Source organism: Tinamus guttatus, unplaced genomic scaffold (assembly GCF_059628265.1).
Source record: "Tinamus guttatus ecotype Peru unplaced genomic scaffold, ASM5962826v1 Tinamus_guttatus_pri_ptg000151l, whole genome shotgun sequence".
Taxonomy (NCBI): domain Eukaryota; kingdom Metazoa; phylum Chordata; class Aves; order Tinamiformes; family Tinamidae; genus Tinamus; species Tinamus guttatus.
The window spans coordinates 132,747-276,925 of record NW_028288685.1 but is presented as its reverse complement, the minus strand read 5'-3'; the positions used below and the strand labels follow the sequence as shown (position 1 = coordinate 276,925).

Sequence of the window (144,179 nt, the reverse complement as noted above, 5' to 3'; positions counted from 1 at the left end):
GCAAAAGGATAAGCATGGGGTGAGTTTTTAATAGTTTGGGTGGATTATTGGTAGCAATGTTTTGAAATTTCCATTTGAAGGAGGAACTGCAGCATTATTAAGTATTCAAAACTAAAAGCTCCACAACTGATCTTTATCTTGAATTTTCAGATCACAGGCTGCAATTAAATGGGCAGTCACAGATAATCACCAAGATGCTAATCTCCTATGCCGCTTTTGATATCAGTTTATTCTTTTTCCTTTTCTCCTATGAAAGGTTTTATTACCTTTGAGTCTCATTACTGAAAAACTGAGTAAGTTCTAGTTTCTTTGATTTCATTTGAACTTTCTTTTTTTGCTTGCTTATTAGAAGATTCTGGACTTGGATCCTTATCTCATCAGTCTTCTCTTCTGGAACAAATTATGGGCAGACAGATCATGTCCAGCTTGTTGCCTCTTCTTCCTGTTTACAATGAAAGCTGTCTACAGTGGTAGAAAGCAAAAATTCTCTAGAGTCTGTTGTTTCAATCAGTGTGGCTAGAGAAATGTTCATAGCAAGGGAATTGTATGCAAATTAATTTGTTTTATCCCCACTGCTTGATTTCCATGAAACTTTTTTTGGGGGGGGGATTCCACCTTCTCCCCCTCCCCAGCAAGGGACTGTCTCTCTGTATAATAGCTGTTTTATTCTAGTTAGTATGAAAAATAGGTTTTTGTTTTATTTTATTTTATTTTATTTTGTTTTGTTTTGTTTTATTTTATTTTATTTTAGTACTTGCAGATAATGGGGTTCATACCTTCAGTAAGTGCAAAACAATATTGCTTTAATAACTTCAAACATGGTTAGCTATTATCTGCATTGAAAATGTACCTATAAGTCTCTACCAGAACTATACCACCCCTATGCCAGACAATAGTACAAATAAATGAATAGGGATACTGCCTGCAAGCTCCTTAAGGCAGAGATTCTGCATTCTGATATACATCAGCTAAGGACCTTGGAATATGCATGAGATTGGGAAAGCAATATAGAATGATACACCCCTAACAATGTGCATTGTTAAAAGGGGTCATCTGTAGATGCATAGCATTCCACTGCTTTAAATTAGTGGGAAATGATTTCTTAAATTATAGATCTGTATTTTCTAAACAACAGAAAAAAAATATTTCATGTGACACCATTAGCAACATATCTTTCTGAAACCAAATAAGATGTTGTTTTGCCCTACTCGTGATTTAAATCCTAAAATAAGTAATCTGTAACACTATCAAAACGTTTTATGTGTTCTGAAGGAAGAAAAATACATGAAGTATCTGGAGTTACAAATGTGCTTTTTCAGGTTCCTTCCTTTCTTCCCTCCTTCCCTTCCTTCCTCCCTTTTTCTCTCTTTCTCTCTTTCTCCCATAAATTCCTTGCAATTTAGAGTTTGGGAAATCTTTCCACTTGTGAATTAATTAAAATGGCTTTATTTATTCTCTATGGGCTACAGATATTTGTATATTCAGATATGGCTAATGCTTTTTACTAGGGAATACTTCCTGAAGAAACAGCTGGGCACTTTTGTCAGAGGTAACAATGTTGCATATTTCCAATTACTGTTTCCAACAATAAGCATCGAACTGCATACTTCCAAAGTTTAGTTAGAACAACAAAACAAATATATAGTGATAAGATTAAATTGCTTAGAGAAAAGATACTATGTCCAACTTTACTTCGAGATATGTTCTGTTCAAAATGTTTGGTTTGCCTTAATGAGAGAATTTTGTAATCTTTCTGCTACTTTACATTAGTGAGCTAATTTTGAATGATTAAATTTCACAGCAAAATATTCTTCATGTCACGAGAAGAATATTTTTACATATTTCTGTTACTACATTTGACTGTAAAGTGTTTGTAGTGAAAATGTTGTGACATTGGTAACCACTGTTTAAAAGCAGGTGGAAAGGCAAAAGTTCTCCTTTTGTGGGTTATCTGGGGGATAATCCTGTCCTCTCCTGCAGAATGCAGATCACCCTTTGTCAGAAAAACAGCAAAATTTCTGTGGCATAAGGACAGATTTTCAAGTAAAAGGTAAAGACATTGTGCTTTGTGGCACAAGCATCCCTCTCACTGGTGCAGAGGGGCAGCGAGGTACTAAAAACACTGCCTTTAGGCTGACATGCACCATTACACAGATGCTTGCTTCCAGTGGTCTCCATTTTTCTTATTTTTTTCTTAGTGATGGAGAAAATCAGCGCCTCCATAAGTAAACTGCACTAATTCTAGAAAGACCCATCAGTCTGGCAATTAAAATTCCTAATGAAATTTCTGCTTAGCTGTATCATTCTATACCTGGAGCCTGTATCCCAAGTTTTGTCTAGACTTCCTTTGCCAGGATGAAATTCAGTGCTCACCTCCATTTCAGGGAAATGCTTGTTGTTAAGGCTTTTTGAAACCTTCAAATTCTTCTAGCCTTGGACGTTTTCTAAACTCGGCCACAGTGGGGAAGGAAAATGCATTAACTGCATTAGCCAAATACTTAACATTCATCCATGAATGTGTCTGGGCTGTAAAATGGCCTCCATAATTGTAAAAGAGGCAAGACAGAAAATGAGAATACGTCCATCAGGCAGGTGTTTTTAAAGCTGCTTGAATCCAAGAGAAAAAGCTACCATGAAACTGGCCTTCATCTAATAAAAAACCTTGAGAAAGGAGACAATGTTCACAGGAATGCATAGGGTAGTGGCAACTGCGGTGGATGAGCCACCAAGAGTTGTGAAAGGAAAATAACCAATATCGCACAGGTCCCTGGCTTATTTTAGAGGCTTACTCAAAATACAAGGCTGTGGGCTATTACTAGGTGAAGGTCACAAATAGGAGGGGAAAGAGGTCAAAAAGCCAGATGAAGATGGCACTCTCCCCCCCGCCCCCGGGAGAAGGAAGACACCAAGTAAGTCATATAGTGCAGAATAAGAGAAATTCCTCTCACTGTGGCGATGAATAATGCATTTTTTTCTCATGCTGCCTAGGTTTTATTGAATATCTCTGTAATAATATAAATTTTGCATGGCACGCAGTAGAGATAGGTGACAGAAGCCTCTCTGGCCTGGAGAATAACCGCCATAACCACAATGTGCCAGACTGGGAGTGGAGGCCTGGAGTCTCTCCCTGTCACAGCCCTGGGGTGGCCCAAAGGGAAGGAGCAGCCCCTGGTGGGGAGGAGCTGAGCAGCACTCCGATAAGGTGGCCAGAGATTTGAGAGACAAGGGGGAAGGGGAGAGGTGGGCAAGGAGGGGAGGGGAAAATGGTGTTGCGGCCTGTCCACCTAAGCAAGGAGATGTGTGCAGCCATGGCACATCCCGCGATGCACAGCCTGCAATTTTTAGGTATAAAACCTTTCATGGTGTGCAGGAGGAGGGGGAGCTCAGGAGGGCACATGGAGGAAGACGTGGCCCCATGGTCCAGAGTGTGGTGAGAACATGGCTGCCGCCAGGCCTGTGCCATCTGCGTGAAACAGAGAAGGCGCCACAGTCTTCATCTTGAAGTGACGACAACTGCATGCCTCCAAGGGAAGAAATATTTTTAAGGCCAACACAGTTGTAGGCCATAATAGTGCAGAAACAGAGGCTATTTGAAGGCCCCTGTAGGTCTATGGAAGCTCAGCGGACATATTCGTTATAGTAGTGTTACTGTCCATATATAAGGAAAAGTGAACTTTAACCAGTTCCATCTGTTTTGCCTCTGAATAAAACTGCATGAGAGGGAGTCTGTGGAAGTGGCTATATGAGTATACAGTGCAGTTTTGCCTGCTCTGTCCACAAAAGGAAGCTTTAGTTGCTGATCATTAGAAAGTTACTTGAGGGTCATGACAACAAAAATGAAATGTCTTTCTGTGGAAAACCAGGAGCTCCACCTCACTGAGTTGTGTTCTCTGATTCTCTGATCAAATGGGACATAAAGTACCTAGAGCAAAGAATTCTAGTCTACTATGTGAAAAGTTTAGGCAGTCATTACTTAATTCATGCTATTTATTCTTTTGTCTGTTGTTTCCTTTAATCTGTTAAAACTAGGCTTGAAGTCATAAACATTAAAAATGAAAACCATATAATTAAAATAGAATCTTAATTTTTTTCAGTGACTCCTCTTGCCCCTTCGACGACTAGCAGTGACTACCTGTTTCCACTGACTTTCTAGAAATTAATCTTACGAGGTTAACCATTAACTTTGTGATTCTATGAAATGCTTTTTTTGTCAATGCCTGTGTTGTTGGTGATGGTAAAAATCAAGTAAGCAGCAGGCAGCAGCTTCACAGAGATACTGGACCAGAAAGCAGTCTATGCAAGGTTAAGTTTTTTTTTTCTTTACTGAAGGCTTGTTTATTCCAGAACACACCAGGCTAACAAAAATGATCGTCAGTTCACAAACTAAAAGAGACAGAAGCTACTAAAGATGTTAAAATCAGTAAATCGCTTGACAAGTAGCAGCAAAGTGAAGAAGGTTGATTTATACTGTGCATGTTGATGATATTCTTGAAGCCTGTTGATGAAATACTGATTTGTCTTCCCCACTGGAATGGGGAGACAAATGCTCATTCCTATATGAGCAATATTTGTATGAGGCTTTACAGCAAATAATACAAAAAAAAAAGTGAATATTCAGCAGCAAAAGACTAGTCAAATGCAGCAGTGGGAGTGGAGAAAGAACAAAGAAATCTGTAACTGACTGTGATCAATTAATTATAAAGTCCACTGCCATCGGACCAGCCAGAAAATAAGTCCTCTAAGATAAATATTTATATCTCTGTTCACAGCAGTATCTTACTCTTATGGTGGAACTGTTAGTGCCAGCTTTAGAGAAACAAACAAAATTGTCAATCCTTTTGGAACTAATGCACATGTCTCTCTGTTAAAATCCAGGAAATATCTGTATTTTTCCCTGCACCTTTTTCTCTCAGCTGTGACTGGCACTGATGCATGATGGGTGATATGTAAATAAGCCACCTCTATAAATTGCAAAATGCAGAAAATGAGCACTGTCTTCTGACTTTCAAAGCAGTGAAGCAGCCTAGCTTCACTTTCACAATCATTCTGGGATGATCTCTGGTATAAGAAAAACACGCTTTTCAGATATTCAGTAACAGATGAAGAGAGTGTGATTTAAGAGCAGTCGTATGTAGATGTGATGTGCTCTGCATTTGCGCTTCTGCATTTACAGCTCTCTAGAGAGAGACAAACAAGGTCACACACACACGTGCATGCAGGCACCCTTACACTTGCTTCTGCTCTAGCTTATAGCACAATAAATATGTCTGAAATACATCTGTCTATGCAAGAGAGGCTGAACTGTTGTGAAACTTTTCACCGTTGACAGCTCCCTGCTATGCAGCAGCTCAGTGCTTGAACTGAGGAGACAGGGAAGCATGTAGCACCATGGACCTGGATGGGATTCATTTCTCAACAGCTACTAACAGACTATTCCTGCAAAACAGAACTTTCCCTCTAGGGCTAAGTAAATGCTTCAGACTGACATTTTTGCTGCCTCCTTGTGCAGGAAGCCAAATGGTTCTTAAAAAAAAAAAAAATCCCTCTCCTAAAATATTACAGAGGCTGATTTTGGCTTGATGTCTAGGGTACATCAGACTTCTTGAGTATAAAAATAGAAAAATTCCATGCTCTGAAACCAAGCAGCCCACCAGAAAATGTCATTATAAAAAAAAAAGTCTAAACTTCAGATTTTGGCCTATTTACTGAAAGAAAATTGTTTTGGTTTTATTGTGGTGGAATATTTTGGTGCTGTTATCCTAATAGCACCATTCTTAGTGGTTGAATTTCTTCAGAAGAGTGTAACACTTTCATAAAGTCACATACCCCCAAAGAGACAGAATTCTTATATTCCAAAACAAGAAAGCTCTTCATGGCTTCAGGAAGTGAAGACTCAAAGCTTCAACAAAACTGTTCTCTGTGAAATCACCTCTGTTTGTTGTGCTTAAGACTCAGCAGATAGATTTGGGTGGGAGAAAACTTATTTCAAAACAAGTAGGGACACTGAAGCAATGTCTTTATACTTGTCTTTTTTTCTGGTCTACTTTTTCAGTATAGCTTTTCTTGCCTGCTGTCTTTCAAGTGTTGGCAAAATATAGCCCAATGCACCTGAACTCCCAGAAAAAGTGCTCTCTTTCTACAGTCATCTCAAAAGTTAAGCTCAGCTTCCATAAAACTTCAAGCCTTGTGAGCTTTCCACAAGAAAATTATGCCCTTTGTCCAGAAAATGAGTTTTGCAACAGTTTCATGATATCCCTGTTAAATAGCAGAGATCTAGACAAAGCAATTAAATATCTGTATTCATTTCCCTGCCTTAGCTCAGATATGTTGAAAGGAAAATGAACAACAGATCCATACTGTCTTATTTATTTATTATGCAGGTTGGTTTTCCCTTCCCAGATTTCATGTCATTAGTCTTCTTCCTGAAACTCAAAACCTTTTACCTTTCCTGATTTGTTATGAGATCATAAGTAATCTCTTCTTCTCCTGCCAAGTCCCTCTAATTACATAAAATTACTGGGCAGAGAGAGCAGGAAACAAAAGACGTTGGATAAAACTAGTTAGAATGCAATGGAAGGGATGCTCTCAGAATTCAAAATAATCCCTGAGCCTATTTACTATGTCTCTTTGTTGTCAAATATCTTTCTAATGCTGTAAATATGTTTGGTTACCAAGCTGCTTTTACAACATAGTTCATTTGTGCATGTTTTACATCAGTGATATTGTATTCAGTCTCTTCAAAAGATTTCCTAATCTCACAACATCTTTTTGATCTCTATCGCAGTTGGAATCCATTTCTCTTGCTACCACTTTGGAAACTGTTTTGCTGTGAAATTTAGTTCCTTCAAAAATGTTGCAAAATCAGGCCAGCGTCAGTTGTTATTCAGTGCATTTGTCACAAAACCCTTGCTACAGCAGGTTCCTTCACCAGCCTCCTCAGATGGTGTTAGAGATGCTAACCACTGCATATGCATTGGATCTAAGCTCTTTTTTTCACCCTTAAAAGAGATTGCATGTTTTTCTTGAGCCTTCATACTCCCATTTTCACATATATTCTCCATTTCCACAGCAAGGCCCTACTTAACTTCACAGATATCACTTTTTTTTTATTTCATAGATATTCAAGGACTGGATCTGGAAGAGGCACCACTTGTAAGTGCACTCATAGGAGAGAGCCAAAATATCTATGTTCCTTGGCACACAGTGGGATCGTGGACCCAGTCCCCAGGAAGGCATCAGGATCTATCCCATGGTCATTACTCTTGGCTTCATCATTTACTTTGTTCTAGTCAATTCTCCTTGACCTCAAATTTAGTATTATTTTAGCACACTAGATTGTTAACTTGTAGGATGAACTGAACTCCATGGCTAAAGTAGGAGAAGTATGCCCTCCCTCTTGACAACTTTTCTAATACATGGTTGAAGCTTTATCAGCAGAGATCCACTTCGTATGTAATAGGTTTTGTAAGAGCTCAAGAGGATTTCTTTATATAGTTTGTGTTACCTTGAGCGTTGTGAAGCACTGCTCTTCTTAGTAGCCTTGTTAATTTTAATGCTTGCTCTCTCTCTGTATCAACTCCTTGTATATTCAGCTGGATTTTTAGAGACTTAACCCATAATCAAAATATTTAACACACAATGTTGGAGAATTAATGTTGCTATAGAAACTTTAATTATTACTTTCATATAGTTACTCTTATAGTTAGCGTTATAGGTAGTGATGACAGACTGAGGAAAAGGTGACAAAGATTCTACAGTGTGCCTCGAATAGTGCTCTACTCAGCTCTTCACCATATAATGTTAATGATACAGTTATATGTATTCACTAAAAGCAACAAATGACCTCACTTGACACTTCAATGTGTACTGTAAGCTACATTCCCAAGAGTGCTGAGAAATGCAAAGCAATATGTAATTCGACAAGCATGTTCACATCATTAGTTCTGCCAACGTGAAGATTGAAGGGACGTGTCTCCTTCCATTGTGTCTGAAAGGAAAAGTAACTCATGTGTCTTCAAGCATTCTCCTCAAAAAACAGGACTTCTCTTTAAGAATAGATATTTTATCAATACTGCTGATCTTAACTAACAATGGCATAGTTCATATCTCAGAAAGCACTTTTGTTCATCTGGCTCCTCATTCAAAAAAATAAGGAGTAAAACTTCCTCAGTTTATATTCAACCGTAATCTAGCTACAGAAAAGAAATGACCCGGAGCCAAGGTATGACATGTCCAAGTGATCTAATCTGGCAATATGATTCCAGTGGGTGGAGATAAGACCCTGAGGACATCTGGATTCTCCTTTACCTTATATTTCCTAACACAGACAAATGTTTTACTTTTCACAACGTTTTCCTGACCTCCCCTGCACAGATACACTTTTAAGAGAGCATAAAAACTGTAACCAAGAAGCAGTAGTAAAAACAGGGCTTGGTGAAGCAGCTTCCCCCACTAACGGCCGAGCTTCTTGGTGGAAATCACCTAAATATGACAGTATGGTATTCCTTTTCTTTGAAATAGCTTCTTTTTATTCTCTGTACCTTGCTGGCAAGCTCTCTAATTTGTTACAGATGTGCAAGTGTCTGCAGAAGACAAAGTGGCGTCGTGTATAGTGACATGTAAGTGACATGAGCCTCCTTACGTTTCTTGGCAGAGTAGGCTTTCTTCCCATTTACATTCTGCTTTTTACCTTTGAGTTTTTATAACTGCGATATATGCCAAAATTCCTTGAAACCTTGTGTTGTGGCAGAATGGCTGCTATGCCATACAAACCTAGCTTTAAATCCAGATTTTGCTGTATGTCTACACATGAAGTAATAAATGCCAGTGCTCTTCAAAGATTGGAAGAGTGATCAGCCACAGACATGATGTAATTGGATAGAGGGTCTTTGTCATTTCAGCTAAGGGAAAGTATATAAATTTTCATTTACATAATTGGAAATTTCAACAGCAACATTTTCTTTTGAGCTCTTCCAAACACAGGTAAAAATGGTTTTGATGACTTCTCCCTTTCTGGTTTAAAGGTACAGTTGGATTTAGTATGCTAAATCAGCAAAATGCTGAAATTTATTGAGCATAGTAAATCAAAGCGATATGCATATCTAGTTTGAAAGATAAGAGGCTCTGACAAAAATATTTGAAGACTTCTAATATTTGTAGTTATTAGCTTACTAAAATGATTTGACTAAAGTTAATTTTATCTCCACCTGTTTAGGCAACTTCAGGGAAAGCCACCTGAAAATCAATTTCTCTTTCAACCAAGAAAATTCTCTTGATGTTTGTTTTGTCCCGATAGCCTTGACCAGCTTTCAGAACCTTTGATTTGAGTTCAATTGGCTCTCCTCTCTGTACTTCATTTTTCTAATCTGACCTGTGCTTGCAAAACAGACTTGATATTGAGTTGTTATTTTCTAATACCTGATGACTCACATTTTAGGATTTTTCATTCACACTTTTTCTTCTTCCTTTTAACAGTCATACTTGGAACTTGAAGAGTGCTAACAGTATAGCTTATACTGTAGAAGCAATTATAGGCTTTAAAACAGAACTGTTCCTCCTTTCTCCCAAGATGCAAAGACACAGCCTAATGAAGTACATGTATGATATAACCCATTGTTTTTGTGATTTTTAGTAACATGGAAAAGCAGGAACAGTGAAGCATGTAAAACCTTTGTTATATTTCAACATAAAACCTAATATCTTATCTTATTCAGGGACCCACGGATGCTTGAATCTTCATGAAGCAATAAAGTAAGCTGTACCTTTTATAAAATCATATATCAATTAAATATGCCATTTTGAACATATATTTTGATTTGCTTATGGTATGCCTGATGAGGAAATAATACTCTGTGGTAGTGAGATGGCAGATTTATATATAAGAATACAAATGCTGGTCATGAATACCAATGTGAACGCGTCCCAGAATCTCTCTCTTCCAACTAATGAAGATTTGGGGTTGCCCTTGAGAAGTGCTTAGCACACCATGGTTTTAACGAGAGTTTCAAATTATCTTAGCTTGCCTTTAAATTAAAAAGAAGTACAAGAACAAGAACTAGTACAAGAACAAGAACAAGAAGCAGAAAGATTAGTGGATGCCTACTACATGTTTTTATTAATGTTATAACCTTTCACTATCGTTTTAGGTTATTACTGTATATGAACAGTTAAATGGTTTACAACAAAGTAATTTTGTTGCATCTCAGTAATCTAGCGAAAGATCTAGCAAAAAATTATATATTGGCAGCACTCAAAGCATGAAGTTACTGCTTTTGATGTTGAAAATATTGCCCATTAGCCCAATGCTGGCTTGAGGCCATGTAGGGTTTCATCTCTGCTGGTTGTCTAGACTGTTACAGCTCTCTTCCTGTAAAGGGTTGTGCTACAAGTGGAAACCAGTGCTCCTCCTGCCCTTTTCTCAGTATCCCCTCAAAAACCGATAAATGATTAGAAGAGGTCAAGGCTTAATGACACATGACCAAAAAAAAAAAAAAAAATTAATTCTTTGGTAACCAGGTCTGCAGTGCCTCCTAACACTTGTATGCCTAAACATCTCTGTGAAATTGGGTATTGATGATTTGCTGAATGGCTTTAAAGCAAATAAAACAAAATTATCTCCTCCACTCCTCATCTCCATGTGAGGAAGAACTTTGCTGTGAGGGTGCCAGAGCCCTGAAACAGGCTGCCCAGAGAGGTCATGGAGTCTCCTTTTCTGGAGATCTTCAAACCCCACCTGGATGCAACCCTGTGCCACGTGCTCTGGGTGACCCTGCTTGTGCAGGGGGGTTGGACTAGATGATCTCTAGAGGACCCTTCCAACCTCAACCATTCTGTGATTCTGTGACTTCAACCTAGATTTAAGCCTGACATCAGAATAATAGATTTGTTTTTTCTAAATACCTAAGTAACAGTTACTTTTACACTTCAAAAACATGTTATGCAATACAAAGGTAGGGTTTTTTCTTTGTTTTATTTCTGTTTGTTTGTTAGGTTTTGTTTTGTTTTGTTGAAAGACTGCAGTTCATGAGGAAGAAATGCCTCAAGGTACCTTTTTGTATCACTGCAAATAATCAGTATATGTCATCCTAAAACAAATACTGGGCTTCATTCATCTTAGACTAAGGTGTCAATCAAAGCTAACAGGGAATTACAACTGCACCTGAAGGTCTTTTCAGAGGAATGACCTAAAGTTTGTGTGACCCTTGTGAATGTATTATAATAAGTCGTGAATAGTACTGGACAAGCACACAGAGACATTACTGCATATATTTAAACAAGAGTAATGTTTAGATTGCTACAACAGTCAGGAATGACCTAAGGGGGCCCCATTTGGATATAGGTTATATTTATAGTAATGTTTAGGCTCTTTTCCAAGCCAGAGCTGGAGATTCTCATTCCAAAAGTTTTCTTTCTAGATTTTTTTCCCCCACATTCTAACATGGCTTACTTTAAAACTGGAAGGAGGTAAGAAGTTTCTTCTGAGTTTGTGTTTAATCCACAGCATTTAGGCAGGTTTCTGTCCAAAAATTCCATGTGTCTGTGGTCTTCCTATTTTCTCTTAAGAAAAAAAATAGTATTCTGTTTTATTAAAAGTTTAGAGTTCCTGCTCAGTGAGACCATATATTTTTATTTTGTTCAAGCTGAGAGATTACCTGGAGGCTTAGCTTTTGGGCTATCAAATACAACATTTTTATCCCTCTGATAGTTATCTGTTAGGTTAAAGTTCATATAGCAAACCAGTGGTGGAGCCTTTAAGATCACCTTGCTTATATCTCTGTAATTTAATTCAATAAAAGGCATAAACTACCTTAAGTATTTATAGCGCTGTCACATATTTCTTTTACAATATCAGTTTTAGACTGACTCTGGTTAGAATACTTAAACCTTCTAGGATGAGCAAAGCCTGCTATGGGCAAAGGCTGCTATAGGGATCAGCCTGAGGATCCTCTTTAATATATATGAAGCAAGATTTAGCTTATGAAGTGTCTCTCTGTTGGAAAGAATTACCTTTGCCATGATTCAGATTTGTGATCTCTACTGTCTTGCATCAAAGTTCCATGAAAGAAAACATTTTGAAATATCTATAGCTTTTTGGACTACTAACTGCTGAGTGTTTTCTGTTGGGTGTTTCCAGTCTCTCTTTCCCTGTATCTGGCAAAGGCTACCTGACACTCTACTGCTGGGATGGCATCCCAATTATTTATAGAAATGTACACAGTCCATTTTTACTGAGAGCTTTCTCTGCTGAGTTGGGGGTTTTCTCCAGTGTTTAAATACTGGTCTCTGAATCATCCTGACTTTTAGGGTATGATGTAATGCCTTGCAGAGGAAATTCTCAAACTAAAATCATTGGAAAAATCAATGGACAGTAAAGCTCTCTAAATGTGTCTGCAGAATGAAAGATTTTAAGGAAAAAAAAAAGTACAGGTATTATCATACTGGATAAATGTTCTACATTCCTAGTGGGCCTCTGATAAAAGTGCAGGCTTTTTTTTCAAAGGCCTGTTAGGAATATAGAACATTTATCCAGTATGATAGTTCATAACCAAGGCCAGTCCTAGAGAGACAATCCCTTCCAAAAGGGATTGCAAGAGCCTCTAATCTAGAAAAGGATTTTTTCCCCTATTTTTCTTTAACTATTTGTTGCCTATTCAGTTAAACAGTATGAATGAGATTCCTTTTGTTTCCAACTGGCTTGTCCCGTCTATACCATATTTCATGGGCCACTCATAGGGCAACAATCAAACACAGTCACTGTGTGAAAATGTCATTGGAATTTCTATATGATTTTAACTTTGGACAGGGTTGTACTTATCCCATTCTTGCAATATCAAGCACAAGATCCCTTTGTTGTTTGCTTGCTCAGTCTTGCTCAGGCTGTGACCCCAGCGGTGGACTCACTTGATACACCTGAGTGTCAGCAAGGACACTTCTGCTAGATCTGTCTTCCTCACTCACTAGTCCAGAAACCCAGTTTGGCAAAAAAAAAGTGAGGTAAAGTAATTAATTCATCTTACAGACTAGGGGAAGGGAGGAATTTTAAGTCCAACTGGTTTATCAACCAGCAAAGTCTATAGGACTGAAACCTGGCCAGAGGGATAGACCTGAGCCCTGAAACTTCCAGAAAAATACCCAGGTTGGGAAAGGGACAGCATTTCTTGTCACATTTTGTCAGTCTTAGAAATGACACTGAGAAATGCTGACTGTTTGGTCTTAACAAGGTATAACTAACTGCCTTATACTCTAGAACAGAGACAAACATTATGAACAAATCTGAAGTAAGCCTGTTTTGTTTTGTTTTTGGCAGACATTAGACATTCTTCTGTAAGGCAGAAATATAAGCAAAACACAATTTGCATTTCACTCCTTCTGCCCTAACAGACCTTTTTCCAGCAACAGAGCCTCAGAGCCAGAGAACACATGGAAGCAGATGACAAACTGGCTAGTTTATCATCAGGAACACATTGGGAAAGGTGCATATTTACAATTATTTCAGTTCATCAGCGAATCTTTTGCTAACTGCTTCTTGTGGATGCAGTTTGCATGCACTGCTCTGATTTGCACCGAAGCTTCAAAACGAGGTCTTGGCTCAGTGGAGTGTTGCACGGGGGGCTGGATTTGTGCAGCCCATGACCTTATTTGCCATGCAGATGGTGGAACTTGCCGCCCTCTGCCTCCATAAGGTGCATCACATATAACAGACACGCACAAATCCTCCTGGCAGGGAGAGCTGCATGTTGAATGAAAGTGAAGCTCTTACATTTGTTTATTTATTTACTGCCATACAAATATTGAACATAAAAAAAATGAGCAACCTGATTTGCTACAGGAACATCTTACATCTTACCTCTCCAGATTCTGTTCACTTCCAGACTAGGACATGAATTGCCTTTCAACTTTTAATTGTAAGAAGCCATGTTTCTCTGGCTTATCTATTATTATTATTATTATTATTATTATTATTACTATTATTATTACTATTACTATTATTATTACTATTATTATTACAGTCAGCAGGTATGTGCTTTATTTTTCTGAAGTGATCCTGTTCAAAAATAGAAAAATCTGCAATCTAAGAAATCCCTCTTTAAATCAATCATATAGAAGTGTCCTCGTTATCTTTATTCCTGCCTTACATATCTTCATATCTTACTAGCAAGTAAGGTGCCCGTGGGTTCTTTACACTCTACAGCTTTCACCATCTCCCATATGGATATAATTTGCATTTTTCTGTTGCAGTATTTTCTTCCCAGTTCTCCTTGGCTTCTTAGAAGTAAAGGCTCATCTTTTCACTCTCTTCATGTTATTCTCTGAAGGTTGTGTAACATTTACCACCTAGACCTTACCCAAGTGCAAGTACTATTTTTCCTCTTGCTTTTTGTCTAAACCCACCTTTTATATTTGAAAAGTGAAACATGAAAAGTTGTACTTCAAAGGAGACCATAAAATACTGGTGAATTAACAATTTTGCAGAAAGCTATCAACTGCAGTAAATATGTGAACCATAGTATAAAAATGCAGTCACCTGTAACAGATAGCAGAGGAAGATACAAATCAACCCATTGCAGAGTATTATACTATATCACTCACCTATAGAAAATATTGTAATTTTTGGACTTTAGTGGGACTTAGCCCCTTGCTTTAAGTTAAGAAATGTCTTGTTCCTCCAACCACTGGCATGCAGAACTCCCACTGTGATACTTGGCTGTGGTTTAACAGCAGACAGCAGCACTGTATGGCATGAAATGTCAAGGAAAATTTTACAAATTGGACATCATCACTAGTGTTCTAATTTGGTCACAGAGTTGGAGGTATCTTTTTTTATGAAGTCTCCTTTGGTTAGTATTGTGGGCTGAAGTACCTAGAATTACAGCTTTATTGCTTGTGAAACAAACAAACAACAACAACAAAGGCAGAAGTTTGGAAATTTATTAACCCTTAAAAAACACAGATTATTTGCTTTTGTTTCAGAGGGGAAAGCGCCACAGAAGGCACAGAACTGCCTTCTGTAAAAGTGGTACTAGACCCGGAGAGTCAACATGCAGAGCACAGAGTTTATGTGAGAAGGAAGAAAACCTGTTTAACAGCTAGTACGTGTGGCCAGCAGCAGTAAATCTGTTAGAAAAAGAAAACTCCGTGGATGCACAAAAGGCACTAAAAGACCAGTCAAGGTTAGCAGTGGGGTGGAATATAGAAAGGTTAGTTTAACTAACGGTAAATAATTTCTGTTAACCCACTACCTTCGGACCAGCCAATGTGTCTGCTTCCTCAGCTGATATATAAGCGTCTCAAATCATTCTTCCACCCAAATTAGGATGATTTATTTTACTGCTACAAAAGAAGAGAACGACTGCCGGGCGCCGTGTGCTTGGTGTCCCCAGCACCCCCGAAGCAGCGTGCCAGTGCCGCTCCACAGCCCCTGTGAGCCCCGCGGCGCAAGGAGTCCTCGCACGGCCTCCAATTTGCATGATGGGAAATATAAGCAAATGACTGAACTGTGCACTCTCCTTTTGAGGTATGAAACATCGTTTTAGCTGATGGAATACCGGGCAAAAGGCTTCTTTAGAGGCTGAATTTAAAAGTAGCTATTGGGAGTTTTGGTATAATTGCAGAAATATGAGTTTTGCGATGCTGGTTACACTTTTTGATCTCTTCCGGCTATAATTACAGATGAAAAAAAAAAAAAAAAGATGCCTGTTGATAAAATGCAGCAGATGGCAGTAACGTACAAAGGAAAGGAAACATGATCCTTGGCTTATCTAGGGATTACTCTAAGCACATAGACCTTAAAACGCCTCACACTCCCTGGCTGTCCCAGGGCTGCTAAATGTCTCCATTTTACTTTTCTGGATTTCAACTTGCTTTAGTGTATTTGCCAGCAAGACAGAGATTCCAAGCTGAATGCCTTTGCAAGCTCAGAAGAACATCAGGGAGAAGCTATTGTCATAAACAAACAGAAATAAAAAGAATTCATGGCAGATACATCTACAGAAAAGAATAATATAATTTTGGCTTCATTTTAGATGTCTTTTAAAAGCACCTGCTCAGTGATTAAAAGGGTGAATCAGATGAAAAAGGTTATGCATTTTAAATAGCAATATTTCATGGATTCATACTGATATGGAAAAGTAACTATGCACTGGAAGTACTATGGATGCTGTAGGACATAGAATTTCATCATATATTTCTTGCAAAAAGTATAACAACTTTCAGCACGCCTGGGCACGCCTGATTGAGTAACATTTTGTATTATTTAGGTGTTTCAGGAGATAACAATAACATTTTTAGCATCTCTCAGCACTTGTCTAAATATGAAAACAATAAATCCTCCTTTGTTTTATACTGCTCAGAGCATTTTTTTGAAGGGAAGACACCCAAGCCCTTTGTTTCTCGGATACAGGCTGCGTGTGCCCGTTCGTTTTTCTATTAGATCAGTAACTGTGGGCTCTAATTCACAGGCTGTGGGGCGTGTGGCTGGGGCCAGCTTGGTGTTATAGCTAGATTTGGTGGAAAGCATGAGAGTGGCCTTGAAATGAGGAGCTGAGAAGAGGTGGTTTAATGGCATGCTTTGGTTTTCTGTGCTCTTTGGCCCCCTAATTTTATGAGGATGGACTCAATCTGTTGGGATTTGGCAAAACGAGCCAACTCCTTGATTTTAAATATGACAGGAAAAAACATACTTTAAAGAAGAGTCAGATTTTTTTTTTAACGATGGGCTACCACAGCCAAGCCCATTCCAAAAATAATAATTAAAAAAAACCCCACCACCACCAACAACAACAAATGCTAAGAGGACTATTATAATGGTATAATAACAACCATCTCCTGAAAGCCATCTTTGATAAAGTGAAGTTAATCTAGCAAGAATATTGTAGAATTCGTGCCACCAAGCTGTAGGTGTTATACTTCCCAAATGAACCAACCAGAGTTTAGCGTCTTTTTCAACCTGGAAACTTGAACACAGAAACCGTGATATCTTTTCTACCTGCTTGGCATTAGGTCAGACTACCAGCAGATACTTCTCCGTGATGTTTTCCATTTTATAATGGAGCAGGTGTTGAAATAATTCTTATTTTTCATAGATCTACTTAACTGGTGTTTCTCTCCAGGAAAAAAATATATCAGGAATAAACTAGTAAATGGCATTTCTGATCTCCCAGTGAAGCACATAAAATATCATCTGTTACTGTCTGTTGAATGTTTAGATACACCTGTTGGGAGAAAATGTTTGATTTTCCTATTTTTGTAGGTTTTAGTTTCCAGCTACACTTCTCACTTTACATTACTGCCCTTTTTTATGGCCTATTATTTTTGTAAAGAATATTATCCACTGATTTCTAAAAAAACAAGCAAGCAAACAAAACCCCACACAATTACAGTCAAAGAGATATTTGAATCAAATTCAGAATCTAGATAACCTCATTTTTTGAGTAACTGAATTCTAAATTTAGGTCTTCCTCTGAATCTGGCAGACAGATGTGATGTGACACTGACAAACCATACTGTGGAGTCAATCCTTTGGGTCATTTTTCTGTATGCAAGGACTAAGGCACTACTTAATTTCCTCTGCAGACAAATGCAGGTATTGGAGAAGGATAATTACAAGAAATAGTGTCTCAAAGAGGAAGAAGATACTATATTAAAAATAGTAAAAGGCAAGAGGAAGATATGAAGGCCCAAGAAAGAAGTTATGAAGAAAACAAATATAGAAAAGCACATGAAAAAATGAAAATGTATCAATGTTGATCCTAGAGTTATATATTCTTGCATGTTGATTCATCAATTCCTTCTTTGTAGAAGCAAGAAAAGATATCAAAAAAAGTAATTTAGAAAAGCTCACTGGATTATGCTAGCTGGCTTTGTGGATGTAAAAGTTATGCATGATCAGAAATTGTAGCTATCTGTTTTATTACTATTTTAATCATTTTACTTTAAATTATGGCATATTAATTACTGAAAGTTAAGTCTGACAATCAAAATGTTAAGTAAGTAGTCTCAGTGGACATTACAATTAGCATTTGAATGTATAAGTAGATATTAATTGCAAACTAACCAATGAATCATAGAAAATACTGTCATCTGGAATATGAAGGGAGACTGATTTTTTATGATTTCATTTATTCATAGAAAACATTTGGATAAACACAGACTCTCTTGGCTCTCCATTCTCCTGAAGCCACAGCAAGGAGATTCTTAAAGTCTGTCAAGACATTGACTTATTTTTTTTTTCTCAGCCGAAAAAGAAGCTTGGGATGCTGGATGGATGGCCTTCTTACAAATCCTTCACATGTAGCGCAGCTGCACACATGCCTAGTGGCCTGAAAGCAACATGTTTACATCATGTTCTGCTGACCACAGCCTAAATATCATGAGAGCCCAAAGGGAGTCTCACCTTCCTTGCCTCTTCAGACTTCAGACTAAGCACTGCGCCCTGGCAATGATGTGGGGGGCTCTTTCTGCTTCACATTCTGTCACATCTGTAAGGAAGACAAAGAAATTAGAATTTTCATGATAATTCCGTTTGGGATTCATAAATCACACTAAAGCATGGCTGCCTCTCCATCTGCTCTTCTAACAACACAGTGCTAACATTAGTTAAGGGCCTAGTTGTGTCAGCAGCACAAGCATGTAAAAGCCAGAGAGAGAAGAAATGGGTCACACAGTAAAATAGCAGGTTTAAAACCTTTGAATGTGGTGACATGTCTAGTTCTTTCTATTCTCTAAGCATCTACAATAAACACAATATTCTAAAAACGGTGCTCTGATTAAGAATACAAGTATTTTAACTGCAGCTTTTTTTGCAATAAATTAAAAATAGCAATCCTGGTTCCAAATCTATAATTTTACATTGTCTTTTTTGCCTGCATTAGGGGAAATCAAAATAAAAAATAGCACAGTTATTAATTTGATTCAGTGTCATTATTCCTATTGTGTAACCTGCAGTAATTATTGCATGTTAATACTACATTTCCAGAAAGAGTATACTATACTATTTGACTTTCCTTCATAAAACAGTAACTCAAATTTGTGTGATATTAGTCTGGCAATTTTTGTTCTGAAATCTAATTAAATATCCCTTTAAAAAGGAAAAAAAAGTTAGAAAGCAGCATGAAATTTTAAGTACAGTTAGCTGTGGATTTTTCATTATTGCTATTATTTTCTATTTCCTTGGATTTTGTACCAAATATTTGATATGAAAAATTTCATAGGGAACTTAAAATAATAGTGATTGCTTATCTGATATCAGGGGCGGTTCGGGAGGGTTTCAGAAAAGGCTGCATTATCAGTATTCTCTGATAGCACACAAAGCAGCAGCATGAGAAGTGTGAAGCGAGTTGTTGCAAACACCACAGTGTGACTGAGGCGAGCCAAGAACAACTGCAAGGTCTCCTGACTCTTATTTATTTCCTCTGCTGTGTCAACTGTTAAGCAGAGCCCTAAGGAGACGCTGAACGGATATGTAGGCTTTACATTTCCACGAGTGGATTTCAGTGTGAGTTAATAATATAAGAGTGTTAGAGTGTTGCTAGTTACTTTCCTTTCCTTGGCACTCTTCATAAAACCCACAGTTAGCATGTTGAAAGCACAGAGAGACTTCTGGCCTGCCCATCCTTATTAGTAGCCAAAGCCAAAGAGAGAAAATTAAGTTAGCATCACACCCCACTAAGCAATCCTGAAAAGCCTGAGGTGCTAGAAGAAACCTTTCCATGGTTAGGACAGAAGACTCCAAGGTTATTTTCCAGGTCATCAAATCTAACGCACTATTACAGCAAGCACCATATCCTATCATTTATTTTATAACCTTTTCTGTTCCAAAACTCTTCCACCTTTCACCTACTCCTAATCTAGTCAACAACACTAAATGCCTTCGGCTGCCCTTTCCTTGCCCTCTGATTTTACACTCACACATTTACCGTTCCCCCTCTTTTTGTGCTGAGTTCCAGTTTGCAAAACACACACACAAATCAAATCAAATCAAATCAAATCAAAACAAAACAAAACAAAACAATCAATCAAACAAACAAACAAACAAAAACAGAGGAACCACTCCCTGCCTCCACTTTCCACTTTCCTCTAGCTTTCAGTTCTGATTCTTTGCCCCAGAGCGCTTCTCAAGAAACATTAACCTCCATTTCATGGGAGGTTCATGCCTCTGCTAAAGGCACAGAAGTTAACCCTTCCAAGTCACTTAAAACCATGCAAAAAAAAAGCAGATGCTCTGAACTCTGTGCTTAAGCAGCCATTTACGTGAGACAACATTTATCTCAGCTGAGCTTCTTTTTGTACCCTGTAATTGAGGTCATTTCTAGGATTTGCATAGGATTAATGGCCAGATCTACCTTAAACCTAACCTAATATCCTGACCTGACATCTCACCCTAGGTAAGGGTTAATTTTGCATTTAGCACATGTAGCATGATAGATTGAATGAACAAATTTACTGCCACTGTAATTGTAGGATTTTATTCCATCAATTAAAGATAGACTTTATTTAAAAATTAATTGCAATTTATACTAAACTGGAAACTGGAATGCTAAAAATAAAACATGTGTGCCTGTTTACATGATCATTTTAACAATGTTAAAGCACCTGTCTTGCTTTTGTAGATAATCACAAATACAATTTTTAAAATTAATAATAAAAAAGAAATATCTAGCTATGTGCTGAATATTTTCCCTAGGAAATGGAAGGGGAAACAGTCTTTGCCTTAATTTTTTCCATTATTGCATTATTTCCATTATTGTATTAAGACATCTTTGTACTTCTTAGCTGAAATTAGATGATCTCTAGAAGTTCCTTCCAACCTTAATGATTCTATGATTTTATGAAATAGCTGAAAGGGAGTCAAAATACATTTGAAAGCTTTGTTAGTTTTCAATGACCAACACAACCTACATTTCCAAGCATATATGCTGCATATCCCTTTTAGAGGTGGCGCTTCAATACTTGAGATGTTTCAGACAGCTGCAATCCATAGGAAACTCGAACACTGTAATAAATGTGGCACTCTTTCAACAAAGCACTTAAGCCGACACTCAAACTTTGCTGAATAAAGACCCAAAACATTAAGACATCATAATGTGTGCCTTGTATAAAGTGCTTATTAATATATACAGGACTAAATCCTAAATTCTGCTAAAACAGAGAGACAGGGTTTTATGCCATTCCCTGATTGCCTGCAAACACGCATCTTTTCTATCCTCTCCTGATCAGTTTGAAGCTAGCAGAGATTTACAACATATCTCAAAAGCCTGAGCCCAAAGTATAAGCATGTTAATGTGCTACTGGCTGGCTCCTCCAATAAAATATGTCAAGACAAACAAATCTGATCCTATAATTTCAAAAAGAAATTTAAATGCTACAGATCTGTTTCATCTTTCAAAGAAACCCAATAGTCTCTAAATATTTAAAATTGGCCATACAGCACTTGTTGCTACTTTTTTTTTTTTGTGTAAAATTTTGCTGTGCAGTATATGCTCTTCTTCAAACAATGAGAAAGCTTGAAGAGCTGCGCTTCGGCATCTTCAATCATTCCCAATCTATTATACATTTCATAGCATATTTTGAATGTGTATATAATATGTGGTAACAGGATAATGGATAATGGGTATTGGCTCCTTGATGGCTGTTTCAGACCATTATGTAATCACATAATTGCAGACTTGAAGTATCTCATTTACTTGTTAGGCCTGAACTGCAGTTCTTAAGAGCATATTGTAAGGATGTTCAGGTAAGACAGTAAGGATAAAATGTTCAGGATTTATTTTTATTTACCTCAGTGGAACAACTGTTGTGGATGGGGTGAAAACCTTGAGTAAAACACAGTAGAAAACAGAATCAGGACAAAGTACCTGATACTCTATGTTTAAAAAAAAAAATTGTAATAATCCAATAGAAGTACTCAATGAAAAGCACAAGTTCTAAGGCAATAATAATATAATGCTATATCATCGTTATTAAAGTATAGAATTAAGTAGTCTGTGAGAGTATCATGTAAGGTTGTCTGGAAAAATCATAGCTTTCAAAATTTATTCCGGAGTTTTAGATCAGACTGGTATCTGTACCATTTATTTCTTTTTAATGATAGATGTTATTTTTCTCTCCTCTTCCCAAGGTGCAACAGAATGTGTTTGTGTGTTTGAGTTACATATGAATGCTAAGCCCAGTAAGAAATAAATCCAACAGTTCAAGTGCACTTGGCAAGAACTGAAGTTATTTTCATATATAGCAACTTTATCAATTGGTAAATGCTAGTAAAAATACTTTTCTTCATGAAATTGGAAGAGTTTATTGAGACCAGTCCAAAAACCCTAAATGAGTATAGATTTGTAAGATGTATTGATGTTACATACTATATAGCCAATAAACCTCTGAAGCACTTGGATGGAATAAAATGAATATGATACAAAAATTCCTATAAAGGATCAAGGAAGACAAATGTCTGTACAGAGAACAGTGCATGTTTGTTAGTTTCTGTATTTTTACATCTCAACTGACTATTCAGAGGCCATTAATCCAGAAAATGGTTAGGATTATTTCATTGAAAACAAACAAACAAACAAAAATACTATGGTTTTATAGAAGTAAGGCAGACACCCATGGTATGCTAGATTTTGAAAGGTGCTGAACTGCTGCAACTACTGTTGCTTTCCAGTAATAGGGCAGGTGCACATTGCTCTCCAAAGTTTGTCTTGGTGTCTTTGATTTAGAGGCATAATGCTTATTTTTAAAAAACAGTCCTATAATTCAAAATAAATTATCCCATCTCATTTATAGATGAAAATTATTTCTATTAATAGTAAAATATAAGATACCTGCGCCTAAGGAAAAATAATTTATATTCAGGAAAGAAGGCACACATTATTTTATGTTCTTTGCATTGTTAATATTTTGGTGTGTATTTTAATAATTGATCATTTTAGATCTTCGTATGATCACATCTCACCACTGTATACAACATAAAATGAGGTGCCTAAAGTCAGACTGTGATTTCCCAGTATCACAGCTTTTAATTTATCAGCCCTGGATGGAAAGCACAGTGCGAAACATTGACCCCGTACAAACTCTCTCTGCTATTCCAAATGTGTTCCCAGTCTCTGATGGAGAATGGGGTCCTGGCAGCTCTTGTGCCTGGTCAGTTATTCTCTTGCTGAGCTACTCCAGCTTCACAATGGATTTGGTGTCCTCCATCCTGCTGTGGTTGTGGGATTGGACTAATTCAGCAGCAATGTGAGCATGGGCTCGTTCATCTGGGTGAAAAGTCTATTTATGGAGATCTCACAAGACCCAGAAAGGACTGAAGAACTGGTGCTCCAAAAATGCACTGAGTTCAACAGCTGCTTGCTGGAAGAAAAGATTGCCATCTTAAATGTCTGTTTGTCTTTGTGTAGCCCCTGTTGAAAGATTACAGCATTAGGGAAAAAATAGATAAGATTCTACTTATCTTGAAATTTTGCAGAGCTGAAGTTTCTCATTCCTCTTCTACTTTCACTTGTTATGACAAGCAGAATTTTAAAGTTTTTATTATAAAAATATATTAAATTATATATAAAATATAAAAATACTACAAAAAAAAAGAATTTTAAAAGAAAGAGGGAAAATAATTGTGGAATTACAAGTGTCTTTCCACAGGCCTACAGTGTCTAAGTATTTGCACCTTTCATGTGGCAACACAGATTTTCATAAAGAAACAAAAAAAGAGCCTTCTACAATTTTACAGGGGTATCTAAATATCCTCTTTTACATTAATATTTACTATTATGCATATATTATTTATTTTGTATGGTTCTGGCATTAAGTCTGAACATTATTCGGATTTAGGTCCAGGCAGACACTACTGATGTGATGAAGAGATCACTTGCCAAATTTAGGATATTCAACAAAAGGGACAAAAATATTTTCTGAACCCTTTCCTTCCGTTTTATGGATAGTGCATGCACATGCTCTGTTTGTCATTAAAAAAAAAAAAAAAAAAAAGTAAACGTGAATTCTAGATGATTTTCCTCAAGGAAGACAATTCTTAGAAAGGGTCAGATGTTTGAAATCAAGCATGGCAAAGTCTTGCTAATTGGTAGTTTCTGTAGAGTGATTCCACAGGATGCTTTTGGCTCATTACTCACGAACGCCTTGACTGCTTTACACAACACTCACTTTGTCATATTCACAAACATACAGCTAACTGAAGCCTTAGAAACTATAATATGATGCAGAAATGGAAAATAAAGTGCTCTTGTTCAAATGATTGCATTATGAATCCCATGGGAAAGGGTCAGGATTCAAAAACATTTTTGCTTTACTTCCACTGGCTATGGGCAACAAACACTGAATGAACAAATAACAGCTACTGTAGGTGCGTTTGCTTGCCTGTGCAAGCTGCTTTTCTTCACTCAACACACACTGCAGACTTGTATAAGAAGTTTGGGACTAGCAGCTAATTTGAAATATTCACATTTTCAAGGCATGTATATTTGTAAGCTCATTTAAAAACCCAGTTTGAATGTATTAGACTGTTGCTACTAAACAGATAAGAATTATGTGTTTCTTGGTAAACATAACTTAAACTAGAAAAAATGGCTTTAGATTTTGGGGGCAGAAGTACGGTGTTCATCCTTCTAATATAATTGGGGATTTTCTGTACTTGTTAATTTTATTGTTTTTCCAGTCGAATTTAAAATCCAGTATCAAATACAGAAGAATAATGGTAAATAAAAAAAGTTCAGATATCTCTTCCCTTAAAAAAAAAAACAAAACAAAAAACCAAACCAGGCACCCCCCACTAAAGATCTTCTGATATGACTATACTGGATAAAACTAGTTCAAGTCAAACTCCATATATTCAGCAGAGTAAAAAAGTATTAGTGATCAATCATATTATAAAACCAATTTACAAAGATTACTAACCACTTAACTCTGATCCTAAAATTTTATTTATATTTTACTGTATATGAAAAGTTTGTTCAGGTAATAAATTGTCAAATAACGCACATTGTTTAATGAAAAACAGGATGTTAATGAATACAGATGTTTCAGCAATCCTTAGAAAGTACAAATTTAAAAGCCACTGTAGAAGAAAGGTACTGGGAGTTCTCTCTTGCTTAGTAGCTCTCTGGATGTTCACTTATACTGAGGAGATGATAATTGAAAAAAAAAAAAAAAGAAAAAAAACCCACAGCATAGAATCGCTCTGGAATTCATTAATGCAGGATGCTAGCAACCATGAAATGCAAACATAAAGCTCCCCCAACAGTATTAATTTAGCCACAAACTACATCTGGTTTATTTCATACTATACACTAATCAACATAAATATAGCAACTGATGTATTGAGTTAATTTTATCATTGAGTTGTATTTTATTACTATGCAAGTATCTGATTTTATTTTTCCAAACAAATGTGTGCAGTTCAGTTCCATGTGAAGCATCTGGAGTTTGAGATAGGGGCCATAAACCTAGCACAGAAAACACAAAGAGCAAAGACTGTCTCCATTCAGTGCAGTACAGTTGACAGAAGAACATTAACTTTTGCATTCCTGATTTCTTATACTCTAATGGGGAAACTGTATGTGACTATGAAGGCAAGGTTTTGTTGTTTATTTTTGCCTTTGATTCCCTAAACTTTTTTAAAAGCAAGGCAATGAGAAGGAGTAAGAGGATAAGAGCACAAAGCCTTCAGTTTATGGAGTTTGATGAAGTTAATTTCAGACTCTGGATGTAGGATTTTTTCTAAGATGGATAAGGCACGCTGAGATGATTACGTGTTTTTCAACTGCGCAGTTCAGATCTCTGTACTGTTGCTGTCCTTCAGGCACAAGGGGGGTCTGAGGATTAAGAAAGTTTCTATTTTTCTACCTTATGGGTTTTTTTTATTCAGAGAGCCCTGAGAACATGTAAAATTTACTCAAAGCATGAACCGAAAGCTCCTCAAACTGGGCATCCATCACTGTAAAAATGTAGGTTCTAGAATAACAGCTCAGCAGTTCTCTAGGCCCCTGAGTCTATAGATGGGAAATGAGAGCAAAAATGCTTGAAATAGATTTGGATAGTCACAATATGTGACAATGAGCAGATGTCAAATGGCAGCACTTCTGCATTATGGATCCTGTCTGAACTCACACTAATGTGCCCTTCTCCATCTGTGAGACACACTGTGCCAAAAAAGCACCACCGAACAGTAAATGAGGTGCGAAGCACCTCTATGTGACTTACATGCTATGAGGAAGCACGAGAAGAATTCAGAATCACCTATAGGACGCAGCGGCTGAAAAGGCTTGAAAGTGTCACGCTTCCTGCGTCCATTCTCCTTAACAAGCCTGCACACAAAAATATTCCTGTGCTTGTGCAAATAAGGTGAAAGCTCAAATACAGAATGGACTGCTCTTTATTTTTCTCTACTCGTCTAGTTGAAGAAATGGGTTGCAATGTGACAGCTGCATGCAGTGGATGCACTTAGGCAAGCTCCAGGATCGATGGTAGACATCAACCCACGGCCAGAATGTGACCTTTTGAAGAGCTGCAAGAACTGCATGCAGACAAGCATTTGCTTGCTATATGATGTAACCGACATGGCACATTGCCCTCTCTTATCTGAAAGGCTGATCCAGCTGTGGGCAAGGTTTCTCTCGCCACATATTTGGCCACCCAGAACAAATATGGCACTATTTAACTCTTACGGTGCCTCCTGACATTGCAGTTTAATACTACATTCAAGTCTCCCAACATACATCATCAAAAACAATCTTAAAAATTCACAAAAGTGCAATATCAGTCATGCTCTTATAATGACACTTTGTGATGTTAAAGTCACCTCTTCCCTGGGCATTAAAAAGTAGTTATAAACATTCACTAATCTTATGTTCATTTTGAAAATGTGAGAATTAGGCATATGGAAGTGTAGCTGCTAAAAATCACAGAGCAAATCACAGGAAGAGCTACATGTAAATCCTGTTTCCTTGCTCCTGTGTCTCATGATTCTCACTTCAAACTCCCAATGGTTAGTCCAAAACCCAAGAACTAGACTGAAGTGACCTAGAAAAGGTTGGCTCTGAAATAGTCTGTGTCACCTTAATGTTTTTGAGCCTTTCCCATCCAGTAACAGTGTTTGGAATCTGTGTATAGAGACTTAGTGCCACAAAATATATTGAATTGTCAGCTCTTGATACAATGGCTGTTAACACAAGGAGTAGATAGGGGCACATGGTTTTATTTAAAGAAAAAATAACAGAGGATTTTTTGTTGTTTTATTAGTTTAAGACACAGACTGACAAATCTAATTTTTCTTAAAAAGAAAAACGTAGAAACCTCTTTCAATAACTGTCAACTTACTTATTTCTAGGTCTGATCCCTTTTGTCACTGGACCTGAGTGGAATCCCAACCTACTTACGCTGCTGCATTTGTAGCTCAAACATACTTATGTAACCCAGATCTGAGCATAAGCCACAAAATTTGAATTTGGATATTGGTTTTCATATATATCAGTGATTAATTTTGCTCATAAAGTCAGACAGCTCTTGCAGCTACATAAACCCGCAAAAGATCAAAAAAAAAAAGTTATTCTCTTTAAAAGCGAGCCTCAGAGCTCAAGACATCCAAATCTAGACCAAACACATTTGGAAAGATGGCAGCATATGCAGAATATCAGCATTTTGCTAAATCACAGTTTGTTTGCCAAATCATGTCCTTCTTTGGAGGCCTGCCATCCCAAACCTGGAGGATGTACAAAGCTGAGGATTCTTGCTTTTTAAAGAATGGCAAAATGTTGTCAGATCATAAGATACATGAAAAAAATACTGCCAGCTGCTCAATTTACTGAAACATAGTACGGTGCAGATGAGAGGGCAGATTTTGGCTTGGGATCAGGAAATGTCTGCTGCTGGAAGGATCAGTCTTCACAGGAGAAGAAATCTGAGAAAAAAAAATGTAGAATTAATTATTTGGGGAAATTATGGGAAACATACGTATGTTTCCCATAAGCTTGATTTTCAGATTCAGTATAATTTACAACAATTAAAAGCATTCCCCAACTCAGGTCAAGACATCGGAGGTGGTAAAAAGCTGGTAATTACTAATGTTTTATATGTATTTTCTTCCTACTTTCACTACTACTGGAAGTTACAGCGAGGTTTCTTTTTTTTTTTTGGAAAAAGGCCAGTGGGCCTTTGCATAAAAAAAATAAAAAAGGAAAAAATAAGAAAAGAAAAAAGAAAAAGAAAAGAAAGAAAGGGGGAAATAAAAGTATTTCCTTGGGAGGAAAAGGATTGAAGTTTTGCAAGATTCTAGAATATCTCTTTAGGTCCATGTCCATTTACATTCATTATACCTACAGTTTGATTGGATTTTAGAAGCACAGCATTGACTCTTATTCACTTAGTTGTATGCAGCTATGAAATTAAATCCAACAGTAGGACATGATTTATATATGACATAACAGAACAAGGTTTTATTCTGCTTTTATTTGTGCTAGATGAAGGAGTGAGCTTTTGGGGTGCCAAAATTACTGCTAGCCTTGTTAACTACTTTGGAAGCAAATGAGCTGACATAAGGAAAGCCTTTATGGAAGGGTAATAAGACAGAAGATCATTTCATTGTCTAATAATTCTTCAGTTTATATTTCACAATTAGATCTGCTGTAAACTAGAGACAGATTTGGTCATGTCACTGATAACACTAATCTTGGAGAAAATAACTGTGTCACCGTCAGCTTCCTGCCACCGACGAGGAATATCACTTAATGGCCTAAACCCAAGCAGCTCATTTCCCGATCTAGATTAATACATGTGACTGAGAGCAGGCCCTGGCACTTCATATTTTTAAATGGAAGCTAAAAGCTGATTCTACACATCCATTCAACAAATGATAAAACAGGCCTTCATATTTTTAATTTGTCTCTAAACTATGTAGCAAACTTATCTCTGCTTTGCATATATTGATATTCTGAGCACTTGGCTCATTACCTAATCAAAAGATGGAAAGACCACACAAATATATGGATTATTCAGCAACCCTGGCCCCACTCATTCACACACATGTAATTGCCCTGCCGCTCACTCATGCATAGAAACGATCACAAAAGCAAACAAGGACGTGCTCACTCATTCACATAATGAGTTAGTCACTGTTTCATTCACGCCGTTGACTCAGTCCCTCTGCGAGTGGGCTTAGAGCCTGATCTCATTTTCCCAGTGAGAAGCAGGAATAGTGCCAATTAAAATTCACTTAAGAGTTACACAGATTGAGAAAATCGGAGGTACACCCTCAGCTGGGAGGTTATCAAGCCTCACAGAACAATCTATCAGCGTGACTTGGAAATGTTTTCATATTTTCAGGCCTTGCCTGAACATCTCTATTTCTCCTTCTTACTTTGCTGGTTTCTTGCTTTGCTGGCAAAAAAAAAAAAAAAAAAAAAAAAAAAAAGAGGTTCTGCTGTTACCAAGAGCAAAACGTGGCCTGTTGCATATGAATTAAAGACAACTTTTCAACACTTGCATAGCAGTCAGCAACCGTTTCTCAGCATCAGCCTGTGCAGACACCCACATATTTCAATATTTCCTTGGCTACAATTCAGCACCTATAATTGGGGACTTCAGCTTCCCTTAATTTCCCTTAATTCTATGTTTTATGTCCAGCATGAAGGCATCAGAGAGTGAAGTGATGATCAAAGTCTTTTTTTATTGTGATTTTTTTTTATTCTGTGATGATTTAGTCGATACAAATTCAAATTAGTGATTTTTTTTTCCATTGCCTATTTGACCAGTATGTTCTGGTAGCACCTAAAATGATATTAGGAATGGAGCATTATTTTCTCAACTTTCTCAGAGCAGTTGGGTGGCTTTTGTTTTTACAATTTTGATTTGGAGAGATATGTGTAAGAGAAAGGATCACATATTTGTCAAAAAGATTGCCAAATAACTGCTAATTCTTAAGTTAGGAAGTAAACCTATTGATAAAAAGTCACCAAAACAAAGGGGTCTGTGTAATCCTTTTTTAAATTTTCAGTTTGTTTTGCTATTGGCTTTTGCTTTGTACACCTCCCAAAGCATATATTATTTTTATGACTTGTATAGACAGAATTTATTTGTTGAATGGATGTGTAGAATCAGCTTTTACCTTTCATTTAAACCCTTTATCATACATCTCCCTTCTGACAACATAATTTACTATTCCTGGCAAGAGTTAAGAGATTATCCAGTCTATTTTTAAGGCACAGAAATCTTGGACTTCCCTGTAAATGCAATATTTAATCAGTTTAATCAAGTCTATGTTGACAAACAATATATGCATTTTTAGCTTTATGAATTTACCATTTTTGAGGTTATGAGTTCTTGTGCATGTATGACGTAACATGTATGATTATTTCATTAAAAATATGTGTGGGTCAGAGCAATAGCAAGTACTGTACTATTTAGATATCAGGATTAACCAAAGGTAGGATAGGACTGCACCTTTTCAAGCAAGAAGTCAAAACTAGGAAAATGATAAAAATTAGAGACTGAAAAGGGCTAAATCATGCTGAAAATGGAGGCACGGGCATGGAACATTTGCACGCAGATGGGAAGGTAGACACCGTGCTGTTAGCGGAAATACTTCTGAGGGGTGGGTGAAACGATGTACAGAGGGAAGAGATTCAGCACTTACATCCTCTTTTACCAATGGCCTGAATTATCATTACATGTACATCGTGCTTAGCTATCTGAAGAATTACTTCTACAGCCAAACAAGGACATTGGATTCTAGTCAATGAACTTTGTGCATCTGTTAGGGCAATTTAGTCACTGCCACAGAAGAAATTTAACACCTCAGAAAAGGAACACTTAAAGAGAGCTCAGGTTTTTAATCCGGATTTGGCTTGGAGGGAGACCACCCATCAGCTCTTACTGAATGCCCACTTGAATCTTTTAAATTTGCATCTTTTTTCGCTATGAGAAAAATTCTTCCATGCGAATAGGACACTCAACAATCTCATATAGCTCTGTAGTTGAATATGCCTGAGAAAGAGGGATCTTTCTGGAATTTGGAATTCTGGAATTTAAGTTCTTGATCATACGCTGCGTGTTAAAAATAAGTTAATAGGAAATCAGTTCCATCACTCCCATATAAACAAAAAAGATTCTAAAAGATTCTAAATTTGAGTGTGTGTCACTCCACCTTTATTTGTCATGCATTCTCATCCTTGAAATGGAGTGCGTTATAGTTAAAAACCTCCTTGAATGTGGTATGTCAGAGCTGAGGCAGCCCAGTATGCTGAAAGCACCAACGCTCTGTATAAATGTATTACATACCTATATTAGGATATATGAGGTAAGCATTCAGTGAACGGTCAGGTGGGTTTAGTTTGTTTAGGGAAAAACTGATGCTTTGGCAGACCTAGGAACCAGCTACATGCATCATCATTCACAGCATCAGACGCAGAGAGTGCCCTGAATTGCAGGGGAATCTGTGTATTCTGGTGTAATGGCACTTCATCACATCTTTCTAATCTGTTTAGCAACATACTTAGTGCTGTACATTCTCTTTCACGCACAGTCTACTCTCTTGCATTCACAGACTGCAAACGCCTCTCCATCTTGTTTTCGCCCCACATGCGAGTTTGCAGCTACTGGCTCCCGTAGCAACTGCATCAAGTCAGATGAACACTGCATATATGGTTGCACGACAGCGAAAGAGTCTGCAACAGGAATAATTTCTACTATTACAGATTACTTGAGTTTTTTTGAGTTCAGGGCTTCTTTTGGAGGCACATACCTTCAGCTGAAGCTCTGTGCCATGGCAGTCATGAGCACCATCCTTGACACTTGACAGGTCTGAACAGTGTTTATTTAGTTCAGTGTGTTCATCTTACGTCTTAGTTTTGAGACTTGTTCTCCTAATCCAGTGTAATGTAATGTAATCCAGTGTGTCCACAGTTACTCTGTAGAGTTGTCTGACCGTTACATGCAGCTCTGCAGAGAAGCACGCAGTAAATGGAAAACCATTTCCAAGTCAGGAGCAATTTGTGAAATAGGACACAAGGTTGCATTTCTTTTAAGGAAATCAGTCTCTAAGTACCACAAATTGAAAAACATTTTAAAATAAACTTGATCTTAAAACTGCTTGTTACAAAACACATATTCCTTGAAGTGTTATTTAAGAGTTAACATACTTAATAAAAAAGAGCTGCTTTTTAAATAATAACATATCAAGAGGTCAGCTCTTTCTGTAAAGGGTATGTACTCACTTCTACTATGTAGTTACAGAATTGAATAATAGTTTAAGACTGCTACACATTTATTGTTTTGGGCTGCACTTTTAGTTCCCTACATACTCTTCCATATACAAAATCGTACCAAATTCAGAAGGACTAAGATTGAGAATTTGAGGTACAAAACAATCCTAAGGTATCAGGAAAAGCATTAGTGCTAGTTAGTGCTAAAGACCTAAAAGTTAGTCCTAACACAGATTAGTTTTAGGAGCTGAGTACATAGCGTATGAAAGGACACATCTGCCAAAACAGGCATGGAGAGTATTTCAAAATGAATGGACAAAGAAGAAATGAATGAATGGAGAACCATATACCTAAATGGCCTTTCATAATGGATGAAATATTATTTGTGGTGCTAACGGCTTTGCACCAAGGTAAAAAAGAGGGAATGGTAGGGGAGTGATTTTGGCCAGGGCAAAGTGTACGTCTTCTTTCTCCCCTATCAAAAAGCAATCAAGTTCAAAAGGAACCGCACAGAACCTCTTGAGGCTGCGTAGCTACTGCATGAAATCTGCTGGAGTGCACCACAGATGAGACCTACTGATCCATCACTCACCAGTTATTCTACTATTTTATTTACATACAAAAACATAAAAATAGATGTCTTGTTTCTGTATTGGGAACATAGAAACAATTCCTTTATAATGTGTTATCTATAAAAAAGACTGAAGTTTTCAGCAGTTCAGAAGGGTCCAACCCAAATCTGATACGTCTTTTTTTTTTCCTGAGCTGGATAATAATTTCATTGTCACGTAATATATATATATATTTATTCAATATTAACTTTTTTCCCCTAAAGTACTATTTTTATATCCTGCCATTAGAATTCACTCTTTTGAGAACAACTCTTCAAAATACCAGGTATTTCTTTCAGAAAACTCTCTATTATTTATCGTATCTAAAGATCGAGTCTAAATGCCTCATCATGAAGCTGGTCCTTGTTCTAGTAGATGATGTTTAATCATAAAAAGGCAGTAGAAACAGAAAGCCACTTGGGTGGTTCACTTTGTGAGAGCAGAAAGCCTATAAAGAGCTCACTGCAACACTAAACCCCCGTGTGCAGAAAAAAACAGCTGTCAAAACTCTCCTGGTGGTTTGAAACAGGCTGAATGACTGACCGGAAAATCTGTTTTTAAGGAGTTCCTCTCGAAGGAGATTTGACTCTTTAAGAACCCCAAATGGAGTCCAAGAGTGAAGGCTGTTTCCCTGCAATGCAAAACAAAACAAACCTCTCTTCAAAATATGTTTTATTTTCTAGCATTAGCTTATTTTATAAGAGATGAGTAATTTTCAGTGCAAGACAGTAAAAAAGAGGAGCTATTCGAAATGAGGTTTAGCTCACAGTGTGAATTATAGAATACCACTTTTCCTGCATGTGACTAATTATGCTACTTACATTGTTACTCTAAGCTTATTTAAAAATGCTTACTTATATTTTCTGCCTGCAAATAAAGTGCAATTCCAGACATCTAAATGAAGTATAAACCCTAAATGGTGAAGTGACTGGGTAGCCATTTTGGTGGTGACAGCCATCTTGGGGCAAAATAGACTTAAATAGCTCCGTTTCCAGAAATGACTAATGTTTTGCCATTGTGATGATTTTAATAAAATCATTGAAATAGGCCACAGCCCTACTGAACTAGAAGAAGAGTGAGGCCCTCTATCACCCTGATGTGTAACTATGACATGAAAGAATTTTAGGTTGCACAGTTTGAATTTATAAATAATAGCTGTATTACAGTAAAAATAAACCATTAGGAGAGACCTCTTGCTAAGGCTGGAAGGTAAGTGGGAAACATTCAGCATAGGAAAGCCAAGTCTTAAGGTTTAATCACAAGCTTCGTGGGTGACAAAGAGCAGAGCAATTTCAAGTAGTTACACACTGAAAGATGGAGAATGTAAAAGCACACAAATACATCATTTCAAGAAGAACACCATCGAGCCTCATTTGAGTTGAATGCTGCAGGACTGAGGCTGGGCTTGTGCTCTTTTCCAAAGGCCCACAGGAAAGGGACGCTGTCAGAAGGGAAGCTGAAGGGGTGCATTGCGTGAGGAAAGTTATCCCTGTAGTTATCTCTGTAGTTGCGTTTTACCAATGAGCGAGGTGAGAAATGGAGCAAAGCACAAGAAGGCAGAAAAGAGGGGCACGATGGACCTCCAGATCTGAACACAGTGCGGGAGCAGGAATGACGACCGTGTGTTGCCCTTTGGAGATGAGGGAAGTGATGGCAGCCTCTGGGGCTGCAGGCAGTGCGTAAGGAGCACTCCAACTCAAGCTTCGCGCGGACAATCTGCTCTTGCTGGGGTTTATCACAGAGCTCCCACGGGCTATAGGATTTTGCGGGCTGGGCAGAGCTCCGCGGCACAGGCCGAGGGGGCAGCCCGCAACTCAACGAAGTGACCGTGACACCGGCGCCACCAGCGGGCGCGCAACGAGGGCGGCCTCGCCCGGCCCGGGGGGCTGCTCCTTCCCCGCGGCCGGGCGGCCCTGCCCGCCGGGGCAGCAACAGGCGCGGAGCCGCTGCGGCTTCGGGGCGGGCTCCTTGTCCTCGCTCCCTCCCTGCTTCCCCGCCCGCCTCTCCCTCAGGGCTACCCTCTCCCGCGCGCGCCGCACCGCGGCGCGACGGTTAAAACCGTTATGCGGCTCCCACTTTCGAACTGATTCAAACTCGGCAACGCCGGGCAGCGCTGCGCCGCCCCTCACCGCGCTCGGTCCCTCCCTCCTTCCTTCCTTCGCTCCCTCCTGCTCCTCCGCGTGAAGCAGCCGGGAGTTTCCAGCCACGAGGACGGGGGCGCCGGGGGGACGCGGCGCGAGGGGGTGGGGAACTCCCCCCGGCGCGGACAGCGCGAGAACAAAGAGCTCCCCCCCCGCTGCGCTCCCCCCGCACGTGGGGAGCGGGCGCCCCGCCCCTCATCCCGCCCCTGCCCGCACCCGATTGGCCCAGACCGCCCGGGCCCCGTCCGTCCAATGGAGGCGGCGCTCGGCGCTCGCCAATGAGCGCAATGCCCATTGGGCCGCCGCGTTTGGCGCTCGCGCCGGGAGGGTGAATCCGGCCGCGGGTCCGGCGGGGAAGGGAAGGGAAGGGAAGGGAGCGCGGACGGTGCGGAGCGGAGCGGAGCTGGCGACAACGGTGACAACGGCGGCGTGAGACCGGGGCGGGTAAGCGAGCGACACCTCGTGGACTATGGGCAGCCGGGAGCGGCTCTTTATCAACTGGCTCCGTTTGTATTGGGGGGGAGGGGAAATGGCGGGGAGGGGGTTGGAAGCGGGGGGGTGGATCGGGGAGCCCCGGTGCTTGGTGCTCGGCGGGCGGCTCGCTCCGCTCCGCCGGCTGGTGACAGCTGCGGGGGGGGGCGTGACGCGGAGCCTCGAGTGCCCTTTGTCTAAGTTAGCTCTGTCCAGCCCGACCGCCGCTTCCCGCGCGCCACAGGCGGCGCGTAACGGCCGCTAACGGCTGCCTTTGCTCAGCCGTGCCCGGCGGCGATGTTGGCACGCGCTTTGCTGGAGGGGCGCGTGTTTTTTTTATTATTTTTTATCTTCGAGCACAGGGACCACTGCGGGGACGGTCGGTGTTCCCCCCGCCGCCCGGGGGGAGGCGGCGCCCCCGGGGGGTTGGGGCCGCGCTGCCCGAGCCGCGTGTGCGCCGGGGCTCCCGGAAGCGGCTCCGGGGCGGGGGGGGGCGGGGGCGAGCGCGCCCCAGTTCGCCCTGCGGCTTCTCTCTCTTCTCCCCCTGTTTTCTTTTAAAAATATCGCTCTTAGTTTTCCCTCCTTGCCTTTGGGAAGCCTTCGTTCGGGGAGAGTGTCTAAGGCGGGAACCTGCCTGGCGGGTAACTCCGATGAACTTCCTAATAGCGAAGGGCACCGTTTGAATCTGGGTTTCCAGCGCGCTGCGGGGGCAGGTTCGTGGGGAGCGGGAAATCGTGGCTGCCAGGGCATCGAGCCCGGCCATACGGAGCCTCCCGAGGTGTCGGCAAAGGAGGGTGCTGCGCAGAGCTGCCCTCGCGCAAAAAATGTGTGATTAGGTAAAGACGAAGACCTCGGTGCCTTGTGGATCCTGGCTTGTGTGCTGGGCATTAGACGATATTCGTGCTGATTCAAAGTTATTATTAGCTGGCAAAATAAAAAAAGTAGGCTGTGGATGCATGAGGTGGGGTGGAATAGCAATTGTGTACTTCGTTCAAGATACTTTCACTGAGTTATGAAACGCTATTCTAACTGGACCTAGAGAAGCATTTTTACCTAGCAAGTTGGTGGTTCAGATCCTTGGTCTCTTTAAGAAAAACTGTACGATAATGTTAGTGTTGTTTAATTGTTACAAGAGAGTTTCACCCTTGTGTAAGTCCAGCAGCTGTAGGTCCACCCTTCATGAGTTTGGTTGTTGGACATGTTTCAGTGAAGAGTTTTCCCAGTGCTTTTAGTACAGGCTTCGCATCTTAGGATTCATTCATAGACATTGGTTTTTTTTTTTTTTTTTTTTTTTTTGTATTTTATTTTGAGAGATTGACACATTCAGGGTTTTTGATGTGGTTTATAAAAATCAGCAGGTCATTCTATATTTGTCTCCAGTGACTAGCAAATTGAGAATCCGTGGGGTGCTTATTTATGGTAACTGTAAAGCATCTTCAGAAAGGTGTGTTATTTGTTTGCAGTCTACAACACCTACTCTCAAACCATTAAAATGTGAATATTGAAGGTCAGCAGAGTCCTTCAGAAAGCACACTTCCAGGTTTCAGGAGGTAGGACTAGAAAGCTTTGTGTGGTGTCTTGGTTGTCTTAACTTTGAGAGTTAATGCAATGTCACTTGATTGGTTTTCAAATTATTACTTCAAAAGGACTATATTTCTTGTTACAGAAAGTTTTATTTCTTTATAAAAAAAACTCCCCTGTTTACCTGAGGAAGGAAATAAAAAGTTAAACACCATATGGGGAAATCTGTGACACCAAAATGTTCCATGAGGTGTCAGCAACTCTTCCATTCTGAAATTTTATAGCAATTAAAGATTCTAATTTAGGAGAAAAAAATTGGAAAAGCATGCAAAAATGCTTTTTTAAAAATATGTAGCTTCACCCACAAAAGTGGCAGACACTGAAAATTCCTATCGTCAAAAGGTTTACCCAGCTTGGAATGAGCTAAAGTGACAAAGATGTGTGAACTTAGGCCAGAGACTCGAAATCAAAGGTTTTCTTTTTTTTTCTTTCTTTTTTTTTCTTTTTTTTTCTTTTTTTTTTCTTTTTTTTTTCTTTTTTTTTCTTTCTTTTTTTTCTTTTTTCTTTTTTTTCTTTTTTCTTTTTTTTTCTTTTTTTCTTTTTTTTTCTTTTTTTTTCTCTCTTTTGCTAGAATTACTAACAAGTTGAAATATAGCTAATTTTTGTTGAAGATTATGCATCAGAATAGAATTGCGCTTGTTCTGTAATGCTGCAGCATTTAAAGGTGAAACATAAATATAATCATTCACTGCTGCTTATCTGCAAAGAAACTTTGGCTTAGCGAGAAGAGGACTTTCGTAGTGCAGTAGGAAACGCACCGGTTGCATATGTCGTGAGTGCAGGCTAAGTGTTACTTTTCGTAAAGCAGCTTACGTCAGAAGAAACTAAGTCTAGTGTCTAGTGCACTGCAAAAATGATCCCGGAAAAGTTGGTGCATTACAAAATTCAAAATTCCTCTTTTAATTAGTTTTTTTTTTTTTAACTGTTCTTTTTGCAACATTTACATCTGCATGAAGATTCTACTACCTTAACTGCATATATCTTATATATATACATTTTAAAAAATCACAAAAACTTTAAAGGTAGCATAGAGTGACATTTTAAAATGACTGCTGTGTTCATATGACTGAACAGGGAAGGCGTTATTTTTAAAAACAGCAACAATACTAACAAACCATATTTGCAAATAAATATTTGCTGAACATTTTAATCAAAAGTATTGTGGGAAGCTAGTGGTGGCTGTAATGTGAACATTATGTATAGTTATCATTTAATAGATGCAGTGTAAGCTGACTTGAGCAGAAGTGTCTGTGAAATTTTAGGAGGAATAAAATTGTCCTCTGCAAGGATGCCTGAAATCTCATGAAGAGAAACTGGCCTTTACTAAGGAAGATTTGAAAGTTCACTGAGTCAAGTAGGTCATTTTTACAGAATTACTTGTCTAAACAAAATTCAGTTTACCCAGTTTTAAAAATGTGAAAGAAAAGGATGTTGTCTGCACATCATGGACATAGTTCTTAAGGATTCCATTAGAAACTTGAATAGTACCTACTTTTGCAAGCAGGACAACTGTAAACAAAAGCTGTAGGACAGTATGAGGAGGATTATTTTATGGTGATTTTGCTACCAACCTTCTTTTCATCCTGTCGGGAAACTCTGTGGAGTGGTGCCAGGCTCCTTGAAATGATGTCTAATTGAAATGGCATTTGGCATCCACGTGTGACTTGTACAGATGTTCTGCAATAGCCAAATCAGTCTTTAAATTGATGAGTTAGTGCAATGCTGGTGTAGTTCAAATGATAACTTCAGATAAGGGGGTATGTCTGGAGGAAGAAAGGTGAGAAGAGAAGCCTTATTTAAAATGAATTTGCAACAGGGGGAGGCCTTTCAAAAAGAAAAAGATGTTGATTCCGAGTTAGCATAGTGCCCAAGCACTATGTGTGTGGTATTTTTTTATTTTTATTTTTTTAGCTCAAATTATATGTCCAAGAGTTTTGCTAAGCTAAAGATTAAAAAGGAAAGCAACATTGAGAATTATTAAATAGACATTCTGCCTGTCCTTATGGAAATCACTTAAAGGCTGAAGGATGAGGCAGTGTATTGCCATTTACAGATGAGGTGAAACTAAAGTGTGAAGTGTGTTGGGGTGTGGGGAGAAGAGAGTGTGTTGAGCTTCAAGCAAGAAAATATGCAGTTGTTCCTCTTCAAGACAGTAGTGGCAATGCTGTTTTCTGTAACTGTGTGTATTCTGATTGCTAAAGATGTCTTCTAGTTGTGCGCCTAGGTCTCTGCTAAGGTCTGTGAAACCGTGAACTCAAGGTCTGGGTACTAAGTGAAAATGAGAAAATCAGCTCAGTAGTATAGTCAGATTAGGTATTTTGGGATAAGAAGTAAAGTAACATCAATAAACTTGGGTAGAGGTTACACTGAAGTAGCTGAGTGATGAGAAAGTATAATTTGCATAAAAATAAACAAATTAAGCTTTGTTTAAATGTGGTGGAAGATAAAGGAATTCTGAAAAAAATAATGTTTTGTAAATAGATTATTGTAATATGTATATGTATGTTTTCAGAGAAGAGGATATCTGTTAGATGTTCTTGTGTCCAGGACTTTTTTTTTTTTTTTTTTTTTTTTTTTTAGTGTGGGTCAGACTCTCACTTTGGGACTGTTTTGGTTACCTAGCTAAAAGCTATAGAGGGGATGATTAAGTAATTCCGTCTCTACTCACTTTAAGAATGCTACTGACAGGTAAAGATTTCTTGTGTGTACTGTTTTGTGGTTTTTATTTTCAAATGGTTGTGCTTGTAAGATGAGAAGTCTCTGGTTCAAGACCGCTTGCAAATCTAGTCAGATAAGGTGTGTAAATGCTGTGGATAAAAATAATGTAATGATGACGGGATCCGTGCAGTACTGTCAACTGCTAGAAAATGTCACATAGTAGTACTCGCTGTCAAAGCATCTAATTTGGATATATATGGTTTCATTAACAAATGAGCTAAAATTGACAGAGAATGTACTGCCATCTTCCTGTTTGCAACTAATGACTTCTTTACTATGCAGTTGTAGAAGTATTTCAGAATTTCCTACTTATTTTCTTCCCTTTTTTTTTGTACATACATATGGTACCCCTGCTTACATGGTGATGTATGCATAATTATGCAAGTGAAGTGCTAGAAGTTGCAGTCTGCAGGCTGGACTGGAGAAACAAAAAAAATCATCTTTTCAGTACCATAGGCAATGTGTATAGTGTGTTTTCCACACCCCGACCTCCAAGTCTTTAAATCTAGAGCCAGGCCTCCCATTTCCCATGTCAATTTGTGTCGCATCTGGCTCTTTCTCTCATTTTGCTTTTTACGTGATTCGTTCAGTTTTTCCATGCCATGCGTTCTTTGTTCACAGCTTGCATGTTCATTCTAAATCCCGAACACCTCTGATGTAATAAAAAAAAAAAAATCAAAGGAAGGATACTCAAATCTTAACTATTTATATAGCTTTTTTTTTTCTCCTTTTTTTCCCCCTTTTGTAATGCTAGCTGGTTTCCTTTCCTTTCCCTGTTTTTTTTTTAAGCACAAGAGAACTGGAAGGCTTTGTATTTCTGTTGTGTAGTTGTCCAATCTCATTTTTAATAGCAAGGTTAATCTTAATCCCAGCCTTATTTTATTTATTTATTTATTTTTCTCCTCTTAAGAAGTCAGGCAGACATGTGTTGTGGACTTGCTGGCATAACTCTACTGTCAAATGGAGTCAAATGGATTAAAATCTTAACGTTATACTTTTTTTTTTTTTTTTTTTTTAATACAGTTTATAATTGGGGACAATTTAAAATCTGTCCTTTGAGATGACTTCTTCCAGCAATGCATCTGCCAGTTTTGCTGTATTTCTAGTGGGTATTACTAATGTGTTTACTGAAAAGTGAGTCTGTCCTTCCTGGGCGAGGAATTTGACACAAGTTGTTTTTGCACTTATAAGTAACATGGTTTATTTAACCACCATTGGTGTTCAAATGCTGCCTTGAAATTGGGAGACTCAGTCTGTCCAAAGCCTTGGAGCTGTATGCATAGCTCTCTTCCACAGCCCAAGGGAGCTTTTTTTTTTTTTCCCCACTGAATTTTTCTTTCTTTATCTAAGACGATCAGTTTCTCAGTCATTTTCCTCTTGAAATCAAGCTTCTGGAAAAGTAAACTTTCTGGATTATATTCTGTTTTTAAAGAAAAATATTGCATGTAATGAAAGAATTATGTGCTGTTGGATTAATCTTTATATACTTTTAGGAGGATATGGATACTGTATTCTGAGCACTTTAAAAGGAGTGTTGGCTAAATAGTTTGGTTGCTTTCATCATTTGAAACTGATTACCAAATCTTCAGCACATTGGCACATCTATCAAACACCTGTTAAGATCCATTTTTTTTTTTCAGGCTGTTCTAAAATAAATTCTGTGTGAGCTTTCTGCTTATATGTAAGTGTAATACCTTTCAAAGCTTAGACTTTTTGCCTATGCAGGGAAATAAGTATGAAATAGCTATCGAAAGAAACAATTGTTCCATGCCCCTTCCCCCCATTCCTGCTTTTTTTCCCCCTCTCCTGAGTGGAGTGGACTTTGTTGTTGTTTTGTTTATTTTTCCTTGTTTGTGTGGATTTAGCTAAAGAACCTTTTGCTTTTTAAAAGTGAAATAGGCGTGTCCACAAAACAAGTTAGGGTAGCCTAGGCACTGCACTTCAAATTCACACCCTAAATTATTTCACTTGTATAGACATGTGGCAAGTGCTCCTAGCAAGTGTTGCTCTTTCTGCCGACTTTATCAAGGGTATCAAAAAGTTTTAAATTTTAGGAGATGGAGCTGTTAGGCAACAAAGGTTGTTTGGAATGTATGTGGGAGTTGTTTATTTAAAATGATAGAAAATGTATCCTGTGGCATTTTATGATTTGAGTGTGGAAAGAGGAATTTTAAGGTATGCATTTAAAATGTAAGCTGTATGGCTGAGCATTTAATTTTTCCTGACAAATAATCAGGCTTGGTCTTGTGTAAGAGAGGTAGAAATTCATGTTTTTAATTATGACTTGCAAAGAACATTATCAACATCAAGCTTGCATACTTTGTTGCTGTTCTAATGTTTGGCCTTTTGAAAAGTTTTGTTTGTTTTTGATCCAGATAGCCTTACTCATGTCTGCAGATATAATTCAAACACTTCTACACATGCAAATGCCCAAGCAAAAATAAATAGTTGCATTACCTGCTGCATAGTGTTTTACTGATGTTGCCCAAACTGAAGTGAGATTTTGTTCTTTAGTATTAAAAGCCTCAGTTTTGATCCCCCCTGCCATACCACCCTGGAGGGGACAAATACTTAAACTTATCATTTGTATTTCCAAAACAGTGTTTTCTTCTAAAAATAATAATTTTCCAAGTGTTCTGGAGGTAAATCATATTGAAAATCTAGTTTTTTTTTTAATATAATGGAAATACATATTCCTTGTATGGCATTTGGTAATTACATGTGATGTCTGATTTTTTTGTTCTCTAAATCCCAAAACTGTAGGGAAATTGGGGAAAATCTTAATTTTTGAAAGGAAGAATACCTTGAAAAGTTACAGATTTATGTATGTAGAGGATTTGTCACTCTGAAGATTTATTTTTTTCTTTTAACAGATGTCTGAAAAAATGTACTATATTAGAGTTTTGTTTTGTTTTTGTCCTCTTCCTGTAATGGTTGAAGGAAATGTTTTGGAAATCTAATTATTACTATTGAAATCTTAGTTTGTTATTAACTGATCTAACTTCTTATTTTATTTTTCCTTTATTAAAGAAAAGGAAACTCTGAGAAGTAGCCTTGTCACTGCTTCTTGACTAATAGATGTTTTAAATAACCCCCTTGCTTTTCCTGCTCCCGTAAGATGAGGTAAGTTAAATAAAGTTAGAGTCACTGCTCAGGCTGCTACACTCTTCTTTGGTTAGCAAAAAATCTGAAATAAGCTTCATTTCTCATGTGGTTTTGTTATTGGATTTTTCTCAGCTGTATATTCAATCAACTTACTCCCTAAAACTTTAAAGTCAACTAAAGGATTTTGTCAAGAACAGTGTTTGTAGTTTTTTTTTTTTTTTAATGTTTGAAGCAAATTCATTAACTTTATTATTGTAGATATTAAGAATTACAGACTTTTGGATAAGCTTTCTGAAATACTTCTGGAAGGTTGGGCTTATTCATAAACTCTTAATTGCAAAGTTGGTATTGACATTTTAACATATCGACAAGTAGGATAAAGGATTTTTGAATAGCTGGTTGTTACTTTAGTTAGTTTCTATTCAGCAAGTAAAACATTGTAAGGTTAAAGCAGCAAGAAGATAATTAAGATCACTCCTGTTTTTCCAGGAAGGAAAAGGGAGTGGAAGAATGTTTCCTTCTGTTTCATAACTAAGAGCTGCTTGACTCCTCATTCTTCCCTTTCTCTCTTCCATGCCTTTTGGTAAAGAGAGAAAGATTTTGGCTTGAGGTGGCCAGTGTGTGCCTGGTCAGCTTATGATGGTGCTAGAAACTCCTTCGGAAAAAAAATCGAGTAAAAAAGTCTTTTGACCTAATGGTCTGTGTGAATTCATAGCTAGAGGAGAAAGGAAAAATAAAATATTTTTGAAGGCAAACTAGTATTTTTTTAAAATGAGATGGGGATCATGATTGAAGAAAATGTGAGTTCTGTGAGCACTAGAACTAAGACTGTCTTCCTTCCTGTCTTGTGTGTCAGTAACCGAAGCGCTCTGTGATTTTTACTATGTGGGGTAAGCAGTTCAAGCAAGCAATATGAGTTTCAGCATGTGCTGAGCACATCCAGAAAGTGATTTTCAGGCTTGGGCATTAAGTGCTTTCACAACTTGTTAAGCATTGAGAGCCTAAGGCCCTAGTTTCACATTCTCTTTAGGTGAGGATAGCAGCACTGGGTGCTCATTTTCTTCCAATCAAAAGAAATAGTTATCTTCAGCCAGAGGACTTCCTTGCTTCTATCACTGGTTGCAAAAATGCTTGTGCTATCTTGAGGGAAGGGATAGCACAAATGCAGGAACAAGTGACAGGTAAAATTGCTTTTTTTTTTTTTTTTTTTTTTGAAACTCAGAAGTCAAGGTTCTCTGCTTCCTTAAAGAGCTTTTGTGTGGTACAATATTTGGGTAGTAATAGGAAACTGCCTTTGAAGGGATGCATTTAAATGTTAAAGCCAGACCAGAAACAATGAGTGGTGGAAAGAGAGTGGTAAATACTGATCTCAGGTCAAACAGGTCAGGAGTTTAGAAGGGAAGGGGAACAAGGGTCCTACCAAATCTGAAAAATGGTTAGAAGAGATAATAAGAGATAATATTTGAGATAGGAAGATTCCTCAGTAAGAGCTAGCGGTGCAGCGCAGGAGTGTAGCTGCTGTTAACTAGCATGTAAAATTACATTACACAGATGGAAGTGAGCAGATCTATCAGTGAGGTTTTCAAATTGTGGTTAGCAGCACTGCTTGAAAAGGAATCATCTGCAATGCTTGATACAGCAGTAAGCGAAGCCCTGAGTGGTGCTTTTACCTAGCGATCTATTTTTTTCGTGAATTCTCTCTTTTAAAAGTTTTATTTATTATTACATGAATTTGCACTACAGCTTTCCCTAAGGTTAGGGCACTTGCTTTCTTCTGTGAATCTGTTACAGAAAACCTACATGACTTAATTATCTCTAAATCTCTATCACTCTGTCACATTTGGTTTGTTTGGCATTTGCATCAAAAGTTACCGTAGAAGGTGTATGTGAAGTGATGTCATCAACATCTTGTTCTCACAGAAAGGCCATTCATTTGAGGGAAATTCTGATCACATTGCTTAGCTCAGATACAAGGTCTTGCTTATGTTATGGGAATTTAGTAATCACTCCAACTAGTTTCAGTTTTGAGAATAATATTAAAAATACTTCATTGTGGTTAGTAAGCTTTCTAAGCAACTGGTCACACAATTTCTAGACCAGGACACAAAAGGAAGCTATATGAAAAAGCAAGTAGAGTGAAATGATCTGCGAGTTTTGACTGCAGCCAATAGTTTGACTGAATTAAGTATATCAAGAAATTGTACCGTTAGTTTACTGATATTTGTCTACGTTCTTGTAACAGAAAAAGTGCACAGATTTGGTTGTCAATAGCCACTTGATCAGTAGGATTGCATGTGAAGACAAAAGTATGGATTTACCACAAAAGGTTACATTTTAAGCTTCTTTTGAAAGGTGGGCAAGAAGGTTATTTGTAATAAATATTTGAAAGGGAAAGCAATTAATTTAATGAGGGTATGCACAGCAGAGCAGCATTGAAGTCCATATTTTTCAAAAGATATGTTCTTGTGATGTGCCTGCAGAATTACTGAGTATTTTTAAAGGTATAAAGATTGCCAAACACAGCAAAAGGAAGCTAGTGACTGTAGCTTAAGACTGAATACAAGATGGCTGGAAAGATTCTGGAAGTGAAAGCAGCAAAATGAACTGCTGACAAGTTCTGAATGAGTACCTCATAGGTAATCTTAAAAGAGGGTGGGAAATCTCTGAAGTAGAAGAGAGAAAGATGATTTCCATTTTACCTCTCACTAAAATTCTTGATCAAAGGATACAGAAGAAATTGTCTAAATAATCTTGAGACTATCCTGAAGGATCAGTTGGTCCTTCTGACTGAGGAGCTGCTGGGATAGTAACAAGGCCAGAGGAGCACTGCACTCAACAAGAAATCAGTGGAGAGACCTATGTGCAATTGTGGGGAAAGCAGGTCACAGAGCAGGAGCGTTATTGATGACCTGTGTGTTATAGTTTTCTTCACTTCTCTAATCTTTTCTTTCCTGAAACTTTCCCTGCTTTCCCTCCAAACTGCCTCTGTTACACTTCAGAAATACTTCGTTTTGAGTTGAGTGAGAGAGCCTGTTTATCTGATGAATTGATTTTGGCAGGGAGTAACTGGCTTTTGAAGCAGAATTTGCAAAGTTACAACTTGAGCTGTGCTCTAGTTTTAGAAAAGAAAAAAAATAATATTCTTGTGTTTTGCCTAGCTTTAGAAAGAAGATTGTGTGAAGTCTTTATTCATTTATTTATTTTAACATATTGGCAAGTTTGTGGAGGGTATGTAGCACTATAGCTGGACTTCATTCTTAATTGTGGAAGAGCTCTCCTAATAATGTTTTTTATTATCATTTAATCCCAGGTGGACCTGTAGGTTCTGACTGGGTGCTAAGCAGAGAAGACCTTTCAAACAAGGAAACAAGCCTGGATTGTAGTGGGAAAGGAGCGTGTGAACTCGATGGTTGATGGTATTGTTGAAGGAGAGTGTTTTTCCTCTAATCAGTAGGAATATTTGGTATGTCACACAAAAAACTAAAGAGTTCAATTTGACTAAGTTTTTAAGCTCTTTGATTCAGAAATCACTGTACCTTTAATAGGAGTAGTATTTTCCAAATTGTACCTATAACTGATTGAGATATCAAGATTTTGAGTGAATTTAACTGAAATGTTAAATTCACATTTAGCAGGCAAGTAAACTGATAGCATCAGTGGTGTGGTCCCTCTACTACTACCATTTTGTAGAGCAGTCTTTAGTTGATCCAGTGATAGTAAGAAACATAATACATCTCTGCTTAATGTAGTCTTCCCCAAAGTAACTGTTTTCATTGTATAAAGCCCTGTAACATAAGAATAAATCTTGTAAAATAGACAGGATCAATAGTATGTCTTAAGTATTATTTACATGGAAAATGGAATATTTTACATACTATGTACTATTGTAGCAAGTAGCTAAGATGCTGCAGCGACTGGCTGATCCTGCCTGTGTGGCCCTTCCTCCTTATCAGTGTGGGTGCTAATGAGGCCATGTCGTAAGTCCTTCTGGACTTTCACTCCAGTTAGAAAAACCTGCTTCTTTTGAGGGCAGAGAAGGTCTGTCTTGATCTAATTAACCATCACGATAAAACTTATCATATTTGTCATGCTAACTCCATCTGAAATGCAAAGTACTACAGACAGACATCCAAGAGTGGAATCATAGGATATATTCTTCAGCAGCTTCCAAGCAGATAGATAAATGAATGTGCCGCTTAAGGTTTCAATAAGTTAAAATGTTGTTCTTCCAAATTAAAATCTGTTAGGTAGCTGTTAATACACTAATTAACTACTGATTATGCATGTGTCAGGGGAGGGGAGAAGGCGCTGACTGTAAATTTGACAAATATGTTTCAGTGGAAGCAAAAATTTTAAGTTGTTGATGCATCGAAGAGAGGTGAAAAAAATTAGTGACAGATTGTCACTTTTAGAAAGATTCTTCTAACTAAAATGAAATGTAGTGTTGCAAATAATAACTGCATATAATTAAATGCATTACAGTAAATAGGAGCTTAATTTTGATGAGACTGCTCACAATGAAAGTATGCCTACTTATGCAGCAGGCCTTCTGCTTTTGGTGCTGCCAGATTAACTGCAAGCTCTGTGACTGTCAGCCATCTGTATTGGTGTTAGGGCTGGCACTAAAGTATCTTGCATGTGGTTGTTGTCTCAGGTTGTAGTGAAAAGCCAGCTTTTAATTCTGCTTGTGAGCTAGAGGTCTTGCAGCTTGAGGCAAGAAGAAAGTTTTTAGAGATTTGGGCATCACTTTGTTACAGGGGCTTTCCTCCTTAGTTCAAGATTACAGTTCATACATCCGAGGCTGTTAGTGTCTCTTCTCTTTACAGTGAGTATCAAAACTAGTAGTTTTTTCTTTGACAATGGTTTGTCTAGCAACTTCCATCTTCTGAGTATTCAAGAATATTCTTGCAGATCATAGAATCTCTTTGGAGTTGCTCCTGGGTGTTGTACTGATTTAGTCATCCACAGCATGTACTGAAGCCTGTCTGGGTGAGAAAGGGCATTTCTGAGTTACCTGCATGCTCTGCTTGCATTAATTTCATTTAGATGTTGTCAAAGGGAGCTCAGTATAGGTTTTAGTCTGTGTAGGCCAGTACAAGCATGTTGGCATTTATCTAGCTGAAGAGGGGCAAACCTGGCATGAGTGGGTTAGTAAATGCTCATGTTTCCAGTTGGTGAGAAGAATTTGTATTCCCTGGTAAAACTGAGTGGTATAGAAAAGATATAGCTTGACAAGCACTTCTGTTGAGGCAGGGCTTGTTTTACCTCCTGCCCCCTCTGCAATTACTTGCCTCTTATTCCTGCCTGTCTTGCCCTTTCCTTTCTGTTGCCTCAAGAATTCATGAGGCAGCTGAGCAAAGTGGCTTCTGGAACTGATTTTGCTGAAGAACAGTATTTAAAAACTAAACATGTTTACTTTTGGGGACTGTTTGGATAGATTTTTTTTTTTTCCTGACCTAGTTTGCTGAACAGAATCGTAAGTGCTTAAGCCCTCACAATAGAAGAGGTGGAGGTAGAAACGAGTGACTGGGGATGTTGATATCGAAGACAGATGATGTCTTTTCCTAGTAAAACTGATACCAAATGCTCAGACTGCAGAAGATTGTTTAGCTTGGTGGTAGCATTGGATATAAGATTTCTCTGAAAATTTAAGGATTCTTAATGATATAGAACTTCAGCATATGCAATAAAATGACTTTATGTGAACTTTAAAGTATGCATAAATATTTTTAGTGATTTCTTGATTAAAATAGATTGAACTGCATTGTAACACTGTAAAACTACCTTACTGTCATACAGAGCAGTAAAAAAAACAGATTGAATGTGCTGTGGATGTTTATTTGTAATGAAGTATTTCTTAATATTGAACTTCATTAATCTTGTCTGCTGTTGTATTTCAAAGACAGATTTTGTTAGTCTGTCTTGGTGTCTGAAATACACAGGCTGGCAGTGACCTTGGAAATATTTTTCTTCTCATGGAAATGAGAATGTGCTACTTTATGCAGAAAAGTTTGAAAGAGTGCTATAGGTTTGTTTTTTCTCTAGGAAATCCAAAAAGGAGAGGAACAAGTAACTATAAAACTCTCAAGTATGTACTTTGTGTCTGCTGTTTTCACCTTAACTTGTATAGATTAATGTGGAAATAGTGAGTAGCTCTGAAACTGGAGAAACAGTTTCTTTTTTTGATTCCTTAGCCCAAGAGAGTAACTTTGTTTCTTGACCATAGATTTTTCTTGGATCTCTGCACACTGTTAACCAGAGTTTGGAGATAAGCAAATATCTGACTACCTTATTTGGCAGATTACAACAGTAGTTAATAATAAATTATCATGTAACGCATGAAGGTCATTTGAGTTGAATTTGATGGTTTTGGAAAATTCAGATCTGTTAGATCTAATCTAATACTGATATTGCCAATTATAATCTTTTCCATTTTCTGTTGTTTTTTAGCAAGTATTGACTGGGATGAGAGGTTTATGGAAAAATCTTTTTAATTCTTTCTTTATTTTGATAGAAACCATCTAAGGTGTGTATATATATATAAGTGAAATATGAAAATTGCCCTAAGTTCTGTTGTCCAAACCAAAATTGTCATTTTTCCAGTCGTTTTCCATTTGAGGAAAACCATACAGGAGGGATTTCTTTTTTCTTTTTTCTTTTTCTTTTCTTTTTTTTTTTTAACTAAACTGCAAGTTTTATGGATGCTGAAGGAAGTTCAAAAATGAATTAAGGTAGTATTTAATATACAATAATTCTTCCATTACTGAGCTTACGTATGCTCAGGGACATTCATTCTGTCTGGATCTAATAACAGCTTATAGTTGTTGTGAGGTCTGCCATCCCACAGCAAACCTGTGTATAACAGCCAGTACCAGTTTATGATCTGATTTCTTGCACTGTTGTTTTTCCTTAATTTTGGTCTGAATTCATAACAATTCAGGAGTTCAGAAGCCTGAGCAGGGCTATGCAGTTCAGCAAGTTCCCGTGGAGGTTCTGAGAAGCGAGTGTGCCAGCGCTCACGTTTGGCTTTGTGGGAGGTAAAAGTAGTGTGTTCCCCCTCCTCTCTTTGCCCCCTTTAGTCAGGCTTGTTTTACTCCTTCATTGCTCTGCACAAGAAATATAATGAGTTATGTTATTATTCCATTTGTACCAGATTGCATATGCAGTTTCGCCTTGGAGTTTAATGTTTCCCCCACCTTTTATTTTCATCTCCCTGGAAATGATGAAATTGTTCGTTAAGGGTACTCTTCAGTGCACTAGAGTATCATATGTATGTGTATATATGAAGTATATAAATAATTTTTACATATAGAATCGTTATATGAACTGACATGCACTGTGCACATTAATTTTAAATGGAGCCAGAAAGAAATTCTAAGTAGGAGGAACATAATATAATTTTGTTAAAGTTTAAAATATTGTGTAATATTATGCATAATTACAAACTAATAGTACCCTTTCAAAAGAGCAAACCCCTTAATTATTCTCCCACACTTTCCATTTCTGAAAATTTCATTCTGAATTTCTTTGAAGATTTGGCAGAGTAGCCAAAGGAACTTAAAGTATCTAACAACAACATGATTGCTTGAAGAGAGTGCCTAATTTAGAGAATTATCTACATGCTTATCTGTCACTGATGGATATTGCCAAAACGATCCAAGAACAACAGGACGTTTTTCTTAAAATAAGGCTGTATCTATATTTTGTAGGTGAAACAGTAGCAATTTGAATAGATATTTTTCTACATTTTGTTGTTTCTCCTTGTGAACTTTTATTAGTTGTAGTGGACACACTTTGGCTACTGAATGTCAGTAGTTGCTTGATTTTAAACTCACGTATTTGGTGTCTCTAATGCTGGTTGTAAAATTATGTATTTTGTCCATAATTTCATTAGGAAATTCTTATCTGGGGGAAAAAAAAAAAAACATGTACACACTAGGACAATACCTCTTTTTGTTATTTTCCATTTCTAGATATGAAAGCACGAGTGAAAACTAAAAAGAATAGCTATGTTTTGTTTTTGTAGGTGTTCTTTTTAAAATCATTGTGTAGGTAGGTTGAGTATGTCTCATTTGTAATACCATAGTTAAAATTGTCATTTGGTGATTTTATTTGGTCCTTTTTTTAGTGTATTTGTTGGTTTTAACATAAATTTTACCTAATGAGAGTTTGAAGGTTGGCTAGTTCTGACAAACAGATCTTATATCTACTTGCTTTTCTGCTTAGCAGTCCTAGCTGCAAGTCCAGTGCCACATGCTTTAATGGAAATATGTATAGACCTTTTCTTCTTATTTAGCAGGGTGAAAGCTATGTAGTTTGCTACAGTTCTGAGTACTTCTGAATGGGAACAGCAGACATGATCAAAGAAGGTTATTTGAGAAAGGTCTTTCTAATATGCAGGTACTAGTGCTAGTGTACCAGGCCAGTAAATACAGTACTTAATTTGCTGCCAGAGAATGGGTTTATGCTTATGTTTCCTCACAGTCTTTTAACCCTCCAAACTCCTTTTCCATCCAGGAATGGAGGTAGTGTCTGGCATCTTTCTATAGGAGCTGATCTTTTCGTTTTGTTTTTGCTCCTCCGTTTCTGATTTGGAATAGGCTGTCTTTGTTTATGCTACTTTTTAATCCCAGTTTCTCAAAAATAGTCTTACAGACATAGAATTTTGGGGCCCAGTTCTTAATTAGCTTTAGGAATTTTAAGTGTCATTTGGTTACAGTCCTAATATGATAGATCAGGCATGCTGTGAGAATTAATGTTTCCTTATGTCCTCTACAAGTTTCCCCCATTCTCTATTGTTTTTCATATACTTTCTTCTGAGACAAGGGATAGAAGAAGAATTAACCTGTTACCATAATACATATGTTACAGCACTGAAGTTTTTGATGGTTTGCAGCTGCCCCAAAACCTGTAAATATAGTTCATATGGTTTGGAAAACCGTTTCAAAAAAGGACATTCATAGATAAATTTTCAGGGTTTGTGGGAAGTAGTATTATGCCATCGCTTGCAAGCTGTTGTATTTCTTTTCTCAGCTATCGTTTTGTTAGCATACAAATGTGTGCTGCTTTTCTACTCAGTGTTGTTTGTCTTCCTAGGGAGTGATTGTGTAAAAAGCCCATTTCTTATTTGTTCTATACATCTTTAACTCTGTGTGGTTCCCATTGTTCTTTGCACATCAACACTGTTATTTTATCTAGAACAGACAAACTTTGTTGTTATTTTGTAGTAACTTTGCATAAGCAGCAGCGCTCCTTTGAATCTTCCACAACTTGTTACTGAGTGCCTTGAAGACTAAATAAGTTGTATGTGTTGTGCACTAGTAGCAGCTGAACCTGGTGTAAGAGGAGACTGTTCCTATAAAGCTGCATATTTTTTTTCAGATGAGTGACCTGAGTGTGCAGAAGTTGCACTGTTTTGAAATGAAGTATTTGTTGGGAGTGTTTTTGATAATTTATTAATATTGGGCTTCCCCATTAGATGGCAGATTTGGATGAGTGGGGCTTATCTGGCAATTTAATCTTAGTTAAGGAACATCTTTTCCAGCCTGTGTCACTCCTCATTCTCCAGGAAACAAGGATAGCAAGGGCTGTGTTTGGTGTGGTATTGGTAAGCGAAGACAGTCCATGCTTTGTTTTTAAGGGTTATGCCAATTTGGTAATGTCAGTTGAGGTTTCATTTGTCTTTTGATTCAGTGATACTTTTTCCATGTCTTGTTGCTGAGCCTGCCCAAGATGTTTTTGTTGCTCTGTATTGTTGGAAAAATGTGAGTTTCTGTCTTTCTGTCATTTAGTGATATTTATTCTGTGTATAACTTAATTCCACTGAATGGAATATTTTTCCACGTTTTTGCTTTGCTTAGTATAGCATGTATTTTCTACACACTGCAATGCTTTTATGTTGTCATCTAATCAATATTGTGCTATATTTTTGAAGCACTGTCTCTCTTCGCAGTGCTGTAACATTAGTGGACTGTTTTTTTATTATTATTCTTATTTTTAATCCCTATCTCCTACATTGCTGTTATTGTGGCAGATAAAAGAAAGGAGTAGCTTGTACTTGCTGCTGGAGACCTGGAAGCAGAGCTGCTAGGTTCGTTTTTCTGTCTGGATTTGACTCCCCCTGCTGGATCTCCATCTTCTCCCTTTGACTGGTTGGATGCTAGGGCATCGTGCAAAACTTACATATATACCTTTTTCCTGATAAAGTGCTTGCTGTGATTTGGGTCGGTAACACTGCTGTTAAGATGGAAATTAACCCCCTCCTCCCAAATTTGTTCATAGAGTATAATGATTTAATTTGTCTTCCATAAAAATGGATTTTACGCTCTCATAGGCTGCTGTTCTCTTTCGTTGAATGTAAAGGAAGATCTAGTCATCTAGTCATGAACAGGTTGCGTGGATTTTCTTCTCAAGACCCTCCTAAAGTGAGGCAGAACTCAAATTGAGTCTAAAAAAGTTATATACAAAACTGTTGAAAATAAATGTCTGTCTACAACAGCAAAGAGCTACCAGTAACGTAGATTAAATTGTCTTCCTGACTGTCAAGGAGCTGTGATGGCAATGTAGCACCAAATGTTTTGCTCCAGCAAGAGAGCAAATCACTTATTTTGTTCACATTTATCTTTGTAATTAAGAAGGCTAGAATTATTTTTGCTCAAATTGATTTTTCCCTCCTTGAGAACGTGTAACTGTTGGGCAACTGGACTCTTCAACGTTGCAGTCCATGATGGCTATCACAAAATAGTCAGTTGTTAATAGTGCAGCTCTTGAGAATAGCTAACCTTTGATGTAGTGGTTTTGTTTCAGATTGTTGACAAAGTAGTAATTGCCAGCATTATAGCATATGGGTCTTCCTTCTGAAAAATGTTGAGCAGATTGGCATATTCTAGCAAAGTGTTTAGATTACAATATAAAAGTACAACTTAATTGCCTGTGCTCCTGAAAAAAATAAAAATGAAGCACTTTATACTAGAAGGATGAATAGCAGAAGTGGAATCTGTCCTATTTGTGTCCAACTGGACAGTTTGGATGTTATTAGAGTACTTAAGGGAGGGATGGAGAGAGAGAGAGAATAGGAGACCTACAGCCTCATACTTAAGCTGTTACAAAGCTATGCACATATGGTAGAATTTGTAGATCTTCTTTGACCTTGAGTGATTGGCTGGGAGAGTTATGCTGGGGTAGATGTCTATCCAGTCCTCATTTGATGTCTATCCAGTCGCCATTTGATATCCTAGTGCAGGGTGTGGTATTTGTCTGAAGGGGGCAAACCCTGTGAGGAAGCAAAGTATTTTTGTCTGCCTTAAAATAGTTGTTCAGAAGTTAATTTACAAGATTGCCTGCAAGGATTCAAGCCAGCCCAATGCCTCTTCCCAGTGGGAATCCTGATTGGTTCTTTACCTTTTAATCTCTTATCTTTCTGTATACTAGTATACTACCACTATATGCTAGTGGTGCTTAAGGCACCTGAATGCTTTGACTGACTTGTAACTAAACTTTTTTTTCAGTGTCTATCACTCTAGTATGTTTTTTTCTGTCCCCGTTTTTATCTGGGACTATATTGCAATTGTCTGGTATTAAAGGAATGTCTCTGTCGTGCCTGTCCCATCATTCTAACTTGTGCTTGGTCAGAATTCATACTGTTAACAAGATATTGTGACTTGTAGGATAACCATGGGACAAACCGGAAAAAAATCTGAGAAAGGACCAATCTGTTGGCGAAAACGTGTGAAATCAGAATACATGAGACTGAGGCAGCTTAAGAGGTTCCGACGTGCAGATGAAGTAAAGGTATTCTATATTTTGGTTCTTCAGTTTAAAAACTGTCATCAAAAGAGATTTTTTTCTGAAGCATGGCTTGCTGTGAAGTTCTGGAGACTGAATATGGGGCTAAAGGAATAGCCATACTCTTTCTATTTCCATTTGGAATGTAATTACATGCTAAACCTTAAGTATCTAAACATGAAAATATGTTTAGAGACAAAGGAAGGGATAATCAAAGATACAAAGATACTGATTGGCATTTAAACAAAATTAGAATGGTTTGGTTTTGAGCAAATTTCTTTCATCTTTTACATTCATGCTTAACTTTTCAGTAAGTGCTGCGATGCTTTAAGAGGTTAAGAGGTGCCATTTATTTGTAATGGATAAAATTTATGTTTTATTTTTTAGAGTATGTTTAATTCTAATCGTCAGAAGATACTGGAAAGAACTGAGATCTTAAATCAAGAATGGAAACAACGTAGGATACAGCCTGTACACATCATGACTTCTGTGAGCTCATTGCGCGGGACCAGGGAGGTTGGTTAACATGTGTTGTGGTCATTCCAATTACAAGGTTGTCAGCACGTTTTTGTTCTATTGCTGAAAAGTTGTTTGTTTGTTTGATGTTGTTTTGTTTTCTGCATGCCGTGACTTGGCAGGTATATATTTTTCTTTCGAGTCTCTTTTATCAGATGACTTCTGGAAAGTAATAAAGAGCATCCTATCTAGCTTTGAACTACACGCAGAACTGAAACAGTATCTTTACTTTTGAAAGATTGAATGATTTTGATCATTATTAAGCAGCCTTTTTCTCAAATCTGTTTCTCAGTGACATTTAGTCTGATCTCACTCCTGCTAGAGTTGACCCCACCCCCCACAATGCAAATGAGAAGGTAGTTCAGTTTCTATTGAACTAAAGCACATGAAAGTCATGAACATGATTATTTGACCAAGCCTTCTTTGTGCTAATTAATCATGTAGCCACATCAATTCTAACAGGAGTTAGCTGAGTTAGTGTTCTCTTAATGTTGCACATCCAAATTGGACACCGCTAGAATAGTGACAAACTGTTTTCATTATTGCGGTGCAGTTGTAAGACCTAAACTAGCTTTTGTGTGGGTAGCTTGGATAGTGGTTGAAGCCTGTCTCTATGCTTTCACTCCAGGTTAATTTTTATTGTTTCTCAATTGGTCTGTAGACACTTCGTCAAACTGAGCCAGCTCAAGAATATTTGACATGTAATAATAGGAAGGGATAACTCTTCTCAGTAAGATGCATATAGAAAGACATTAATGTGAATAGGTTAAACTCTTTGAAGAAGTTTGTTAGACTTCCCTTTTTTCATCTGGTAAGGTTTTCAAGGGAAACGGGGTGGGGAGTGTTACACACAGAGGGTGTTTGTGTGAATGTTCAAATGTAAGCAGGAAGTTACTTTTACCAAAGTATTTTCCTTTAAACAAGACTGAAAGCCAAATTACTTGCACACACCTTTACATGTATGTGTGTGTCTATATAGAAGTACATGTGTTTGGGCAAATACCACATATAAACTGTGGGATCAGAAATTTTTATAATATAATATTCTGTAATAAATGGCAAGTATATCTCAAGATTAGGAACTCGTCTTTTTTTTTGGTAGCTGAATTCAGTATTCTTTTATGTTAATTTCCTGACTGAATTGATGAGTGCATCACTAATCACGTCATTCAAATCCATGCTGTCTCATCAGAATCAGAAGAATTTTAGTGCTTGATTTTTAGTGTTGCCATAATTTAAAGTACAAAAATTGAGAGAATTAGTGGGGTTTTTGAGAGTTTTTTAATCATTTTATTAATGTGCTGAATTTCTTCAGAGTTGTATGGTATGTTGACTAGAATTTGAATTACCTAATATGAAATCTCTGTCTCAGTGAGAATCTTCACATGTCTGGTAAAGACTGCAGGGTCTCACTGGCGATGTAGCCCTTTCTTTCCTGTCTATAGGTCTTTAGTTACTTCCATTGATTAATCTGGTCAGCAACAAGCAGAGACCGCAGCACGTGCTGTGCTAGGCTAACAAACATCTAACTAAGCTTCAAAGCAAAGCAACTGGGGAACGTACCTGAGATTGAGCTCCAAATAGTTGAGTCATCTTGATACAGCTTATTTGTCAGGCTGAGACTTCTAGTTCCAAAGATAAAAGTATATATTTTTTTTTCTCGTTTTTCTGTAAAAACATATGAAAAACTTTCTACATAGATGACTGCTAGCTAGAAAATTCAGTGCTAACCTGCGATGGGTAAAAAATATTAAGGTGTCATTAGTATTGATATACACCTGCAGCTAGGAAAAAAAAAAAATTGACTTTTGTCATTCTACCATTCTACTGCCATTCTACTGTCTCTGTGTACTGTTTGTTACATTACTTTGTGTATTTCTTTAGAAATGTGAAGCTCTGTTCATCTTTCCCTTCTGGAAAGGAGAAAGATCTTTTGTCTCCACTTCCTTTTTTCCTTACAGGTAGCTATGATAGCTGTTCTAAACTTTATTTTACCTGCCTCCAAATCTTGCATCATACATTTCCTGGCTGTGTATGTTCCTATATTGCTTTTGTTTGGAACTTTTTTCAGAATTCTTCATACTGCTGTTTGACTAATTGAGAAAAGGTTTTGGTATTTCTATGGCATGTTTATTTTTTTGAAAGCTGAATAAGACTTTGAGTCTCCTGTAGCTAAAAAAATATGTATTCCCATAGCTAAAAATTATTGACATGTCCGGAGTTGTCTAGTAAGAGTTAACTTTTACTTTTCCTCTGGCTTTTGTAAACAAAAAACATAATCAAAAAATAGAGTATAAGATTAAGTATACGCAGGTGGAAAGAGGACACAGAAAGAGGATAGGAGTCAACAAGACATTTGGAGCATCTATTTCCAAAAGATGTCTTGCTGACAATGAAGTATAGTTTGTTTAGTTTAACATAATTTATGTGGTTTCTTAGTGTATCTAAAACCATCAAAATTCAGCTGCCTCTCAGATGTTTTGAGTAAATACACTTTAAACACCAGTATAGCAGCATACGATTCTAAACCATGTTTTGAGGTAACAAACATGATCTATATTGCAGGCTGCATACTCTGAGGAGCAGCCTATGAATCTGTCACTGCTACTTACATTTGGATCATTATGTATAACGAGGAAAAAAACACACCACTAGAATACTGAAAAAAATTCTTACCTCTTTTCACCTGTTCTTATAATTTCTTAGTGTGATTTCCTTAAAAAAAAAAAAAAAAAAAAAAAGATTTTGGGAGGCAGATATGTTTAATTTTGACAAACAGTTTGAATTTTGAATGCTGAGTTGTTTTTTTTTTTTTTTTTTGCTGTTGCTGTTGTAAGTGTAATTTCAACCTCTTATTTCAGTGCTCTGTTACCAGCGACATAGATTTTCCAAAACAAATCATCCCTCTAAAGACTCTCAATGCTGTTGCTTCTGTGCCTATAATGTATTCTTGGTCTCCTCTTCAACAGAATTTTATGGTAAGTTTAAAAAAAAAAAAATGACGTGAGGAGAAATATTCTGTGAAGGGGGGTTGTTTTAATTTTGGAACTAAAACATCAGTACATCTGTTGTGTTACACCTTGTATCTTTTTGGTGTAATAATAAGGCTCAATTCACTGAAATCAAGTAACTGTTACTTATTAACCAAATCTGTGTCCTCATTGAACCTCATGATCTTGAAAATCCAGCTGTAAAGACAGAGTTCTACTTAATTCAGATGCTCTATTACAATGTATAGCATTTGACAAGTGCAGGTCTGTTTTAGAGAGCATCTAGTTAGTGTAATGAAAAATGTTTTCTGAGGGATATTAAAGTATTTATGCATAGAACGACAACTGACCAACCTACCTTGAGGTAGGATAATAATTCTTATGGACTAAAGAGAACTTATTCCTGAGAGAATTTCTTTATAAAATCTATAGATTTCTGATATTGGTATTTGATTTATTTGAAAAGCTTAGCTTATAACCAAGTGGTTTCTGTACTTTTTGTTGTTGTCTTTTTTTTTTTTTTTTTTTTTTTTTCTTCCTGTGTTATTTGGTACAGGATAGCCTTTGCTGACATGGCTATGATGGTAATAATGTGTTTCTAAACAATTGAAGGTTCTTTTGAAGTAGCAGAAGATAAAGCTGAATGTCAAGGTTCCCAAATTCTACTGTTAGGATATCGTAGTACTAGATATTTAGTCTATATACAGATCATAGAATCATAGAATCATAGAATGCTCAGGGTTGGAAGGGACCTCTAGAGATCATCTAGTCCAACCCCCCTGCATACGCAGGGACACCTAAAGCACGTGGCGCAGGACTGCATCCAAGCGGGTTTTGAAGATCTCCAGAGAAGGAGACTCCACAACCTCTCTGGGCAGCCTGTTCCAGTGCTCTGTCACCCTCACTGTTAAGAAATTTTTCCTTAAGTTCCTATGGAATTTTTGATGTTTCAGTTTCCGGCCATTTCCTCTAGTCCTATCAGTGGCCACCACTGAAAAGAGACCATGACCGTCCTCTGCACTCCCTCCCTTGAGGTATTTATATACACTGATTAGATCCCCTCTCAGCCTTCTCTTCTCCAGGCTGAACAGGCCCAGCTCCCTCAGCCTCTCCTCATAGGGCAGATGTTCCAGGCCCCTGATCATCCTTGTAGCCCTGCGCTGGACTCTCTCCAGCAGCTCCACATCCCTCTTGTACTGTGGAGCCCAGAACTGGACACAGTACTCCAGATGCGGCCTCACCAGGGCTGAGTAGAGGGGCAGGATCACCTCCCTCGACCTGCTGGAGATGCTCTTCTTAATGCAGCCCAGGATTCCATTGGCCTTTTTGGCCACGAGGGCACACTGCTGCCTCATGGTCAACTTGTCGTCCACCATGACACCCAGGTCTTTCTCCGCAGAGCTGCTCTCCACAAGCTCGGTCCCCAGCCTGTACTGGTGTCTGGGGTTATTCCTCCCCAGGTGCAGGACCTTGCACTTGGCCTTGTTGAATTGCATGAGGTTTTTCACCGCCCAGTTGTCCAGTCTGTCCAGGTCCCTCTGGATGGCAGCACAGCCCTCTGGGGTATCGGCTACTCCTCCCAGTTTGGTATCATCAGCAAACTTGCTGAGGGAGCACTCTGTGCCTTCATCTAGGTCATTGATGAATACATTGAACAGGACTGGACCAAGGACTGACCCCTGGGGGACCCCACTAGCCACAGGCCTCCAACTAGACTCTGCACCGCTGATCACCACTCTCTGGGCCCTGCCATCCAGCCAGTTCCTAATCCACCTCACTGTGCACTCATCTATCCCACACTTCCGGAGCTTGCCCAGGAGGATGTTGTGAGGGACGGTGTCAAAAGCCTTGGTGAAGTCGAGATAGACGACATCCACCGCTCTCCCCTCGTCTATCCAGCCGGTCATTTCATCATAGAAGGCTATCAGGTTAGTCAGGCAAGATTTTCCCTTGGTGAATCCATGCTGACTACTCTTGAGCACCTTCTTGTCCTCCATGTGCCTGGAGACAACAGCCAGTATGAGCCGTTCCATCACTTTTCCGGGGACGGAGGTGAGGCTGACTGGCCTGTAGTTGCCTGGGTCCTCCTTCTTGCCTTTTTTGAAGACTGGCGTGACATTGGCCTTCTTCCAGTCTTCCGGCACCTCCCCCGTTCTCCAGGATCTTTCAAAGATGATGGAGAGCTGCTTAGCTATGGCATCTGCCAGCTCCCGCAGCACTCTGGGGTGCATCCCATCAGGGCCCATGGATTTGTGGGTATCGAGGTTCCTTAGGTGCTCTCTGACCCAATCTTCCTCTACCCAGGGCAAGTCTTCCTCTCCACCTGCTTCTTCTCTTGCCTCTAGGGCCTGGGGCTCTAAAGGGCTGCCCTTGGTAAACACCGAAGCAAAGAAGGCATTGAGCAACTCTGCTTTTTCTGTGTTATTTGTAACCAAGGTGCCCATCCCGTCCTCCAGCGGACCCACGTTCTCCCTGATCTTCCTTTTGCTGTTAATGTATTTGAAGAATTTTTTTTTGTTATTTTTAACGTCCCTTGCCAGCTTGCCTTCCAGACGTGCCTTAGCTTTCCTTGTCGCATCTCTGCACTCCCTGACTATGTTCCTGTATTTCTCCCAGGGGGCCTGTCCTTTTTTCCACATTCTGTATACCGCTGCCTTCTGCTTGAGCATTGCCACAAGCTCCCGGCTCATCCACGCAGGTCGCCTGCCCCCTCTGCCTCCCTTCCTACACACAGGGATGCACTGCTGCTGGGCGTGGAGGAAGTGCCACTTGAAAACTAACCAGCTCTCTTGGGCCCCCCTGCCTTCTAGAGCACTAGCCCATGGGATTCTACCGAGGAGGTCTCTGAAGAGGCTAAAGTTGGCCCTCCTGAAGTCCATCGTCGCAAGGCTACTTACAGCCCTGCCTCCTCCTCGTTGAATCCTGAACTCCACCAACTCATGGTCACTGCAGCCGAGGCTACCCCCCACCTTCACATCTCCTACTAGGCCCTCCCTATTTGATAGCACGAGGTCCAGTAGCCCACCTCTCCTCGTCGGCTCCTCCACAACCTGCGTCAAAAAGTTATCGTCGACGCTCTGCAGGAGCCTCCAGGACTGCTTGTGCCTGGCTGTGTTGTCCTCCCAGTTGATGTCGGGGTAGTTGAAGTCCCCCATGAGAACCAGGGCCTGTGACCGTGAGGCAACATCCAGCTGCCTATAGAAGGCCTCATCAACCTCCTCGTCCTGGTCAGGTGGCCGGTAGCAGACACCCACCACAGTGTCTCCTACATTAGCCTGCCCTCTAATCCTTACCCACAAGCTCTCAACTCGCTCATCCTCGACTCCCAGGTTGAGCTCCATGCATTCCAGTTGCTCTCTCACATAAAGAGCAACTCCACCACCTCGCCTTCCCAGCCTGTCCTTCCTAAAGAGCACATAGCCTTCCATGGCAGCGCTCCAGTCGTGCGAGGAAACAAAAGGAGTTCAGATTAAATAGTCTGTGGCCTATTTCCATTTTTGCTGCTTTGGACTTGGAGCCTTTTGCGTATGCATGTTTGTTAGTTTTGGTTTTTATCATCATACTTTCTTATCTCTAGTAAAGGAATGAAAACGTGATTTCTAATGCACATGACAATGGAAGAGAAGTAAGCAAGGAAGAAAAATTACAATCAAATGTACACTTCCCAAGGCCATGTAGCATACTGGACTTCAGTAGCAGAAGCTTTATGCAAACACCTTCTTAATGTTAGAAGCTCATATCTTGTGCTAGTCACTGCTAGTGCACTAAATAAACATCAAGGGTTTTAAGTATTTACTTAATAATCATAATAGGTTGTAGCAGTGGAGTCCATTCAAGTGTGATAGCTGTCCACTTGTGAAAACAGGAATGCTGAAATGCACTGATGAAGACACATTTTGCATTTATTTGAGGAACATCACCCTTTCATAATCGTAAACGTTGTCTACTAGGTAGAGGATGAAACTGTTTTACATAACATTCCGTATATGGGAGATGAAGTGCTTGACCAGGATGGTACTTTTATTGAGGAACTAATCAAGAATTATGATGGAAAAGTGCATGGAGACAGAGGTGAGCCCAAACACTCAGGTATACTAATCCCTTCTTCATATATACATAATTGCTTTCAATTTTATGTCATAAGGCCTGGAGTTTGTTTCTTAGAGCATTATCTTTAAAATGACTATACTATGTAAGCATTGGGTTCCTTCTTTTAACTGTATTGACTTGCATTTTCAAAAGACTGCACAATATTAAAATAGTAGTATAGAGAAATAGAACACTATTTATTTTTTTTTTTCCATGAGAATATAACATGAGCCATCATGGTGGCTAGATTTTTACCTGAAGTAGTTCTTGGTCTTCATTTTATATCCAGAGCTCTGGAATAAAATGCTGTAATGTCCCTAAGCGTGTTCTGCCTAGCAGAAAGTGGCAGGAGAAGAATGTAGAACTCTGGTGACAACACTTACAAATATGTTTTGACAGAATAACTGTTTGTGTGGGCTTTTCCTTGCCTTTTTTATGGTAGAATTATATATATATATGTGGGTGTGTGTGGGTGTATATATATGTGTGTATACACACACACGCATATATACACACACACGCATATATACACACACACGTTTTCCAATAATTACCACAAATGATTGGATATATATATAACTTCTTCCTTCTTTAAGATAAACCTGAGGAAAGTTTGGCCTTCTGTTGGTATCCTGTATAGTGTTTCACTGGGTATTTTTCCTCTGATTTTGTGTGGGAGTTGTACTACATGTGGTATCATCTGCCTCTTAAAGGGTTAAACTAACCCTTTAGTTGCATTTTTTCCCCTTTATGTGCCTACTCAGAAATGGCTCATACGAACCTGGTCTGAGTTGTGAAGGTTTCTTTGACCAATCTGCCTTCCCTGCCATTTAAAAGTACTTTTTTTTTTTTTTTTTTTTTTTTTTTTTTTTTTTTTAGGAGTAATTGTTTCTTGCAAATTCCTTATTGATTATATTCCTGTTAACAGTGGAATGCTGGGGAAAGGGAATACATTGTGTGCTGCTCATGAAAGTTAAGCCAGTGATTCAATAGTAGATGTTACACTCTGCCTTCCACTGGTCTTGTTATTAATGTCCTGAGGATGGCTGGTGCCTTTTTATTTCGTGAGCGAAGTCATGGATTTTTTGCCTTTGATTATTTTTACAGATGTACTTGTTCCCTGACACCCAGGGAACTTTTTAGGTCAAGAGAATGACTTATAAATGTGTTCTATTATGAAGTTATTATTAAATGGTTCTAGCCTAGAAGTAGAAATAGTTGCTTTTATTTTCCCAATTACATTTTTATGTGGTTGTAAATAAATATAAATGCTGTGGGGAACCTGTAATTCAGAAGAATACCTATGTGGGAGACAAAATTGTAAATTGTGCTCTAGAAAGAGAAATTCATACTAACTGTGTGTCTGTATTATGATTCTATTTAAAGATAGCTATTGTTCTATATAAAACATCTTAATGTAGTACATGCTTGTTTCCATTGTCTACAACATAATATATTTTTGAGCTTCCTAAAAGTTAGTCTGCCACCTCACTCCAGGTCCAAAAGGATGGTGATAAACACTACGCTTCTACATACTTCCCAGTTCCCCACCACCACTTTTTTTTTCTAATAAATAACAACATTCACTTTCTGTCGATATTAACTACAATTTTCCTTCCAGCAGAAATGCTTTTTGTCAACCTGTGTTGCCCTCTAAATTTTGCAGCAGAATCTGAGCTAATGAGCAGCCTTATAACTGCAGAGCTTTTCCTTGAATTTATTGCATATAACTGAACTCCCTTATCACCTTGCTTATCACTTGATCTGTAGTGAGGAAGTGGGTAATGTAGGACTGATAACGAAATATTTATGTGAAGATTCCATAGCTCCCCAAGAAGGATAGTTTCCATGGTATGTTTGCCTACAATGCCAGACTGGCTTAATCTGACCATATCAGAATTGGGATTCTGGCCTAAAGTCTCTGAAATCATCTAGATAGCAATTTCAGTCACTTTTTTATTTTTCTTGTAAGGAAGAGAGTTCTATTCTTGTCTGCTGTTATGAAGAACAGAGTCAAGAACACAGAAAAAAACATTCAACAAGCTTCCTTCCCAGTTATGAATTTGAAAGTCCAATACTGAGCACTTCTTAAGTCACGTCTAGGGAGTATTAAAAATAATTCATGTATGTATTGTGCTTTTCTGTTCACTCCCAATTTTGCTGAGTTTCAGAATGTGGATTTATCAATGATGAAATATTTGTTGAGCTGGTCAATGCTCTTGGTCAATATAGTGATGATGAAGATGACGATGATGGAGATGACAATCCTGATGAAAGAGATGACAAGCAAAAAGATCGGGAAGGTAACAGGATGGGTACGTCTGTCTGCAGACTTTAAAAACAAGACAAAACTCCCTTTTCTTTGCTCACTCAATAAATTAAATTTGTCCAAACCTTTCTGCTTGATAGCTTTCAGATCCAAAGTTGCATCATTCTCTTCATCATTTCCTTTGCCATTTAGTTCAAGATTTGCATAAGAATGCTATGAAAAGTGCTGTTGCCATTTTATGTTTATTTGCATACAGAGAAAGTCAAGTGCTCAGAAATCAGTAAGGGATCTAATAAATGCCTAAGTAGAATAGTAATATTCTAAAGTAGGCAAAGTTCTGAATTGCCGTCTCCATCTGCTGGTGAAATAATGGTTTGACCAAATCTTACAAGTGCAATTCTGTCAGCAGGAAAGATCACTCTAAGCAGTTTAATCCAAGAGCTCTGTAGAGCCATGAAGTAGAAAATGAGAGAAAAAAAAAAAAAAAAAAAAAAACTAAGTGTTTTTTACTTTGACAGAGAAAGAAAGCCACCCACCTCGGAAATTTCCTTCTGACAAGATATTTGAAGCCATTTCCTCAATGTTTCCAGACAAGGGTACTGCAGAAGAACTGAAAGAAAAGTAAGAAAGGATTTCTTCTAGGATGTATTGTTGTGTTGCATAAAAAGACGTACTGATTTTGTTAAATATTTTATGATCAGGAGTGATCCTCCCTGCTTCTAGGTTTCACAGCAATTGATAAACCAACTGATGCTTCAAGGAAATTGGCTATATCAGGCAAGACTAAAAAGACTGTTCCTTCCAACTGAATGAAATAATAAAGAGGGATTGCATTAGCCTTCCTTGCAAACTATCAAAATGTGGTAGCTTGTGGGTGTTTAGTATTGCATGTCATTGTTTAAGGTGGGAAAGTAAAAGCTGCTCTTACAAAAGTCTCTTTTTGGGGTTGGTGAGTAATATAAATGAGTAGATGAGCTTGTAGAAAGTAAATGCCATCTTTCCTAACAATTTTATATTTGTGCTAATGAGTATGGAATTAATAACTTGTCATGTCATTGAATGACACTGATGAACATACTGTTATCTTTCTAGTAGACACACAATTCTTACATATTTTTTCATTTGTCACTGAAAATGTGCAGTGATGCTACAATGAAAATTATAGTTTTAAAAATTATATTGAATAAATAATTTTTATTTCTTTTAAGATACAAAGAACTCACAGAGCAGCAGCTTCCAGGAGCTCTTCCTCCTGAATGTACACCAAACATAGATGGACCAAATGCTAAATCTGTTCAGAGGGAGCAAAGCCTTCACTCCTTTCACACACTCTTCTGTCGGCGCTGTTTTAAATACGATTGCTTCTTACATCGTAAGTACAATTGCTCTTTAGTGTTCAGGAAACTTAAAAGTGCCATAAAGTAGAATACAGAAAAAGAGAATAAAAAATAAAAGCACTGATGTCTGCTAAAGTTCACAGAATAAATTTGTGTATATCAACATCAGTTTCTAGTGAATATTGTAGCTCAAGAAATTTAATGCCTCTGTTTGGCATAGTTTAATATCGTTTTTGCACTTGGGAATTTCCGTAGAATATTTGGTGTGGACCAGCCTGATGCTACTTCACTTCTTATTTTCTTGCAGTAAAACAGCCTTATGTTCTGTGTTGTACTTCTAGAGTTTGTACAGAGAAACTGAGAATAGGACATATTTTTTTCATAAAATCTCTGGTCATTCTTCAAACTTCCTTCATTTTCATCAGAAAAACTGAATATCCCTGAACAGTTTTGTCTTTTTTAGGGGAAGGGGAGTAATTAACAAGAATGTTAGCAAGAATTTTAGTTTCCATTCAAAAATGTGAAGAGACGATTCTTTCTCAGAGAACTGAGCTGAATGTAAAGGAGAGCCAAGCTGTTGAATAAGAAGTGGTTTATACTTGCCATTGAACACTGTGACCTTCTCTGTTTCAAGTTAATTTTCCCTCTTGACTTAATGGCTTGTGTGCATGTTCCACCGATAGTGTGCAGGCATGTTGCTTATTTGGAAATATTTGTGTGCTGTCAGCAGCTGTCTATTCCGCTTGCATACGTTCTGCCTGTACTTGTATTTTAGACATAAGGCTCCGCACAATGCTGCTGCTTTTTACTATCCCTTGGTTGCCTTTCATTCTGAGGTGGAATTGGAGTTGTGCTTTTTGAGTGGGGGGAGAAAATTCTTCCTATCCCTAGTTTCTTTACTACTTGTAGCTTTTGGAGTTAAATCCATTAGTGTCATTTCCTAACTGTTGACAACTGTTGCTTGAAAATAGAAACAAACAAAAAAAAAAGCTCTCATCTGTCAATAATGTTTAAGAACAGGAATTTTTTTTTTGGATAGGCCTGCAGCCAGTTTCAACATTGTCCTGTGGAGCTTTACGTACTGTTAAAAGTATTTTTTTTCTGTCTGACTCATTCCAAGGAAGTACTATATAATCAGCTTTCACCTGAAGAGCAGAGAAGCAAAGCAGTATGCTGCCTCTTGGCAAAACCATTAGTCTGGTGGTGTTTTCAGGAGTGCCCAATACTCGTAGTCTGCCAGGGAATTTGCATGCCAATCCAGTTGTCCTTCATTAAAAAGATTTTTTTTTTTTTTTTAAATCAGTAGGAAAGCATAACTCGGCCTTAGATTGCATTTATTTTCAGTAGCACTCCAGTCTTCAAGTCCTGAGATTTTTACAGTGCATGCATAGCCACAAGTGTATGTTTAAAAATACGCTTGTGTTTGATTACTTATTATAGCTTATGGATTTACCTTTCCTCTTCACCTTCTGCAGGTCCTTAGAAGTAGAACTGAATAGATCTGGGGACCACATGATGTGTCTATTGCTCTGGGGAGCCTGACATTGTCACCCCTTAGCTTTGTTGCTCTAGCTCTGTGATACTTTTTTAAAGCTGTAGAGGCCTGGTTCAAAGCGTTAATTTTTTGCCATGCTTTTAAGTGCAAGAGCAAACCTGTGGTGCAGTGGAAAGCCGCTTACCTGCTATGGGATCTCAGCTCTCAAGGTAGCAGCATCTTTTGAGATGAAAGTATTTGGCTCTTTTTCTATCTGTTCACAGTCTTCAGATGATAAACAAAGTCTTCATTCTTAAGGATTGCCTATGTTCTTGCTTCTGATGATTTTTGTAAGTTCCTTAACTGAATCAGTGTTCTTTCCAAAGTAGCTTGTGTTCAAGGTATCATTTTAAGTCATGTCTTCTAGTTAAAAAGGCCTAGTCAAGCAATCTCTTCTGGTTCTTGGGGACATAATGGAAAGAAAGAGGGGAAAAAAAAAAAAAAAAAAGCTTTTGCTGAGGAGATGGTTTAAATAGACCGAAATGTGAAAGTGTAATTGTTAAGCTGTTCATGACAGCTCATGCAGCATGTGAAGCTGAAAAACTATCAACAAATCTTTGCAACTATCAAGAAATATCAAATATATCAAATATTCTTGATAGTTGCAAAGACATCTCTTGAAGCTTTATTCACACGTTCACAAGGTAGTTTGTTTATGAAGCCTCTAGATCGGACACTGAGTTTAGCAAACTGATGCTTCATTCACCATTCCCTAAATGCGTATCCAAATCCCACTTTGGCTATGACTAATTACTACTCTGGATGCGTCACTTATTTCTGTTTTAATCTGTGATATCACAAAAAAAAAGAAAAAAACCCTTAGGACTGGATTGCTTGAGCAGAACAAGAGCTAGGAGTTAATTTGTTAAGAACTGAGAAGTTCAGTTGTGTGACTTCTTCATTTTCTGAGATGATTCCAGACTATTAGTCAAAATCTACCCAATTTAGTGCTGGAAATAAATAACCCATCAAGAAAAAATGCATCAGTAAGCATGAGACTGCACTCATTTGAGTACCTCCACAACAATACAACTATCTTCTAAATTAAATTGATATGCTCCTGCCAGCAACCTAATCAGTTACCCCCAGTTCTACTTCATGCAGTTGCCAGGTCCTGCAGGACAATGTCCTGGCTTCCACAGATGATATTGTGGTTGAGTTGTTTTGGTGAAATGTGGTTGGCTCTGGCAATCATATTTCTAATTTGAGAGGCCTAGATCTCAGGAGGAGGCATTGAGAATAAAAAAAAAAAAACAGGGATTCTTTTAGTTCTATTCTTGGCTTTGTAATGCCCCCCTCTCAGATTCCCTTTTTTTTGTTTGTTTTTTGTTTTTTAAGATTAAACCTATTTTATGTAGATTCAAACCTTTATTCTAGAAAGCTTGAGTTAAATATTGAAAAAATTATCACTAGGTTTTTAACATGTCACATCTTGATTAGGTGGCCAGCCTTTCACATGCAACTGATGACATTGCTGAAAAAATAAAAATAAAAAAAATGTGTACAGGTTTCATTTGCTGACAACATGGAATTATGCCTTGTGTCAGTGTGTTAGTGTCAGGCCTAACTAAGCATTTAGGAAAAGGAAAAATACCAGGTAAGGAAAACTTCTTGTATAACTGTGAAGCAAATGTATATTTCGGGCTAAGCTATTGTCTGTGTATTTTCGCATGAGGAAAAATAAGAAAATTGAGCCCACTGGGAATATGATACAGGCGACATATCACCAGGCAGAGTAAAGACAGAACATGTGCTTTGTGTTTCAGGACTGGAAATAATTTCTTAAGGAAGCTAAAGAAATGTGGAGTGCAGTGATTTGGGAAGTTCTGCAGAATCTTCTTCCCTTTTGAAAAAAAAAAAATTGCTCCTGATGCTTGAAACATTCATAGCAGAGCTATATAAGCATACTTTTTTTCTTGATCTGTTATTTCTTAGACAAGCCTCCAAACACTTTGCACAATTCTGATAGATTCTGGTTGGAGTTGTTAGTACTATACTTTGCTGAGTACTTCGAAATAGTCCAACAGAAATAAAGGCTTTCAGAGTAAATACCAGGCTTAGCGTATTTTTGAGTCATCTTTTTTATTTTTTTTCCAGTAAAAAAGTCAGATGTTTCAGGTTTCATTGCTTTACAAACTGAACATTTTCTAGTCTAAAGGAAAAACAAAATTTCAAAAAATAGCCTGTTTTTTAGGACCTCACACAAAAGACTGAGAGAAATGTTTACATTTGCAGCTGATATGTAACGAAAATAGTTTTTATTCCTGCACATTGGAGCAATTTGATGATCATGGCTTGAAAATGTTTTTAGAGTGTTTTTTGCGTTGCTGCAAAACCATATTCCATATGGTTTGAAAGAGAAATGAGTGAAGAAAACATTGAATTAAAAGATTCAATGTTTAAAAAAGTCAACTTTTCCCCCCCAACTTCTGGGGGAGGAGACTATCTTTTTTTTTTTTTTTAATTGGGAAAAGTGGAATACTTCAAGCTTAAGTTGTAAGAAATCTGTTTACTTTTTAAAATTATTTTATCTGTAGAACATAGGAACACATGCTGTGTGCTAATAGCAATAATATACATAGATTATGTTTCTCTTCTCGCTTGTAATTGATTTTTGCATACCTATGTCCCCACATGGTAAATGGAAGCTACACTGTGTTTTTGGATTTATAAATTGTAATGCACAAAAATGTTTTGCATGTAATAAAATGTAATAGCGGTGAAATACTTGATTAGTAATACCTTTATATTTGTCTGCACCGTCTGTGTACACATGTGCATCTAGCATTTTACAGATGCTAAGCAAGCCTTCGACAGCGTTGCTTCCTATGCTGCTGCTGTTAATGCAGACATGTGCACGCTGGCTTGCTTTCTTTTTTCTTGATCACGCAGAACTATTTAAAAAAGATAATTGTAGAAAACAAAGGATGTTATTTCAAAAAGCTCCTTATGAGAGTGGAGAGCATGTGCTCCGGTGGCAGATAGGCTGCAAGTTTTCCAGACTTTGGTTACTAGGCCAGTAAGTACTTGGAGTACTCAAGGCCTCTAACAAAAAGAGGAAAGCCTACGACTCTGAAACCCTTCCTGGTAGGAGGAAAGCAGTGCTTGAGAGGGAGGAGCTGCTAGAGACAAATTCTGGCGCAGGCAACGGTTGTGTGTTTGTAACATTGCCATTCTGTGATGCTGTTATAAAGGTCTGCATGTTGCACCTGTAACACACCTAATGCTGCTGCCGGCTAAGTCACCGTTTATACAATTTAAACTCGGAAAGAAACCGTTCAGTTACATGAGCGTAAATAACAGTAGTTGTCTGCAAGTTGCACGCATACTGTGGTGGTTCTGAGCCATAGGGTGCTAATCTTATTTCACCTTGCACTCAAGGAAGGTGAACCGTGCTCCTACAGCCTCTCCGCTTCCCTGGGGTGCTGGTAAAAATGGTAAGGTCCTCTCCTTACTAGTGCAGATGAAAATTAGATCTATTCTTTTCCAAGGTCAGTGCGGTTGTGTGTGGTTTTTTTTCCTGGTCAACAAGGTAGAAATTGAATGATCAAATCTTAGAGTTGAAAGATAAACATTAATAGGAGAAACCCTGAATATTATTTTTTTGTCCAATGATAGAAGTCAAATTTGCTCTGTTTGGGAAAGGCAATCTAGGGAATCTTCCTTGATATATGAAACAAATTGATGTAAAGGGGCATATGTAGAACTTACTCGAGTATTCAAATGGTAAGTCAAATGTCACTAGTTGGGATTTATTTTACTTTTTTTCTAGTTTTTATCATTTTTGTGGTGCTTCTGGTATATTTTGTATTTTTAAAAAAAAAAACAAGGTAAGCTTTGTTTCTTCAATGCTATTTGAGATATCTAATGCATTCTTCTATATTAAGGCTTACAAGTGCAATATTTTGATTCTGCAGCATTCCACGCAACTCCTAATACTTACAAACGAAAGAATACAGAAACAGCACTAGATAACAAACCTTGTGGACCGCACTGTTATCAGCATTTGGTAAGATAATTTCAAGTGGACCATCAAAATTGATTGAAGCAGTGTTACCATATATAATAGCAAGCTATACCTGGAATCAGGACATGCGGCATCTTTGAATGTGGGGAATATGGATGTAGGCCACTAGCAGACAGATATGTTGTGTTTAAGGTTTTGAAAAAAGAATTGCTAACTTCCAGTCATTAAAAGAAAGCCAAAGTTGGAAGCAGAATATTTTTTTAATTAAATTATTTTTATTAAATGTAGTCCAAAATATTTGTAAGCAAAAAAAAAAAAATTATTATCTCTTAATAATGTGCTGCTGTTACATTGTATGCAATCTAGCTGAAAACAGGGTGTTACATAACTACATGTCTGTAAATTAACTGAAGACTGGAAGGGATTGATTATCTCTTCCTTAGCAGAACAACAATTCCATCCAGTGTTCTGTGCTTAAGAAATAAGATATTGGAAAATGGGAAAGGCTTACGAAAATACTTTTGAATCTCTCTCATACGTATTCTAAATTTTCCATTATGAGAAAATAAGTGTCTAATTTTCCAATCCAAAAACTCACGATGCATCACTGTACCCTTTTTTTCACTAGCAAGCAGATTATCACTGATTGCATTTTGAAAAATGTAGAATATGTACTGTTCAGATGCTCTGTGCAAGAAGCTCTTGTATTTTGAAAGGTAGTTTGTTTGGGAAATCTTTGTTTTCTGTCATAAAGGAAAATGAAAACTTACTACTGATTTTTTTTTTTTCTTCTTCATAGCCAAAATGAGATCAGAGCTCATCAGAGCTTCATAGCCAAAATGAGATCATTGTAAATATTTTTTTAAAGTAGATTTATTTATCCTAGGATCAAAAGTATTCGTGTTTATGACTTTAATTAAAAAACGCCTGTATGTGCAGAAACCCTTTAAAACAACTTGGATAAATGCCAGAGGACATTTAACTGGAATTCATATGTGAATTGTGAATCACATGTGAAATAATACAGGCTTCTACATTATGGAGATAGTGCCTGTTCTCCCTAAGCCTCTGACCACAAATGAAATTTTTTTTAAAACTCTTGTACTGAAAAGTGTAATGTTTTGTACTTAGGAAGGTGCAAAGGAGTTTGCAGCTGCCCTCACAGCTGAACGTATAAAGACACCACCAAAACGCCCTGGTGGTCGCCGAAGGGGGAGACTTCCAAATAACACCAGCAGACCCAGTACACCGACAATAAATGTGTTGGAATCAAAAGACACAGATAGTGACAGAGAAGCTGGAACTGAAACTGGAGGAGAAAATAATGATAAAGAAGAGGAAGAAAAGAAGGATGAAACATCCAGTTCTTCTGGTATGACTAAATGGATGCTTTTTTATTTAGTTACTTACAGTGCTTCAAGGGATGTGTAAATCTTTTGGGACAAAGCCTTACTTTGACCCGCAATCTCAATTATTTATTACAGAAGCAAATTCCAGGTGTCAAACACCAATAAAGATGAAGCCAAATATTGAGCCTCCAGAGAATGTGGAATGGAGTGGTGCTGAAGCCTCAATGTTTAGAGTGCTTATTGGCACTTACTATGATAACTTCTGTGCAATTGCCAGACTGATAGGGACCAAAACATGCAGGCAGGTAAGAAGGGAAATTGCTTACCAAGGATGATAGCATTTTACCTTTAAAACTCTAGGGAAGTATATAAATGCTAATATTAAATGCTTAAAGAAGAAAACTCATTAATTTAATTTAATTTTATTTTTTCAAGAGTGCTGTGATCCAGAATTCACTCCACAACTGTATAAAAGTTGGTTTAAAATCTGTTTTTAAATTATATTTACATAAGATTTAAATTAGACTTTGTTCTTAAATGATGAATAGAATTTAAGTATGTAGGAAAAAGGCTATGGCTGGATATCTGTAATCTGTAAGCCATTGGTTAGGGGAAATCATACTAACTTAGAAAATGAGTAACTTTCTACCCATGAGAGATTTATCGTGGATGTATTATGGTATCTCTTGTTAGGTGTATGAGTTTAGAGTGAAGGAATCTAGTATTATTGCTCCAGTCCCTGCTGAAGATGTTGATACTCCTCCCAGAAAGAAGAAAAGGAAACACAGGTAAATCTGTTACTAAATAACCTTAGCATTAAACATAATACATTGGAGATAAAATGGACCAGTACTAAATAAAACACAAAATATTTTGAAGGAAAAGTCATAAAAACTTCTCTTTTTTCTTTAAAAATTAATATGCAACAATAAAATCTCAGATATAAAGTGTTTTTGGTTTGGGGCAAGTATAACAATTTCTCTCCCCTCCCCCTGTAAAACAGATAGATTCTTGTTAGCAGATTCTTATAGCTTATTGCTGCAAATATTCAAACTAAGGTTAGCCTAGGAATGCTCTACACATTGGTTATAACATTTGAGACATTGCTGCATGGTTTAGTTTGCAACAGTAAGTATTAAATTTACAAGTATTGTAATTGGATTAGATATGGGTTGTATATGGTATTTTGCAAATTAATTTATTTTAATGTAGAAAGTATTACATTGAGATAATCAGAAAGCAAAAATATTAGGGCAAACTAAGATTTCCTTATTTTTAAAGAGAAACAATTCTTTACAACACGGACAAGGACCTTAACTTCATCAGCAACTAGAATTTCAGCTGAAGAATCAGATTAGCAAATTACTGTATTTCCAGCTCATAAATTTTGAGTTGTTTTATATTCTTCTTTGTCTAATGAAAAGCTGTAGTTCAGATCAAAAAACCTCTTCTGGAGCCAGAAAACCCATCTAAAATGATTTCTGTCAACATTTTAAACTTAGTGGCTCTTGTCTGAATTTTTCTTTTATGAGAATCTTGAAGTTTGACAAATGTGACAGCTCTGAACTATGATTATTTTTATTCTTGGAGAAAAGAAAATAAGGGATAAAGAACTGACCGAAAATTAGCAAGAAGAGCATTTCTTTCGGGAGGCAATAAGTACACTTTTTTTTTCTACAGCATTTCCTATTTCTTCCCTGAAACTTCCATATTTTCCTTCTCTGTCTCCAACTTCTTCCTTCCAATTCTTCTCTAGTAATTCTTCTTGCTTCTCGAGGTTTAAACACTTCCAGGCTTAGTGGAATTCCTGATGCTGGTTCCAAAAACTACTGTTCAAGTAAAACAAACTGTTTCCTCTTTGTAGCACAGAAGCAGCTGATAGAGCTGGGAAAAGATTCGGTGAATATTTGGAAGAGGTTCTGCTCATTCTGGGCAAAACTATTGATTAAATGCTTCTGGCACAGCTTTCGAGTCTGTGGACATTTCATGGGCTTGTTGTTTGAAGATGGAGTTATTGGCCACGCTGCGAATTTGGAATTTGCATTTGGAGGTTAGCTTTCTTGCAGATTCAGGAAAATTGCTATAAATAGTGCCTTCTGCATCTTTTTGAAAAGTGCAGCTGAAAGGCTAAAACATGTATTTGAAAGCTGAAATGGATCATCTGGTTACCAGGTTGGTATTTATTAGAAGAATTTGTCTTGTTTCATTTGTTTAAACAAATAAATGAAAGCATATATCAATATTCGAGAGTTTTTTTGTTGTTATTGTTCTTACTAGTTACCACCATAAATTGGATGTCAGCAGCTTGGTTGTGAAATGCCTGGTATCACATGCATACATGGTGATCAAGCTATTTCAGTTTTTCTCTGCACAACAGTCTTTAAGAACAACCTTCTAGTCCTTCTGTGTCGTGGTGTAATCCTAGGCATCTCTAAAGATGTTGCGCAACTAGCGGTTGGGAAAAGTTAAGTGGAAATCTTCCTCTGTTTCTTAGTCTATTCTGAGTTTACTCAGTGATCAGACTAAATCCAGTCCCAGAGCCAGAAAGTCCTTGTTTCCTGTTGGGACTTTTTCATTGCAGATTTCAACCTGGTCAGATTTCACTGATGCACATGTAGCAGGACTTACGGAAGAGCAGCATTTGCTAAAAAGGAAAGCAGCAGCAGCGGGCTGAAATGATAACTTTTTCTATCTGATTTAATAGCACATTCTGATAGGACTTTCAATTTCTCACTGAGCATCTAAGTAGTATTATAGAATGACAGACACCCTCTTGCCAGGGCAGTGTCATTGTCAGCGGAGTCGCTGCTCACTCTGGTGCTTTCCGTGCCATCCCACACCAAGCAACTAGCCCATAGGACTAGTAGAAGTACTTGCCTAGCAACAGACACGCTCTCCCTCTTACCACGTCTTTATTTTTCTGGAGAATTTTCTGATTTTTTTCCCCTTTCCCTGCTCTTCTCTAGGTTACTGTTCACTGTATATATTTCCTTAGCTTATATGATTTTGTCTGGTGCCTTTATAAATAGATCAAAGACTCACTGCTGTCTGGCAAAGATTTTTCTGAGGCCATGTCACAAATATTCCTCTCTGGTACCTAGAAGGAAGGTGGAGTCTTAGTGGGGCGAATGTTTTAGGAGACTTGAAATAAGAGAAGTCTCTACGTGAGTGATGCCAGAAAATCAAACACTGAAGTTTTAGCCACATGTGTTTGCATAACTGTTGTGTATTTTGACTTTCCTATTCTATCACAGCATCCCTATATCTTTATGTGAAAAATAAGTTAATAATGTCTTTCAGGAATGGATCTCTGCTGTCGCAGTAGCTGATAGCAGTATTTCTTTATAAAACTGGCAACACCTAATAGGCTGTTAGCAGAGCAGAACAGCATTTTCCACAGCTTCTGTAAGAAGGCTTGTGAGAGAAGAGAGAGAAAAAAAAAAAAAAAAGTTAAGCTGACTCTCATGCAGATGTCGGGAACCAGATGCACAAAACCACCTGCTTGCTTAGAAATCTGCCACTGAATTTCCAGTTTGCTCTCTTTTCTGGAGCCTAGGCTCACAAATGCTTTCTCAACTTTCTGCTTTTTTTTTTTTTTTTTTTTTTTTTAAAACACATGAAATTTCTCTGTATTATCAGATTGCCTTTAAATTAGAAGATTTCTACATTGGAGCAGGTAGTAAGTGGTTGGAATATTTGCTTCCCATCACTTGAGGCCTTGCGTTCCTGACTGAGATAGGGGACCACAGGACCAGTAATGCAGCGGGATCACTTTTCCTGCATGAGGTGCTGTGCTCATTCAGGCCTCGGCCTCGTGCAGTAGCCGAGGCAAACAGCAGGGCTTTCCGGCAGGTTTTGAGCATTGCACGGCTGCTGCTGTGGGTGTTTGACTGCACCACTCATCAAGCTTCTTCCTCTTGCTTAACCCATCAGTGCTGGGCAACTTAGGGCACATTGCCTTCTGCCATTTCCCCTGGTCACCCTGTCTCCCATTCCCTCCTTGGCAAGTCATATTCCACCTGCTACACCAGTCTCTGTTACAAGACTGGCTAAGCTGGTTATAATCATTGGGACTTCTGTTTTTTTTTTTTCTGTGAGTTTGAGTTATTTGGATGTTGAACTTTTTGTTGATGAGAGTTATTTTGTCATATTCAGGTCACCTTGTCAATGCAGCCTCTAATTTTCTTAGGCAATTGCCATAGAAACCCCCAAATCCCAGCTGGCAACTAGTCAGTAAGTAGCATTTTGTTTTGGAGTATTAGGATAGTGTTTAACTCAAAGCATATTCATGTAATAATTGGCTTTCTGCTAATGAAATGATGCTCATCCCCAGAAAGCTTTTAAGGGTTTGATCTGGTAGGAGGTCGTTATTATCTTAGGCAGAGAGATTAGCTTATATGAAAGAAGTTACATATACGATACTTCTCAGCAGTACATTTGCCAAATACCAGACGAACAAAACAGAAGTAGCTCGACTGCATTAGAGTAATTTAAGTCCAAATTACACTTGTTCTCCCAATTACCTGGGAAGCTGCTGCTGCTTGCAGAGTATCAGTGCCTCATAACTCATAAAAGCACATTGGTGGCTCTCTACTCTGGAGCGAGCCACTCTTCATAGGATGTCATCTTTTTAGCAGCGTGTTTTGTAGTTCTGATGGTCTTTGGGACTGGACCCTTCCCCGCAGCCTCCCAGTTACCTGGACAAGCTCAGCCTCAGCAGAGGTTTTCTCTCGCGTGTGGACCATTCAAATGAGTGAAAGGAAGGAAGTTAGCTACAGAGTATTCATTTAATATGAGGCTTTGAACCAGGAGTTCCACAGACAGCATGGCTCACGTAAAGCTGTTTTGTGTGCATCTGTGAGAGGGTTATTCATTTAAGACAGAACTCGGTATAATGCATGTGCAAAAGAAAGTGGCAGCTAAAATTTCCTGTTTGCATTCATAGAGCAGGAGTTTATTTGGGAATTCAAACTTTTGAGTGTTTTATTCATTTTTTGCGCATTTTTTTGCATGTTCTGTGCTGAGGATTTTTGAGTGCACACATTCACTAGTATTTTGGACCAGTCGTAGTAATAAATCTGCATAGAAAAAGAGATTGAGGTCCGATTAACAGCAAATTCAATAGTTATTTGGCTGGGGTGTGGAGAGAGTCCCTTACTTTTGATGTTGCTATGTGACATCCTAACAACTGTGAGAAGTCTAAACTTTGATAATTGTTACTTCAAATAATTCCTTAAAATTAGGTTTAGGTCACCAAACTTTAAATGCTAACTGAAAGGAATAAAATCATACCCCTCAGCCTAGATTAAAAATTAAAACAGTTGATTTTGATTTTATTTTAAGCTGTAAGTATGTCTGTGTGCAGCACCTGGAGGCCGGAGAGGTGCCCCTGCAATCCCTGGGGTAGCAGGCAGGCCCTGCCTGGAGAGGCAGTTATCTGAAGTGCGTAGAGAATGTAGAAAAGAGGGGGAGTGTTAGGTTTGCAAAGAGCTCACATGCACAGAACGGGCCCAGCTAAGGGGAAAGCAAAGGAGAGGGAGCGACGGGGGCTGTGCAGGGAGCGGGAGGAGGCCAGGAGCAACTTCCACTCTGCGCGCGCTTAGCAGCCACTCGCGTCGGCTCGCGCCGTGCTCGAGCGTGGGTGCTTGCAGCCTGCTGCAGGAGGAGCTCCTGTCAACCTTCTCGTGTCTGTTTTGTGTTTTTGCAGGTTGTGGGCTGCTCATTGCAGAAAGATACAGCTGAAAAAGGGTTAGCATCTTTCTATTCAATTTATGTCCTGAACTTTTAAGATCTTACTATTGTTTTGGGCTTTTTTTTCCTGGTTTTGTGGGTTTTTTGTTCATTTTTTTTTCCTTATTCTTTTTTCATTTTTTAATGTTAGGCCATTATATGCATTTCATAGGGCTCTAGAGAATATGGAGATTTAAAAAGAAAAAAGTAAGCTCTTGATACAGATACAGAAGGGATGAAAGATTACGTTTGCTTTATGTAACTGTTTGGAAGACCTTTATTAAAAAAAGGGGGAAGGAGTCTGAATTTATAATCTTTTCAGGATGGCCTCATTGAAACACAAACAATACTATTAGTATGAGCTGCAGTAATAGGCTGCATTTGTTTTCTTTTGAAAGCAGTTTACTTTAGAGATAGTTAACTGAAAATCCATTGAAAATGACTGTGACACTTATTTAGCAACATAAATAATTAGGTTTTGTATCTCTTTCCCCTTTTGGTTTGCTGATTGATAACTCGTCGTTTTTACAAATGCATGTAAACCAAGACAGGAGTGTTCACAGCGAACGTAACTTACACAGCACCCGATTCTCCTAGCTGCTCTACAGATAAAGCTCTAGACTTCAGTCCCTCCTTGCCTGCAAGAGTTTAGACCTGTCTGTGTTGGAAAATTGACTTGGGAAAGCACAGTGGTATAATGGCCAGGTGATATTTTGCCAGTGTATCTGTTTGAGAGTTGACTCTTATTCCAGAATAAAAGTGATATGGGGTATTTCACACAAATTTACTCTGAATATTCAACACTGTCATTCTACAACATTACTTACACAGGAAATTATACCATTGTAGTTTCGTGGTTCAGTTTTCCACAGTAGGCAGCTTTGGGCTCTGACTGTGCTAAGCAGATGAGTAATGGGACCAATGAAGTGCATGAGGAAGCAACCAGCTAATGCTGACAAGCACCTGGTTTCCACTAAGCCTTGGGTTTGGTGGCATTGGTTTTTTTTGTTGTTTTTGTTTTTTTAGTTTTTGTTTTTTTTGCCTACTGATTGTAGGTTTGGGGGTTTTTGTTTGTTTTTGGTGAGTTAAGGGACCGAAAGGGTATTTCCTACTTTAAAGAGTGAAAGGAATTGTATTTTGTTTATTTGTACCTCTGAACTCTTCAAAATATTGCTATTTTTATTCAGATGGATCATCTAATCATGTTTACAACTATCAGCCATGTGATCACCCACGTCAGCCCTGTGACAGCTCATGTCCATGCGTGATTGCTCAGAACTTCTGCGAGAAGTTTTGTCAGTGCAGCTCAGAATGTAAGTAACGACTTTTAAAAGTGACCTGTGACTTTGTTCACTGCTCTGCTTGCCAACATGTAAGGTGATCCGAGCTGTCTGTCCCTGTTGCAGACACTGCTTTCAAGAGCAATAAACAGTGTGAGAAGGGAGCTCATGTTCTACGTTGGCTCTTTTAAGATTCTTTTTGACTTTAATAGCTAGTTTAATAGCTAGTTGACTCAGAACTGAGAAAGACAGTAGCAAATTCAGGACAGTCCCAAATCTACAGAACTTCAAATTTCCCACACAGATTTGAGGAATATATTTTAAATATTGCAATCATCTATACTCATATTGCCTTCATTTTGCCATGTGCATTTTTCATATTCGTCTTTGTTTTCCCTGCATTCCCTTGTAGGCCAAAACAGGTTTCCTGGCTGTCGCTGTAAAGCGCAGTGCAACACGAAGCAGTGTCCCTGCTACCTGGCTGTGCGAGAATGTGATCCCGACCTCTGCTTAACCTGTGGAGCTGCTGACCACTGGGACAGCAAGAACGTTTCCTGCAAGAACTGCAGCATTCAGAGGGGATCCAAAAAAGTATGTAAATATACACCTATGTGGCTGTTGTCTTATTTTTGAGGAAGTCCCATCTCCATGTGAGGAAGAACTTCTTTACTGTGAGGGTGACAGAGTCCTGGAACAGGCCGCCCAGAGAGGCTGTGGAGTCTCCTTCTCTGGAGATCTTCAAACCCTCCTGTGCCACGTGCTCTAGGTGTTCCTGCTGGGGATTGATCTCTAGAGGTCCCTTCCAACCTCAACTATTCTGTAGTTCTGTGTGTTTTCATGCCAGAGAATTGAATTTGACTTCACACTTTTAACTAGCAAATACAGAAGAGGATATAATTTTCTCAGGTGTGTGCTGTTCACAGTTACAGTTGCTGCTGTTAAGCTCTCTGTATGATTCATCATCTGTCAATATCAAATCAGTGTTTTGCATATTATAAACTACAGTGGAGTATTACCTAGTCTCTGTCATTCCCCCATTCAGGCTTTGCTCATAATTTGCAGAATTACTGTTGATTTAAAAAGCTACCCCTTAAGTAGGTCCTTCCTTGGAGCAGCCTTAAGGAGGACAGGTTCATATGCTGAGTGTTGGCTGAATTTTTTTTTTTTTTTAATGTTTGAATAGTTGGTGCTAAAAGATAGATTTGTATATAGACTACTAAAGCTGTCTAAAAAGCCTGCTTAGTTCTCTGCTGTTTTAAAAAAAAAAAAAAAAAAAAAAAAAAAAAAAAACTGCTTCGTTGTGCTCTGAAGCATCTTCCCAGAGCCAAGTCAGTCTAGAATTAAACTAGTCAATATGAGGCTCCTGTCAGCAGGCTTTTATAGTTTGAAGTCTGTAGTGCATATATAAATAAATAATCCAACTTTGTGTATGCAACACCTTCATTTCAGGGTGAAACTTTGAAACTGTAGTTTCTTGTGCAGTTTTCTTTCATGTACTACCTGTGATCTTTGCACTTGAATGTTCGGGTGCATCTGAGGGTTAGGAAATCTGAGGTCCTGTCTCAGGGGCCCCAGTGGCTCAAACGGGTTGCGCTAAAAAAATGACAACAATGAAGGAAGCCCAGTATGACTGAGCTCTTTATTTTTTCCTCCTCCACAGCACTTGCTCTTGGCACCTTCAGATGTGGCAGGCTGGGGAATTTTCATCAAAGATCCTGTACAGAAGAATGAGTTCATTTCTGAATACTGTGGTGAGGTAAGGAAGGACAAAACTGTTTATAACCTGAACTAACACTGTGTGTTGGCTAGAGATCAAGAGACTGCCTCCAGCTTGGTAGGGTCTTCAGCTCTGTGTGCTCAGCAACTGTTGTCAAAGGCTCCATATTCAGGAGCCTGATGGTTTAAATGTCTCAAAAATGGACACCAGTTCTTGTGAGGATAAGCGACCAGAGTGGTGGCTGCATCTCGGGATTTAACTGCAGTTCAGACGTGCCAGGAATTTTATGTAAAACCATGCCATATACTACTAACACCTTGAGCCAGTTAAGCAGTCTTCATTTTGAGATGCTTGTAATTTTTTTTTGTTTTGTTTTGTTTTCCCACTGCTCTGAAAGAGTAACTACTTTATACTAAGAGCAAATTATAGCTACTTAGTAGGCCCCAAATACTTGCTGAAAAACATTTTAAGGGTGAGAATATTTTTAATGACAGGATGGGGGTGGGAAATAAACCTTTTTTTCTGAGACCCAAGACTCATTTTGTGAACCAAGGCCACAATGGTTACAAAAGAAGGGAGGTGGTGTCTTAATAGTACTGTACTGTTTCTTTCAGATAATTTCTCAGGATGAGGCAGACAGAAGAGGAAAAGTATATGACAAGTACATGTGCAGCTTTCTGTTTAACTTGAATAATGGTATGTATGTATTAGTGCAACCCTTGCACCAAAACATGCACACAGTTTCCTTCATCCTTCGTTTTTGCAGGTAGCATGGAACACTGAGAAAAAAATTCGGAACATTTTTTATCAGCACCTTAAGGATTCCTAACACCGATAGCTAATGCTGGGGGTGGGTTTAATTTCCCATCACATCTGAAATGCACATCAGCAGTGATGGAGCCTGTTACACAAGTCAGCTACACAGGGGGATTTGAGCAGATGGAGAATTTCATGGAGTGGGATTACACACAGGCATTACACACAGTAAGACAGCTCAAGGAACAAAGTCCTGCTAGCTCTTGCCTGCAGGCAGTTTACTGGGACTTTAAATAAGCAGCAAATTATGGAGGTAATTTGGTGGAGGAAGCAAAAACATCTTGGGAAACAGAGCTGTGTGGCTGCATGTTGGAGAGTAGAAATCCTCCTGTGACACACATGAAATATTTCAAAAATTTTTCTTTGAACTGTCTTCTATACATGCTAACTTAGTGTGTATGTATAATGCTCGTACTTGTGAGATAAAGAAGCCTTAAATCATAAACTAAGGTAATGTCACTGTAGCAGGAGATGAATGAAAAAAAACGCAGCATGAGACAACAGAAAGCTTTTGTGTGTTGCAGAACAATAAAGCTGTCCTATGATGATGTGCCAACTCCCCTCCATGGTGCAAGTTGAACAGTTTTCTGGCTGTTAAAATCCAAGTACAATACATATTTTAAAAAGTGAAATTAAAAAAGGACAAAAATCCGGTGATAGGTGACGATTTCTTTTTCTCCTAGATTTTGTGGTTGATGCAACACGCAAGGGCAACAAAATTAGATTTGCAAACCATTCGGTAAATCCAAACTGCTATGCAAAAGGTAAGTTTTAAATGATTTACCTTGATTTAGTCTAACATGATATGAAATGTTGTAGGACACTAGAATACACATCTATCAGTATGTTAACATAAGTTATTTCTGTTTCTTCTTAACAGTTATGATGGTTAATGGTGATCACAGAATAGGTATATTTGCTAAGAGAGCCATTCAGACTGGTGAAGAACTGTTCTTTGACTACAGGTTGGTGGATGTTATTTTGTTAACTTCTTCCCTGTCCCAAAAGGGGTTAGTTTACAAGTATTTTTGGGCTAGCTCAAAACAACTAATTCCTGTGTCTGCCTTTGGTCTAGACTTTAGATCTCAGCAGTGATGAGGCAAAGCCCTGGCTTCTTAAAGCCAGTGATCACAAGTTAGGAAAGCAGCTGGCAAAGAGCTTTGTAAACTTCTCTGCTGGAGAAAGGGTTTTAATTCCAGACTTCCCCTGGTTCCCATGATTACTATGTAAACAACTATCCAAGTCAAGTAGCACCAGGGTTTGTCTCTCCCACCCTTCAGAACAGGCTAGAAATTCTCTTGCTGCTCTGTTACCAAGTGCTTGCTAAGCTCATTCTGTTCCTTCCTTCTTCTAGAAGTGGCTTGATTGAAGGAAAACTGAAGCTCTGTAGTGACAGCAGTACTGTTTAAGGCTTGAGAAATGGTTTGAACTAGTGGATTCTAAATAAGGTTGACCACTGTAAAATTTAAGAAGAAAGAGAATAGAATTTACTTACCCTCCTTGTTCAGCCTCTTCAAAAAGAGGGGAAAAAAAAAAATGTTTGCTTTTGTTCCATATCTGCATGCTTACCCAGGCCCCATCAAACTGTGGAAAACCCAGGTACAAGAGTTTAGTCCAGGCTGTGCTGTTTTGTCAGAGCAACAAAGATGAAAACATTCAGCATTACTTTCTTTTCTTTCCCTCCAGATATAGCCAAGCAGATGCTCTTAAATATGTGGGCATTGAAAGAGAAATGGAAATCCCTTGACACCAGCTACCTCTTTTTTTTTTTTTTTTTTTTTTTTTTTAAAGCTGCCTTATCTTCAGGAATTTCTAGTACTGTGGGCAATTTTAGAAAAATAAAATGATGCAATTTGAAATTCTAAATTTGCGAAGTACTGTAACAGTAACTTATAGTAACAAATTTACAAAACAACTTTTTATTGCCTTCTCACCAGCTGCAAAGTGTTTTGTACCTATGAACTTTTGCAATAATGTGGTGTGGTACATTTTTCAACCGTGAATAAAGGATACTTGAAGTTCTTCATTTTTACTGGAACTGATTGAAAATTTGTATTAGCCACTGGAGGAAACCCAGGCTGAGGACTTACCTTCAACTTCTGCACAAATGCAGTACTGAACTAAACTAGGCTTTTGTTACATTACTTCCGGTTGTACTTGAGATTAAAGAATGAACTGTGGAGGGGAAGAGGCCAGAGTCCAACATCATGGGGAATGTGAAAGTAAAAGCTCCTCACTCCCTGACCTTCCTTTCTTTCCCCTTTGTTTCAACTACCCTAAGAACACTTATGTCACACCTCAAATTCTGTTAGCAACAAATATTTTGCCTATGGGTGCAGATTACTCATTGAACTTTTTTATATGTTTTAATCCCTCAGGGGGCTAATGGGCAGCTTGGGTCGGTCTTGTGCAGAAGCTCAGCTTTGCTTCTGACAAACTGGCTTGAGTCTGAACACTGCAGCAAAACCTCTGCCAACCAAAGGGAGGAAGTAATATTGCAAAAAGCAACTGAAAAGCTGTCTCTACTGCTTGCAGAGCAAGTACACCTTCCTGCTGTCCTCTTGCTCCCTATGAAGGCTTTAACTCAAAGGTAAACTTGTTGAGCAAAGAGTCAAATGCGGAGCAGCCTGGCATTTCTCTCTTGAGGGCAGGCAAGCAGGAACCCCTCAGTCAGGTTGAACAGCTAGAGCAACTACCCTTCCTGCCTCCCTCTGCTGTACTTGTTGCTTGGGGTCCTGAAGAGGTGGGAATTCAACTTCTCATCTTATTAATGCAAAAGAGTCTGACCCAAACACCTCAAACCTTTTCCTTGGTGAGACTTATCATATTTGGGACCCCTGCTCCAGCAAGAAGGTGGCAACAGGGGTAGGTAAAGTGAGGAGTACCAAGACTCAACATGTGGGTCAAGGCTGCCTCTCTTCACTAGCTCAGGCTGTAGCCAAAGCAACACACACATGTCCAGCATTAACAAGACTCACAAACTAGAATACTGCTGCTTTCCCTGTGCTGGGTCAGGCTGCCACCTCTACTCTGCTTCCCTTGGCAGCTCGAACCTGGGGCAGATTATTTCTGGTTTTCCCCATGACACATCATTATTCACACCACTCTGGCTCATGCTACAGCCACCTTTGAGTTGTGCCCTTGGCAAAACACAGGATTTTCTGCAGAAATGTTAAAATAAATTTAGCAGCCTTAAAAAAAAAAAAAAAAAACCACACACACTCCCTTTGTTTCAGTTTTTCAAGCCATTTAGAAACAGTTCTTCATAATCATTCCTTCTTTATAATATATATTCTTTTTATATATTTTAAAAATATTCATGCACACACAGAGTCCTTTCTTTATGTAATCATCAATTTCTGTAGGTCCCACAAAGCAAAGCACAACTCTAGCCATTAAAAGCTAATTTACCTCACAAAAAGACAGTATCAACCCAAATCCTGGACCCCTTTCCTTCTTGTCACAACAAACAGCAAACAAGTCACCAGTTCTAGCAGCCACCCCAGGTCCTTTCACCATTGATAAGAGAAGGGCACATGTGGCAGAACAAGCACCTGTAGCACAGGAAAGCCAGTACTCCTCACTTCACCTGTGTATGGGAACACACAACACTGAGAACAGAACCAAGTCTGCTCTGGCAGGCTGCATGCAGGAACTCTCCAGATGGCTTTATTCCAGGGCAGGCTGCATTCAATAGGAACTGGGAATTATTCTTCAGGAACATAATCAACTTTGTCTTACTAGAAGAGAAAGGAACAGCCTAAACTTCTTATTAATTCTGGACAGCATTTACATGCAATGCATTTTGTATCTGTTTAGTATCCAAAAAAAAGGCTCTGATTTCAAGTGATCACACATTGACATATATACTCATACTCTTTAACGTATTTTGTATTCTGCATAGTTGTTGAGATCAGCTCTTCTCTTTCAAAAACATAAACATTTCCTCTTTAAACAACATGCATATTTGTTAGAGATGAAAAAACAGTTTCTTAGGTGCTTTAAGTTACTGGAAAACAGTGGAAAGGAGGAAAAGCAAAACAAGCTGTTACAGCTTTCATAACTATTATACCTTTTATTTACATTTAGAAAGGTAAGTAGTGAAACTTAATAAAACCAAATGCAACTTGTACAGAAATCTTTTAATTTTTTTTTATTTATCACACATTAAAAAATGAAACACACTATACAAATGGGTTTTCATAGCAGATTACACATGGGTCCATTCAGACTCGCTCTCAAAGTGCTGCCAACATTTAAAAGTGCTGCCTATGACGACAGCTGTTTATCATATAGCCAATGTATTGATTTAAATGCAGTAGCATGCAACCCTCAAAGGAGAAGGGTTTGATTCCTTTCTGTTCTTAAATTAGGTTAAATGGCATTGGTGTCCATATTTACATACTTGAAATGTATCAATCCTGAGCAGTTCTGATGTAAATCTGAGACTGGCTGATGGGAGTCCTGGTCTCAGTTATTAAAAAGGGAGGTCCAAATGGCAGCAGGGTGGCTGCTATGAAGTTCAGTTGCTTTTGTCCTTTCCATCACATACCTATTTGCCGAGTGTCACACAGTCAGATAATTGCTAATAAAAATGTTAAGCCAAATAGCTGTAGGTGTCCTTCTCGCCATCAACACGTTCCAAGTACTCCTTCTCGATGAGAATGTCGATGCATTTCTGGAGAGAGAAGCAGAAAGAGAAGTGGCGGGGACTCTCAGAAACAATCCTTTTGTGTTTCTAAACCACTAAACAAATCTGATGAAAGAACCTGAATTAGGTACTATCTGTTTTTCTCCCTGCTTATCTTATCCTACAGCGGTTCCCTGCTCTGTTGGATCACACAGGCCTGGAAGCCGTGGTACTGGCACAACTGGGAGGGCAGCACAAGTGTAGGAACAAGAGCTAAACGTGGGGCAGAGGCTGCTGCTTCTAAACACAGCACCCCAGTTACTGCTTCACCATTGCAAACAAAAGTAAACATGCACATTAGCATCTGAGGAACACTGGGAGAAATACAGTATTTTTGGAAGCATTCCCGACTTGTTTAGAATTCTAAAAATGTTCCAATTCACCTCAACTGTTAAGAGGTCCTTTCTAGTTGGGAAGCGTGTGTGTAACATTCTCCTTGCCCCCTCTCCCACCCGCCGCACGTTACCGTGTACCTTAATGACGGGAACTCGTGGCTTGAACCGGGAGGAGAGCTGCGTGAGCACCTCCCCAAGCAGCTGCTGGTGTTTCAGAACCTTCCTCATTTTCATGATTCGCACAATAGCAGCCTAAAGGGCAGAGTCAGACAGGCAGAGGAGGAGCTCAGTGCTGCGCGTGCAGCAGACAGAGCCCGCTCCAAGTGCTTGAGACGGGCACTTGGAACCACCCTGCTTAAGGCCAGTAATAACAACAGCACCCACATAAAAACATATATGTTAACACAAAGCCTCTATTCAGCTATTTAACATTTGTGTTTCATTTAGAAACAAAATTTTACTTCCTTCCCCTGTCTCGTTTGCATCTCAAGTGGATTCTTAGTGGAGTGATAAAACATCTTCAAAATATTGTTTGTAACATACCCATTTATCTAGACATTATCTATCCATCTAGTTAGCTAGCAAGCTATTGCTGGCTTTCTTCCAAGATCACTATGTGGTGAGGCTGTGCACCTCTGCAAGCCAAAGCAGCATGTTGAGACGATCTGAACAACACAACGTGAACAACAAGGTCCTACCATGCCTTTCGGCATCTCTTATTACTGGCCCTAACAGCCTGTAAGGGTACTGTAAATGCACCCCTGGCTTCAATTTGATTATGCACTGGATAAGCACATTGTCTTTTAAATAAAAACAGGAAAACCCCAATCTTCCTTAAAGAATTTTAAAGTTACAATTATAGGTACACAGTGTGCAAATATTGTGCAGTCCAAATCACCTGAATCAGTAGTTTCCTATCTTCCTCTATATTTTTGTGTGTAGTTTCTTGCTCCTGCTTCTGTTCAGTCTTCATTGGCACATTGATGTTTACCCTTAACTTTTTGCTACAAAAAGACAATAAATAATTAGTTTTTTAAAAATACTGCACCAAAACCCACACTGAAATGGTAATCTTTTTAGCTTTGATACTTTGAAAACAGTATATACATATATATATTTTTTTTAATTATCATGCCCCTAAAGAGAGTAAGCATAGCTTAATGCCCTACTAGCCACCTATCTCCTTCAAAGCAGGTTTACTGGATCCACACTGAATTTGCACCTGAACCCTGAAGCTTTTGTCTCACACAGATCAGGGCACACACAAATTTTGAACATGCAGAGGCAAGGATGCTGCCAAGCACACGCACAGGGCGGATGCGGCTGGAGGTTTGGCTTACTTTTTATAACCGAGAAAGAGTTTTATTAAGGTATCGGGTTTCAACTCCACTTCGTCAACATTTGCATTTTCATCTTCTAAAACCTGCAAGAAAGGAATTAAATAATTAAGCAGGAAGACATTTGGCTGAATGGTAAGCAGATCATTTAAAAAAATCAAAAGCACTTACGAGTAATTTTGATTTCAACAGTATCTGTAGAACTTGTGCCAAGATATCCTGCAAAGTGACAGGAAAAAAAAAAAGTTATCAGTGCAGACATATAGCACCTTTCTCTCGAACTGGCATTGGAAGCATTTTAAAGATATGGCAATTAATCCACGTTTCATTTTTCACAGTTTGAATCATGCTACAGAAAATGAAACACAGAGATTTAGACCAAGAATCACAGGAGTGCTGAGGCTGGCGGGGAGCTCTGGAGGTCTGCTGGGACAACTCCTGCTCAAGCAGGGGCAGCTGGAGCTGGGGGGCGCATCTCCAGGACTCCAGAGGCTCCGCAGCTAAGCAATGGGGCTGGCAAACAGTAAATAGCCCATTCACACAGATGAAACCCTGTGAGGTCCTTTTGGAGCGCTGAGACACATTCTTGTTGCACTTGGTCAACTGTTGGCTGAAGTATTATATACAGTACATATACGAAGCATTTATTAGTATTTATCTAGCTGTCCATATGTATATTACACAATATATTAAATACTATGATAAACGCAACTCAGATCTCTGAATATTCTGTAAAGTAGTAAATTCCTATATATACATAAAATTTACTATCTAGTAAATACACATAAAAATCTTCACTGACTGGGGATTGCCTAACTTTCCTGACTTGAAAACTAACTTTCCAGGTTTCCTTTGAACCTGACTTGGTTCAAAACTATTTCTAAAAGACACAGATGTCTAATAACCTGTGGGCCATAAAGTCTAAAAGAAGGAACCTTTTCTACAACATGTAGTGAGACAACAAATCTGAAGTTTCTACTAGGAACCTTGAGATACAAACAGGAGGAAACCCTACACTTTAAACTGGAAAATGCACTGCTTTTCCTTTTTTTTTTTTTTTTTTTTTTAAAGTACAAACATATGCACAGTGGAAAAACTGATAATATTTATTCTACTATCAACAGCAGTTTGGATATGCTAACCAATCTAAGAAATTATGATTACAAGAAAGCAAACCAGGAAAGAAAGTTGACCAAGAAAAGAAAACAGCTGCTCCTTCAGAACAGGAACCAGCTCTGGCTTCTGGCATATCTAACCCCCGTTTCTTACGATACCAGCAAGAGCTCTAAAGCCCAAGAGACACCTCAAAAGTGCAGTTAAATGTGCAAGGTCACTACCATTTTTATTTGGGTGCTGTCTGTCAGCTGCTGCACAGTATAGGCATCTTCTGTGTTGTATTGCAATAAAATCGCCATCTGGAACGTCGATGCCTTCCAGACCCAGAGAAAGAAGGGAAGGGGGGAAAAGACAAATATGAAATGAGTGAACAAACATACATGCGAAATGTGAACAGCTTCTACTTCCCCAGTGCATACACATATGCTTTCTAGTTGGATATTGGAAAAATATCCCACTAGTGCTAATAAGAGAAGTCTGACAGATCTTGCACAGCCACAACTCTACATTCCAGCATTACCTCAACACAAACCCCGAGACTGTCAACATCTAACTAGCTGCAGCCCCTTCTCCCCATCCCCTACTGTGGTGTCAAAGTTTAATCTATCTTTCTTACTAATACTACCCTTAATTATTTTCCTCTGTCTCTCTGACTCTTGCTCATTTAAACAGGCATTAAAAACCTACACAGACTACCGGATTCATCCTCACAATCCTTCCAGCTCTAGCAGAGTAATTAAATCAAATTTATAAACGAGGGGGCCACCAGCAACTTATGCAAGTCTATCAGCAGCATGTTGGTGACCCAAGTTCAGTGAGAAGCAGCAGGATAATCTCAGGCTTTGATCTCCTTCCTGTGCCAACTTTGCGAGACAGAAGTGTACGAACAGTATCAGATCACATCCAAAGCACTTAGCACATACAACCCAGTTCAACGACTGATTAAACCACAAGTAATTTGCTTCTGTAAAGTCAATTTTCTTTTAAATTTTGATCTTAAGTAGCATTAAAGCAAATAAATCAGATGTGCAAGAAGGGCTCTATGAATCTGAACACCAACAACTGTCTGGGGAAGTCAAACAGCACTGCTTCATTTCAGCAATACAGAAAGGATTTGTGCTTACTAGATTTGCATTTGTGCTTTGTTCTATTTATTTTAGAGGCAGCAGGATTACTCTCGGGTATAGAGCTGATCAATTCATATAAGCATTTTAAATGCAGGATAAACATCTATGTGTGTGTAAACATATATATGTACACACAGGTGCATTATTTGAGGAATTCAATAATTTAAAACGCTTACTGTGAAATCTCATTACTTACTATTAATGAATACTTTGACATAAAAAAAAACACAGCTCAGTGCACTCCGTTATCTATTTGAATTAGTTGGTGTGTTGGTGCAGGTGAATGAATGCATGAATTTCACTGCTTCAGCATATGAGCATGTCTTTTTTTTTTTTTTTTTTTTTTAAAACACATTTACCTGCACAATGCTCCTCTGGAGGCAGGGAAAGTCTATTACCTCCACTTTGGGAGTAAAGACACCTCAGGGATCATCCCAACAACGCACAAGTAGCATAGCAGAGAGTGCACAGCTCTTCCAAGGGACCAGCTGGCATTCAGTGCTCTAGAAACTGCATTAAATCAATGTTTCTGTTAGCGCAATGTTTTGCTTACCTGTAACGTGTATCTGTTTTTGAAACAATTGGTAACCAGTTCCCCTTTGGACAGCTGATACAACCAGGTTAATTTTCTTCCACTATGACGACTGGCATAAAATGCTGTAAATCTCTGATAACTCCGTTCTAACTGTATGAAAACAGCAGCAACAAAGAAGATTAGTTTCTTTCATGCTTCTCCCTGCAATACGGTCCCAAACCTGCCATGAGAGAACCAAACTGGGCAACTTTCCACTGCCACGTTTTCCTCTACTCTGAAAAATTTGAATAGTTTGGGTTTCCATTTGTCTGTCCTAGAAAATTTCCCCTTCTCTCTCTAAGGAGGTCCCAACAGGAAGAACCTACCCAAGGGAAAAGGCTCCCATCTTCCTTTATGACAGATTAAGCAAGGCTACAAAGACAGTTTCCTTTAACCACCTTACTGTTCTATTTAGCAATATTTCTTCATTCCTCATGTTAAGTACCTGTCTTGTCTATTCTGGATAAACACTCAGCAGAAAACTGATGTTTAGCAGCTGAATAGTTTACTGGACTGAAGTTAACTGCCAGAAAAAAACGTATCTTAGGCAAAGGCATACACAGAAAAATAACAAAGATTTACTTTAGTTACTGTTCAATGTTTTGAAGAAAGATTCATTAATCATAGACTTTCCACCAGAAGCATCAGTTTAGTCTTTGGACAATTTCCTCCCACCACCTGAGTGACTTATTTTCTTTCAAATATCCTCCAGCCAAAAAGTCAATCTAGACCCACAAAGCCTCTAGACAAAACAGTAAAAGCAAAAGAAATCCAGTCCTCTTCGAAATGCAACAAAGTAGGAGGAGAAACAAGCCACCCTCTTGCAACATAAATGCACGTAAAGCTTTGTAAAGGTCATGGCCTCACCTCGGACGGCAGAGCAAACGTGCAGGACTGCTGGAACGGCCACGATCCGGAGCTCAGGACCTGGATGCTGAAGTCCACTGCAAGAGGGACACAGAGGTTAACAGGCTTAACCATTCTCCCCTCCTCTGGTCCACCCTCTTTCCAAACATGCAGCTTCAGAGCTCTAACACAAACCAGGATGGGCGCTGTCCTCCTCAGACTAACATGGTGCAAATCACAAAACAACATGGACAATATTTTACTTATATTTATTTATATTTTAGTTACAGCTTAAAGCAAAGGAATCCATGTAAGATGAAGTTGCTCTCGGGTAGCGTGAAAGTTCTTATAATTTAATTTTCCTCTCATTTGTAAAGGTCGCTATCCTGTTTTTACCCATATGAGAGATTTTTCTAACTAGCAAATGTTAAAAAAAAAGTGTAAATGCAGATTTATTTACTTAATTTTATACGAAACTTTCCAGTCTACAGTAAATACCGACAATAATAACGATAATAAAAATCAAGTTCATGTTTGTATGGCATTTGGGACAGGTTAGTAAATATAATACAAAAATAATTAAATTTGAAGCTTGATAACGAGCATTCGGACATCATTCAAAACATAATTACCAATTTCTGAAAGAATTTGTTTCAGCAAGTTTCAGTGAAAAAAAAACATTTCTTCATAAGAAAGCAACACCTACTGATCTAAAGTGTCAGTGTCAGATCATGTCTATAAGTACCTCAAAGGAGGCAGCGAGGAGGATGGTGCTGGCCTCTTTTCAGTGGTGGCCACCGACAGAACTAGAGGAAACGGCCGGAAACTAAAGCATCAAAAGTTCCACAGGAACTTAAGGAAAAATTTCTTAACAGTGAGGGTGACAGAGCACTGGAACACGCTGCCCAGAGAGGTTGTGGAGTCTCCTTCTCTGGAGATCTTCAAAACCTGCTTGGATGCAGTCCTGTGCCACGTGCTTTAGGTGACCCTGTGTGTGCAGGCAGGTTGGACTAGATGATCTCTAGAGGTCCCTTCCAACCCTAAGCATTCTATGATTCCATGAAAAGACAGCACTCTTTTTCTTAATATTTTTATTCAAGTCTGATTACCTAAGCCAAACTCTACTCCAAAATTAAGGTTGTTTTTAACAAAAGAATCTTTCCGATCACTAAAAAAGACAGGATTCAACTTAATTACCTACCTAAAGATGAGCTGCAAAATCAGGAGGAGGCTACCCATAACAGAAGATACAAAGCGCTATTAGAAGACACAGCACAGACCTAGAATATTAATTAAAAAAATACTACCTATCTTGGTCAAAATATATTAATGATGCTAACCTTTGGAGGGCATGATGTATAAATCAAATGCTTCCCTCAGATACTTAACTCTTCTCTGTAGGATAAGAGGAAGCTAAACTACTAAACAGTAACTCAGACTGCAGAAAAACAGCTGGTTATAAATGTATTACTTACAATCTAATGGCTCTGAATTGGTCAGGTGCTTTTTAAATTGCTCATTCAAGTCCTTGCTTACACCAATATCTTGAAACATCCGCTGCAGCTTGGAAGTGTACTCAAAACCACAAGCTTGCTGCATTTTAAAAGCAAAGATGTCAGCAAGTTTATACATTGGCATTAAAGAATGAAAAGTCAAGAAATCCATTTTCGTAAAAGATCACGTACAAAGTGCACTACCTCCCTTACTCAAACCATTAACCCAACTGGGTAAGGGGTATTTAACTGCCACCAAAAAGACAATTTTGGACAATAAATCAATCAATCAATAAATAAACCCACCGCACCTACATGCAATGAGCGGACTACTAGAAGACCTTAGACCTTATTTGGTTCAACTTCTGTACCAACAAGGGTTAATAGAATTAAGCAACACGACCAGCAACATTTCAGCAGTGAATCACTTGGATAAGGATGTTTATGTAATTTATTTGCAGTAGAATTAAACTTATTCCATCAGATGGACATGCAAGTCTGCCAAAAGCACAGCAGTCCGACTTTTCTATCACACATAATGAGGTCTGAGTAAAAATCACAATGTTTTGGGAGAACACACATCACCGCTTTCCAAGATAATGCCAAGATTGGCAATACTGGAGGATTTGGGACAACCAAGGGGTGCTTACTTTAAGCTTGGAGATCATGCTTGCCTCAGCATCATCACTAGCACTGTTCTGATGCACAAGTCTCTTGGCCAGCATTTTAGCATAGAATTTTTGAAACACATCTTTATCCTCAATATACTTGAAGACAACCATCTGGATAAAGACAAGAATATTTATAAGAAAATATTTAAGCATTTGTATTGAAGGAGAGCAACAATAGTAACTACTTCATTAACAATTAAATTTTTAAGATTTTTTTGAGAGTGAATACAGTTGTAAACATGTTTACATATTCTGCAGATACACCTTGTATACGTGCATGGACACACACATATACATGTATCTCTACATAAAAATTCAACGGAGCACATTCTGTTCCGCCATTTGAAATACATTGTTGAATTCAAGCTAAGGATTTTTATTTTTTATTTTTTAGTACAATCCCTATAAAAGCAGCCCTGGCAGAAATTATTAAGTATATTATTGAAAATCTAAGATATTATATAACAAAAGCAAATATACAGAACAAAGTGGGGTTTTTTGTGTGACAATTGAATAATTTAAGTTGTCAAAGCTTATACAGAACTGTATTTGAGACTTACCACTTGATTGAGTGTATCTTCTAATTCTGCTTCTTCGGGGTTCTTCGAGCTGCAATAAAATTAGGATTTTTTTTTTTTTGTAATTCCAAAATCACTAAATTGAAACTACATATGGAGGTTTGTGAAAGTTTATTTCATAAACAAGGATCACGGTTAAAATGACCGAGATAATATTTTTGGGGCCAAGGATTCTTTTGAGAGGAAACCATGTACTGAAATGAACAGTTTTCTCTTCACTACTCCACAAAATGCACATACGTTAGCAACTTTAATGGATAAGAGCTCTAAACAACCAGTCAAAAATCCTGTACCATGAAGTGCTTGGGACATCCTAAGAGCCTAGGAAGATATGCAGGCTTTGTGTGTTTAAATGTGCCTCTCTCTCTTCTGGCTTCCCTCTGCTGCTAAATGCTACGGCTATTTCTCATCCCAGGTGCCGGAGACAGCGAAAAAGCAACAGCTCCCAGAGCTCACTCTTGAGCGCGTGACAGTTAAGGTGGCAATATCTTGTTTTCCTCCGCATTCTGCTAGTCCATCAGTCAAACCCCAAAGCTACCTCAAAGAAAGAGAGTATTTATAGTGGGAATATATATTTGGAGGGAAAAAGAAGGGGAGGAAGGGGGACAGAGAACCTTTGTTACCCTCCCTGCCCTTAACGGAAGAAAGTCCTACTGAAATTTTTAATTCAAAATGTGGTATAATTAAGTTTTATTGAAATGTTCAGTTCTGTTGCTCAAGATAAAATAAAATTTCACACAATAAATCTTTTTAAAACAGAAGTCAACCTGAAACAATAATTCCCACTTTGAAGACATACCTTTTCTTTAGTAAAGAGTCACAGTATCGTGCCAGTAGCTCCGGGGATTTACTGGATGATTGAGCCATTTTTGTCACTGCATTATTATTTATAAATCGACCGCAAGCCTATAAATCACAAAAGACAGTGAAATTTTTAGGAGCCAAAACATTAAGGATGACTACATCATATGACTACACATATACCTACTTTGTCCAGTGCAGCCACAAAACCGGCATCATTGTTGAACGCAGACATGACTAAAGCATTATACTTCTTATGGACATCCAGCACTGTCTGTACATACATTTTTGGATCCTGTAAGAAAAAGAACTTGTTGCCTGTAATGAAACTCGTTGACTTTCTGCTGTTTCTTCCAAAACCCTGCCTTAAGCAAATTTTTATGGTGAAGATCTACAAAGCATTTAGAGGAATTTTAAATATAAGTTAGCGTGCAGACTTTTCTTTTTTTAAAGACAGAATTTTAATTCCAAGCAGTCCCAACAGAAATGGGCAATCTTTTTTTTTTCTTTTTTTAAATTAGAAGAAACTCTCCAAATTCGTAAGTAACAGGTCTGTAAAAGGACATTGAAAAGGAGTGCCCCCTGCCCCACCCATAACATTCCTATCATATGAGCTCTGGATAAGGAGAATGGATAGAAAAATGCGGCTACACTTGTATTAGCGCTCTGAAAAGCTTCTCCTGCCACCAACAAGAGCAAATTTGCAGCTGTAGGGCCACTGCTCTAGCGCATGCGCCAGATGTGCAAGACCCTCACATGAGAATTTCAAGAGCTCCCAGAGAACTCTCACAGAGGAATCTCCTGATTACAAAGACTCTAAAAAGACAACCAAACGTATTAAAGGTATCAATCTTCTGACTGACATTAGTTAACATAGTTAATGGAGTCTAGAACACAACTCATTCTACAGTAAAAGTCTAAAATAGTCAGCTGAGTCATTCTGACATCTCTCTCCACTAACTACCAAGTATGACCGACCAGTCACCTCTATCCCCTGAGAAGACGACTCAGGGGAGATGGGCAAAGGGTGAGGTGTCCCTGATGGGATACTTGCATTTAGAGCAGCTTCTCCACATTTCTCAATTGCAGCTAGACCCTGATTATGAATGTGGGTTTCCAAGAGTTTTTTCAGCTCTCCAAGGCCATCCTGGATTCGAGATACAAGGTTATACATGCGTCCTAAGTCTGAAAAAGAAGAAAAGAAAGTCAATGTCTCCCACTTGTATTAAGTATAACTCCAACTCCTCACGTACAAAGTGGAGAATAGAAATTGTCTAATTCAATAAACATTCAACATTAGCAAAAACATACATGCGATTGCTGTTGTAAGAAGTCACATAAGTTATACCAAAATATGAAGTGCTACAGTAAATCTTTGCAATAACCTGGAGAGTTATGATTAGTTAAAAAGGAAACAATTTGCATAAGTATCATGTTTTATCTTCACAACACCATGGAAGTTTCAGGAACTGAAACTAAATTACAGAGGTATACAGAGGTAAATTACAGAGGTATATTAACTACTGATTTTCAGTTTTTATAAACAATATCCCTCCCAACCCCCTTATTTCAAGTTTCTAAATTGATACATTCAACCAGGACTGTCACTAGTATTACTACTAGTTAAGAGTGCAGTGTTCTCTCTGAGCCTCCTGCTCATGCAAAACAAGTTTTCAGAAATACAACAACACCGGCAGCCTTTTGCATATTCTGCTGGTGACAGCAACAGTAGCAACTGTAGCAAACAAAAACTATAAACCAACTTCCCTGCAATAAATGAAGTGCTGTCAGTAAAGCTACCTTTTAAAAGAACATTTAGATACCTGACATTTAGTAACAGAAAAAACTAATGAGAGAGAGAAAGCCATTGCCACAAAGCTCGAGATTAATAAAGGTGAAAAGAAACTGGACATAATTTCATGGAGGCTAAAACCTCATATTAAAATCTCACCAATATTTAGTCAAGACTTCCCAAAGCAAACAGTAATTTTTGGAAATATAATAATAAAGAGGGCTTTGCACTTATTCTTTTTAAACAGGGCAGAGTCTTGGTATTTTCTGAATGCAAGACTCAGAAATGCTTCAACATGGACATAAACCATAAAACTACTAGTTAGCTCTAGCAATCTTGGCCTTACTTAGTAGACACTCATGTGAAAAGGCAAAGCACCAAATTAGCTACTGGAGACTAATGAGAGTAGTTCACCTTAAGGTCTTCAACTATATGCAGCTCTTCCACAGCTCTCTGAAGAGCTTACATATAATTTATTACCTCTTGAGTATTATTAGACATTAAATAAGTTGGAGCAATAAAGTAGCTGTCCGGCTAACTACCTCTGAAATACAACACTCAAAACTCGATGCGTTTCTCATGAGGCTATGCCAGGTATGTTCAGGCCAATTGCTCTTTCCATTTAACACTTTCAGTTAAACAGCGGCAAATTTTCACCTTTTGGATTAAAAATATGTTGTTCTTTTAGCAATAGGATTTTATCAAGATGATAGGACAATAATGCCAAGCATGGGTGGGATGTTCTGCCACTAGTCCTGACCCCAAACAAATGGTTTGGTCATAGGTTGCTCTACCAGGTTGTCTCTAGTTAGCCAAGTATGAAGCTGACACCACAAAAGCTCAAGGAAGATTTGGATAAACTCTCCTCATTCCTCAAAGATAATTATTTCCCACAGTTATCATACTAATGTGCAAAGGTAACAAGCGGCCAATGTGCCCCAAAACCTTTGTTACTGGTTGCACAAGAAATTTAAAGTTACAGAACAGCAGCTGAGTTGCCTGCAATACAACACACCTAATGTACTTCATGCGAAGGACCTCAAAAATCAACTTACTTTCAAGAACAAGGCAATAAAGATGTTATATGAGGGTAGGATAATCTAAAATAGACTATGTAGTCTATTTAGAGTTACTGTAAATTTAAGACCAGTGCTTTGAGAGTGAAATGATCATAGATTTTGTGGCAATTCATGTGTTACTCATGATCAGAATCCATGTTTCTAACTAAGAATTTATGATACTTAGAAATGGCCAAGGAATAACTACCTTAATTTCTGCAAGTGAAATGCTGCAAGAGGAAGAGGAATATTTTGGAAAACATGACTTGTGAAAAAACACCAAATAATCTCAGAAACAGCTTCAACAAAGGTAAAATAAGACCTAAAAAACCAACCAATCAAAAACAAACACACACACACACACGCTTTATGGTTTTGGCTTTTTGTAGCTCAAAATGAGCTACAAAATGAAACAAAACGAACAAACATACGAAGTTCTATCACTATGATAAGTGACTACATTAGGTGATCACAAAATCCACAGACTTATTGATAAAAAAAAGAACATGGAAAGGCCTCCTGAGTCCAGAAACTTTTTCAGAATTGTGCTATTGCTATTTCTATTACTGAAGTCATTTTACTATTCAAGATCCACCTGTATTCGAACTTCTTCCAATTATGGAGAAAAAAATGTTTTTTACAATTGTAAACAATAGCTGATCTTTTAGGGTTATAGGGCTAACAACATTCAATTTGCTTTTGAAATAGGTAACTTTTGATGCAACAAGCGTGCTTAAATGTTTATTTTCATTTTGAAGCAGCTCTTGGTAACAGAAAAACGATTACATTGATTGTTTACAGCTGGTTAAGGTTGATATACCAAGAGTTCACAAGTCATAACTGAACAATCATAACTTAACAGCTTTGCAAAAAGGCAAATGTCACGCTGGCCACTAATCCTCTATCTTGAGCCACTCAGAAACCTCAACACTAAGTGGTTTACAACTCTCAAACCAACATCATTGGCAACATCTCTTCAGCTCTGTCACTTCCTTAAAAGAAACATTTTAGTGTAAAGCCTTACTCTTATTTTCTAGATAGATTTAATCCCCATTGCGAAACACCATTCATTCTCCCCACCTGCATGATCTACAAGAAGTATGTTTTTGATAGTTTTGTTTTTGTTAGGCATTATCTCCTTCTGAATGCTTACAGCCCAAACCAGTTGTTAACTTCTTAACGATACCTCAGCTTTTGGCAACCAGGTCTCCAATAGTTCCTCTAAAATAAGTAAGCTTCTGTACTGTGTGCTATCTACGAAGGCATAAACTTACTACATTAGTGGCATTTCAGACTAATTTTCACAGCAAAAATTATATCATTAATTACTAATTTGCACCTTTTTGTGTTATCTGTCCTATGTGCATTTCTAATCAACGTCTCAGAGGCTCCCTATTTGTTTCTATTCTACCTTTAAATTTCCTTAAGCCTACTTCTAGAAAATTGGATTGCAAAATTCTCATTACTGACTCCAAAGAGGTCTTGGAAACAGATGGTGAGAACAGCGGTCTGTTTTCTGTCTCATGCCTCTCGTGCAAGCTTAGTTCCTGCTGGAAGAATCGCCCAAACGTTCTTGAAGCTGCTGCAGGCATATTTAGAGATACCAAAAATAGTACTGTTTTGCCTTAAAATTTGAGATTGGAATGGGCGGCCTGAGGTCAAATCCATTTAATCAACAATTGCTCACTGACTGGTTCAGCATCTATCTTTTCCCTCATTCTAATTACTGCATAAAACCATCACACTTAGCCATTATCAGAAGTTACATTACTTACAAATCACCAGAGAGGAAGAGTGGTAAAAAACTAAACCCAATATTTCAGTTGGCTTACCTTCATTTTTGTCAGCATCCAATAAATTCTGAAACTCTGTATGAAATATCTCCAAGTGTTTTTCAATAAGTACTTGCTCACACTTTCGTGCCAGTTCATCTTGCGTGCTCTCATGGAGATACACCTGAACTCTGCGCTGCTCCTCAAGAAGACGCGCTTCAGCCTACGGAACAACCAGGTCAACCTCCACGAAAAGCAGAGCAGAGCTCTAACAGCAAAAGTAGATGCCTGTTTAGTTAGTTCATTCAAGAAAACTAAAATAAACAAACCTTTCCATAATGCGGCATATCTGTTCCACCTATGTGAACAGTTATTATGTTTCTGGGAATTGTAGTGTAACTCCTCCCCTACTGCATAAATACAGATTCAATGTCTATATTGATGAAAATCTTATACTGTTGAAGTAGGGGGAGAATCACAGCAATGTTACTTTCCCTCCTTTTTTTTTTTTTTTTTTTTTTTTTAAGATGAAAATCTGCTGACAGAAGAAAGTGGCCAACAGGAGATGCTCGCACCTTCAGGATCTGCAAACTCTCCAGCCACAGAGGTAGTTTCCTTTAAAACAAACATGAACACATTTCATACCTGCACAAACACTAAAAGGCACACAATTACCATTTCATAATTTGCCCATCTCAAATTTATTTTTGTGTATTTAAATTCATTGAAAAGCACTACATTCTTGTAAATAAATGCTTCCCAATAACCTACCGTCATTTAAATTGTACTAGTGTTTAATTTGGCACATTAAATGCTACTTATGCATGTATTCCTGCTAAACCAAATTTCTAAGTGTCACTTGAGGAAGAATACTAAACTCAAAAACATAAACCTGAAGTTGTTTATATAACAATTACCTCTATTTCATTTGTGAGAAATGTTGCTTTAGAAGCCATCTGTGAGAGTGACACATTATCAGCAATAAGGCATATATGGCTTCTTATCAGTCCATATTATTTGAATTAATAAATGTAACTAAGAGAAGGAAATGAAATTAAAGCAGTTTCCTAAGACTTTAGGATACAAAGTGATCATGAAGGATCACATTAAGGACAACAAAAATCACAACTTAACTGAAAAAATATTGTATCACACACAGACAACTTTAATCTCCTAGATAATTGCTAACTTCACTCATTTTTGTAATAATTTTGCACTTAACTTTGGTCGCTTGACTCTGGGTTACTGTCTTTCACTGTTAAACCAGTACAGCTCAGAACACAGTAAATAAAAAGTTTGGAAAGGGAAATAAATTTGTGTTTCAGAACACACATCAGCACTAAGGACTAACTTCCTTAATGACAGCAAATAACAATTTTTTGCTGAATTTTCTACAGCAAACAACCAGAATCCTGTTAGATCAAGGTAATGCCCTGATATGATGCTAAAAGGTTGGCATGCACTAAGGTACCCAATACATTTCTTTATACAATAACTTTGCAAAGCCATTTAATCCAATCAGAACTCAATACACAGAGGAAGTGAGGCAAGGAAGTCAGCTGAAAGTACTAACAGTATATGATTTTTCCTAACAGGGACTTTCAAGACCCTCTTAGTGATAGTATGTTATGTGACTGCTGGACTACTTACAGATGTGCACAACAGTGTCATTAAAGGCTTTTCACTAATGTGGGGAGGGAGGGAGATAAATCACAAAGAAAATTCTATTCATATACAAATAAATGATTATAGAGAGCATTGCTCTGTTCCGGGCATTAAAGTAAGTTACACATGTGATCTCAGTCACTGAACAGAGCAGATAACTAGGAAATTGACCCTTGTGATGCTTAAGGCAAAAACATGTTAATAATTCCTTATGCATATTAAAGTTTTTAAAAAATCATATCTGAATTACAAATGAGCAGTTCATTCTGATAACTTGCATGATCTCTCTTAATCCCTCCTGCACAGCATACTGGTTCACAGAAATCAATCAGACTTCCCCCCGGCCCTGCCAGGCAATTCAATTCATGCATCTCTCCCCTTTCTCCGAGGTCACAGTCACAGTTCAGACCATTTTGCATATTTTGCATGCTCCTACTACCTTGACTTCGGGGTCCAATATGAAGCTTTTTAATTTGACTGTTTAAACGCAGCAAATGAGTAATGAAAACAAGAGTTTCCTGTCTGGTTGGATTTCTACATCAGCACATTCTTTGTGAGGACATGGCAATCCAGCCCAAAGGGCTTACTTGTCTCCAGTATCCGAATTTGATCAAAGACTACAATAAGGCTGCACTGCCTTCTTGAAGATTTTCTCTGCATTTGGACAGTTTTTTACATAAGCTTATCTTCAACATCATCAGCTTCAACCCACATGTGGAAATTGGAAGTCTTGATGATTGTCTGGGATACTATTAAGTCACTATTCACCACTAATCCCTAGTTCTTGAAACAGTTCCAGCGACTTTCAGCCAGCTTTTCAGTGTCCTGAACCAAAGATGCCTGGACAAGCCTGTCATTTCTGTTATGAGTGACTGAAATGTCCTTATTCTAGCTTTATATAAACATTTTGAAGGATGAAAGACAAGAAACGGAAAGGGAAGTAATTAAAATCATTACTTCAACAACAGCAGAGAAGCAAATACAGATGTCTGAAAACAACTGACTCTGGGCACCATCCCACTGATGTCCAGATGACTTTCACTGGGTTTTTCCTAAGCATATCTGTTTTTTAATTATTATTATATTTTTTTAATCACTCACTTCAAAACTAAGATTCAGAAAACCTTTGTGTGGTAAAAGGAGCACAGAGATATTGATGCAAGGGACACATTTTCTAGGTGCGTGAGCAGACTTTTTTTTGCATACTCAGAGCTCTGAATTAAATTGAAAGGGAGGAGAAAGAAGTAATTTAGAGAGCAAGGAAACATACTGAAGAAAGTGTGCATGTGTGTGTGTATATAAATAAGTATATATATATATATGTGTACACAACACACACAAGCGCGCACGTGTGTGTGCGCATATATAGAGCAACACCTGTTCAGAATGAACATGACCTATTTATTTTAAATTCAGTAAGACTGACCCAATAACCAGCCTGTAAATAGTCAATGTTTATCCAGCTTGTTCTTAATTACCCTGCCTAGGATCCCAGAGGCCAGAGAAACTAAGAATTTAAACCAGGTCTCTGCTGATCAGAATTATGGTGTAGGGTTCACCAGACCAAAATATTCTGAAAGAGCCAAAGCTAATTAATGATCTACTTATTCTATGGAGGCCAGTTTGCTCAGGAAGAGATTTCAATAACATGCTACCAATGCCTGGTATAGAAACAGTAAGCTTGCAGTTTCAAACCAGAAAGGACTATTTTGGAGGCAAATCTGAAATCCTACAAAATCCGTATTTATTTTACTGTCCTCTTCTGGCTTACCCATTAAGTTTCAAATTTTCATTGCACTTAAATGCAATCCACTAAAGAGATAAACTTCAGACAAGATAAAGCTACTAAACATAGGAACAAAAGACCTTAGCAAAAAAAAAAAAAAAAAAAAAAAAGCTAATCGATTTTCCTTCATTTTTTAGAAATTTTAAGAAATTGATAAAAAGGCAAGAGGTTACATTATTACTAATTCAAATAAATATCTCAACCCAGAAAATAATCAGAGTTATTCAATAACTTACCTTCTTCATGTACTCTGTGACTGGGTTCTGTTGCAAGAATTCAGTGCTTTCTCGTGTATAAAACCTCTCTGTGTCAGCAAGAAACTGAGATTCGAAGGATTCTTTATAGACAGTTAGTGTAGGCCCCTTTGCAAATGCATCGTCTTCATTCAGCCCCAGCTCCACTGCAAGAAAGCCAATCACGATAAAACTGTCTCTTACTAAACGATCTCTTGCACATAAACAGGTACTTAGCACTTTTAAAAGTATACATTTATTCTGCATTTAAAAATAAGTGGCAGAGATTATTCATGTAAATTGCACTTTTAAATAAATTAGTGAGTAAACTGGAGAATTCAGAAAACTTCCCTATCTTAAATGCTAGTTCAAATTCCATTTCCATTTTATCTCTGGAGTTCCAGATTATATCCACATGTCTATTTTTATTAACGATTGATTAATCATTAACCATCATGAGAAAATTCTGTTTCACACAAATGAGGGTGATGGGGAAAATAAAATTAAAAACAAACAAACAAAAAAACCCACACCACACACAACCTTGTAACTTCTTATGCTGCCCTTTTACCCCTCCCAATTCTAGTTCCAAAATACCTGATTCATAAGTCAAACTTGTTCATCACCGTAGGTTACACAGTTTATAGGCACTTCATTATCAACTGGAATTGTAAGCCATGTATCTCAGCAAACACAGTCATTCACAGTCTCAGCATAAGTTAAATTTTTTCATAAACAGGTTTAATTTATTGCAAAAATCCTTACTGGACATCCATGGAGGTGGGAGGCTATTTCTAGACTTTGATAGGGCATTTTTCCCCCCTGAGGAACGTAAGGAAGCCTTAAAGAAATCTCATTTACCGTAAGATTGTACAACTCCACTGATCAGCCTTGTATTGATAGTTTCACCATTTCTTTCCTTTTCAATCAATTTCAATACAGCATTTGTTACCTTCGACAACAGGGAATAAAAGTGAGTCAAGCAGAGAGAAAAACAGGTGGTAGTCCAAGCACAGTACTTAACTGGGAGCATAATCCTATATTCAAGACAGTTTGAGCCCCTTAAGAAAAAAAATTAAAGAAACACGAACATGGAAATTTCCCTATCGCAGAGCAAGGTACAGCTGCAATTTCTACAATACAACCACAGCTGATTAGGAGAGAGCTATAAAAGAGTATGAAAGTGCTGGCTTGATTTACTGTTTTTTTTTGTTGGTCTTGTTGCATTTCCCCTCTACGTTTTTTATTTTTCTAGAGGACCTTCTAAACCAAAGTACTGTCTATTTTATACTTGAAATACAGGAGAATCTTGTAATAACAGCTGAACTTGCCTTCTGTAACTTGTACAAAGAAAGGAATAGCTCATGCTCATGACTTGTAAACATGTTCCTTACAACTGAAATGTAACCAGTATTTTAAATGTAACTACTATTTTCAAAAATGAGTCTTTTCACTATGAAATACTGTTAAATAAGAGTGAAGTGTACTGTACATTTTGATGGAATGCCTTATTGTATATTCTGCTGACTCACCGATTCAAAACATTTAATTAACCTGACACAAATCTTCGAGGCATCAGGGTATATTTAAAGATTCATGGTAACATGAGAACAGACTGAAGTCCCAGTCCTGTCACTGTCCTCGGAGATTCTCAAATCTCAAACCTTAAGACATTAAGGTCAGTAAGTACTCATCTGGCTTCAGGTAACACCTTCCACTGATTCAATTTAACACAGTTAGCTTTTTAAAACTGTTAGTTTTCTTTAAACGCCTGGGGTCCTCTCATCAAAGAAATCACAACATTCTTGGTATCAAGGTTCCTCTTTTGAACATCACAAAAGGAAGAAAGAGGAAGCCTCTGCTGTAGGTTTTGATCTTTTAAAAGTTCTCTCTGGAACAATTACCAATTTAAATTTATCATTTAAAACTAACCCTATAAAATAGTATCACATTCATAAAATACACGCATACCTGCTTATTTAATGGCCTGAATAAGCAGTCTCTCCAGGTCACCAAGGCAAGCTAGAATCGGGGATGAAAAATGAAAGAAAAAAAATATCTATAAATAAATACAAGCAAACACAGACACAATAATTCTTTACAGAAAGCTAACACTATGCTACATGATCAGAACTGATTTTTACCATGATGTTTTGGTGCACAAATCTCTCATCTAACAACATTTTTTTCAGAGTAAAATTATTGTTTCTTTTTTTGCCAATCCCATCTAAGGTGTCTCATTTGCTGGCAGACAGAAATCCATCAACAACTCTGAAAAACAACAGACCTTTCAAACTCCTTTGACAAGATAGTTCTTCCTGTTGGCATTTTTCAAGTTTATACAGTCCCTTAGCATTAGGCTGGTAAAAAGCAGAAGAGCTGAGAGGAAGGTAAGTACAGATAACCTAACCATTTGTTTTAATCTATGCAAAGTTATTCTAGCAATAAAACCTAAGTTTCCTAACACTCAGACTTTATAAAGAAATATTTTTAGTTATTGGCTCTACCTTGTTAATATTACTTTTCATCACAAAAACTAACAAACAAAAAAAACATAGTAATCACATATCATTCTGCGTAACACAAATGTACCAAGGCAATCCCTGTTAAAAATCCAACGTTGACTGAATCTTATCAGGCCAGATGCCAAAAGAAACTGTAGTAATATAGTAATGTTAACAAAGAAATGCAGTTTGCTTTCCTTAATGTTGGGAACAACTGGTTCAGTTTTAAGTAGAATAGCGAGGCTACAGTGATACACACAGAATCGTATCAGCATATATTCTTAAATACACAGCCCATGACATACAGTCAGTGTGTAAAAACATACAACGCAGACTCAATCTTACGGATTGGACCCATGGGCTTTTACAGATATACGTGCAGGAGCATGGGGAAATGCTGTGGGCATTTAAAAGGGGGAGAAAAGCAATTTTAATTATAAGCACACTTCAAAACACCTATGAACTTCACACAGTTTCCAGGAGCAAGTTGTAGGATCAGAATGCAAAGGATAGGTGAAAAGGATGACTCGGTCACTTCCAAAATGACTTACTGAGTAAATTTCATATATTCCTTTACGACCTTCATCGCACTCACGACGAACCCAATGTCTATTGAGGTAGGCACATATCCCATTCAACACTTTGCTTGAGAACCTATAATCTTCCCACTGTTGAGTGTAGAACTTCAGCACACTCTCATCCATCAAATCTTCACCATCCTGAAAAGGAGAAGGGTTATCAGTATTGCAGGGCAATTTCTGAAGTACACAGGGACATACAAAGGCACACAAATGCATGGTGTTAAGAAGTCCACATTGTACAAGGTATTTCTGCAGTATCTCAGGATGGCAGCGTCATAGGAAAAAGTGCTAAAATATTTTCTATTATAAACACAAAGCCACTATCAGATATATAAATTTTGAAAAATGGTGGAAAAATAAATAGCATAGATGGAGCTCCAGATGACACTTGCTCCTCTCTTTTGGAAGGGAGCAAAAAGCACCACATTAGAAATAGAGCTACGCTGATGAGTGTGCTAGGTAAAACTTGCCAGCGCAAAGAACAGCAATGCATCCAGTATGGCAACCTTAATAAAACTGCAACTTCCCTTGCTGCTGCTACTTGAGGAGCTGAAAGAAACGAGTGTGTACAAGGCCTTTTCTAGGAGTAGAGCATCAGGTAGCAAAGAGAACTCTATACCCTTGGATCTGCCTATGGCACTGTGTTTGTTCATGTTTTAGGAAAAAAAAGGATGTGTGTGAGTTTAAGCATATTTCCCAATTAGACCAGTACATCTTGAATGGACAGGGGAAGAACAACAGGAGTTCATTCTGGATAAAACATTACATATATATCTATGCAGCTGCATCATCACCATTATCAAATTGCAAAATAAATTCACAGGGATTCCAGAAATTCTTCTATCACTGCTTAAATCTAAAATTTCAAAGATTAAAAGCGAGTGTGGTTCATTAACACTGATCCCCTTTCCAAAGGGCTGAGGAATTAGTCTCTCAAAAAGCAGCCCAACATAGAGTTGCATCAGTAACTTTCTTATTAATGACTGTCATCAGGCATTTTCAACATTATAAGCAACACTCCCATTTTTGCCAGCGCTATTTAATATGCTGGCTAATTGGTTATAAAGTCTGGCTGTACTTTTTACAAGCTACAGGAGAGCTTAAGACGACGATGCTTTTATCTAAGTGAATGTTTTCTCTACAAACACCACTTCAGTGCCAAGAAGGAAAGCTCATGGGTTTGCTCAATAACTGCTCTATATGCATGGCTAAACATATGATATTTTCTAACAGCTAATGGAATATTTAAGAAAAAATATACATTTTGGGCTCTCCTAATTTGTTTCCAACAGCTGCACTTAGCTCTAACTTTTGCGATGGAAGTTTTCCTCCAGCAGCTTGTAGTTCTACAATTCTGAACTGATCCATGGTCCCACCTTACCTTTAGAAGGTTTGTCAAGTAGTTCTTCAGAAACTCTTTTAGACGTTTGTACAGCTCCAAGCCAACGAACTGAGCCCCTCCAGGGGTCTGGCCTTTTTTCGACTTCGACGGGGGTACCCCAGCTCCCCGCGCTTGGTTAGACTGGTGTACGCTAGTACAGTAGTTATAAACGTGACTGGCAGGCAAGTTAAGGAGTACACACGCATGAGTAGAACATCAAAACGCAATAAAAAAACAGTACGTTCATTTTAATGAGCTCAGAATGACCATAAACAGTGACCTAACCTTAATGTGTTACAAGACACAGTAACCTACATAAAACTAAAAAACTAAAACAAAAACAAACAAACAAAAAAGTTAAAGCAGAATTGTCAGTAACAAGAACATTTCATACTGCAAAGAGACTACACTGCAAATCAAACTTACCTAACACTGTAATCAACAAGCCGAACAAACAAAAGTGGTGGAATTTACAGATAACCTTATTTTTAAGATGCAATTGGAATTTGATGTATTTGAGTGTCCTAAAAGAAACTCAATAAACCAGAAGTAGTCCTGAAAATAGGCTGGATCAGGACTTGGATGTGACAGCAAAGCTTACTCGAGTGACTCGCTCAGCAAATGAGCACTGCAGAAGAACAGAGCTACTGAGCGCACCCGTTTTTACCGACAGGTTGAGAGCTGCTCTAGCCTGAGCAACACTGTGTTAAGAAACCCAGAAGGTCTATTCTGATTTTAACTTGTAGTTAAAAGCTCTCAGACCTAGGCAGACTTCCTTCAATGAATGTATGCTACTAGGAATTAGTATTTTGTTGAGATTTGTTTTCCACTTTTTCCTCCAGAAAGGACAGCACAGTAAGCTAAAAATTAAAGCAAAATTAAACACCAGGGGAATTAGAAAACTAAAAATACACAATGTGTTAAGAGTTTTTATAAACAGACTTATTTGTAGTCTTGGAACAATAATGCTTCAGCAAGGAAAAAAAATCTTAAAAAATATATCCAGTTAATTCCTTTTCATTTTCTTTTAAAATTACGCTGGTGGCTTCACAGACAAGTCAGATCCTTAAATTGGATTTTCAGATGAGCGTCTACTCCACACTACGCAGTGGGTCGCTCATGGTCTTTGGCATAATTGGAAAGGAAAGACCTTCCTTCTTTCCCTTCCCACCTACTTTATACGCTTGTTTCAGAAAGTCATCTCAACTCTGCACAACAGAATAACATTCTTAGCTTAACATTCACTCTTTTCAAAAAGTACACATTTAAGCCTTACCTGTTGCCTCTTCTAAGCGAGAAGTAATTTGTTTCCCCACACTATTAACCAATAATGTAAAAACCCATTTGTGGTAGGAAACCAAGGCTTTATTCTCTACCAGCCACTTATGTCCTGAGAATGTTCCTGGCTACTTGTTTGTTCGACTTTCCTAGCACTGTCCTTCCTTTTGCCATCGATGCTTCCATCCCAGAATTCCTCATTTCAGCCATGTTCTAGTGTATAACAACACAATACAAGAATGCTTTCTCCCATCTTGTTTACAACCGTGTCCCCACCTGCTAACGCAAACCACCAGCACAAGCGATTCAAGCAAAATCAGAATTGCGCAATTTACACCAAGGTGCATCACAGGCCGTGCAAGAACCATGAGGAAAATCCTTTTAAAACTTCTGGGTTGCAGAAAGCAAACTAATCTCAATTGCTGCCCGATCTGGAAGCCATACAATATCCCAGCAGCCATCAGCAAACATCTTTGGCAGCGTCTGCACAATTCTGCCTAGTAACTCATGCATTACTACAAGTGCCAATCAAGTTATAGACAAACCACTCTGTATTGCAGGGAAGCCGATTGCTTCTCCCAGCTTGGGACATGGTCCAGTAATCAGGCAAAGCACCTATTGGAAGAGTAGGTCAAGATCATTTTCTTTCAAAATTCTATACCGTTCCTATGACAAAAGATAAATTAAATTTTAATTTAAATGCATAAATGTAAGGTAGAAGACTACACTTCAACGTTGTGCAATTTCACAGGAAAAGAAAACTCTTCCAGAATTTAACTCCTTTTTTAAACTCTAAAAAGAGCACAAGAAGCACCCCATAAACTGCTCTAAAAATAATTTTACCATCTTAGTGTTCAGTACCCTAATCCATTTACAATGACTTTGAAAACCTTGACTCAGTTTCTAAAGTTGGGCAGTGCAAAAAAGACAACAAAATCCCCATGCAACCATTTCATAAGTAACCTAAGGCCTTGTAGGGGATCATTCCCAGTGAAGGGAATGATCCTGACACTCATCCCACCGGCAGGGCTTTTCCCCCAGCCCAGCCACCTGCTTTTCAAGTAGCACAAGCACTTGTGCAAACGGCAATTCCATCTGGGGAAGTGACTGAGGTTGCAAATAACCATTTTCCCTTTTCCCATATACTCTGCTGAGCAAACTTCTGTGTCAGCACAGAGGAAGTGGGAAACACTCCAGCAGCACCAGCGCAGAAGCTTCTTGCACAGATCAAAAGGCAAACCAGGAAGTACCAAGACCATCCTCAGTGTAACCACTCCACCCAAAGCATGCCAAAATTCACCACACAATAGACTGTACACCGATAGGTAAAATAATGCTTTCACACGACCTCTAAAAATTAGGGGCCTCCTTTTATAAGGGAATCTGCTCTTCTAGAGGTAATAATTGGTTGCCTTTTCATAAGGTCATATGACCTTTTTTTTCCCCTAATTTTACTAAAAAAAATGACAGCAGTGGAACAAGTCACTTGGAGGAGCAGACACGTAAAGCCAAAAGGGAAGCCCAAATAACAAAGCTCCAGCCAAGTCGAATTTCATCAGAACACAGAGCAAGACACCACGTCAAGCCAAATACTAACTAGGTATTTTTCCACCGATTACTTTGGGTGTTTTAAATTAGGTCACATTTAGGCATCACATTGCTATTTCACACATCCAGTGAAGTAATTAACTCTGTGCTCAGGTCCTAGCACCTGGAGAACCGGCTACCAGGAACGAGCTCGGATTAGTTGGGCTCACACGAAATGCGTTTTCCTAGACTGCACTCAGGCATGCACAAGCAGGGGGCAGGAGGAAGGCCGCAAACGCTGCCTTAGAGAAATTGCCTGGAGAAAAACACAGGAAATTGGTATAGCGTTGTAAAATGACCTCTAATATCAGCAGCTAGGCTCACTATATTCAGTGAGACTTGCATCTTTTCTTCATCAATTCAGATCATTCCCTGTAAAGCACACATGGTCACCCCGTGCCTAAATAAAGCTTCTAAGGGAAGTGGACACAGGTGCATTATTTTTCTAAGGTTTCATGATCCACAGACAATGGAATCTGGTGTAAATTTTGGAAATATTGGAATATTGGAATATTTTGCAAATTTTGGTGCAAATTTTGGAAATTTTCTTAAACTGTTGTTAAGCAATCACTGTTCTATGCATCCAAGCAGACCTAAACTCATGTTCACAGAGGTAAGTTAGAGACTCGAGAAACTGGGTGCAACAAAAACCATCTAAAGGCCTCTAGATAATTTCCTTTTGCCATTTCCATGGCATAAACTCAAAGGAAAAGCAGTGAAGCTTCGAGCTGCAGGAAAATACACATTTTTAAGCACACCATATATAAAGTGTACAGTCTTTATGCCAGAAAGCCTGAGTCACCATTAACATCTGTTGCTTTCAAGTTTAGTTTACATTATCAGAAATTGTTTTGCACAGAATATTCTTAGTAACTATAAACAGCAGGTAGAACAGCCAGTGATCAACATGGAGAAGAAAAAAATATATATATCAAACATAGAACCAATAATCAAACAGAACCAATTGCACTACGTAAAAACATAGTTAGCAGATCTTTTGAACCAAGGCAGTAAGCTTTATAAATAGCAACAAAATCATACCTACATTTCCAGGCACAAAAATGTAAAGTGCAAAGGCATGCTACTATCAGCGGAGCACACTTTGAACACGTAAACACATACATTTATTTCTAATTTGACATTCCTTTAAAGCACTAACCGGCATGAAAGAGATGCTATGAAATACCACGCGGAACCTAAACAGGATTAATCCTAGAAGACAGGGGAGGCTGCTCTGATGTATCCAAAGTGACCTCAGACAATTTGATGCTAAAGTGAAAGGAAGTCTTAGAGAAAACCCATCTCTGAAAAAAGCGGAATAGTTTCCCACATTTAAAATCAGCACTATCTAAACTTCCCACTATCTTTTCCATGCAGGAAGAGCACAGTCTGCCCTGAAATTGCCTAGTACCAGCAAATCTCTGCAATGAGGAAGCAAGAATGATATTTGTATTTCTGCATTTCAGTTCACCAGGGCTTGGGCTATCCCAGGTCATCCATCTCTTCCCATCTGCAAGCACGTTACCCTTAGTCACATACTGCTTAACTCAACCTCTCCTTCTGCTCCTTGCTCATAGCTCTCTCAACAACCCACCAGCTCATAAAGCACAGGTTAAAATAACCTCCTGTGATTGCAGCACATATTTGCACCCAGTGAAAACAATCATTGGTAACTATCACTTTATCACAAAACTTGAACCAACCTAAACAAGTTTAGATACAGGCAAAAGATGATGCATAAAATGGGAATGAACATCCTGATGTTTACCACACTTTGCTTTATATGATACTTTTGAAAAGTATTTTAAAGTAATGTTTTGAGAAGCTACTGACAACTCTGTCAGTAATGAAACAAAAATAACCAGAGTCAGAGAATCCAACTTCGTGGTATGAGCGGAGAAAACTTTCTTATAATGTGTGTGACCATTTTCCTTCAAAGCTTTATACAAAGTTTAATAACAAGTAAGCCAAACACCGCTACTTGAATGCGTTAAAGGAACCTCTAAAATTGACATTGAGACTTTTACGGAGAAAACAATAAAAGACTTTCAAAGTCAATCTAAACACTGCAGATTCATTTTTAGTAACAAAACCAATCCTTCTACAGTACTGTATACTTCTCAGCTCTTCCTCATCAGCATCCTCTCTCATCAAAAAACTAAATTTAAAGATAGCTTCCTGTTTCATGTAAATAGACGTCTTATTAATAACAAATACCACCTAAAATATTTTTTTTCAAATTAGGTTTTAACTATGAAAACTGAACAAAGAGACTGCTCTGCTCAGCATACAAACAAATTACACAGTCTAAAAAAATTCTTAAAAATAACATTTATCAGATTATGTTCTGCAAGCCAAGATAGTGAGGTGAAATCATGAATTTATGCCACAAAGATCACTTTGATATTTTAAATTGAAATTAAAATCAAAAGTTCCTGTGTGCTTAAAGTAAGAAGTTTCAAAAATTTACTCATATTTGTGTAAGGCACTGAAAAGTTGTGTAGTTTAATATCCTGCATGAAAGCTTTCTGATATTCTAAAAGCTGATCTGAGCATCAGTTCAAGATACAAAAAAAGATTCCAAATCATTTCATTCTCTCCAATGCAGAATTACTCATCCTCTCAGGCATCCTCTGAGGAAAATGTTGCAAATTTACTGTATAATTAGTATGAAAAATTGTCAAAGAAAAAACAAAAACAAGGTGCACAAGGATTTTATCAGTATCAAACTGTTTAGTTTAAGGAGAGGTAGCCATAAAGCCATGCGACTTGCCAACATCCTGGTATTATACCAAGAATAATTCTGCCAAAGTAATATGTTTTCTGCCAATGGTCCATGACCGAAGCTCAGACCTTGCTGCACACTAGCACGGTGCTCTCTTCCACCTTCCCCTTCGCTTAAGGTACAAAAAATTACTTGACGCTAGAGTAGTTACTCTCAGCTGCAGTGTACCAAGACTTATGATTTCCCCCCCCCCCCACCCTGAGAGCTCCAGAGACTTTTACAACTCAGACATTTGCTAACAACCTCCAATCTACTTTTTACTGAAGGAAAATCACTCCCTCATAACATTAATGATTTAGGTCTACCATCTACAGAAATCTAGTTCATTTCCTTGAATGTTTCTTTTTTCTCCACGATCTCAATGGTTGGTGTGTAATTCTATGCTAGCTAGCAATAAAGCCTGTCATAACACGTTATTATTGCAGGAGATACTGGACCCTTCAGTACCAGAAATAACTTCATTATCTGGGTGGGTAAGTGGCAGAAAAACACCAAGATAAAGGAATTCATGAGTATTTCACATGAGAAGGAAAAAAAAAAAAAGCTCATTTATTCCACAGTAAGAACTGTTCTAAAGGGATCCTGTTTCTATACATAAGTCTTAAATTCGCAGAAGGAAATGCATATGAAGAACATACCTCAGAAGATAATTTTAGTATACTGACCTTCATAATCTTGTAAGGAGTGGTAAGCAAAAAATATCACAACTTCTATAATGGTCTGCTCTTCTGGTTACACATTCTGGCATAGCCAACAGGGCATAAGAAAGCAAAAAAGTAAATGGAGTACTAGGAAACATTCAGGGATGCTCTCATCTCTCAGAAAACAAGCTCTTAAATCAAGAGGTACAAGTCAATTCAAAATGCAGCGAGAGAAGGGACGAGAATCCTTATGTTTAGAAGCATTTTTTGGTTTGTCCCTTCAGTTTTCTTGAATCTAGAAAGCCTCTGGAATAATCACAACCACTTGTTCCTGCTGAAATATAAATAAATAAAAGCGAAACAAAGAAAACGAGTTAAATACAAACTCTGGATTGTACTTGAAAAATGACAATTCAGTACTACACAAAAACAGGCCCTGATGAGGGATCAGTGAAGGAAAGCAGTAAAGATAAGACGGAGGCCTAAGCTGTCTGGACTGCATAGCTATCTCTCTTCATTTTCAGATTCACCTGAGTACAAATGTTCAGGTTTTAGCTATTTCAAAATACAGGATGCCACTGCTTGATACAAATAGCTGTGAAACTTCCACATTTCCAATCAACTCTGCCTGAAACTTTGAGAGCAGATAGAGAAGTGAAAACACTTTTGTTTGTATGCATGATTCTCCTCCTCTTCTAAATTATAGAGGAGAAATAGAATCCACTTTAGTAACAACAATCCGACAGAAAAAGAGACGATAAAAAAAGGATGAGGAAGTGATTAGGCTGTCCATAGCACAAAGTTTCCAAATTGCAGCCACATTCGACATTCCCCTAAGGACGGCTGGTCTGCAAATCCATTACAGCTGGAGATGAAACTGGTCTCTCTTGCTTTCCCAATCAAGTTGCTCTACAAGCAAGAATCTCCTGAAATAAAATCTGACAATCTATTAGACTTTCTTTGTGTGATCACTTAGTAAATACATTACATATACTACATCTAACAGAGTGAGAATAAAGAATAACTTTCTTCTAAGTACGTTCTGGAAACGTGCACTTAACCTAGGATGCAAAATAGGATCACTATCTGCAAAGTTGATTCAAAACTTCTAGTTTAACTAATTTCAGTAATAAATTAGTCACAAAATACAGCTTATCTACTAAAATTATGCCCTGTAGTATGAAAGCAACAGAAACTGCCCTAAGTTTCTGACCCAATAACTGCTGCTGAAGCAGCAACTAGAAGAAAGTGAGTAGGTAATAGACAATATATCCCTTTTACAACTTTGTCCCATGAATATTTGGAAATGCCCAAAGCAGATTAAAAACACAACAGTGCCATTAAGAGAGGTACTTAGTATTCAGCTGGACTGCTTAACAGAACTCACAGACAGGAGTTAAATGTTAAAGGTACTTTGCAGGAAAAAAAAAAAAATCCCTCGCATGTTCTGCTTCTTTTGCTTCTAGCACACACTCAATTACTGCAGATTCGTTTTGCTCAGTCAAGAATAGCAACAGGCCTCGTGCTTAAAGAAATCAGGCTTGCAAGTTGTTGGGAAAATTCTGACTCTAAACCAAACCATCTTTAATCTTCGCATGCCTATTCAGGAGGTATCTTACAAAAATATTAAGCAGACCTCATGGGTTATTTTCCATAGCAGCATCGACTCCGCAGGTACAGATAAGATTACACGTTCACTCCAGGATTGCACGTACAGAATGCAAACTCCTTTCCTCAACTTAGGAAGTCCAGAGAACTACAGAATTCTTTTATAATCATCAACAGCTTTTTTCATAAAAAAAAATCTGACCTTTCAAAAGAATTCACAATAGACTCAAATTTGATATGAAATTCCAAACCAGCGCCAACATGAGTTTTAGATGTTAATTTATGCATTATAACAATAACCTTAAAAAAAAAGACCCACAAAAGCAAAACACACATTACTTGAAACTAAATTAAGAGCCAAACTACTTACCTACTTAAGAGAGGACATATATTCATTTACTGAGTAACGCTTCTTCTACCACTTGCCTCTGTATTCTGCTGTTAACATCAACATCCTCATCTTTAGCAGTACTTACTCTACTTAGAAAAAACACAGTTCTGAGAAAAAACAATGACTAACAGATGCAAACATAGGAGAGCTGAGAGATCTCATCTTACTGTGGCTTCATACTGAGGTTTCACCTTATTTTTCATCAAATCTCTTTACATACAACCTGACAGGTGGAACACAGAAGTAGGATTTCTCATGTTCCAAACCAAGACCTCAAGCCATATACTGAAACTTTAATACAGCAAGAGGCATTACCTCTCCTTAAAAAGTAATGCAAGCTCCTTACATGCTCCTGTCAAACAAGTTCCCTGAAATTTTCCACAGAGTAATTCAGCCTGAATATTTAAGCGTGAACACAGCACCGTTTTTGTATCCTAATCCCCAGTACAGAAGCTGCTGAGAAGCTTCAATAGCTCCTAGATACAAACAGGAAATTCAAGAGAGCACCAATGGGCACATCCTTGCCTCAGCTGGAAAATTATAAAGCAAATTCAAGTAATTCTGCAGAGAAAAGGACTACTATAAGGCTGAGTAGAGAATGTACTTCAAGGTAATTGGACATTATTATAAATTAAACCTCCAGCATAATGTCAGAGACCACTAACACAGAAAAGAAAATTATACCTTCTTTTGATACATCCTTTGTACAAATATTTGGTGTACATAATATCTGGTGTATTGTGTATTCAAAATAAAACTTATTAATCAAAAAACCTTAAATATCCACTCTGTCAAAGTTAATTGCAATCAAAACCTGAAATTCAGAGGTAAACATAACTATAAAGAGAGTTTCCTAGGAACCAGAATTTTTCTGCCCATCTGCCAGAAAAGGCTAATCTTCAAAGCAAAAATATATGCTTAGAAACCAGCATAAATCAATTAGTTATGAAGCAATTTTAAGTTTAAAAACATAAAAAACCCTCATCTAACAACAGTGGAAGTACCAACTGGCTTGGTGCTAGGATACGTGTAGAGTTCCATGTATCTGGATTTTGCCATACTTTGTCTGGTGTAAACCTGTTGAATTCCAGCTCTTAGGTCATCCCATATCTGGTCCAGACCAATCTGTTTAAGTCCATGTGGGTTCTGACTTCTATTCGATGACATTTTGTATTTCCTGTAAAGTCTTCCAGTGCAGCAGTCTGAGATCTGGTTATTCCTCCATCAGATTCACAAGTAAAGTAACATTCTAAACCCAGTTGCGGTAACTCAAGAGATGATCTCTACATACAAAAAGCAATGCTTTCCAGGAAAGTAACCTGCAAAAGGAAAAGAAAATACATATGCATTATATGCACAGATAGTCCAATTGGCTTCATTAATATAGATGAGAAAATATAAAACCAATGACTTCATCAAAACAGTTTTTATTCACAATGGTGAGAAATCCATGATGAGACCTGAAATACCACAGCCAGAGAAGATAATTTTATGAATCGCCACCCTACAACCACTTGTGCCTGAATCTGTCCAAAGCAGTTCAAGGATAAAACTGTAGGTACTCTGGTTAGCACAACTGAAAACAAAAACCTAAGGCTGCCAAGAAAGTGTAATAGAATTACTCACAGCAAGAAACCTTCCAAGCAGCAGACATTATCCTCCTACAAAGGGTTTCTTCCCTATACAGCATTAAAACTCCAATAATTCACTTCAGAGTTCTGTAAAACCTCACTGCTGAGCAAACTTCCTGAAGAACGTCACCTAAGATTAATCAGAAGCTACTAAACCCATTATTTTTCTTCCGTTATCACTGAGCTCCTCCAGACTCAAGATTCCACTAGGGTAAAAGCCCAAGGTATTTTGGGGAGGCATGTTTTCATCTCTGATAAATGCATGTTTACATTAATTTTAGGGGTAATTAAACAAACATCCCCTTCTTGCATGTCACCTTATGAGTGAGAGAACATGCAGCCAATAATGAGGGGGAAGAAAAATAGAGCGCACAAAACAGATGTACAATCTTACAATGAACCTGTCCTATAATGGAATATATAGGACAAAGATTACAGGGGCCACCTAAAATTTCAAGAATAGTATACATGCTGTATATGTCAGATGAATCATATCATTTATTTGTGATCTTTGGGCAACGGAAAATACATTCCTTCAGCACCTACAGTATTTAATACGTGCTTTGCCACAGCCACGAGTGGATTGTTACATGTCCCACTCCAGATTTTACTCTGTGTCCAAGACTTAGTATCTTATGGGGAAAAAAAAATGTAGGACTTACCTTCTCTTCGGACCTTAAAAACAGCTAATATTGAGAGAATTACTACTGCAAGGTTATTGCAATTATTGCAGTAACATTCCCCACAGTCCTTTACTACCCACCACTCTTTCTTAGTTTTTAAATGGTTATTTAAATCTCAAGCTTTGAGTAAAAAACACCAAGAAATATTTTCATTAGGCTGATCTAAACAAAAAGTACTGTCTCATTTCAATCATGGATACAACTGCTTCTGTATCTTTTTTTTTTTAAGGAAAAAAAGGGGCAACAACTTATTGGAAAAATATGTAGAAAAACAAAACAATTTAATGAATATATCGTATCAAACATACACCTTAAAACATACATCTTAAAATATAATACACTTGTAAGATAAAGATAAAGTTTGCCATTCTGCACTTCTATAATTAGAGCAAACTGACTTATATAAAGAACATGCAGGCATGATTACCACCACAATGAAATGAAATGCAGATCATTTCTTGGTTGTCTTTCACTTCTTCAATTTCTGGAAGTAGAACTTGCTACAGTACCAACAGTGATGGGAGTCTCACGACTGAGAAGAAGAGAAGAGCAAAGACCTGCTAGCGGCCATTCGCCCTTATTGCCAGCAAAGGATTGTGCAGGTAACACCCTGGGTATGGACTATGATCCTGGATCAGCACTGCAATACAGAGCAAGAAAAACTCTTTCTGGGTCTAAAAATTAAGCTCTCTGATTCCTTAAATTTATTACTTGAACTCTCCATATGAGAAGGAGAGAACCTGGTTAAGAAACGACAAGTCTAGCGTTATAATAATGTCTCTAAAAAGTAACTGATTATTACCGTTTTCCTAATCTGTGAAAAGCAAGTAGCCTTGAATTAGGGTCTGTTTTAGAAAATATTTTGGGGTAGCAAAAACAAAATACCTTCTGCCACATAAAAGTTCCCAACAAAAATACAACCCTGTAACTAGATGGAAGAAAAATAAATAAATAAGGCAAGTGCGCTGGAACTGGCACTAAGCTTATAATAATTTACAACAGAGACAACGCCAAAGCTAATGTGCCTTTCCAGGCAGAAAGCAATGGCCACTGTTCTTACTTAAATGTCTCTCTAGGTGCCACTAAGAGCCAACCTCTCTTCCACACAAGCCCACATCACCAGCTGCCTAACCAAGGCGAAGCTTTCCCGTCTGCAATAACAACAATATTTAACTTCCTTCCCTAATTAAGACTCTCCTAATTGCGTAGATGCCCTGGTGCCTCTGCAAATATCACCACTACCACTGTCTTTTGAAATCAGAGCATTGCTTGTTCACATCAGACCTTACTTCCCCTACCATCCTGTGTTCTCAGGTCAGGATAAGATCATCACAAAAAAAAGCCACCAGAAGAACATTATTTTGATTTGTTTCACATATATGTGTGAAACTTATTTTTTCAAGCCCTCCACTCTTAAAAATATCTTCTTTTTACAAGTGATAATGTGCACTACAATATTTGGATTTGACTACATGACCCGACTCTCCGTTGGCTGATTTCCAATTTGAATTTTGCAGCTAAATGAATCAACACAGAATCATAACAGCATCATATTACTCACTTCCTAGACTAAAGAGATTGACTTTTTCCAGTTAGTTATTAGTTAATACAAGGGGGAAAAAAAAAGCAACAGATGAATAAGTGTATGAAAAATAAGTGATTTATAGCTTACTAATGCGCAGCACATAGAAAGAGAATTTAGTATATTAACTTTATAGGAGTAAAAAGTGACTAGTACCACTATACAAGATTAATTTCCAAAGCTCATTCGAGTGATCTTTTGTAGTGAGCTCCTAAACTAAGAAATGATGTTCAGACTGCAGAAAGGGAGAGAGAAATGAGACTCACTGCTGAGCATTTTTATTATATACAAACACGCACTGATAATACGAAGCTCTATTCCATAAGCCAAGTTTAAGTGTAATTTTCAAAATGATTTTATGATTTAAGCTCAGAAAGCTTCCTCTCCTAGACACACAACTCTGGAAGGCCAAATTTGGTTCACTGTAGTTACTCCACATCCCTTCACTTGAGGACCTGATTGCTAGGCTTCTAAAAAAGAAAGAAAGATCGAAAATCTGCAGCAATATTTCTGTGAATTCTCTGATAAGCTACACAGAGGTTTAAGCCCTTAGAGCTGACTGACAAGATGACATTGTACGGACTACCTGAAATTATACAATCCAATTTTGCTGATGTGCAAAACTTTTTAGAGAGAAGATAAAAAAAAATCCATTGGCGTGATCCTCATGGCTTCTGACCTTTATAAATACCGACATACAGGAGAAAAAAACACAGCACTATGTGCCACTGCCAAGAGCAGGATGCCCGTCCTAGAAGCGTAAGCTGCTACAGGTGAATTAAAAGCTCAACATTAAGTCGTAATCTTCACATTAGCAAATTATTCACCTTGTAAGCATCGCTAGCAGGAGTAGGTACAAGGGAATCTTGACCTGATGGTCACCGGGCTTCCTCCCGCAAAGCTTCATCAGCAAGACTGTCGGCCAGAGCAACGTCTGCTAAAACCCACTGCGTTTACAACACCTGAATCCATCCTGAAGGGGTTACTACCTTATTTTGATGTCTTACTACCCTTCCGCCTCACAGCTCCAAGACCTATGCACCCACTCCCACAATCATTTGTTTTCCAAACTATCAATCTGAAGATAGTTCACTTAATCTCCAAACTAGCTATTTATACTGCTAGTTATTACCTTCCTGACCCCCATAAGAACTTGTAGCTCTTGGATAAGTTTCCCACTGACCCAAGAATCTAAACAGCATTTTTTTTTTTTAAGAGAAACTGCAGAGATTTATAGGACCGTGACTTAGTCATTTCCAAATATTTCATCCATTTTCTAATTTCAAACACATGGAAAATATTCTTGCCACTCACAGCACCATGAGGTTTAAGGTGACCAGATTTCATCATGAAAAATAAATACATTGCGCAGAAGAAACAAGCTTCACTAATAATATATGATACCACAAAATCTATTAAAAAAAAAAAAAACTCAAGGACTACGCTACGAGGTTTCCAAAATTTACACATATATATTAAAAGTCAGAAATTAACCTTCAAATCCATTTACAACTTACAAAATGGCAATCCTTGAGAAGGTTCCGAATAATTTTACTCCCCCAAAGGCCTCTGCTATTTCTCTCCACTAAGTCAAGACAATCATTAAGCTTATTTACCTAACATATGCAGTATGAAACAAACCAGCTCCCTTCTAAACAAGTATTCCAAAAGCATTTTCACATAAGAAAAATTAGAAACACATTTAAACACTACTTTTGCACTAACACAATTCATTTGTTTGTTTTTATACTTATTTTAAAATCAATTGATTGAAATGACCCTAAAGTATTACCACATTACAATATCTGACAAGTTTTTGTCTGGCAATAAGTCTCCAAAGGCACATCTCTTAGCACCAAGCCTAATGCTAAAAACATACAAGCAAACAAGCCGCTCTCATGAAGAAGTCCATTTACTTTCCATATAGCCTTTCTTGACAAAAAGGGCAGCTCCACAGATATTGCTACCGAAGCCTCTTCCTAAAGTATGTAAGCAACACATACCTTTTCAAAGCACATGCAAATGCAAAGCAAACTGTTGAGAACAATCTACCTTCACTGCCCATTAGCCTGTAGAACAGCAAGATATAATCTACATATTTAATCAGACACAAGCAGGGTGGGAAGAGGCAGGAGAAGTTGCTTTATTTTGTTCCTACAATCATTTGCACTCAGAATTTAGAATTCTGAGGATAATTTTCACATGTACTTGTCTGTAAATCTATGGGTTACCTTCATGATGTAAAAAATGATAATGGAGCACACAACATTTTACACCACAGATGTTCCACAGATGTCCAGAAATGTTTCAGGTCACTAAATATAGAAAGTATAAATTAGGTAGATGGATACCAAATGACCCCAGTTCTACTATCCTAGTACTATCAATCTTTCTATCAAGTACAGAATTATATCCTCAGCATTTTACATCTTACATTTGCATCATTAAACCAAATCCAGAACCTCTGTCTACAGCAGACATTTCCACTGTGAGCCAACAAAATGAAGCCACAACTACTGTGAAAAACAGCTATTCCAAAATTCCTATCAAGACTAAAAGAGAAATATTGGAATATATTTCTTCCCTCCTTTCCACTATAGCAAAGATGTTCAAGAGAGGTTACACAAATCATAGTGCTTGGTTCCCCTGTATTATTAGGAAATACTGAGTTAGATGTAGCATGAAAAGTTTCAGCTTATCTTGTCTTCTAAAGAGTTAAATTCAGTGCAAATCATTATGAAAAAAATAGGCATATATACCCTTCCTTCCCAAAATTGCCTTTGAATAGGAAAAACTTGTTGCATGTCAGGTTCTTTTAGAAAGAAACTCAGAAGTGAGTCAGGTCACAATTTCCCAAGAGTTTAATATCAAGTTGTGTAAATTTGGTACGAAGGTTGCACAGTTGCTAATTTCCTCCCCTGACAGGGCTCCCACTCAGGATTTCAGGACTCTGGTGTTTTTCCTCTTCCTTCTTTCCTTTCTACAGGTTACAGCTCTGATCAATAATGTGTAAAGCTGTATAAGGAATACATACCTCTTCACACACCAGCAACACAATTGCCAGCTGGAAAAAAAGTGAAAAACAAATTTCTGGATTTGTTCTTGACAACCAGAAACACCATACAGTCACCTTATTTCCAAATTTAAACACAATACACAAACATAATATGGAATTGCAATTTTTAGGCTTCTGTTAACTTATATATCATCATGACCAAACTAACATGGCTTTAATTCGCATTTCCAATCACAAAGACTTCCAGGACATAAGTGAGTGCACCTCAGAAGAGCATCCAGTAAGTCTGAACATGCCTCCACTGCACATTTCTCTTTGCTTGTTCTTCTAATAATTTTTAATGTTCTTTCATTATTTCTTAGTTCAGCTTTACCCTTACTTTTCTTGAGCAACAAAATGTCCCACAGCATGACAGAGATGTCATTGCAGCAATGCAATACCTAGTTCAACAAAACAGAAGCATGTAGGCACTGCCTAGTAATTGAAGAGGTAGGCTGTGTGAGAGGTAGTAAGGTTTACTAATGTCTCTATATAAGCACGCAGTCCTTTCTGCACACACAGATAAAGTAAAATCTGTCAGAATAAATAATCTTGCTTAACGAAAAAAAAAAAAAAAAAAAGGAGGAATGAAGCAACATCCGATGCAGAGAAAAATCAAGACAAGGAGTGAAAAGGCTAAAGGGAAAGCAGAAAAGTTTAGGCAGTCTCAAAGGAGGATATGGATCAAGATGCATTTCTTGAATCAGGCAAGGAGGTGCAGAAAAGAAAGGCAAGGGTAGACAGATCAAGAAAACACACTGCTAGATATCCAACTTGCGAAGCCAAAGACAGAAAAACCCACCTTGTGTTCCTATAAAACAAAAACAAAAGGCAGTGGGGAGTTGCATCAAATGCAACCTTACAAGAACGAACACAGACAACCCTCGGAACTCAGGAATGTCTTTGGCCAATTCAGAGACCCTGCTGATCTTAGGAGGAAAATTCTTTTGGATATCCAATTTGCTAAGAGCTCTGCATAGCCACTAAAATATTATCTGAAACTCATTTAGTAACTGGAAACACTGTGATCTGAACGATCGCCACCAAGAACATCCTGGTGCAGTTTGCGAGTCCATTTCAGAGATGATATAATGTACAAAGTAACCTCAAAAATCGCAGGAGAAGTTTCTAACACAAAATTCTCTCACTTAGAACTTAGTACCTCAGATCTTGTAACTTCACACTGACCTGTTAGAGATGAGCAGAATTTTTTTTACTTGCAATAATGCTTGCGTACCAAGTTTTCACTTCACTCTTGGACATGACCTGAAAAAATCACTAACATTAACAGTGCCTCCAAATTCTAGCTGGAGTGGCTTCCTGAAGCAACTTACTAATTTTACTTCTTCCATCTTGTTACTTGTGCAAGGGCTCAGCTGATCAAAGCAATGCAGTTTGCCACTTCAGCTTATAAATAAAGATAACAGTCGCATTGATTTGTCTTGCAAGCAGGCTGGAGTTTCGGAATGTCCAAATATATCACAAGAGCACGGCTTAAATGCTGAAGTGCCTCCTCCTTATCTGTCTTCACACAAATGTTTTATTCAGGAGTGACTGGCATTATAGCTAGCAGAGAGTTAAAATGCTTCATAATAACAGAGAGTCCTGCATTCTGAAAAAGTTTATTCTCAGCAGCATTGAGATTATTCACATTCATTTCCTGCAAAAATCGCTACTCTGGGAAAGCTGACCACTTTTAAACTTATTTTTTAAAAAGTGTGCAAGTTCTGCATTTGACAATATTCTAACTGCATGTCTGCATTAAGCTCACCCATACATCTGCTAGTGATGTAACCTCCTAGTATGGTCTAGTGCTGTAACACTGTTAGCAACAAACAGTATGACTCCAAAATATTCCATCGTGGGCACCTAAATATTGACAAAAACGCACCCACGCATCTCCAGAAGTGGCAGGAAAACAAGGGGAACTTCCTCATGAAAGCTTGGAAAGGTATCCATATGTTATTTTTCTTGCTCAACTCAAGTATCTTAACTGTAACAGACACAAACTCAACCTTCACATGGCACAGAATTGACATCTTGTAAAACATTTGTTCCACATACAATTCAGCAAGTTTATCAGTTCTGTCCTACAACAGTTGCAACAGGCGCATTTGGTACAAAGTGAAATGGGTTAGCTTAACTTTGTAAAGGTTGAAGTCACAAAAATCCAAAACAGACACATTTAAATCTTAACAAAACAGGAACTATTTCCTACAATCCTTACCCTTAATTTCCCTCACCTGAATTCAGTCCTCCAAACTACAGATAAAATTCCCATAGACGACAGTCTTTGCTATTACAGGAGAAAAGGAGCATGTAAAATTACATGTGAAATTAAGTTTAAATTACAGAGCAAAGCAAGATGAACTTAGGTCAGAACAGGAGCCACAATTTTAAATTCTATCAGTGTTAAGACACTGCCTGACGTTAAACACACCAAACACAAAAAGTCAAGTTAGGTCAGCTGCAAAAAAAACACAAACAAGAAATTTCTGAGCTCAGCTGTGGCTGAAACTGTATTCCTAACGACCCAATTTCTTTTATCTTCCTGTTTTACATTTAAATGAAATCCTCACATTAACTTTCGTCTACTTTGTACATGAACAAGTCACATTCACCTGGGTCCCAGGAACAAAATCACCAGCAGCCTCCCAGGGAAAGGGGAGAAAAAAAGTCTCTCAAAAACCAGGACAGTATCAGAGCAGAGAGTGCCCACACTAACTGCAAAGTTATTAGCAAACATGATCCTCACCTTCCTATGTGTGAACGAAAAATTTCAGCTACTCATTCACAGTAGCATCAAGTTTTTGGCGTGCAGCAACACTGACTAGAGCAAATCAAATGAAACTAAGGATAATGGATATCTTCTTGAGTACTTCTAGTAAAAAAACACAAGCCAAGGGTACTAAACTATGGCTGTCATTTCTTCTGCATGAGTATGAAGACATTAGAAAGAAAGTGTATGATTGTTTAGTCTTAGTATTGATTTAAAACATCTCAAACCTGCTAAAGTGATCAGTAATAGTAAACAGACTGACTCCAAAAACAGGGGAAAAAAGGGGGGGGCGGAAATGAGATGAGATTAATTCTTTTCTGAAAGAAGCACTGCATCAAAATTGTGCTGTTTATTCAAGGTAGGACAACCTCCAGAACAAAACACCAAGGGATCTCAAACTCAACACTAATTGCCCTGTGACTCTGTGCCACAGTTCTCTGAAGTGAAAAATTAAATTAATATTTTCTCATCTTTACAATATCCTTCACTCATCTTTTTTTTTTTTTTTAATTCTTGGATGAAGAGTGACTTTAGAACTGTTAAATAGAGTGAAATATTAGGTTTCTTAAAAAAAGACATTTTATTTTGACTAATATCATATATATGATAGCAAGTCAATGATGTGAAGAAGTTCGTAATTGTAACATCAGGTGTTTTATGGATAAAAAGAAAACAACCAGAAAATAAACCAAGACACAGACCTTTTCCTAAAATAGTATTTTTCCCCACCGACAGCATTACAAGTATTGATTAGACCATATATAACTATTCCTGCTGGATATAATACAAAGAATGTTTAAAATGTAACCGTCTCAGTAATTATGTTAAAGTAAGCCTACAAGCTACAACACTATGCATCAGCTCCAAAAAAAAATCTTACTACAATAAGATACGGTGTCCTTTAGTCATGTCTATAGGAGGTCCAAAATACATTTTGGGCCAGCCTACAGCCATCGGCAGCCAACTAGTAGTAGTTCTTTCACTAAAAGGCCAACATCTCTTACAATAAAATAGCAAGTTACTTGAAGAAGAATCCAAAAGCAGTTGAGATCAAGACCTCTGTAAGATTTTCCAACGATTCATTTTTCTTGATCTTTGCCATCTCACTTCTTAAAGGAGGACTTCAGTAAGAAGAGGAACTGGTCTCCACAACAAAATTAAGAAACAGTTTAATTTTGCGCTATATATAGGCTATAACTTTTAACTAGGCCTCTAAATGTTGGTTCCAACCACCAGTTGCTTACCTTGAGAATATCTCAAAATTAAGCGGCACATATGAGCCTGTCCCTTTCAAGACAGACCGGGTTAGTACACTACCAACAGAAGCATCACTACAACACAAAACAGCACCACTAATCTAACAAATTACAATTCCAACTGATTTTGCCTTCAGCAAGTTAGAAAATCCTGGCCAAAGAGTGTAGTACAAATAACATAGGTATCCATCTGTAATCCACAGACAACGCCTCACTAGGACAATGTGCTCACATCACATTCCCAGTGTGTATTGTTGATGGTGACAGTGGTACGACTACAGGAGAGAAGCCGCTTCATCCACCAGAAAAAATAAAGAAAGAATTAAGCAAACAGTCTCAGTGCCAAAAAAGAAGACTCCAGGTATATCGGATTCACCTCTCCACTGACATCCAGGATGTGACTCATCATTAAGATGGGCCTCAGTGAAGTATGAAGTTAGTTTTGTGTGGCTACACAAAAGCAGACACCGCTTGAGAAATATAATCCATGAACAGCAGCATTCAGAAATGCTGGCACCTAAACTAATAGACGACACTTAAGCTCAATATCTGATAAAACAACTTTTTCAAACCCAATGTTATTATACTCATAACAACATAGCTAGGATATAAGAAAGACTTTAAGCTAATAATGAGAGCAGGCTAAAAATCAAAAAAGGCACCCTCAAATCAGTTTCCAAAGAAGGGTGTGCACTGAGCAATTGAGCTTAAATTAGTTTAAATGATAAATTAAAGGGATTCAATTTTCTCATGCTGGCAGACTAGGTAACAGCGTGAAGCAATAAGGCAGGTTTAAATCAGTGTAGAAAGGATAAAGTGCAGATTTAATTAAATGGTTTGTTGAAGTAGTGACACACATGTGCCTTAGGTGCCTGAACTAAAAAACTGCTCTCCATGTGACCCTTTGATAGAAAGGGACTCCTCCAGAGGAGTGATTCTGACTAGAAACCTGGTTCAGCAGCTCCAAGTTGTCCTCCAGTTACTTTCTCAGTGAGGAACAAACAGACCCTACTGTGAATAAGCTGTTAACATTGGACTCTTTGGGAGTATAAATTACTACAAAAAGCGAATGTACTCCCCACATTGCCACGGGACAACCATGTACAGTGTTAAAATGGGATCTCAGATACATCATGGTGATATAAAAGGCCGTGTTAAGAACTAAAGCAATTAAGAAACATTTAAAACAGGAAGTTGGGCAATCTAATACTGAGAAACAGGAGAAATCACAAAGCAGAGGGAAAGACTATTTCCCAGTAAAATCACCAGCAGAGACACAAGCCAAGCACCAGTGCAACACAGACACCCAGCCATGAATCCTCAACACTGCAGCAGGTCACTGATGGTGTTTCCTAAGGAAAATACATGCATCATGCTCCTAGTGAGGCCGCTTCCCTGAAAAGAAACCACCCCAAACAGCCTTGTTCTTGTCTGAAAAGGATTCACAGAACAGTTCTATAAACAGTATGTGGCACTAATGTAAGTTTACAGTTTCTTCTTCCCATTCCCCTCAATCCCACCAGGAGGTTTTCCCAGAGAGTTGAGTTTTCCAGACTAGCATTACGGTATCCGTGTGTATTGCTGCAGAAAGTGAGCAGAGCACACCAGTCCATAGGGGCAAATATACTGGGGGAAAGGTCTGAGGACGAAGTCAGTAATACAGAAAATAAGGTAAAACAGGCTAAATTCTGGTGCGCCCTCCTGGTGCCACCTAGCAAACATTGGGTTCCTTTCTCCTCAAAGCCCCAGCTGTAGGACTTAAACACAAAGTTGGGGGGAGGAAGGCACCAGAGCCCACCAAGGATCCTGTCACAAGATGGCAAGGATGGCTTTCATAGCAGGGAAATAAGACCAGGACAGTCAAGGCAAGGCTAAGAGCCCTGTGGAGGAAGGAAAAGGGGAGAAGGAGGTAACCAGGCCCTGCAATGATGAAGGGTTGTGACTTGGAGAGGGAAAACAAGGACGAGATGGGGGGGATCCCAGCAGAGACAGGCAAAATTTGTTAGTCACTCGTCCTCCGCTTGCCCCTCTTAGACCTGCCGGGCTAATCATTTCTTGCCCACACGGAGACAATAAACACATAAACAAACATGGGAATAAAGCCCGCAGGAGAGCAAGGAAGCACACAAGGCGGCAGCGGGCCGGGCCGGGTGCCGAGGGCAGCCGAGGAGACGCGGCGCTAGGAGCGACGCGTTGCGGAGCCGCTCGCAGGCCGCGGCGGCGCCGGGATGGCGACATCGTGCCGGGCTCCGCCGCCTCCGCCGGAGAAGAAAGGCCAGCGGCCCGGGCCACTCCCGCCGCGGCAAGACCCGGCGCCGGGCCCCGCCGCGGCCTCCCCCCTGCCCTACCCCGCGCTGCCCCGCGCGGCGCGGCCCGGCACGGCCTGGCTGCGCCACAGCGCCGCGGCCTCCTCGCACTCACCAGCATCGCGCGTCCCGCAGAGTCAGGCCGCGTCCGCCCGCCCCTTCCGCCTCCGCCGGGCCCGGATCCGCCGCTGCCGCCGCCACCTCCCCCGGCGCGGCCCCGAGCGCCGCCCCTCGGCCTGGCGCCCCGGCCCTGCCGCGCCGAGGCGGCCGCGGCTCAAGAGGCGCCGCCGGGGAGGGCGGAGGTGCGGGCGCCCGCGCCTGCCGGGAGCGCTTGGGCCCGAAGCGGCCGCGAGGGGCCTGGCTGCCGCCCCGTAGCCCCCGGGCGCGGGCCGGGTGGGCTCCCCATGGAGTCGTTTGCGCTCAGGGACGCGGCCTGCGCAGGCGAAGAGGCTGCACGGAGGGAAGCTAGGCCGCAGCCACCGTGCTGCTGTCCCGACAGCTAAATGTGTTTACAAATCCGTCTGCTATTGCGAATCTCTTTTAAAATAAAATAAAAAGAATTGTTGCAAAGGCAAAATCGGGGCAGGAGTTGAAGGAAAGGAAGTTTTGTCATGCGGTCATGAGGGATTACGTGAAGCTACCCAAAACCCATCAAGTTACCTGAAGTCATGTATGTGCAAATTTGTATTAAAATACCCAGTGCAGCGAATTTAAAGATAGATGGCCTGGCACGTTTGTGTTGTGTCTATGTTGGCAGCGGGGCAGTTAGCACCTCTGTGTACCAGTGCGAAATAGTGCAAAATCACACCAAGGTTAATGTGAACTCTGGGAATGCAGCATTTCAGAGTTGACCACCTTACCTGTGGAATCACATCCGTGGGACTGTGCTGCAAAAAGGAAGGGTGGGATTTAAGTATCCGCACAGAGATACTTTTGAGTGTTTTGTTGTGCCAAGGTGTTTGGTACTGCCCCATCACAACCCATGCAGGGAGGAAGCCAGATTCTGACCCCGGTTATATGAGAAGATATTTGGAGCAATTCAAAGGAAGCCATTAGTGTTTTTTTTTTTTTTTTTTTTTTTTTTTTTCCCTCCTCCGTTTACATTTAAATAAAGAGTATTGGAATCCAGTCAGTAAGTACAATAGCTTGAAAGGAAGGAATCTTGGGAAACAATAGACAGAAACTAGGGAAATTCCCTTTGCTCTGCAAAATGCCTCACTTGCATCCAGACTCTACCAGCTGCACCCTGTTTTCTGAAATTGGCCTTTTTCAAAATTAATGACCCTTAGTCACCTGAGTGCTTGTAAAATTATTTCCTTGTGCAATAACGCCTTACTTCAGCACAACCCACTACTGCAGACAATAGCAAATTCATTGACGCAGATCTTCTAATGAAACAGTCCTGGTTTAACACATAAGAAGCACTGTTTTAAGGAGCGGGTTTAATACAGGCTGTGAACACCATCAGTTGGATGGTATCACAACACTTACATTAATTTTCCTCCTGTACTTTGCAAACACCATTCCTAGACATGACTGAAATTTTTGGCTCATGGGTTAGATTAGTGCATAGCAGTGTACATTATGCTGTATACCACCTCATCAGTAGGGTCATTTCTGCATGAAATGTTAAGGACCAGTAAAGGACAGGTGAAGGAACCAAATGCAAAGAAGCAAAGACTGATCATTAGAAAAAAAAAGGACTGCTCTTTTTGCTTTTTTGTTGTTGTTGTTTGTTTTTTCTCAGTCTTGGAAACTAGTTTTTTAAATTGTATTTCACAGGAATTGTATCTATAGAGTCATCTCTATAGAGATAAAGTCATCATTGCTTTAAAAACCTAAAACAAGGGAAAGATAAGAACATAGATGAGCAAGGAAAGACAGAAATGACAGTGAGGAAGATATGGGGAGGAAGAAGGTCTGAACTAGCACCATCACCTCTGCCATCCTGCACTAAATAGAGCGTTTTTCCTCTGGGTTCAGCTTTTAGAAGCTTGAGAGAGGAGAGGTTCTCTCTTGAAGATTCTCAGCCTTAAGATTGAGGGTTGCTTTTAGGGCTGTATTGCGATTTGTGAACTGCATGCACCTTAAAGAGGCAAAGCATCATTGCTTAATTTTAATAATGATGGTAACAGCTTGGTTGGCGTTAAGAAACGGCAGTCCATGAAAAAATTCTTCACTGCAAGGATTACACATCATGTGTACCATGATTCATTCATATGTCCAGTGAAAGAGTTCCAGTTTCAGGGTTTCAGCGGCCACAAACAGAAAAGGGAATTGGATGCCAAAACAAATATCACCAAATTTTTCATAGCAGGATGACTAATGTGTTGTAAACTGTCCTGTGAAATTTGTGTACTTTGTATGGAAGGAGAGAAGCTTCCTCTGGAGACTGAGGCAGACAAAATTTCAAGGACAAGCTTCATGCAGGAAATCCACCCAATCTAAGCTTACAGTGCTGCTGAGCAAAGTTGCTGAAAGCAACTTCCAAGTCTCACACTTGTTGCGTCAGCAGTGAATCAGCGCCCACTAAGCAAGAAAATTATCATTGTAATGTTTGCTGCCAATGCTGGTGGGAAGCTCCGCTTGGAATGGGCTAGTATGGACCAAGAGGAAAAGCCTGAGTCATTCAAGGACACAGAGGTGCAACTCCTCTGCTGCTTATTACTGCTGCTCAGGAGGTGGTATGAATGAGCAGGGATATACAAAACTATTGAATGTGGTCAAATATACTACATTACAATGTCCTTTGTAAACTATAGCCAGATCTTGAACATCACAGGTGTTTTTCTGATTAAGATCCTCACCCAAGGGGGGGGGGGAAAAAGGCAAAACAAAAACAAAACAAAAGTCCCCAAACCTTCAGCTTGGAAATAGTCTTAATGGTTTGGAAAAACTGGATGAAGAAACTCTACATGATGCCGAAGTTGTTACTGCTTTCCCTAGGGAATCTAGTATGAGAGGGCTGCTAATAGCAGAAACATCTCTGCTAAGCTGGTATCTATCACAGAAGTTAGCCTAGATATAGAGATTTGAGAGTGTGTTTTCAATCAGTGAAAAGTTAGTGTGAAAAGATAGTGTATTTTGAAGATCAGAAGATATCTTCTGAAGGTCTCCCCGGAAAACCTCTTGCAGAACCAATCTAGATAACAGAAATCCTGCACAACTTCTATTAAAGTATGTGTAATGCTTATCAGTACGCTTTCCACTAACTGGTATATTTGGTGAGTTATAGAAGATTTTTAAGAGCTACTTTACAAAAAATGACCTACTAAATATTTTCAATCACCAGTGGTTTTAAAGAGTGTCTGTTCATTTGTCTTTTCTTACAGATATGACAGTATTCATTAGTATTATTCTCTTCTCAATTACTTAGCTCCATGCTTGTATTTGTGAGGAGGCGTTTGGAAAGGTAATCAATGAAGGGAGCCTGCTCTTTACTTTCTGCCAAGAAAATTCTTCAGAAGCTGTGGGCACTAAGGAAAGCAATGTTAATATGATTTGCTGGGGGAAATAGTATGAGAGAGCTGCAAAAAATATATTAATGGATAGTTTAGCCTTCATAATACATCTAGATACAAAAAGCCACTGGATACGTACAGCTTTAAATAAAAATCTCATGTTTTGAATGGTCTGGGAAGGCAGGTAAAGGCAAATTTAATTTTTCAAATGGGATTACCAAATTTTAAAAGAGATCTTCAGGATATACAGACTGTGTGAGATGGGGAAGGAAAGCAACTGGAAAGCTACAAGTATGAAGTCCCTCGAGCCCAGACTCAGCATTGAAGGGCACAGGCTTCGCTGTGCACACGGATTTCTCATGTGTGGCCAGATCATTCCTGCCACACTTGTCAGCACTAGTGGGATAAGAGCTGCGACTCTCCTGCCTAGCCTGGTAAATCTCCCAGAAAACAAGAAAAAAGTTTACACACATATTTCCTAAAAGAGTTTTTATTTTCTGATTTTTTTCAAGCAAGCAGTTGTATATAAAGCCTGTTAAAGCTGTTGTGTTCCATGCTGTGAAGATGGACCTACTAGCAGATGCTTTTAGACCTATGGGTTTTCGTCAAATTTGCTGCAGGTGTGTTATGATCCATTCTTTCTTTCTTTGTGAAAAGAAACTCGCAAGCCCCAAGACTGAGGTTGTCATACGTATGACCATGAGACCTTCTCAGTTACGTACCTGAAATATTCAGACCTGGAGGTAAAGAATTTTCATGTTCCCCAAGCAGGGAAAGGAGCAAAGAAAGGTGTTTTGTTCTGAACCCCATTTTATACATGTAATTCCGACATGTCCTGGAGAGCCCAGCTCAACTTCTTGCTGTCTTTCATCCTTGAAAAAGATGGACCCAGGGCTCCTCAGAAGTTTAGTAGACTCAATAGAGCCAAGCGCTGTTAGACTTAGAATCATAGAATCATAGAATCATTATGGTTGGAAAAGACCTTTGAGATCGAGTCCAACCGTAAGCCCCTCAACATGCTGCCTGCTAAACCACGTCCCTAAGTAAGTGCCTTGTCTACATATTTCTTCAACACTGCCAGGGATGGTGACTCCACCACTTCCCTGGACAGCCTGTTCCAGTGCTTGACTACTCTTTCCGTGTAGAAGTTCTTCCTAATATCTAACCTGAACCTCTCCTGACGCAACTTGAGGCCATTTCTTCTTGTCTTATCAATAGTTATTCTAGAGAAGAGACTGACCGTTGTGTCACTAAAACCTCCTTTCAGGTAGTTGTAGAGAGCGATGAGGTCTCCCCTGGGTCTCCTCCACACAAAATAGCCCCAGCTCCCTCAGCCGCTCCTCGTAAGGTCTGTGCTCCAGCCCCTTCACCAGCTTCACTGCCCTTCTCTGGACACACTCCAGCACCTCAGTGTCTCTCTTGTAGTGAGAGGCCCAAAACTGCACACACCATTCGAGGTGCAGTCTCACCAGTGCCAAGTACAGGGAGTGATCACTCCCCTGGTCCTGCTGGCTACACTGTTCTTGGTACCAGCCAGGAGGTTGTTGGCCTTCTTGGCCACCTGGGCACACTGCTGGCTCATGTTCAGCCAGCTGTCGACCGGCACCGCCAGATCCTTCTCTGCCGCGCAGCTCTCCAGCCGCTCTGCCGCAAGCCTGTAGCCCTGCATGGAGTGGTTGTGACCGAAGTGCAGGACCTGGCACTTGGCCTTGTAGAACCTCATACGGTTGGTCTCAGCCCATCGATCCAGCCTGTCCAGATCCCAGTGTAGAGCTTTCCTACCCTCAAGCAGATCAACTCTTCTTCCCAGCTTGGCGTCATCTGCAAATTTGCTGAGGGTGCCCTCAATCCTCTCATCCAGATCATCGATAGAGATATATTAAAGAGGACCAGCCCCAACACTGACCCCTGAGGAACACCAGAAACCTCTTTCAGACTTTCTCTCTCTCTTTTTTTTTTTAATCTGAATGCCAAAATTTCACAAATTTTATATTTACTATGTATGGCTACAGCTGAGAATGCCAAAATTTCACAGTGGAAAATCTTACATTATATAGTTGTTGCTGCCAGAATCCATAGGCTGCGCTTTTTTTTTTTTTGTATCATGAAGCAGGTTGTATGTGAAATATGGTGGGATTAGAATGAAGTACCTACTTCTATGCTCAGCAGCTCTCACTCACATAAAAATATACTCCAAATCATAACTGAAAATGTCTGAGTGAAAGTAATGATATTCATCAAATTGTGATCAGTGAAACTTTTGGGGCAGTTGTTCGATATTTGTTAGGTGAATGCCTGAATAAAGATTTTCTTGCCAGCAGTCACAGCAACATATGTTTGAAATCCGTCTGGCAACCTGACAAAGATGCACAGAGTATTTCTTTCACATTTACACAGCAGTTGAGGACCCATTAATACACTGTGTTCATTTTTTTTTTCATAGCCCAAGTACTGTATACCTAGTCATATGTCTTCAAGTCCCGAAGCAGACACTATATCCAGATATCTGGAATCAGTTCAGGGGCCAACAGTTTTCTGTCTTTCTGCGTATGAAGAGCTTGTACTAGAAGAGTTTTGTGTATGTGTTTATTTGTATATTAAACATTCTTGGAAGATTAATCAGAATCACTGGTGTTTCTGTGAACATTTTAACCATAGGATGTAGCTAAGTAGATTTAAAATGTTTTTCTTTTTTTTTTTTTCCCCCCAAAATCCAAGAGATTTGTCTAGGGTTTCCTTTGTGTCTGGTGTCATCAAATTTACCATCAGAAGCCAATGAAAACTATTTTCTGTAGTCTGAAGAAAAGGGACAAACTTTTGCTCACCATCTACCCAAACTCCTTGCTCACAAGTCTCATTACCTCTAGAGCCTACCAGTATTTTGTACTTGGATGTGGCATTAAAAATCCAAGGAAGAGCATTTGAATCACCTTGTTCTGATGATGTTCTTAGTAGTCATCTTCTTTTGCGGAAGGTCTGGGTAGATAGCTGGTTTCAGAAATTGTTACAGGTCACGTCAGATGGAAATTGCTGCAGTCTCTTCTAACTGAAACAACTTTTTCTGGCCTTTTTCTCTTTCCTTCTTCTGTCCCCCTTCCCCTTCTAAATCTTCAGTTCGTCTAAGACAAAGCATTTCGTTCAACCTGAAAGGAAGTGGCTTCAGCTTCACAGGCTGAAGGAAAGGGAAGACCAGAAGCTGGGTTTTGATTTCTTTTTTAAATAGTGACTTGAGTTAGAGCTTTGTCCCAGGTCTTTTCTCTGCAGCAGAGATCTATAAATCCACCTTACTGACCAGGAGAGTGTCCTTCCCATCCAGCATTAGGCTTCATTTATACAAGTGTGGATCTTTCCCAGGCCCACCACCCATTCTACTTTATAGAAGTGGGAACGAGTGGGAGATATTCTCCTACTGTTACACCATTCAGTGGGCAGTGGGACCTCCTGCTCACGAACTTGCTAGTAGATTGAGATGACTAAGTTGAGATGACAGTTATCCTTTTTTTTTTGAACAAATATATTTTTGCCAAAAAATGTAGCCCAGTTAGATTGAGGATTGGCTTGGGTACTTTGAGAAAGCAGTATTATGAAGGCTTACGTCAGGAACACATACCAACCATAACCGTTATTATTCATCTTCAGTATCTCTAAAGAAACACAGAAAACCCTCCTCTTGAGTCCTTCTATGTCTGATGCCAGACAGTAAATCTCAAAGAAAAGCAAAATATCACTAAAGTGGTATGAGCTACTCTAGTGACATTTTGCTGGTTTTAAAAAGAAAATCTAATCTGCCAATTATTGCTCAGTTTGATGCTGTGGACTTAAGAAAGCAATACAGTCACTGCTAGTAGCATCTAGCTGTTCCGGTACTATACTATATAATTCTATTAATTCTCATATTTAGAAAGGATTTCTTGACTGTTTTGAATATCCCTCATGCTTTCATATCCATTTTCCACAATGTTTCCATGAGTGTTTTGCCAAACTCATAAAAGATGGCTCCTCATTGTAAGGTTTCATCCCTGCTTTTGGGTTGAGCATTGTTTGCTCCCTGAAACTCCAACAACGTCTGTTGGTTGAACTAGTGTTTTCGCCCTAACTGTCCTTTCCTGGGGGTTACAAGCTGAGATGCACGAATAAGGCAGAGCGTTCAGAAAGGGATAAATGCTTAGGTGCAACATTTGAACATACTGGGAAAAGGCTATAAATTTCTGGAACTTTTCTGCTGAATCAAAAATTTGAGTTTCATGACTGTCGATCATTGCTGATAAGTCAGCCTTTGCCTTAGTCACTAACATACTGTTTGTATAAACTAAGTGAAATGAGAGATCACCTTTGCTTCTGAATTCAGAGATGCCTGAAAAATCTATCTGTGATAAGAGTGATTGCAGACAAGCCCCTTGGAAGAAGGACAACACCAGACCAATATAATAAAAAATAGTCTAAAGGTGGTTACACAAATATGGAAATCTTTGGTTAAGCTGTTTCTGCTCCTTTTCTAGGCAGCCATGGGTCAGTGTGGATATTGTGCAGCCCTCTTGCTGGCTGAATCACTGAGAATGGCACAGGGGAGGTAGGCTTCTTAACGCTTTCAATTTTGCTCTCCTCTACCAGGTGTTTGCCACCCAAAATACTACTTCACAGGTTTGCAGCAGAGTGAATTTGGCATTGTAATGTATATCTTGACCACTCCAGAAAGCAACCTGTCAGTGGACTTTTAATTCTGGCTGCAGGAGACAAGTGTAAATTTGGTTCTCATTTTGTCAGCTGGCTGTCTCTTTGTCTGAGAGCTGCAGGCAGGTTCACTCTGATATTTTATTCTTTATGTAAAAATGGGACCAGGTTAGCCAGAATAACCATGACTACTTGAGGGACTGTCACAAAAAAAAATAGTTAATTCATTTTGGATCGCAGGTTTATATATTTTCCCCTAAAGAAAGCCTGGCCTTTTTTAGGGGAGGTGCTCACAGCTTCTCTGTGCCATTGATTAATTTCTTGCCTGCTCAGAAACCAGAAAAGGCAATACTTAATGATGGTCTGAACAGTGTATGAACGATATAGTAGCAAAGGCTGGAAAACTGTAAGCTAAATTTGAAACGGATTATGACTTCAATAAAATATGAATTCAATACTTTAATCTACAGTACTTGGTCTCTAGATTTATATGACATGGTACAGCTAATATCTTGAGTTAATTTGCTATTTTAAATAAAAGTTTATAAGCATCTTAAAATACAGTTTGAGTGATTTCTGTCTAGATCGGATGGATAGGTTTTAAGTAATGAGATACCTGCCAGAATGCCTTATTGTTCCCAGTACAGAAGTCTGAGAAAACCTAATGAATTTCAATAGCTAGGAGGCCCATTCTGTTGATTAACAACTATGGTCACATCATCATGAGGAAAGAGTGGTAGACCTACACTTGGCAGAGCAAGTAATAAGTCTTACCCTAATTCCCTGGTGTTTTTTCCCCAATGAAGTACTAAATGCAGATAGCAATAAAGGTGTCTTTTTTTTTTCTTAAAAAGGAAGCTAATTTACAAGTCAATTATAAAGAAATTGCTGTTGTTAAAATAATCTAAGTACATTTTGTTGTTTGTAACTGGTGTTTTTAGTTATTTGAAATTATAGTTTGCTTTTTTTGATGAGTAATTTGCAGTGGATCTCCCACACAGTATTGCAAATTAGCCTGGTTTTCTGGATAACAAATACTTTTATCTATGTACTAAACAAAGGACTGCATACAATGAAAATATAGGAATATTAATATGGGAAAAAACAGCATTCAAAAGAGCCACTATAATAACTATGCCAAATGCTAATTATAAAAACAATGCATCCAGTCCCTGAAATTTGTCATTGAAATTGGGATGGCACTAAAATAGAATAAATGTGGGACCATTTAGAGTGCCATATATCTAAAGACATTACCAAACCACAGCTTCCCCCCTTTGCAAACCAACACACAAGAGTACCCTATAAAGCTGCAATTGCATTTTATTTGCTCTGTTTGCCATGTTTCAAATGTGAAATAGATGTGTTTGATTTCTGAACGTAAGGTATTTTCACTTACCATTACGATACCTATATGAACTATATAAACTATATGAACTCCAATTATGCAATATGGAAAGACAACAAAGCAAAAGATTTGTCTAGAGTTGTAAGTGGTGTTTGGGCCCATTTGGGGAGGAGCAAATCCAGATTTATGTATCATATCCAGATTACCTTCTATGCTTCTGTATGCACCCATATGCACCATGCCAATTAATTCTCAGTCCCTGTTAGTTTTATTTTTTCATGTGAAGAAATAAATGGTGTAAAGTTTGGTTCTTTGACATCACCTTGGCTGTATGCTCCATAAGGATTACTTATATTTAATATCATGGCAATTTTGTTAAATAAGGATATCAGACCGATGGCTGAAAACTACACTACCGCCCCTCTCCACCATTTAAGGCTATCTGTCAAGATCATGCTATGCCACTAGGGAAAATAATGTTAAATAATACAAGTGATTCCCAAGGCAACTAATCCCTAAGGCACAACATAAGAAAACATTTGAAAATAATTCTGATAACATAAAGGCCAGTAAATCTCAAAGATGTGTTGAACACACTCACAGTACGTTAGGAATGGTTAGTTCGGTACAACCTGCAAAGATGTGTTGAACACACTCACAGTACGTTAGGAATGGTTAGTTCGGTACAATCTGTAAAACAGCAGGCTGCATATGGACCAGGTACAAAACAGTATCTTTATTTTCATCTGACTCTTACCACTAAATATGATGTTGATTATTTCTGAGGTTTCTTCACTATGTAGCCTGACATCCTAAAACCAGGACTAGCTATTACTGGGTTGATCTAGCCAATGCTTGGTGGACTTTGAGCTCCAAATGGCTTCATGTCTGGCCTTGCAGTGTGCAATAAAGCACTAGAAATAAAGCAGATGAAGCCCATGTCTAATGGATTGTCTAAACTGGAAGACTTATATCACAGTAGAAAATATAAGTGCATAGAATACTAAGTACAGCTTAGTTTTTAGGGTGGACAGAGTTTAGGCATTGCATAACATGTAACATACCCCGCCTGCTCAAGGTCTGACAGGAACCAGTGCATCACTGCGGACACCCTACCCCAAAAGAGGTGCCCCAGACACAGGCTGGTTGGCTTGCACAAACAGGCTTTTCTAGGATGCTAAATCCTGCAGCTTTTTTGGCATAAATGTTAAAAGCTGCGTGTTTTATTTAAAACATCCTGAACATTGTCACTTAATGCTGAAAGTCCAATTGAAATTTCTTTTCAGCAATGTAAGACTTCTATTCTTCGCTTAAGAGTACATGCTGCTTCAGAAATTTCCAGATAATTAAGTCATTGAACTACTACTGTCAAAATAAGCAGAGTACACAGAGATCTTTCTTGATTCTGTTATGAACCTACTTTCTTGTGCCTTATTTTCCTGAGCTATATCAATACACTTTTACGAGTTACAAAATGAAATACCTCAATACAAACCTAACATTGTAGGGAAGAACTAAGAGTCAATATTTGTTAAACTAATCTCTAATGAGCCAGAAATGTTAATTTGCTCTTTAAGTGACTCCACTGCAGCCATAAAGGTCTTCATCAATTCAAATCTGTAATTTGCTGCACAAATCTAGGTTTACTCCTGATGAAATAAACAGTAAAAATATCCTGACCTCCACCATAATACTTTGTATATCAGTTTTTAAAGTGTTTTCAAAGCAATACTCACTTTCCTTATAGAGGATGTGTAAAGTCAAATGATTCCAATATTGTAATAACCTCTAAAATTTTATTGATGTAAGGAGCTCTATAAAAAAAATTATTATTATTGGTACTGTAGCTGTCCCTCCTAACATCATTACTTCTCTAGGCTTTGAGTATTTAATAAAAAGTAGGAGTTAAAGGCCCCTACAGATATTCCTCTATTAAATTTAAAAAGCCCTTTTTTACCAAGCAGTACAAATGAACTGCATTGGAGATGCTTTTACTCTACCACTTCGCACCAGGCGAGGTGGACCAACAGGTATGAATCTTTCAGAAGCAGGATCCTATCAAGTCTACTGCAGGGTTTTGAAATGTCCTGCTATTGGTCTGGAAACCTGTTATACATCATGGCACAACTTTTTAGAAATGTGCTCCGCATTCGTATTTGTGCTGCTAAACCATAAATAGACTGAATTTTAGAAGTGCTGAGTAAACGTTCTTTTCAGTGAGAGCTGTACCTATTCAGCGCTGAAAGTGTTGTAATTGATGTGTGTTGTACAGTGTTTATGGCCTCAAGTTTGAAAAGCTGAGACTTTGAAAAAAAAAAAGCACAGATGCTCTGTGAAGCAAGACAGTTCTTCTGTCACTTTATAGTGAACATATCCTTTAGATGTGGGAAGTTCATTATAGCTAGCTGCCTTTCTCTTTGGCTCTGAGTGTCGCTAATGGAAAACACAAACTTTTGCGAAGCAAATTTTTAAAGCAGCACATGACTGATTTTAAAGACTCTTTGAACTTGTAGCTTTGTTTATCAGATAAAGCTGATCAGTAAATTAATCAAAAGGAGAGTGCCCATAGCATGTACAGTTTATACTATGAAGTATAAAATACCAAAAGTATTGTCTCTAGAAGAATTGTCTGTAGCAGAAAGCAATCACCTAGTCAGCTCAAAGCAACCAACATGTCAAAATGCACCAACAACAGGGGAAAAAATTAATAAGTGGGCCAGCTATTTTTTTCTGTTTTATAAGATTATCTCAAGATAGTTTCCTTTCAGAGGTATTCACAATACACCTATATTGTAGGGAAGGACTGTTTCCATAAATGAAACTGAGGCCTGGAAAGACAAAGCATCCTATTTTTTTATCTAAGGAGGAGGACAAACACACAGAGAGATTTTTTTCCAGAGTACAAGGATTCTTGCTTTATACAGTAGTGAAGTACATATATGCTGTTAAGAATACCACCCAAATTTGAAATTGCAAGTTTCAATAGGTAAATTATTTTCTAAAATCCTAGACTCATTCACTCTCAAAAGTAGTGGAGCAAGAAATGGGGCTCCCATTTCCTAATCTGAAGCCAGCAGGCTGGATCATGTTTCCTTTTATTCCTCACCTGAATGATTTAACTATTAACTTGTTCCTTGCCTTACCAATTTATTTATTTATTTATTTATTTATTTTAAGTTGTTGTATGGTAAACTCTTTTGATTAAAAGCCCTTTGGGACAGAACTATGTATTTTTAAAGCAATTGCCTTCTACACCTTATTTGTCCCTGGTTGAGACTGATCATTTCTAGGCCTGTAGAGAAATAAGAAATGATCACAGTACCACCTCAGAGAAGTTTTGAGGAAGGATAGCCTCCCAGCTGCACAGGACAAGCTTTTCCTTATTTTTTTTTCCTTCCTTAAAGGAAGTCTGAGAAGGAGTGCATTACATTAATCAGCAAGCTCTGTGCTAGCAGCTGGAAACGGCACAGAGAACTGCCTGAGCCTTCGGCTGCTCTCTGCTGGACAGACACAAGCAGAGAGCTTTTACCTAAAATCACAGGCCTCTTAATACCAAATATAACAAGCGTATCTGCTCTCCATCCTTATTGCTATATTAAATAAATGGAGGAGTGAGAATTTTTTTATGAAATACAAGATGATGAAAAATTAGGATCTTACATTGAGACATATCTTTTTTTCTTCTTTTCCTCCTTTTCTTTTCCTCCTCCTCCATTTTCTTTTCTTTTTTTTTTTTTTTTTTAGTAAATCCTTTCATTCCCTCCAGTGCCTTTTTACAGCTTTCTTTAAGGACAAAGGACATTCCCCACCATTGCCAGACATTTGTCATTGCTTTGGGGGATGTTTTTCATTCACGCATTTTTCCTCTTTCCCATTTTCTTTCTCTTACTGATTTTGGTATTATTATTTCACACTTTTACTTGCATGTATTTCTCTTCTCCAGTTATCAGTGTTTTTCTTTTTACAGCTTCTTATCTCATCAAACTTCCTTTTCCTCTATGCTTTCCTTCTCTGCAATATCCCATGATGTTTGCCATTGAGAATCCTGAATGATAGCATATAAAACATGACAGTGAAGGTTCAGGTTAACTTCAAACATTTCAAACTTCATAACTTAAAAGACAATGCTTGGGAGACACATAGAAAGATGTCATTAGTGTGAAGACTGAAGTCAAGGTATATTTTCAGTTGATTAATTATTTGATTTCGCAGAGCCTCCAATGGAAGATAAGCATTATGCAGAATATAGTGAACATGCTTAGTGATGCCTTTGGTCAATCAGGTTGTTATCCACAGCTGCATTTTACAGTTATGGTGGTACAACACACACAAAAGAAGTATTTTCTTGAATTCAAAATTGGTATTCACTTAGAAGTTATAGATGTAAATATGAAATCTATGTCTGCAATATGAAATTATCTTACAGAAAATATCACCCAAAGAAACAGAGAACAATGTTTTCAAAGTTGGCTTTCCAACTCTAATCACCAATATCTCAGTTTAATAACCACCTGCAAAATCAGGCTAGTTACAGAGAAACCCACAAACAGACCAACTTTAGTTGCGTAGCTAAA

At 38.4% G+C, this 144,179-nt stretch overlaps 2 protein-coding genes across 6 annotated transcripts; one reads left to right on the top strand and one right to left on the bottom strand.

The window, feature by feature from the left end:
• Positions 1-54,396: 54,396 nt before the first annotated feature.
• Positions 54,397-83,968, top strand: LOC148595117 (histone-lysine N-methyltransferase EZH2). 5 transcript variants are annotated; one of them, XM_088522384.1, is made up of 19 exons: positions 54,397-54,615; positions 54,997-55,098; positions 57,987-58,103; positions 62,066-62,186; positions 64,376-64,519; positions 64,992-65,094; positions 65,682-65,845; positions 71,262-71,353; positions 72,443-72,683; positions 72,796-72,965; positions 73,354-73,448; positions 78,368-78,408; positions 79,578-79,703; positions 80,083-80,261; positions 81,331-81,426; positions 82,002-82,083; positions 82,887-82,967; positions 83,084-83,168; positions 83,890-83,968. In XM_088522384.1, exons 1-19 carry the CDS (start codon positions 54,499-54,501, stop codon positions 83,948-83,950), a joined length of 2,217 nt encoding a protein of 738 aa, XP_088378510.1. In that variant the 5' UTR covers positions 54,397-54,498; the 3' UTR covers positions 83,951-83,968. The 5 variants fall into 5 exon arrangements, with proteins under 5 accessions (XP_088378510.1, XP_088378509.1, XP_088378508.1 ...); XM_088522383.1 differs by having other exon boundaries at positions 62,066-62,204; XM_088522382.1 differs by having other exon boundaries at positions 54,997-55,125.
• Positions 83,969-86,255: 2,287 nt separating this feature from the next.
• On the bottom strand, positions 86,256-130,349 carry LOC148595116 (cullin-1). Its single transcript, XM_088522389.1, has 22 exons — positions 130,241-130,349; positions 117,861-118,152; positions 108,544-108,718; positions 107,133-107,300; positions 106,049-106,099; positions 104,939-105,029; positions 104,081-104,244; positions 100,454-100,616; positions 96,826-96,956; positions 95,959-96,066; positions 95,770-95,876; positions 94,953-95,001; positions 94,372-94,503; positions 93,704-93,821; positions 92,250-92,326; positions 91,362-91,493; positions 89,903-89,995; positions 88,737-88,784; positions 88,569-88,651; positions 88,127-88,232; positions 87,367-87,480; positions 86,256-86,881 (listed from the first exon to the last, which is right to left on the bottom strand). Exons 2-22 carry the CDS (start codon positions 117,998-118,000, stop codon positions 86,801-86,803), a joined length of 2,331 nt encoding a protein of 776 aa, XP_088378515.1. The 5' UTR covers positions 118,001-118,152; positions 130,241-130,349; the 3' UTR covers positions 86,256-86,800.
• Between the last annotated feature and the right edge of the window lie 13,830 nt (positions 130,350-144,179).

Excerpts from the sequence above, each read along its gene's own strand:
- LOC148595117 (XM_088522380.1), top strand. The coding sequence starts at position 54,499 with ATGGGACAAACCGGAAAAAAATCTGAGAAAGGACCAATCTGTTGGCGA. Across the intron at positions 58,104-62,065 it reads CTCTTCAACAGAATTTTATG|GTAGAGGATGAAACTGTTTT; the intron begins GTAAGTTTAAAA and ends GTTGTCTACTAG. Across the intron at positions 72,966-73,353 it reads GGACCAAAACATGCAGGCAG|GTGTATGAGTTTAGAGTGAA; the intron begins GTAAGAAGGGAA and ends ATCTCTTGTTAG.
- LOC148595116 (XM_088522389.1), bottom strand. The coding sequence starts at position 118,000 with ATGTCATCGAATAGAAGTCAGAACCCACATGGACTTAAACAGATTGGT. Across the intron at positions 106,100-107,132 it reads GAATATATGAAATTTACTCA|CTTGCCTTGGTGACCTGGAG; the intron begins GTAAGTCATTTT and ends CCCCGATTCTAG. Across the intron at positions 92,327-93,703 it reads CAATTCAGAGCCATTAGATT|TGGACTTCAGCATCCAGGTC; the intron begins GTAAGTAATACA and ends TCCCTCTTGCAG.